Here is a 144,179-nt window from a genome sequence, read left to right on the forward strand (position 1 = left end):
CAAAATTAGACAAAATCAGGGCACAGACTATTTGGAAGAATAAAAGGTCTAAAATCCTTCATGGAAGTAAGCAGAACCAGGAAAAGAGTAAACACAGTGTGCAGCATTTCCTTTTACAGCCAAAGAATGCAAACACAAAACCAGATTGGATGCAGTTTCATGGACCCATGTTGACCCTAGAGAGGAGGTAAGAAAATGGATGCCCCCCCACAGCATTGGAGAAATGGTGAACTATGGTTGGGGGGTGTTGTCCAGTGTCAGAGGACTTCACTGGGTGGCTCGATTGTTTTCTTTGTTGTGAAGAAAGTTGGCCTAGTGGGGAAAGGGTGGGGCAGCTATACCCTTAAGAGACTAAGAAATTTAAAAAAAATGAAAAGCATATTATTTTAAGTGTCAAAGCCAGGATTTGAAATCAAGTCCTCCGACTCCAAAATAATACAGCAATTCTGCTATATGAGTTGTTCTGAAAATGTAAATTTGTTTCAGCACAACTGGTATGTTATGAAAAGCTTTGAACATGACAGCAGTTTTGTGTGTGCTCATATGAAAGTATGACCAGGAAAAATAGCGAATGAACGCAGAAAACTGTCCCACTCGACAAAAATGCACAAGCTGAAACCCTTCCAACACCCACTTCCACAAGCAATGTTCGGGTCTTGGTCAAGATAAAGCGTCATGTTTCTTGTATTTATTCTGGTATGGTAGGAGCTGTAAGCAGCAGAAGCCCGGTCTGCCCATCCCTCCCTCCCCACCTTCCACCAGGGCTGAAGCCAGGACTGGAGCCATTCCTGATCAAGGTTGACTAAGTCTCACCTGCAGTAACTCCACCTGGCCAGCCCAGAACCTCTGGGGATCTGGAAGCAGAAGCCCAAGGCCATGACTGTGGCCAATATATTGTAGTATTCATCTACTTCTTAACCATTTGACACATATAAAAGTGTGCTAACATTTTTATTAGATCCCCCTCTTTTTTATGTGTCACTGATGAAGTTTCTGATATAAAAGGTTGGATTAGGTGACCTCTAAAGGCCCTTTCACCTCTAAACCTATAACCCCCGGAACCATATGACCCTCCTAGGTAGGTAATGACAGAGTCTATGATTGAAAATCTCCTGAGAAAGAGAAACTACTCCCCAGCCCATTTCAATAGTAACTACAGCTAGCATTTATGTGGCAACCACTATGTGCTGGGCTCTTTTCAAATATTATCTCACTTAACACTCACAACAACCCTGAGAAGTAGGTGTTATTATCAACCTACTGAGGAAGACAGAAGCTAAGTGACTCATCCAGGGTCACACAGTGCCCTAGAAATGTCTGAGCCAAGATTTGAATACAGGCCTTCCTGACTCCAGGCCCAGGACTCCATCCATTGTGCCAACTAGCTGCCCGCTACACTTTGGCACAGCCTAATTGTTACAGAGAATAATCCTTCTTTCTGCAATAGTGTCTTCTTATCAACATAAAATCACATCTTTGGCTCTTCAAAGCCCTCTATAACCAGGCATCCTCCCACCTTTCCAGTCTTCTCACACCTTACCTCACCCCCACATGTATTCTGCCATGCCACTGTGCTCCCTGTGGTTCCTTGGACAAGACCCTTCATCTCCTTTGTCTGGGCATCTTCACTTGCTGTATCCCATACCTGAAACTCTCCTTTCCCCATCTCCACCTCTTAGCTTTCCTGGCTTCCTTCAAGTCTCAGCTTCTTCAGGAAGCCTTTTTGCAACCCCCTTCATCTTCGAGTCACCCCCTCCCCACCCCGCCACTGTCCCCAACTCTGACTCTAGTTTGTACATCATGGTTTGCATGTTATCTGCCCTTTTAGACTGTGAGCTGCTTGAGGGCAGGGACTCTGTTTTTATCTTCTTTGTCTCCCCAATACTTAGCACAGTGCCTAGAACACAGTAGGTGCTTAATAAATGCTTGCTGATATCTTGATGTTGACATCAAACCCATTTCTTTGTAACTTCCTTCCTTTGTTCCTACTTCCAATCTCTGGCTGAAAGGAAAAACAAAAAGTCTAACCTCTCCAGAACATAACCTCCCCTGAGGTTCTTAAGATAGCAGCTTTCATACCCCTTTCTAATTCTTTTCTTCTGGCTAAACATACACATTTCATCCAATGACTTCCCAAATGGGATGGTCTCGATCCATTCCGGTTGCTTTTTCATGCTCTCTGAACAGAATCCAAAATGTCAATGGCCTTCCTCCAATGGACTTCCTAGAAGTCAAAGTTAGTATCCAGCCATCCATCCAGGGCAAAGGACAAAGGCACCATCTTCATCACCACCACTTTTTAGATCACTCTGCTCCTTTGAGCTCAGGCCATCACAATCAACCTTTATTAATGCAATTCAATTCCACAGGTGGTCATTAAGTGCCTACTATGTGCCAGACACCAAAGCTACAAAGACAGAAATGAAAACTAACTGCCAAAACAAAGGATTCCATTAGTTCTTGTGGCTGCCACATCACATTAACAGCTGATAATGAACTTCGGTCTTTTATTGGATGAATTGCTACCCAGCTGCACCTAGCTCCCAGGAAGCTTGTCCTTACACGGTGGATTTATTCACGGTACTTTGTATTTTTATTAGCCTTTATATTCATCTGTATTAAATTTCACCTTGCCCTGGGTATCCATGATGAATGTAGGAGCAGATCCTAAAGAATACAGATGGAAAAGTATTCTCTCATGACAGTGATATTTTCCATGTGACTTTATGCTGGTTATAGCAAACTGTAGAATATTAAAGGGCGCCCTCAGTAAGACAACACGTGGCCACTCGAAGTTCTTGGCTGAGCAATCTACACATGAAAAACTAAGTGGATGAAGAAGTCACATGGCATAGATGATGGCAGGGAGTGGGATGGGCAGCCCATTGACCTGGGCCATCATTACCTATATCTTGCACAGGTTCTGTCAATGGAAATCAGCTAGACTCGGAAATAGTTGGAGGTACAAGAGTGAACTGGATTGCATATAGGAAATATAAATGGTTCTAATAAAAGCAAACTGCTGTCTGGCACAAATGCCCATCTTTTTGGTACTTGTTCCCTCCTAGTGAAGGCATATAGCTGTGAATCATGGAAATCACGATTTCTGAAGATTTCTAGTTTCAAGTGACCCAAAGGGCAATTAAAAAGAAAAACTCATGGTGGGGATAAGTAGTGCATAGCACATTCTTTGTGAAGTCTTATATGCAAGAAGGGGGCCAAGCACCCTGAGTGTGCTCGGGGAAGGAGGATGGCCTGTCATATAGCCAGATCAAAGAACAGATGGTTCACTTGTATGTTGTATTCAACGAAATATTCAGAAGGCCTAGAAGGTTAAAACTGAGTGCCGAGAAAAGTAATGATCAAGCTTGGCCCCAAAGAAGAGATGCAAGAAGATGCTTCCCTTTCCTTGCAGAGGTGAGACTATGGATTGGATGTGAGGAAAAGGCAAACATCGGCAGAATCATTCAACATGTTGGCAACTTTTGTCAAACTGCTTATCTCTCTCCTCTGTGTTCTTCATTATAATGGTGTTAAAATAGTAATGATAGTAATAGATGCTAGCACTCATATGGCACTTTAAGGTCTGCAGAATGTTCCATAAATATTTGATCATTTGACCCTGACAACAACTCTGGGGCATAGGTGGTTCATGCCCATTTTTAGGGAGAGGAAACCGAGGCAGACAGGGTCTGCCCAGTGTCACATAGCTAGTAAGTTTCTGGTAATAAAGAACAGTGGGGGAAGGGATACATTTAAAAATATAACAGATATGGAAACAAAATACATAAAAATGAGTTTTTGAAAACATCTAGTGGGAGGTCTTCAGAGCTTTGGAGAATGCCTCCAAAGCTGTTTTAGGGAAACTCACCAGATTAATCCCTTGAAGACTTTACCTGCTACCATTTTTTGGACAGCTAAGACACTGGCCTTTCCAGCGTGACAGAATCTCTCCCGTTCTCAAGATCAGTCAGTGGCCCACCACAATGGCTCATCTATCACATTTGTCGATTCTCCCAGGACCTTGAGATGTAACTCACTTTGACTTGGAATGGAAGTGAAAGTCTAAGCCTGCTGATGCTACACCTTCCCAGGCTGGGCTTTGACTCCATGTCTGCCATTTTCCTCTGAACTTTCTAGGACAAAGACTAATCTCCTGGGACTGGGCAGCCCTGCCTTTTTTTGTTTTCAGTTTTCACCATCCCACACAACCCTGGTAGCAGCTCGAATCTTTTTTGTTTGTTTTTTCTCTTTCCCCCACTGGCCATTTCAAACCAGAAGTCCCATGAGCATCTCTCAGCCAATCCAAGACATAACTCACTCTCTTTCTCCCAACCCCCTCTTCTGGCCATCCCCATTCTATTACCGGCCCCAGGACCCTTCCAGCCACTCAGGTCTCTAACCATGGAGTCATCCTGATTCCCCTCTTTCCTTCAATCTCTTGCCAAATCTTTTTTTATTCTTTTCTATCTCTCTCAGTTCCCCCTTTTCTCCTAACTCACACAGCTGACTCTAGTTATGCCTCATCATCTCTCACTTGCACCATTCCAATAGCCTCTTCATTGGCCTCCATGCCTCCAGTCTCTCCTCAATCCACTTCATTCTCCACATAGCTGTTCAAGTGATTTTCCTAAAGAACAGTGCTCTCCAGGGCACTCCCTGCTCAATAAAGCCCAGAGATTTTTTTATAACACCTCCAGGATCAAATAAAAGTCCTTGGTTGGATATTGGAAACCTTTCCCAAGCCAGTCTCAGCCTACCTTTCCAATGCTATTACCTATCACTCCCTCCCACACATTTCTCAGGCCAGCCAAATCAGCTTTATTGCTACCTATCTCACATAACACCCCAATTCCCATCTTCATGTCTTTGCCCAGGCCACCCCTCATGCCTGATATGCCCTCACTCCTCAATTTTGCCTCTTGCAATCCCTAGTTTCTTTCAAAACATGAGCTAAAGTTCCCCCTTTTCTGATGCCCCTCCCCCAGTCACTAATCCTTCATCATCAAATTTTCCTGTATATTCTTACATACCTGTGAATTGTCTGTTCTGATTCAGTACAGTCTCCTTGAAAGCAGTCCTCCATCCATGTTTATCTCCATTAGATTGCAAGCTTCTCGAGGGCAGGGGTTATCTTTTGCATCCCCAGAGCTTAGCCCCAGCTTAATGAATGTTTGTTGTTGAGTCATGTCAGTCGTGTCTGACTCTTCGCAACCCCATTGGGGTTTTTCTTGGCAAAGACACTGGAGGGTTTGTCACTTCCTTCTCCAGCTCATTTTAAAAATGGGTAAACTGAGGCAAAGAAGCACGAATAATAATAGGTGACATTTCTGTAGTGCTTCCTACATACCGGACACTAAGTGAAGCTTGTTAGAATTGTTGTCTCAGCGAATTCTCACCAGAACTGCAGGGAGAAGGGGCTCTTGTCCTTCTCAGTTTACACATGAGGAAGCTGAGGCAAAGAGAGAATAAATGTGAACTGCCCTGGGCCACCTAGCTAGCAAGTGTCAAGGCTGCATTTGAACTCAGGCCTTCCTAATGCCAGGACCAGTGCTCTACCCACTGAGCCACCCAGGGAAAGAACTTGCCCAGGGTCATAGATTTGAACCCCAAAGAAGCCCCATCCCTCTGTGGGGCAGCCCTCAGTTTGTGGACTTTTGCTCCTCATTCCCCACTTTGGGGCCAGATGGAGCAGGTCAAATCTTTCCTCTTTAGGGCAGTCCTGCAAACACTAGTTGGATTTAGAGCTGAAAGGGGCCTTGGAGACCATCAAGTGTATCCCCAACACTTTACAGGTAGCCCAGAAAGGGTAAGTGACTTGTCCAGGGTCATTCAGCAATGAGTACTTGAGGTGGGATTTGAACTCAACTCTTTGGTATCCCAAGTGTTGTGCCTGATCTATACTCCTCTCAGATCACTACCATTCCTCACCTCAGGCCAAATGTCTTCAGTTGGTCTCCTTATATGACCTCAATTATGAGCCTTTCACCATCTTGTCCTTCTCCGGTCACTTGGCCTTGGTCAACAATGGACTTCCTAAATTGTAGTGCCCAGAAACGAAATACTTTAGATGGAGTCTGAGCAGGCAGAAGACAGCGGGACCAGAACCTCTCTTTCCTCAAAGCTGTGTTCTTCCCAATTGCATTGGCTTTCTTAGCTCCCATATCATGTTGTTGACTCATATGGAGTGTGTAGTTGTCTAAATTCCCCAGATTTCTTTTTTTCCTTCTTTTTTTTTCTGTAGACTGCTATCCACTCATGCCTCCCCCACCTTGTACTTGCAAAATGGATTCCTGAAACCCAAGCATATGATTTTATGCTTGTTCCCTATTGAATTCCACCTTCCTAGATTCACTCCAGTGGCTCAGCTGGTCAAGTGTCATCCTCTGTAAGTAACTATGCCTCCTAGCTTGGTACCATCTGTAAATCTGACAAGCATTCTATGCATGCTATTATCCAAGTCACTGATAAAAATATTAAAACACACACATACACACAACTGAGCGCAGATCCCTGAGACACTCCACTGGAAACCTCTTGTCAAGTTGACATTGAACCACTAACAAATCCTTTTTGGGTCTGGCCATTTACCCAGTTCTGAATTCATCGAATGTAGTATTTCCTAGTTCTCTTCTCTCTCTGTCTCTCTCTCTGTCTCTCTGTCTCTCTCTCTCTCTGTCTCTCTCTCTCTGTCTCTCTCTCTGTCTCTCTCTCTCTCTCTCTGTCTCTCTCTCTCTCTGTCTCTCTCTCTCTCTCTCTCTCTCTCTCTCTCTCTCTCTCTCTCTCTCTCTGTCTCTTTCTCTCTCTTCCATGAGAATCATATGAGATACTAAAATCTAGGTAAACCACATCCATAGCCTTTCCCTCATCTGCCAGTCTAATAGCCCTGTTAACAACAACAACAACAACAACCAGAAAGCCAAGTTTCTTTTGACGTGCTCTATTCTTGCCAGAGCCATGCTGGCTCTTTGTAATCACAACTTTATCAACCCTGTCTTTAATATTTCAGTCTAGGCTCTCCCCAGGAGCTGCAGCCAAGCTCACTGGCCTGAGTCTTCAGACCTTGACTCTTCCCTCTTTGGGAAATCAGGACATTTGCGCTCCTCCCGTCTTAGAGAAGACAGGATACCTCCTTCATTTTCCGTGATCTTTTGGCTATCCCCAGATGGGACTAAGCCATAGCATCTGCCAATTCATTCAGACTGAGGTTGTCATTCATCTGGGCCAGGGAACTGAATTCCATGAGGCAGCAAGGCTCTTCGGACTCCTAACTTTTCCTAGGCATCAACTCCCAGTCAGTCATTTTTACTCTGGTGTTCTCACTGCAAAAATCATTCTTCTTGTCAGGGCAAACGGAAGCCTCAGTGGGCAGCTCTGCCTTCTCTCTATTACCAACCCACCTTTCCAGTCTTACCTCAAAATACTGCCCTCCATAGTCTCTATTCCTGGAAAATTGCTGGATTTCCCTTTCTCCTTATCCATCCATTCCTTTCCTGCCTTTGTGGTCTCAACACCCATCCTGTTCACCGTGCCTGGAATACTACTCCCCCTTGCTCTTTGCCTGTTGGAATCATCCCCATGGTTTGAATTTGGTTCAAATGTTGCCTCCTCCAGGAAGGGATCAGGATCCATTAGGATTTTCTGTGACCCTTCTGCTGGCTCCTCTTTGAACTGCATCTCCTCCATTTCTGTACCTGTGAACACACTATATGGATAAGCAACAGCAGCAGCAGTAGCAGTCTTTCCTTCAGGATCTGAAGACTCTTTCCTGCTTCTCCCGGCCAGAGCATCTGTCTCTGTTCTGCTCATCTGAGCTCAGTACCCAGGAAACAAAGTTCACTCAGTAACATTGTTTTGCTCAGAGTCAGTGTTCATAGAGTCATGGAGTCAGGCAGCCAACTAGCACATATTAGGTGCTTACTGTGTGCCAAGCACTGTGCTAAGCCCTGAGCATACAAAGAAAGGCAAAAGGCAGCCCACAGACTCCTCAAGTTTGCAACATGCAAAGGCCTACGTACATGCACGGTACAGACAGGATAAATTGGAAACAATCAACAGATGGAAGGCATTAGGGTTTAATATGGTTGGGAAAGACTTCTTACAGAAGGTGGGGTTTTAGTTGGGACTAAAAGCAGTGTGGAGCTTTTAGTGGAAAGAGTTACAGGTCTGAGGTTGTTGTTATTCAGTAACGTCCAACTCATTGACCCCATCTGGGGTTTTCTTGGCTGGAATGGTTTGCTGTTTCCTTCTCTAGCTCATTTTACAGATGAGGAAACTGAGGCAAACAGGGTTAAGTGACTTGCCCAGGGTCACACAGTTAGTATATACCTGAGGCTGGATTTGAGCTCATGTCTTCCTGTCTCCAGACCTGGAAGTCTGTCCACTGAACCACCTAGCTGCCCCAGCTGTAGGTCTGAGGAGCTGAGTTCAAATCCTGACTTAGCCAATGACTACCTGTGTGACAACAGATAAGTCATTGAACCATGTAAATAAAATAATCCATGAATTGCACTAGATGCCCTTCCTGCTATGGGTCACTGGGATCACCATGAGAATTTGGAGGGTTGTTTCTTTACAATGGTCCCATGACCTTCAGAGTGTATCTGTCATGCGCAAGGCTGACCTAGCCCTCTGTGCATGAGGGTCTGAGGCCCCTGTCAGGCTCTGAGCTATACAAGGGCAGAAATTGTGTCTGAACTCCACTGTGCATGTCCCCCTGACCCCTGCAGCCCTGGCATTGCCCCTAGGTATCTTCTGGGTATCTCACAGCAACCCCATGGGGAAGCTACAGAAGGCATTAATAGCCCCATTTCACAGATGAGAAAATTAAGGCTGAGAGCAGGTATCTTCCCCACATAATCACACAGCTAGTAAATGTCTGGGGCTGGATTCCAGCTACACCCAGGGCTCTCTCACCTCTGATTCCAACATTTTGTTTAACAGTCATGACAAGAGCTGGATAAATGCTTGTGATTATCACCTCTTCTTTTGAGGAAACTTGGGAGCTCCGAGAGCTGCCTAAGGTCATGGGATTTATACATGTCAGAGCTGGAATTAAAACCCAGGTCTCCAGACTCCCAGTCCATGCTGTCTCTCTGCCCCAGTGCCCTAATTAGGAGAGCGAATCAGTCTACATTTAATTAAGGCTTTAGAGCCTATTTGAACAAACAAATTATTTTAAGGGTGAAAATCAATTAAAAATCCAATCTCAATTAACAGGACGAAGAAATTAAATGCTAAATCCTCCTGTCATTGTCCCCATTGATCTCTGCAGCTGTTGCCCAACAGCATTCCTGATGACCAGGAAGGGGCACTTCCTCAGAATTCTGGGTCGTAAAGACCTGCAAGCGGATGAACATTTATGTACGTGTGCACGTGCATATCCATATGTACATGGCTATATAGATAGATGGATAGACTCTTTCATTCTGGACAGAAAGATCCAAGTTCCACCCCCATTGCTGAAACTGATTCCATCGGGCAACGTATTAAAAGAAATCCCAGAGATGGTCCCTGCCCTCGAGAAGCTTACATTCTACAGTCACGGGTTGTTTTAGATCAGAACATCCAACTAAGCATCCCTCAAAGGGCTATGCTGAAGTCTTGTCCAGAAGAAGAACAGCCCCTTAGTGCCGGGAGCATCAGCCCTTCCTTCACAGGACATCTATTTTCTGGAGAGTATGCCGTTCTCACACAAATGAGGATGTACAGCTTACTTTCAGGAGGGAGTCAACCCTGACAATTGTGGAGATAGCACAGATCTGGAGGGGTGGCAGAGGAGCAACCATATTTGGACTTTGAAAGAAACCAGGGATTCTCAGAAGAGAGGGTGATTGGAGTATATTCTGGGTATGACAGACAGCCTAGACAAAGGCAAGGAGGTGGGAGATGGGTATAGAGTTTAGGAAATAGCTAATAGGGCAGTTGGCCTATAACGCAAAATGTATGAAGGGGAACAATTTCATCTGGGAAGTTTGGATGGAGCCAAGAATGGGGGGCCTCAGGGAGGGCTGTGGGTCAGTAGTTTACTCTGTGGGCTACGGGGAGCCTCTAGTCCCTCCCAGTGCAGGGTCTTATACAAATCAAGACAGCACCGCAATCATTAAGTCCTTATGAGGGCTGCAGACTTTACTAAGCTCTGGGAATACAAGAAAAGGCAGAAAGAGCCCAGCCCTGAAGAGGTTCAGTGTGGGATATACCATCTATGTAACAAGGCATCTACAAGATATATACCGAGCAGATGAAAGATAATCCTGGAGAGAAGACGTCAGTATCTAGGGGACCAGGAAAGGCCTCCTCAGAAGTCAGGATTTGAGCTTCATCTTAAAAAGAAACCAGGGACATAAGTGGTGGATATGAGAAGGACGAGCATTCCAGGCATAGAGGTAGCCAATACAAAGGAATGGATGCAGAGGCTGGAATGTGGTGCAAAGAACTGTAAGTGTGGGCCTGGATTTGCTTGGCCACGTTTTCCATTAGTGCCCTCCTAACCAAGGCCAGCTGGCTGGGAGAATGGCTTCCAACACAGGAAAGTTGGGAGGAAGGACCATTCCTAATGCTAGCCTTCTCATTGGTCTTCCCACCTCCACCCTAGCTCCTTCAATCTGTATTTCATCTTGCCGTCACATGAGTCTTTCATAATCCAGATCTGATCATGTAGCTCTGTTCAACAATCTTCACTGGCTCCCTATGGCCAACCCAGTAAAGTTCAGTCTGCTATGCTTGGTTCTCAAGACCCTAGGGCCACCCAACTTGGTTAGTCTTGGCTCATGCTGATCTATTACCTGCCTGAATTCTTCTTGTAAAGTGTCACCAAGACCAAACCAAGGGCTACCTTCTCTGAGACACCCACCCTGAGTCTCATGAGGTTTTGTCCTTGTTCCTTGGCCCTCACAGGTCCCTGCCTCTGCCCCTTTCCATGCCCTTGTGATGGGGAGGCAGAAGTAGAAAGAGTTCCAGAGAGAGAGACACCATGAGCTCTAGTCCCACCCTGCCCCTTCCTACCTGTGTGACCTGGAGCATGTTACTTTCCCCCCCCCCCCCCGCCCCAGGTCCTCAGATTCTTCCTCTTTAAAATGAGAGGCTTGGGCTAGACAGCCTTGAAATCTCTCCCAGGTCTAGTTTTCTGATAGTGGCTCTGATTGCGGTTTAGGGCTTCTGTCTCTATGTTCTGTGAGCTCCACGATAGCAGAGACTGAGCCATACTACAAATAAGACAGACCATAAGATTGTCCAGGGTTGCCTTTGGGGATCTCGGAGTCCAGGAAGAGACACCACTGAGGCAGCCCATCCTGGATGAAAGGGGCGGATCATCTCCAGACAGTATCACTACTCTCTGTCTAGAGGATCAAGGGTCATGGGAGCTTCCTTAATGGCTGTCTCAGGAGTCGGATAGCATAGATAAGCTGTCTAATCTGGATCCTGGTAAGGGTGGACAGCGTGTTGGCTCGATGAAAGGATTCTATTCTTCCACCAGCTCTAGTCTGGGTCTGTGAAGCCTGGAAGGTGAGGACACAAACTGCAGGAGAAAGCACCCAATGGAGGGGGATGGAAGACAGAGACAGATGCAAAGATGGACAACAGAAACAATCAATAAATCTACATAGGCACCGTTTCAACCAGTAGGGATACACAAAAAAAGGCAAAAACAAACAAAAACCACAATCCCTGCTCTAAAAGAGCTCATGGTCTATTGGAGGAAACAACATACAGACAGTAGTGTACAAACAAGCTCTAGATAGGATAGATTGAAGATTAACAACAAAGTGAGGGCACAAGAATTGAAGGGGATCAGGAAAGGTTTCTTGTAAAAGGTAGAGTTTTATGATAAATGTTGGAGAAGATGTGGGAAAATTTGGATGCTAATGCCTTATTGGTGGAGTTGTGAACTGATCCAACTATTCTGGAGTGTAATTTGGAGCTATGTTCAAAGGGTTATCATCAACCCTTTGACCCAGCAATACCACTATTAGGTCTGTATCCCAAAGAGATCATAAGAAGGGAAAAGGACCCACATGTACCAAAATATTTGTAGCAGCTCTGTTTGTGGTAGCAAAGAATTGGAAATTGAGGGGATGCCCATCAGTTGGGGAACAGCTGAACAAGTTGTGGTTTATGAATGTAGTGGAACACTATTGTGCTACAAGAAATGATGAGCAGGCAGACTTCAGAAAAACCTGTAAGGACTAACATGAACTTACGCAAAGTGAAGTGAACAGAAACAGGAGAATGTTGTACGTGGTAATGGTAACATTCTCTTCTCAGCAGTGTGCTGATCCAAGACAATTCCAAAAGACTCATGATGTAAAGTACCATCCACATCCAAAGAAGGAGCTATGGAGTCTGAATGTAGATTGAAGCAGACTATTTTCACTTTCTTTGTTTTGGGTTTTTTTTTCTTTTGTTCTGTTTCTTCTTTCACAACATGATTAATGCGGAAGTATATTTTACATGCTTGCACATGTATAACTTATCTCAGATTGTTTGTTGTCTTGGTGTGGGGGAGGGGAAAGAGGGAGGGAGAAAAATTTGGAACTCAAAATCTTATAAAAAATGAAAGTTGAAAATTGTCTTTATATGTAATAGGAAAAATACAATGCTATTACACATTTTAAAAAGGTGGGGTTTTAGTTGAGAATTGAAGGAAGCCAGGGAAGCCAAGAGCTGGAGATGGGGAAGGGGAGCATTCCAGGTCTGGGGGTCAGCCAGAGAAAATGCCTGGAGGCAGGGAGATGAAGACTCTTCTGCAAGGCACACCAGGAGGTCCCTGGATTGCAGAATATCCTGGGGTAGCAAGGGGTAAGGAGACTGGCGAGATAGGAAGGACCAGGTTAGGAAGGCTTTAAAGCCAAACAAGATTTTATGTTTGATCCTGGAGGTAATAGGAAGCCACAGGAACTTACCCGGAGAGGGTGAGATGGTTAAACCTGAACTTTAGGAAGATCACTGACAGCTGTGTGAAGGAGGGATTGGGGAGAGACCCAACTGAGAAGCAGACCACCCCTCCCCACCCCAAGCAGCTTTTGCAATAATCCAGCTGTGAGATGATGGGATCCTGTACCAGTCTGGTAACAGTTTCAGAGGAGAGAAGGGGGTGGATTCAAGAGATGCCATAAAGGTGAAATAGATGGGCCTTGGCCACAGATTGGGGCTGGGGAGTGGAGGATGGATAAGGAGCTAAGGAATGGAGGATGACCTTGGGGGGCAAGCCCGGAAGATCGGGATGATGCTGGTGCTCTTGACAGTGATAGGGACCTTTAGAAGGGGGAAGGATTTGGAGGGATGAGCTCACTTTGGGCTGTTGGGTGGAAGGTGCCTCCTGGATATTCATTTCCAGCTGTGCAATGGGCAGCTGAAGATTCAAGACTAGAAGTCAGGAGAGAGGTTAGGGGTGGATAAGCAGACTAGAGAATGATCAGCAGAGGGCTGGTAATTGAATCTCTGAGAAAGGATGAGCTCCCAGACAGACAGATAGACAGACAGACAACAGACAATGTGTGATGGGGTTGGGGGAAGGCAGCAAGATCTCGCAGCCGGAGGAACGTGGCCTTCGAACACCTCTTTATGGGCAGCAGAGTGCACCCAGTCCTCCAGCCCTGGAACTCCTCCCCATTTTGAGAGGAAAAGGGCCTGGGCCCAAGTCACACGGGCCAAAATTGGCAGAGCTAGTCTCTGCAGCTGGGGCCTCTGGTTTCTGGCCTTAGGTTCGAGTCCCAGATCCTCCACTCTCTCAGATTCCTTTCCCCAATCTGGGCCTCAGTTTCCCTATCGGTAAAGTGCCAGGGGAGAGGATAGATCGTGAGCTTTCCTTCAGCCTCCCAGGGACTCAGGCCCAGCCCATGCCCTGCTTGGGTCTGCCCGGGTGGGCGGCCCTGGGCTGAGGGCGGGAGGCGGGACGGAGGCGGGCTGGGCGGAGGCGGAGGCGGAGCTCCGGGGAGGTGCCGCTCGTGAGCAGCCGGAGCAGCCGCAGCTGCGGGCGGGCAGGCGTGGGGAGCGGCGGCGGCGGTGTCTCGGGCTCCGGCTCCCGGTGAGTGCGCACGGCTGGGGCTCGGGACTCTAGGCTCGGGGCTGGGGTCGGGGGGTTCAACGCGCAGCGCCGCCCTCAAGGGCTCCAGCCTTCTCTCTCCGTGGCCGGGGCGCTGGACGAACCTGACCCTCTCCCTCTCCCTGTCTCTGCCCCTTTCCCATGCCCGGCCCAGGCGGCCCCTGAAGCCCCTCAGTGCCCGCGCCCTGCCCAGCCCTGGGCATCTGCCTCCAGTCCCCCTCCTCGTCCCCCCACCTCCTCCTCGGGCTCTCGAAGATGTCCCCTCCCCCTCTAGAACGAGAACAGAGGCCCCCATCCCCAAGGTGAGCAGCTCCTCCTCCTCCTGCCGAGCATCTCTGGACCCTCAGCCCGGCCATAAATGGGTGGCGGGTCTCAGCGCGCCACACCCGCCCCCATATACACACACATGCAAACCCCCCCCCCCACACACACACACCTGTTCCCTCCCTCCCCCGCCACCTGCCCACTCCTGGTCTCCCCTGCTCTGGTGGATCAGATCCCCCCCACGCCCCTCCGCCCTTTACTTTTATCCCCGGATCGAGACATCCGAGGACCTGGATCTGGAAGCGAGCTTAGAGATCCTTAGGTCCAAGCCTCTCCCTCATTTGACAGAAGAGGAATGTGTGGCGCGGCCCTTGGAATCGCAGCCCCTATAACTGCGGCCCCTGGAGCCGCCGCTCAAGGCCCTTTGTAGCCCCCGAAGTGCCCACCGCTGCATGAACGAGATTGCCCAGGCCGACTGGGCTGGGAAGCAGGGACTTATGTGGGCTGCGGGATGTCGCCCGATTCGGGGAGGGCTTTCTTTGTATACCCGGCCCTCAGCCTAGAGCCCGGGGCTCGGCAGGAGCCTATCTAGCACTTGGTGATGGATTGATCAGAACAAACACTGAACCGGGAGTCAGGACACCTGGCTTCTAGTCCTGGCTATTAGCTGTCTCTGGTCGAGTCTTTTTGGGTGTCAGTTTCCCCATGTCTAAATGAAAGGGTTGGACTGAATGGTCCCTTCGAGTGCTGCCATTCTACGATGTGTGTGCTTGGGGGGATGGAGGTAGCCCCTTTCAGCCTCTCCTTGGGGAGGGTATTACCTATTCCTGTGCCCTCTTAGGACGAGACTGTCAATGGCCCCCTGGACACCCCCATGGGACCCGGGGCTGGCTTTAATATCCCTGCTCTTGGGGATCTGGGCCAGTCGCATGTGCAGTCCCCCTCCCCCTTTAGTCCATTTCACCCTCTCTCATTTCCCTTCCGGAAACTTTCCATTCTTTATTTACAGTTCCCCTTTCTGGCGTCAGCCGAGTGTGGGACTCCTTCCCCAAAGTGCTGGGAGGGATCCCAGAGCAGGCTCGGGGCCCTCTAGGGCAGTAGCGTGGTCCTTTCGTGGTGGAACCAGCCCCCCCAAGGGGTCTTTGGGATCCATGGGCTTTGAGCCCTCTGGTCCCCACTGTGGCTGGCAGGTTTTGTCATTAGGGGAGGGCAGCCGCCAGCCAGGGCTGTTTTCCCCGCATGTTTCTCAGTGCCTGGTGTTGCTATAGCGACCACTTTGCTCGTTCAGCTCTCCTGACTCTTCCGGGAGCCCGTTTTTATTGGTCTGTTGTCCTGTCGTTTATGGCTCTAATTTCTCCTTTCTGCCTCCCTGGGAGATAAACAGTCACAAACAGGGATCTGGGCTGGGCTGGGCAGAAGGATGAGGACGGAAGGCTAGCCGGCAGACTGAGAGCTTAGCATGTCTGCCTGGGGCAGCCTGGCAGGATGGGCATCAGGGATCCTCTTCTGCCTCTCTCAGTTGCCCCTGGTTTGGGGAAGATGGGTGGATACACCCCTCCCCAGCCCCTAGCGGGAGGGAGCAGTACCCTAGCCTGGGGGTGGAGTGGAAGCGGGCAGGACTTGCCCACTGGACACACCCCAAACCCATGGGTCCTGTGAGTTTCTCAGCCAGGGTTTCCCAAACAGAGCCCCTCTGGGGGCTGGCAGTTACAAGAATGTGACAGCTGACAGTAAAGAGGGCCGGGACTTGTGCAATCCTCGTGTTTGTGAGCCCTGGACACCACCAGGCAGCCAGCCGGTCAGTGGGTTGGGAACCCAAGTCAAGAGTGAGAGCGAGCGGGAGCTGCCTGCGACTTCCTGTTTTTGCTGCTCACCAGTAGCTTGCTGGAACATGCCCTTCTGGGAGTCCGTGCAACCGGATGCTTCAGGGGAGATGTGGACAGGACCCCAGTCTATCCAGGGACAGCAGAGAAGGTTCAGAGGGAGTCAGCACTTTCAGTGATCGTGTTGCCCATAATGGACAGGGCCCCCTTACCTCAAAAAAAGGAAACCAAACAAAAACAGAAGAAAAACCAAGCTAGAATTGATGACCACCATCCACTTCATAGAAGAGAAAATTGCAGAGAAGTGACTTTATCTAGGATCATAGCCAGTGGGGGGTCATCATGTTGTTGCTGTGCTGTTTGTGTGGTTTGGGGTCTAGATATGTGGTGACCTCTTTGGTCTAGGTGACTCCCAGTGAGAAACACAAATCTACCAACACAAGTCAATCTGCATCTCTTCTGTGTCATAGCTGTGGAAGGTCTCCTGGGTGTCCAGTGTTCCGGGTCTCTCAGCTAGACTGTGTCCACAATGGGGCTGGGCGCTGGGCCATGCCAAAGTCTATGGTGCTCCCTATCCCCGGTCCACACTGCCCCTGTTCACAGTGCAAGCTTATCAGCTGGCCTGGGCTTGGGAGTTCACAATGTGCTTTGTAGTCGGTGGCCAGCATGCGAGACTTGGGGGCAGGGTGAAATGGGTTCCACTTCCCCTTATGAAGAGCTCACTGACTGACTAGAACCATAAAGGAGTCATTCCTGTTCCAAGTTAAATCCCTTACCTTTGTCAGTTTTCTCATCTAGGTTCTAGTTCTTTCTTCATGAGGATGGCATGAGGCTTAAATACAATGAGATCTTCAAAGAACTTTGCAAAGCATGGGGCTGTGAGCTGCTTTTATTATTACTAATAGGAGCCATATTTGATCTCATTTGAGCCCGTGACCTCTCCATAGGTCAGCTCTTGTTCTTTCTGGTGACAGTGCACCTGTCTCTTCCCTTAGCCCCTAGCTGAAGCCTGGTGGCTAGAATCCAGAGGAGGCGGTATGCTTTCCTGGCAGCAATGACCCCAGGCCCATGGCAGTCTGCAGGTCTTCCTCACCTGGGCCTTGCCCAGTGGACATGCCCCCAGACTCTTGGTTCTGATGGCTCCTTCACAGCCACCAGCCACCTCCTGCACTCTCTGCCATCCTTCCAAGGTCCATCTCTGATTCATCCCCATAAGGCCCAGAGAAGAAAGGATGGAGGCCTAACAGAGCTCCCTACTCTTGTCTGGTGTAGGGAGAAGCAGGCCTGCTGAGCTCGGGGGAGTGGCTGAGACTTTCCCAAAGGTACCTTATAACTCCAGAGACTTTGGTCTTCTGAGGATGCTTCTATCTCCTCTCTAAAGAAGGCTCTCAGTGACCGTCTCCCTCAGCGATGCTGCCTGGTCCCAGGGCCCTCCATGACCACAGCAGCAGGCCCTCAGGGCTAATTCTGGCCCAACAGATCCTTGGATAGCTGTGTGAAACTCTCTGCTCTTTGCTCTGGGGGGGTGGGGTGGAATGGGGACTGCATGTGCCCATGGTTATGTGATAGTCTGTGGTATCTCCCAGTGGTGTGGAGCTGGGCCAAGGCTGGATTTGTCTCTGAGCCGGAAGGGGAGGGGCTGGGCAAGCATGCTGCCATGGGAGAACTGCTTTCTAGGAAGTGCTATGGGACCCTAGGCCCACTGCCTATGGATGAGGGGCAGGCAACCTCACCTGGGTGCAATTACAGGGAGCAGTGGGTGTTCCTTTTAAAAAAGAAAAGTACTGCAATAGGTCTATAGCTGGAAGGGGCCTTAGAGGCCAAACTCCTTCTTTTGAAAGATTAGGAAATTGGAGTACAGAGAGGTTTAAGTTCTTCCCAGAGCCACACAGCTACTAAGGATCTGATGCAGGATTTGAACCCAGCTCTTCTGATTCTAAAGCCAGTGCCCTTTCCACTGTCCCTTGCCCATTCCTGGGCTGGGGGCAGATGAATTCTTCAGCCATAGTCGATCAGGAAAACCATATCCTAAAGTCCAGATGGGCTGTGATCCTGTGAGGATCAGGAGGAGGCATTCTAACAAAAATCACAGAACCTGAAAGTATTGAAAGGGATGAGAAAGTGATGGTGTCCGAGACTGAAGGACTCATTCTTGTGGAGAACACGCAGAGATGAAAGAGTAGTTCCTGATGATGCAGGGCAGTTCTGATGGAGGTCTCCAGTGGAGGGCATCAGGGATCTGGGCATACCTGTTTGTAGCTTAACTTTTATCGATGACTTGAATGACATTATAGGTGCCATGTGTACCCGGTTTGCACATGACACAAGCCTGGGAGGGATGACTAGCCCACTGATTGACAGGCTTGAGCATTGGGCTGAAATGGAATAAGATGAAATTTAACAGGTGTAAATGAGGCCTTATACTGGGCTACAAAAAATTGAAGTCCATTCACACAAGATGGAAGAAGTATAGTAAGATGGCAGTTTATCTGAAAAAGAGCTGGTGGTTTCAGTGGGCTTGGAGCTCAAAAAAGAATGTGCCCTTTGAGGTGGGAAACCAAAAAGCCAATACATTCTTGGGCTGTGTTATGACCTCAAGAGGCTAGAACATTGTGGGGGATTGAATTAGACGAAATTTAATAGGGATATGCTTTTAAAGCCTTACCCTTGGGTTCAAGAAACTGGAAAGAAATGGGAGGACCCCTGTGGTTAGACAGTTCTTTGTACGAAAAAGAGCTGGGGGTTTTAGTGGACTGCAAACCCAGTGTGAGTCAGCAGGCTGGTATGAGTCAGAAAATCGAAGTCGATCTTGGGCTCCCAGGAAGGGGGAGGTGAGAGTCCCACTGGGCTCTGTCCTCAACAGCCCCTGCTCAGAACTGGATGCCACCATTTGGGAAGGCCATTGATGAGCTGGGCGTGTGCCCAGGGGTCTTCCAGGATCAGGAAGGGTCTTGAGTCCATGTCCTGTGGGGATGCACTCTGCTTTGCCCAGAGGCAGCCAACGCGTTGTCCTTCCTCCTCATTCCAAAGCTGCAGCTGGGATGCTACTCACAGCCCTGAAGTCCATAAGCTTCCAGCCCACCTCCAGCTTGCTGTTGCCCTATAAATAGACTGCTGGGTATTTGTAAAGCTCTGCCTGCATCCAGCCCGATCATTGGATTCCTCCTGCCTGTCTTCTGCACGGTAACTGTGCCTGCCTCGAATCCCAGCCCTGGGCTGCAGCCCACGTCAGCAGCTCCTCTGGCTACGATTCTCCTGACCCAGAATAGCTCACTTTCCTGCCACTGCTCACTAGATCAAGGGGATGTTAGCATGTGGATGAGGAGTAAATATTTAGAAGCTTGATTAGGGAGTCTCCCTCCCAGCAGGGGAGGCAGGAGGTTGCTCTAAAGATGTAAGGAATTTCTTCAGGGTGGGGCACGGGTGAGAAGGGCAGATGATGGGGGCGGTGTCACAGATCGGTCTGAGCCACCATCACTTGGAACCAAAGGGAGGTTTTTGTCGTTTCCCTGGGAGGCATCTGGGTTTAGATGAAAGGCCATCAGGCCTGGAAACGGAACTGGAGGCCACAGCCCTTTGTCACCTGTGACCCTGGACAAGTCTCTCCTCTCCGTGTCTCAGTTTTCTCATCTGTAAAATTAGGAGGCCGGACTTAATGGGCACTAAGGTCTCTTGGTCATTCTGAAGACTCTGATCCTCTAAGCTGAGGCAGCCTGGCAAGGTTGGGAGGGGAGGGAGGGGAGGAAGGGGCTTAGAGGTGAAGACCACCTCCCACACTGTCACCCCCATGCACCTTTGTTGAAATTTCTTTCTGACTAACACAAAGCAAACAAACCAACAAAAGCATTTCCTCCTTTGTTAAATGAAAGCCTTGGACTCATTTTCTTTGGCTGCCACCATCTGTGACTCTCTGAGATGCAGCTTTTAGAGCTAGGGAGATCTGGTTCTGAATCCTAACCCAGATACTTACTAGCTCCATTCACACCAGGCATATCACTTAAACTGTCAGTGCCTCAGTTTCCCAATCTGTAAAATGAGGATAAGGAACCATAATAAAATTGTTAAGTCTAGCTTTAGAGTCAAAAGACCATTAACCCTGAGCAAGTCATTAAACTTTTCTGAGACTCAGTTTCCTCCTCTGTAAAATAAATATTAGAAGCAAGGTGGCGGAGTTCATAGGTCAGCAGCCTCAAAAGTGAGGAAGACCCATGCTCAAGGTCTCCCTCTGATCCTCGCTTGTTGTTTGGTGCTGAGCAAGTCACAGAACCCGTGGGGGCTAAGGCTGAGCCAAAGAGAAGGTGCTTTGAGTAGAAGGAGGGGGAAGGATACAATGTTGCCTCGGAGTCAGGGAGACCTGAGTTCAGAACTAGAGTCAGACATTTACTAGCTGTGGGACCCATCACTTCGCTGCCTGCCTCGGTTTCCTCATCTGTAAATGAAGACAGTAGCGCCGGCCTCCTTGTTGTAAAGATACAATGAGATAGCATCGTATAGTGCTTTCTGAACCTGAAAGTGCTATAAAGTGCTGTCATCACTGTCTGTGGAATCACGGGTCTGGTAAAAAAAAATGGATATAACAACAGCACATCCCTTGCAGGCTGGTTAGTAGATTGCTTTACAGACCTTAACATTTGTAGCATTTGTATTACTGTTCTGTGAACTGGATGGAATGAGCTGGATGGAAAGGATGCTAGATTTTGCATTGGAGGATCTAGGTTTAAATCCTGCCTCTCCTATTTATTGGCTGTATGACCTTGCACAAGTCACTTGCCCTCTTTGGGACTCAGTTTTTTCCTTTGAAAAATTCAGGTGTTGGTCTAGATCAGGAATGGGGAACCTGCAGTCTCGAGGCCACATATGGCCTTCTAGGTCCTTGGGTGTGGCCCTTTGACTGACTCCCAATTTCACAGAACGAAACTTTTTATTAAGGAGATTTGTTCTGTGAAGTTTGGATTCAGTCAAAGGGCCACACTTGAGGACCTAGAGGGCCACGTGTGGCCTTGAGGCTGCAGGTTTCCCAGCCCTGGTCTAGATGACTTCTCATGGTCCTTCTAGCTTTTAGTCAGTAACCCTATGGAGACTGAAAGGCCCATGTGGCGGGAGAGGAAGGTTGCAGGGAGAGCCAGAAGGGGAGCAGACAGAGAGTTAATTCATGCTCCCAGCTGCCAGTATGTGTCTTTTGACATGGGGAGGAAGTTTCATGGGATGGTCACCCTTGCCCCTCTATGAGCCAGTTTTTGAACCCATGTGAAGCATAGAGTTTCAAACACAGTAACATGTTTTAAAAAATCTCACTTTGGAATACTACACACTGTCTCCCAGGACAGATCAGCAGACCCAATGCCAGGTTGGGAGTTAGAAGGTCTGAGTTCAAATGCTAACTCCACAAGTAAATAGCTGCATGACCTAAGAGAGTCTTTTCCTTTTTCTGGACTTCAGTTTTCTCTTCTCCAAGAAGAGATACTTGGACTCAGTACCCCAAGGAGCCCTGCCAGCTCTGCCATCCAGTGACTCCCTGATTCTAGGACAGTTAACGGGGGTCAGCATCGCAGGCTGCCCAGTGTTGGTTCTTAATAGCCTACAGAGAGCCAGCCTATTTATTTAATGACTTCACAGTCCAGTAAAATCCAGTAAAATTGCATAAGAAATTGAGAATGTCAGAGCTGAAGGGGGCCTTAGAGGTAGATCATCTTAGCCAGCCCCATTTTTTTAAACATTAAGATTTTCTTGATATCTTTTGGTCATCCTCACTCCTTCCTCCCTCATTTCACTATAACTCTTTTCTTATAACTAGACAGATACTGTCTGGTAGCATATGCTACATCCTGTGCCTATAGTCCCCACCTCTCCAAGGAAAGGAAGAATGTGCATTTCCTTGTCTTCAGGGCCAAGAACAGTTAGTATTATAGTTAGCCCAGAGTCCTTCGATCAATGAATAAGTATTTATTCAAGTCCTACTATGTGCCAGCACCACGCTATGCTCTAGCTATATACAAAGACACAAGTGGAACATTTTGCATCTTCAAGGACATTACATTCTCCAGAAGGATGCTATAGGACAATGAACAACATACAAGATCAGTGCAAAGTCTTGGGATATGTACTGGACATCTGGTCAAGGCTTCGTGTAGAAGGTGGCATTGAGCTGAATTCTGAAGGTTTGTCCTGGTAGGGGCATTCCTGGCACGCCTTGGAAATGGGCTATCCAAGGTACCAAGATGGAAGATGGGGTGTCCTGTGTGAGGAACCGTAAGGAAGCCAGTTTGATTGGGCTGGAGAGTACATGTATTAGGGTAATCGATGATACATGGGGAAGGGTCGGGGGAGTCAGGCTATGAAAGACTCTAAATGCTAAATAGGAGAGTTGATCGTTGAAGTAATTGGGAGCCATCGGAATGGACTGAGCCAGGAGTGACACTGTTTGGAAAGTATCATGTCAGCAGCATTAACCAAAAATGGAGACTCTGTAAGACGTGGGGAGTAACTTGATTTATTGACAGTATAAGTTGGCTTCGGGGCAACAGCAGCTGTGTGGAAAATGGATTGGAGTGGAGGGAGACTGGTGGCAGGGATAGGAAGCAATTATAGTGGTCCAGTCCAGAGATGATGTTGGACAGAAAGAAGTGATTTCTCAGCCAAAGTTATACAACTGGTTAGTTGGGGGATCGCAGGCTAGGACCCATGGAAGCATATTGCCTTCCCTCCACAGGCACCCTCCAATGAACCAAGAATCACGTGTCCCCAGAGTCCATCCCATGCTCTAGCATTCTATGTTCTAAGCCTCTTTCCAGGTCCAATATTGTCCGTGCTGTGGTCTGAGGGCCATCCCAGTTCTGCCAAACTGAGTCACGGCTGGTTAAAATTCTCCAAAGAGTGGAAGGGCAATAAATAATGTCATAATCCCAACCACAGCTGGAGTTAGACACAAACACAAAACCTGAGGCTCACTGAGCTCTGTCCAGCTGAACAGGTTTGTGGTCAAGGTTTGGGTGGGAGACCTTTGCTTCAAATGGAGGTACTGGGGAAGTATAGGAAGACCTGCCTGCTTTCTGGGACCAAACAGGCAGCTTGGAAGGTGATGAGAGGAGGATGAGAAGTGAATGGGGAGAGTGCAGAAGGCCACCTCCAACATAGCAGTGGGGAGAGCTTCCCTGACCACACATACAGGCTGTCTGCTCTGCCTTGCATCCACAAGACCAGAAGGTAACACAGCCTCCTGGACAGAGAGCTGAGCAAGCAGGATCTGGCTTCAAGTCCCGCTATAGACATGTCTCTTACATGTTCTGGACTCCTATCCAAGACTCTAAGTTACAGAGGTACAAAGTCACATTGGGAGAGGGAGAGAGCTAGACAGGAGATACCAGCTTGGTGTCAAATTGGCTTCAGGATAGCGTTGGACTTGGAGTTGGGAAGATCTGAATTCCAAACCTGCCTCAGACTCTTCTTAGCTGTGTGACCCTGGCCAAGTTAGGTCACAGATGTCTGCCTCAGTTTCCCTACCTGTAAACTGGAGGTCATAATGGCATCTGCCTCCAAGGGTTGTTGTAAGGGTTAAATCAGTGTCTATAGTAGGCTTAGTAAACCATAAAGTGCAGTGTAAATATAAGCTGATAGAGCGGTATAGTGGGTAGCACTCTGGACCTGGAGTCAGGAAGATCTGGGTTCAGATTCTGACTCTACCACTTTACATCTTCAAGATACCTCAGGAAAGTCACCCCTTCTCTGGGCATCTCAGATTTACTCATTTGTAATAATAGCTAATGTTTACATAATAATAATGATGATTATAATGACCTGAATTCAGTCATTTTTCAGTCATGTCCGGCTCTTTGTGACCCCATTTGGGCACCTCTGAGGAGCCCAGTGCCCGGCCTTTCCTCCCTCCCAGGTCACCTAGTGCTGTGTCCAGAGGCAGCTCATCCCCATGAGAAGGAGCTTTACAGGCCATTCTGTGGCTTCAAAGAGTAAGTGTCTCCCTCACGGTCACTCCCAGAGTTTTCTTTTCTCCTCCTGATACATCAGAGGATGAAACCAAAGAGGGTGATTCATGAGTCTCAGCTGTCTGCTCTCAGACCCCAGCTGTGACGGGCCCCACCCAGCTCTGGCTCCTATAACTCATTGGCTTTATTGAGGCACGGCTTTGTTGGGGGTAGCCCAGAGCCATCCATCCTCCCCTGGCCACGGGAATTGTCTGTAGATGGGCTTTTAGAGAAGAGTTTTATGCCCTAAAACTCTGTGAGGTCCTGTGTGTGTGTGTGAATGTGTGTGAGTGTGTGTGTGTGTGTGTGAGAGAGAGGTTAGCCCCACTTGATGGATGAGAAAACCATGGCTCAGAAAGGGGAAATGAATTGGCTCAAGGTCCCGAGTCAGTGGCAGAGCTGGGACTAAATCATTGGCTCATTGATTTAGAGCAGGAAGGGGGCTCAAAAGTCGAAGATGCTCTCATTTTACATGTGAGGAAACTGAGGCCTGGGGGAGGAAGCAATGCCCAGGTTCGTAGAGGAAGCAGGGGTGCGCTTTGAGCTCATACCTTTTAACTCAAAATCACTCTCCCATCTCCCTGCTCTAAATCTGTGACGGGATCAGAATTCAGGCCCGTTCCAAGTCAGCTCCATAGCATGGCGACATGGCACTGACTCTCCTCCTTATCCAGAAAGGCACTGGAGGCTTCAGTGGACAGGATGGGGGCTGTGGAGGGGATGGAGACACAAATCAATCATCCAAGAGCACCTACTAAGTGCACCCTAAGCACCTGCTAAGTGCTGGCCTCTGTGCTAAGGCTCAGAATACAATGACCACGATGCAGCCATCTGTCTTCTGGGGAGTCTCACGAGCACATGCCTCCTCAAGGGCATCTCCCTAATTCCAAGCTTATTCACCTTTCTACAGCTCTGAAAGGCAGGCAGAGCACCCATGGGAAACTTTTTCATTCAGACCTCATAGCTGCCTGTGGAGGGAAGCTAGGCATGCGTTCTCTCCACTTCACAGATGCATCCTGGTAGGGGGAGGGGCTGGCTGGATTTGGAGGCCCAAACCTCAGGGTTGATTTCTGACTGGGCCGTTTCCAAACTGTGTGACTTCGGTGGGCCTTGGCTTCCTTGTTTGTAGGAATACTTGACCCTTAAAAAGCACACTCCTTATTCCTGTGACCTTCCTGCCAGACTTGCAGATGAGGAAACTGAGACCCCTAGGGCTTCAGTGACTGGTCCAAGGTCTATCAGTTTGTCAGAGCAAGGGCTTTGAGTCATGATGTTATATTCCTGGGCCTCACACCAAGTTGGTGCCTCATTTCAGCACCTGAAAGTCCTAGAATCTCTGTGTTAGGTCATAAAGGAACTCAGAGGACCTCAGGTCTGGTTCACCCTCCCCCTGCCTGGAGGATGCAAGCCGCCTCTGGAGAAGGGCTGGGGCTTTGGGCCATCAGAGCAGGATCTGGGATCAGAGGACCCTGAGTCCTGCTCACCACAACCGGCCCACTGTGGCTGGAAGGAGCAGAGAGCTGCTGAGTGAGTGGGGTGGCCAGTGGGAGACTCAAGCCCCCAGCTGGCTGCAGCTGGAGGGGTCTGTTTCTTTCTCTCTTTCTGGTGCTTTATGTGTCTCAGAGTCATATGCGTGTAGCCTGTTGGGCTGAAGCATTGACAGATGCTTCCAAATCCAGCATGAGGCTTTCCCTGCTGACTCTGCTTTCCTTCAATGGGACCCAGCACCGTCATGAAACAAAGGCAGTTTTGAAAGCTGAAGGGCCTGAGGAAGTATCCCTTTGGGGGTGGGGGTGGGGATTTCTCCACTTCATTTCTGCAGGAGCTGAGGAGCACGTGACAGAAACCACTTGTCTGGGGCACACAATCAGCCTCCGGAATTGTGAAGTGAGCCGCGCTCCCTCGGGCCCTTCTGTGCACCCATGGCAGAGGGGCCAGGAGCCACTCGGGGCAACTCGGGCGTCTCTGGCCCCAGATGAAGGGATCTCGTGGTGCAAAGGCATGGCTGCATGAGGCCGCCCAGTGCATTGAAGAGAGCCCCACTTGGAGTCAAGGGTCTAGGCTCAGCCCCTGGCCTGGACACTGGCTTTGGTGTCCAGGGCCCGGGTTCAAGCGCTGACTCTTCTGCTCACTACCTTTGTCACCTTAGGTGAGTCCCCAGACATCCCTGGTCCTCAGTTTCCTCAACTGTACAAACAGCGGGTTTGACTCGATGAGGGTAGCAGGTCATTTTTTGCCGAGTCTATAATCCTTTCTGGTGATCTTGGGCAAGTCACATTCTGCCATCTGGGTCTCAGTTTCCTTCTCTGCAAAATGAACAGATGGGTCTAGATGGCCCTGGAGCGGATCCCTCTCCTCTCAAAACCTTGTGATTCTGATGGAGACCTCTCAGCCTTTTTCAGACCCCTCTGGCAGCTTGGCGAAGCTTATGGACCCCGTCTCAGAAAATGTTTTTAAAATATATAAGATAAAAGTCTTAGGATCACCAAGGGAACAAAATAGACTGGAAACACACACACACACACACACATATATATATATTGAAAGCCCAGGAACTCCAGGTTAGGAGCCCCTGAGCTGGATGATAATTTAACCACACCTGGCCACCGGTCGTTGCCAACGTTTGTTGCTGGGTGAGAGAGATGGGGGGGGTCAGAGGTCACGGCAGCTCAGAGCTGGAGGGCGCCTCCGAAGTTGGCTATGACAACAGTGATAATGACGTGCGTTTTCATTAGATCTGAGCTTCATGAGGTCAAGGAGTGTCCCATGCTGAACACAGCAGGTACACACAGTAGGCGCTTAATAAATGCTGATTGATTGATATAGCACCTTAGAGCTTGAAAGGTATTTTTTTTTTTGGTCTGTGTCTCATAACAAGACCGTGAGGAAGTTATTACAGATATTACTATACTTATTTTACAGATAGGGAAACTGAGGCTGGGAGGTTAGACACTTCGTGCCGGAGGCAGGATTTGAACCTGGGTCTTCCTGGCTGCCAGCCTAGCACTCTCCCCACTATTCCAGGGATTCCTAGAATCTCTAATTTGCTCTGACGCTCCTTCCGCCAAAGCGATCAACACTGAGCTGCCGGAGCCGGGATGCGCCAGAAGCAGAATTCTCACTCAGATCCTCCTGGCTCCCCTGACCGCAGGGGAAGCCCTCAGCTCCCTAGGACCCGCCTCCTCCTCTTGGAGACAAGCTTCATTGTTTATCCAATTGAATTGACGCCATCAGAGGCCTTCACAGGCGGGCCCCACCCCCCTCCCTTTCCAATCCTATTGATCATTAATATAACCTCTAATCACAACAATCGCTTCCCCAATCAGTGGGCCTTGCCTCTCTCCCCCTCCCGATCCACTATACACAGCTACCTGATGCCTTGGGACAGCTCAACACCTCCCGCCAGAGCCCTGTGAAAACCCAACCTGAGCTCCTTCCTCCATGATTCCCCTGCTCCCTTCATGGCCTCCTCTCCATCCCGTGACTCTGTTCCCTCGTGCGCATCTCCCTCCCCCAGGCACACCTGGCCCTCTGGGATTCCTGCTCCACAGGTAACAAGCTCCCTTTTGTCCTGAGCCCTTTACTGGCTCCTTTTCTCTGTCTTCTTAAACTCGGTGAGCCCTGACCGATGACCCAACCTCCCAGGCCGCCCTTTCCCTCATCGCTCCCGATTCCCTGGTTATGGTGACTGAGCTGAGTGCTCCCCATTGTGGCTCCTGGGCTCCCTCACTCCGTGACCTCTCCTCCTTCCACACTCATTCTCTCTTCAAAGTTCTGGCGGCTATTGTCTACGGACCCCCTGGACACTTGTCTGCCTTCCTCAGTGCCATCAGCGTCTGGCTCTCCTTCTAAGGCACTTCCCCACGCATATTGGTACCCTCTCATGTACCCCAACACCCCAACTTGCACACTCCCAAGGCCTCCTCCTTGCCCCCTCAGCTACCCCTAGAGACAGCTACACCTTTGGTCTCTCCGGTACCCCATAATGTGCCACCTTGGCAGTCTCTTCTCACGGCTGCCTTTCCCCTCAGCTTGCACCTCCTAATCCTCACTGCGGCCTCTGACCCCTCCACCGCCAGCTCTTGCCTGAGCCATAACCTCGTCTCTTTCCTCACTTTCCTCATTTCGCATCTTAACCCCTTGGGGAACCAGTTCGATGCTGCCCAATCCCCGGACTCTTACAGCATCAGCGATCTTGCCCCGCCCATCATAGCTCCGGATCCCCCTGACAATCTGATGCCTTCACTCCTCTACGCATGCGGCTGGTGGGGCTGGAGGGAAAAAAAATCAGGAAGCCGCTGACTGGGTCTATTCCAGATGTGAGCTGGAGCACCTCCGCTGGTTCCTCACCAGGGCACAGCAACCCTTGGCACCGTTGTCAATGGCCGTCCCCCCGGGCCTGGAATTCCCTCCATCCTCATCTCCTGCCTCGAGTCTCAGCTAAAATTAACCCCCTTCTATAAGAAGATGCTGATCCCCTTTAATGCCAGGGCCTTGGCTCTGAGATCGTCCCCAGTTTATCTTGTCCATATCTCGTTCGCTTGTTGTCACCACCTTTAGACCGGAAGCTCCTTGAGAGCAACAACTGCCTTTGCCTTTCTTTGTGTCCCCAGTGTTTAGCTGCATCCCTGGCACATTGCTTGGTGATTTGACTTTCCTCTTGGCTGTGGAGTCTTGCACTATGTGTTGGTAGAGATGTAAAGGTTACAGAATGTCCAGTTCCTTGCCTTCATGGGGCTTACAGTCTAGTTGGAAGATGACTGACAGAGAAAAAAATAGAAGGGATAACATAGGCTCACACATCTAAAGTTATGGGAACCTCGGAGGTCATTAAATCCAGCCCCTTCATTTTACAGATGAGGAAACCGAGTCTTTCTAGCTTTTCCAAGGTCATGAAGTAGCTGAGACAAAATCTGAACCCAGGGCCTTGACAGGCCATGGTGAGTGAGTGCCTTAAAGAGATATGAACCCAGGGCTGTGACATATGAGGCACAGACTTGTGCAATCTTGGGGTTAGGAAGGCCTGAAGCTGGGAGGAGCATCTGACGGATGGACAGAATTTGCACTGACTTGATTTCCCACTTGAATTCCACTGAATTGATTTTCTTTGTATTTCTGGCATTGATGGCAGTGCCTGGCATATAGTAAGTACTTAAATATTTGTTGACTTGTTAAAAGCAACATGTGCTGGTGACCTCTCAAAGTCCTCTGACCCCTTGAGAGGTCACTTGCTGGCCCTTTTCTATTGAGCTCTGTTCTCCACCCTGATGCCTGCAAAGCTCAGCTGGAATGTGGTGGTCTTTCCTCCTGGCCCCCCTCCTCCTCAGCTCTCCTCTCCTCTTCTCCCCCTCCTCCCTCTCCTCCTCAGTAATTTATTTCTGTCCTGATGCCAAAGTCTTCCAGATGCTACGGGGGTTGGGGGCTCCTCTGCTGGAGAGAGGCTGTACTCCTCTGAAGAGGTCCACAGAGAAAAAGATAGCCCCGGAGGGCCCCTTGGCCTCTTCATGCTCCAAGTCAGCAGAGCCATGAATGAAAAGGCTGGGCTCCCAGCAGGCTGACCCTGAGCTGTCCCAGAATCCCAGGATGGCCTACTAAGAAGGGTTCCCAGAGGGGGCTGCTCTGCCCAGTGCCTCCTGCCCCAAGGCAGCCCAGCCCACTTGTCACCTCCACCCCTCACTCCTAGGCCCAAACAGAACATGGCTACAAGATGGCAGCTCTCATGCCCTCCCTGAGGCTTCTCTAGGCTAATTGCCCAGTTCCTTCCATCTTCCTTCACCATTATAGACATAAACCCCTGCCCCACTCTGTTCTCCACCCACTGGACATTCTCCCACTTAGCAGAGCTCTTCCTAAATTGATAGGCCTAGTACTGAGTACCAGTGGTCTGAGAAGGGCCCAGGACAGAGGAACAATTATGCCTTTATTCCTAGAATCTCTGCTTTGATTCAGGACATCCATGATCCCTGGCTGCTATATCCCACTGTAGATTTCCTTCTTCATCATTCCAGCTATTGCCGCCTGTGCCCACCATGAGTAAGTGTTGCTTGTCCTTAAAGGTCTTGGCCCATGAAACAAAGGCTCCTAGATTCCTAGAGATTTATCTATGGGAGGACTCTCAGAGGTCATGAAAACCTGAGCTTCATAGATCCCCCAAAGGGTCTGTGGATAGATTTCAGAGGGTCTGTGAACTTCATTGAGGGAAAATAGCAGTTTTGTGGCAATAGAATCAGTGTCCTTTATAATCTTATGTGTTTTATGCATTTAAAAACCTTTCTAGGGTCCCTGGCCTGGGGTCCCTAGGCTGTGCTACCCTACTTCAGTCTAGTCCAGCTCTTTAAAGTTTTATGGATCAGGACCTCAGCATCATAGAGATTTGGTCATTTGCCCCAGGATCCCCAGGGAGTGGGTGGCAGAGATGGTGCCTCCATCTTCAAACACAGTGTTGTATTTGGGGTGGGGTCAAGGTGTTCTTCCCTACCCCACCCCCGCTGGGCCACCGTAGGAGATCCCATAAGTGGGGCCTAAATCTAACATGAGTTGAATCCCTCTCTATGTCTCTCTCCCCCTCCCCCCATCTGTCTCTCTCTCCCTCCCTCCTCTGTCTCTCTCAGTTTTGTCCCACATGAAATACAGGAGTTGAACCAGATGAATCTCCTCCCAAACCAGCCATTTTAGCTTCTACCATCTAAATCACCCCCTAGCTCTCCCACTCTCTGTTCTAAGGTCCCTTTTAGCGCTGATGTTCTCTGTTCTAGGTTCTAAGTCCTCTTCTAGCTCTGAAATTCGGTGTTCTGTATTCTAACATAGTACCTAGAGTCCATTCCTGGCATGTTCCAAGCTCTGTTTTGGATTCTGACATCCCTCTCAACCCTGACATTGCATGTTCTAAGGTCACTCCTAGCACGATCATTCCTTGTTCTAGGCTCCATTCCAGCTTTAAAATTCTACAGTATTATTTTATTTCTCTTGGCAAACCTGGCATCCCTCTTTGGGTTTGAGCTTTCATTGTTTATTTTCAGGCCTTTAGACCAGAGCCGAGGTACTTTGAGTCAAAAATAGTTTTGAAAAACCACTCTTAATATATGTGTGTATGCTTAAGAAACCAACCGATCAACCAAACAAAAAGCCTTTCATGTTCCCCAGCAGCTGGGGTTTCACAGCATCAACCTCCCTCCCTCCTCCCCAAGATACTTCACAGGAAGTCGAAGTGATGGCCCCTAGGCAGCATTTGTGGTCCAGCTCGCCTCTGGGGCCTCAGGGGCAGTCTGGAAGCTTCAAGCCCCGTGGAGAGATCGTCAAGTCTGAACCTGGGCTAGAAGTGAGCCAGGCACTTTGGGGACTTGGGGAGGAAGCCTCTGGGTTCCAGGCTACTAGGGCAGTTTATCAAGGCTATCTTGGACTGCTGGACACCAGGTCCCAGGACCCATCCAGGACAACTGCTGAACTTGAGGAATTAGTGGGAGGTCAGACTGTTGTGGGACACTTTTGAAATTCCCCCAAAAGTCCAGGAAGAAGGGGGAAGCAAAACTTGCTCTCCTTTCTACTCCATGTTTCAGCTGACTCACCAAGTCCCAATCAAAAAGAGCTTTCAGTTTTTAAAAGGAAAGTGAAAGGCAGAGATAAAAAATAAGAAACACACTCTCACACTCTCTCTCTCGCACATACACACGCACTCACGCATGCACACACACAGCACTGAGCTAGGACAGAAACCTTGCAAGAGGAGAAACCTAACCTGCAGTTACTGGAGACAAAATGACCCCCATTGTCCCCTTCTTTGTGGCGTGTCCAGTCCCAACTGGGGGAGCTTCTCTTGGGGAAGAGGCCCCTGGGCACAGGCCCCACTTCAACTAGGCCACTGGTTGCCCAGAATCTGAATTTCCTGACAAAATGTCACTCCTCTTGGGCATCAAGGGCCATAGTGATTCCTGACCTGCTGTGGGTACTCAATTCCCAAGTCGCTCAGGAGACTGGAGAGTGCCCTGGGCTGGGGGCCAGGTGCCCCTGCTGCAGACTCACTGGGGCTGTCTCTCTGCCCTGGTGGCTAAGGTCCTTCCCCTCCCTGGAGTTCAAGTTTCCCCTTCAGGAAATGGAGGAACAATATACCCCCCCCCCAAACTTTGCTCTTTTGTATTCTGAGTTCCATCTCAGTTCTGACATTCTATTCTCAGGTCCCTCCTAACCTGGATATTTGATGGTTCTCTGCCTTGGTCTGTCATTCCCTGGGTATCTTTATGGTACAAAGGGTGGGGACAAAACAGAAACCCCCCTTTCCCCAGAGCACTTATAATAGGAGTGTGCAAAGATGCCCAGGCCAGGGAAGAGCATTTGAGGAGAAAGGGGGCTCTGTCCTGTAGCAAGGGTCTGCTCTCAGAATTTGGGGGCCTTTGGGGGTTCCCTAGCCACTTTAGGTGTCATCCTAAATATAAGAGGCTGTGGAAACGACCTCTGAAAATCTTGTGGGGCTTTTAGGCAGAGCAGAAGGAGCAAAGAGCTGGGAGCCTGGCTACCCTGGGCTCCAATCCTGGTCTTTCCCTTATTGGCTGCATGGCCTTAGCCTAGGCCTTTTCCCAGTCTCAATTCCTGCCATGTATAAGGGGGCTAATAACTCATGGGTTATAATAATGCCATGAGAGGCAGCGTAATGCAATATAAAGTAAAGGATCTAGGTAGGTGGATGGATGGATAGATGGATAGATGGGTAGATAGATAGATTGTTCATACATTGTTTACTATGTGCCAAGCTCTGTGGTAAGCTCCAAAAAAGCTCCCCTCAAGGAGCTTACGTTCTAACATGGCACACAAAGAGGAGCTGGAAAGGAGAAGGCAAAGTGTTGTGTGGTGGTGGCATGAGCTAGGGATGGCTGGGGAGCATTATGGGGACCTAGCTCTGGGCTAGCCAAAGTGAAGGCTCACCTGTTAGAGCTGGGTGACCCAGGGCCTGGGCCCGGACTGAATTGTGGTGGTGGGGAGAGGATGATGGCTGGAGGTTAGGGAACACCACGAGGAGATGTCTGGTAGGTAAGTCACAGGACCTGAGCACTAGCCTCAGCTCTGGCAGGTGGTATCTATGTGACCTCAGACAAACCATTTAAGCCCCTTGGGCCTCAGTTTCATCATCTGTAAAATTCAGTGGTTGGGCCAGACAGCCTCTGAGGTCCTTCTTGATCTAGACCCATGAAAAACCTAATTCCATTTCTAGCAGATCTGTAAAGTGTCTTGTAAACTGAACTGGAGGCGGGGGTTAGCTATTGTCAGGGGCAATCACTCCTAACAATTTCTGAATTGTGGCTAATATTGAAGAAAGAGTTATTTATGTGATGGCCTTTGAAAATGGCAGGAATGTTGTGGTGTCCTCATTACCATCCAACCCTGCTGGGAATATTTTTATCTTGTGTTTGTCAATGTTCTCTCAGATCTGGAACCCCAATGATGCCCCAGTGACCCTTTTCAACCTCAGTCAGAGGATCTTTGGCCTGGGTGCTTGAAGGGGCCTCAGAGCTCATCTGGGCCTGCCTCTCATTTTATGGAGGATTATGCCATTGCCCAGAGAGGGACAGGTCCTTCCTTGACCAAGGTCACACCAAAAAGAGTAAAGTGCTTGACTTTCATGGTGCCCATCTCTTCACAAGAGCTCCCAGCCCAAACTGATCTCATTCGTCTCTCTACCTCCACACCTCTCTTGTGAAGTAAAAATAGCTAAGCAGGATTCCTCTGGATTCAGAGCTTTGAAGGTGGGAGGCGCAAAGAGGTCATGAAATTTGCCTGTGGTCACACAAGTGGTGGACACCAAGGTATGCCATGGCCACAGCTCAGAAAGGTCAGAGATGGGACAGGAACCCATGGCTTCCTGTCCCCCAGCCCACCCTTCGATCAGCCCAGCACGGCAGGCAGCCTCTGACAGTGCCAGCTGTGGTCATCAGAGCAGCCATCTTGTTCTTGTCGTTGTATACCCAGCACAAAGCATACAGCAGGTGCTTAATAAGTGCTTGTTGATTTCTGTGCCCTGATCCATGCTCAGAAGGGCCACCTTGGTCCATGTGACAGGGTAGGGATACAGGCCTTGGAGTTGTTTTCTCGTGTAAGAATGCATGGCCCTTGAAGGCAGGCACTCCTGGAATCTCTGGTGCCAAGCACAGAACTGGGCATCCAGCATGTACTCATGAAATGCTTCTGCATCCCTTCATAGGAGCCCTGAAGATTGCTTAGAGGGCAGGATCCCAGCCCTGCCCTTGCAGGAGCCCCCCCACCCCCATAGCAGCAGCAGCCTCCTTCCGCCTTTCCCAGCTTGCTTCCCTTCTGCTTGGCTCTCACCCTCATGATAACTTCCTTCTGTGAAAGGCACAGAAAGCCCAGACCTGGGCACAGGGGTGTCTGAGGACAGCTCTGGCAGTCTTTCCAAAGGCTGCCTCTCTTCCTCTCACCCCATGGGGGAAAGGATTTGGGGAGGGGGTAATGACCATGGGGAAGCCCCGCTGGGCTGGCTCACCAATGAGATCCCTCTAGGTCTGAGTCTGGGACATGGGCTTCACTTTGGTTCCTATTGCTTCCTGTCTGGGTCTCATTGGAGAACTCCCTCTTCTGAGCTTCCTCCTCTCTGGTTCCCCTCCCCCAGGAGCTTGTGAAGAAGGCACTTATCAGTAGAAGTGGAGAGGAGGAGGGAGCGATTGATCTTTGACCCCTCTCTCCAATGCTGCCTCTGATGTTCCTGGGTCTCTTCCCAAGCCTCTGGCAAACTGGACTGCCGGGAGGGCCTGGGGTGTGCACCCATTCCTATCTGACCAGGCATCTTGGATTTCTTCCCCTAAACTCTGTTCTGCCTCAATGTACCAGACTGAGGAATGGCCACACAGAGCCAGAGCCCAGGGCAGAGCAGCTTCAAAGCTTTCTCAGATGTGGCATTTCTGTACCACACCCTGATCGGCACCAGGGCAGGATTAGGGCTTTTTACAGATTAGGAGAAAGTTTTGAAAGGACTCCCCAAGGCCATCCAGGGACTGATCTTAGATTTACCTCCTTCCTCCCCTCCCTCCTGCCCCACATCACCCCCACACTCCCATCTGGGCCCTGCACTGGGTCAGCAGCTACTCAAGGATTATTGGGACCTTCTCCTCGATGCTTTGCTTCCCATCTCCCCTGTAATCCTCACCACAGCCCTGGGAGGTAGCCAAAACACAGGTTATCTATCACCCCACTTTGTGGATGAGGAAACTGAAACCCAGAGGGCACATGGCCTGCCTGCTCACACAGCCCACAAGTGTTCCCCCACCCAAGTTGTGTGACTCCTGTTTCAGCATGGGGATTGGAGATCTGTGATCACAAATTAGAGGGGGAATTGCAAGCAGAAAAAAAGAACACTTAACACTTAGAGGAATTCTTAATCTGAGGTCTGTGGATTTTAAAAAAAAATTTAATAGTTATATTTTGATGTAATTAATTGCTTCTGTAGTCTTATATATTCACTTTATGCATCTTGGCTTCCTTTTTAAAATTCTATCTTTTCCAATTACATGTAAAGAAAACTTTTTAGCATTCATTTAAAAATTGTTTTGAGTTCCAAATTTTTCTCCTTCCCCCCCTCCTGTCTCCCTAAAATGGTAAGAATTTGATATAGGTTATATATGTGCAATCATGTAAAGCATATTTCCATATTAGTCATGTTGTGAAAGAAAAAAGAACAAAAGGAAAAAAATATGAAAAAATCAGTTCTTTCTATAAAAGTAGACAAAATTTTCCATCTTGAGTCTTTTGGAATTGTCTTGGATCATTGTATTGCTGAGAAGAGCTAAGTCAGTCATTGCACAATGTTATTGTTACTGTGTACAGTGTTCTCTTGGTTCTGTTCATTTCATTTTGCCTCAGTTCAGGCAAATTTTTGCAGGTTTTTCTGAAATCTGCTTGCTCATCATTTCTTATTGCACAATACTCCATTACATTCGTATACCACAACTTGTTCAGCCAATCCCCAACTGGTAGCCATTTCCTCGATTTCCATTTTTTTTTTTTGCCAACACAAAAAAGAACTGCTATAGATATTTTTTGTATATCTATGTTCTTTTCCCTGTTTTATGATCTCTTTGGGATACATGCCTAATAGTGATATTGCTGGATCAAAGAGTATGCACAGTTTGTTTGCCTTTTGGGCATAGTTCCAAAGTGCTCTCTAGAATGGTTGGGTCAGTTCACAACTCCAACAATGCATTAGTGTTCCAATTTTCCCACATCTCCTCTGACATTTATCATTTTCCTTTTCTGTCATATTAGCCAATCTGATAGGTGTGAAGTGGTATGTCAGAATTGTTTTAATTTGCATTTCTCTAATCAATAGTGATTTATAGCAGTTTTTTTGGCATGACAATAGATAAGTTCAATTTCTTCATCTGAAAACTGCCAGTTCATATCCTTTGACCATTTATCAGTTGGGGAATGACTTTTATTTTTATAAATTTGACTTAGCTCTCTATATATTTTAGGAATGGGGCCTTTATCAGAAACACTGGCAATAAAAATTGTTTCTCTGCTTTCTGTTTTCCTTCTAATCTTAGTTTCATTAGCTTTGTTTGTGCAAAAATTTTTTAACTTAATATAATCAAAATTATCCATTTTGTATCTATCTCTTGTTTGCTCAAAAAATCTTTCCTTCTCCATAGATCTGATAGGTAAACCATTCCTTGCTCTCCTAATTTGCTTATGGTATTACTCTTTATGTCTATATCATATACCCATTTTGACCCTATTTTGATATACAGTATAAGATCAGTCTATACCTAGTTTCTATCATACTATTTTCCAGTTTTCCCAGCAATTTTTATCAAATAGTGATGTTTTGTCCCCAAAGCTTGAATCTTTGGGTTTATCAAACACTAGGTTATTATGGTAATTTACTACTGAGTCTCGTGTACCTAATCTCTTCCATTGATCCACCACTCTGTTTGTTAGTCAGTACCAAATAGTTTTAATGATTACTGCTTGGTAATATAGTTTGAGATCTGGCATTTCTAGGCTACCTTACTTTGAATTTTTTTTTTACTTTATGCCTTTAAAAACGCTTCTGGGAAGGGGGTCACAACCTTCACCAGATGGGCAACAGGGGTCCAGGCCACACCTCAAACACTAAGAATTGCTGCCTGATGGCACCAGTGGGGCCTACGGGTCATCCTAGAGTTGGCATAGTGTTGAGGATTGGAGTTAGGAAGCCCTACATTCAAGTCCTTCCTCAAATACCTTCTCCCTGGGTGTCCTCTAACCTCTCTCTATGTGTCTTGGTTTCTTCATCTGTCCCAATGAGGAATCTGGAGGCCAAAGAGGGAAGGCCACTTGCCCAATGTCCCAGAGGCTAGAACCAGCAGAGCCTCACTGGGGTCCAGGCTCTCCCCCCATCCCCCACCCTGTCATGGTACCATGCTTCTGCTCACCTTTCTGTGCTTCAGTTCCCTGATTTAGGATCTCAGAGGTATAAAGGTCAGAGGTCATTCAGTTCACCCCCCTCAGTTAGCAGGGGACAGCCTAGATTGAACCCCCAGGTCTTCTGACTCTAGATCTGACAACCTTGCCACAACCTACCTTTTCTGAGTTCTCACCTTGTTTATGTGAAGATCTTAGTCACTCAGCACTGGAAGGACTGGCAACAGTCCTCAATGTGAGGTGGTGGACAGAGGGCTGACCCTGGAATCACAGGTCCTGAATGTGAATCCTAGCTCTGCCATTTAGGATTTGGGTGTCCTTGGGAAAGGGATCCCTCCTCACCTCAGTCTCCTCCCCTGAGAAGGTCGGGGTTGGGCTGCTGACCTCTGAGGCACCTTCCAGCATGAACCCTGGATCCTCCGAGCTAATCTGGCCACCTCTTTTTTCGAGTAAGCCAACTGAGGCCCAGAGAGGCCAAGGGGTAAGTAGGAGCTGGTATTTGGTACCACATTCTCTTTGAATACACCATGTTACAGCAGAAAGGAATTTGCTTTGGGACATTGGGTCAAAATCCCGGCTCATCCCTGGCTGTGTGTGTCAACCTGGGGGGTAATTTCCCCTCCCTAAGACTTAGTTTCCTTATCTGTACTATGGAGCTATCTGACTCAGTGACCTCTAAATTGCCTCATGGCTTTAGAGCCACAACTCTACATTTTAAGATAGTGCCTGCCTTGGCCAGGATGCTCTTCCATGGCTAAGGGAAGGGAGGCTCCGGACATCAACGCACAACACCCCATTCTTGGGGTGGGGACTCTGGACATCAGCTCACAACACCCCATTCTTGGGGGTAGGGGCTCTGGATATCAGGTCATAGCACCCCCATTCTTGGGGGGGGGACAGATTATTTCCTTCTGCCCAGGAAAGGAAAGAAGAGCTGCTCTCCTTGCTGGGCAGACTTTGCAGATGAGAATTCTCAGGCTCATTAGAAAGTGTTAATTTTCCCTGGCATGGAGCCGGGCACATTCTCTCTGGCTTGCACATAGTTTCATGAGTCTTGGATATGAGAACAGATGGCATCCTGCTCCACGTTTTATCTTCTGTCTCAGGAGAGAAAATTGCAGTGTGATGGTCTGTGGTTCAGAAAGGAAGCTTAGGTTCCTCTTTCTGCACTGAGGGGACCAGAGGGGATGAGGCATGTAGAGCTGGTAGGGACCCTGGGGGCTAGGGAAGGGGCAGTGAGAGACTGAGCAAAGACTTTCATTGTGCAAAAGAGGCTTCTCACTCCACGGGAGGTGACTGAACCTCAGAGAAGGAAGTGACTTCCCCAGGATCACTCTGGTTCTAAATGACAGAGCTGGAATTTCAGCTTGCTCCCAATTCCTGGCTTTCTCAGTAGATCTCCATAGACTCCAGGTTTGCACTGGCCTCAGTATAGATCCCTCTCTTTCTGTTCTTCCTCTCCTCCTCCCTCTCCTGAGTTGGGCTTATGTAAAGCTTCAGTGTGGCCTCCCATCAGTTACCGTCTTCAGCTTATGAATCTTCATCCCCCTCCCCACCTTTCTAAGATGTCTTTTTTATCGGTGCAGCCTATACTTGGATCAATCTGACATCTCCTAGATCCTCTCTCTGAAGTCAGGAATGAACAAGTTTGCATCAATTACCCATGATCAAGTCCTGAATCTGACCCCTGCCATGCCAGGTGTGCCTGAATACATCAAAGATCTGTGATTTCATCAGTGTGGGAAGCTGGGCGCTGGGTGGGTGGCAGCCCCACCTGGAACTGAGAGAATCACTTTTAAGAAGGTCCCTGGGGCTCAGAAAGCATCAGTGGCTCTCCCATCTCAGAAGAGGTAACAATTGTAAAGTGCTTAGCAGCCTAGCACATAGTAGGTGCTCTTCCCCTCACTACACCATGGTAGCAGAGGCAGTGCCAGAGGTGGATTGTATCCCTGGGTGTTCGCAAGCATTCTTCCCAAAACCATGTTGGTTTGCATGTAGTAGGTGCTTAATAAGCAAATGGAGGAAGGACATTTATTAAGTGCTTACTACGTGCCAAGCACTGTGCTGATACCACTAGAAAAAGCCAGACACACCCTGCTCTCACAAAGCTTCCAATTTGATGGAGTCACTCCATACCTGAGTTTAGTTTTAGGGCGGATGGAAAGACCCAGAAGTGCTAAGGATGCTTTAGCAGGGCCCAGGACAAGGCCCAGAGGTCTTTAGGTCACATCAGTAAGTCAGAAGAGAGTGTGGGCGTTTCAAACTGGAGTTGGCGTATGTTAGTGCCTTCTCTTTATGTATTCTCTCCAGTGTTTCCTGGCTATATCTTGTTGGTACAGGGTTGTTTGTATATTGTCTCCTCCATTAGGGTGTGAGCTCCTCAAGGGCTTCCTTTCTTTGGCACACAGTAGGTGTTTAATAAATGCCTGTTGACTGACTGACTCAAGAACACAGAGAGAGCACAGGTACCTCTACAATTATCAATCTAAGGCATGGAAGATCTGATGATATATGAGGGCACATGTTAAGTCCAGTGGTCTAACATCTATCTCACAGGAGAGAAGAAGGTTGGGATCACTGATCTCATCTAAGCTTTATGAGCCGTCAAACAGTCTATTGGACTATAAGCATTAATTAAGCATCTGCTGTGTGCAAGACAGACTGGATGGGCTATGAGCAGCTGGAGACCTGGAGGGAGAGTACAAGGAATGAAGCAGAGTGGGGGCTAAGTTTCTTGGATTGGGATTTTTGTTGTTGTCTTTGAGGAGAATTGTCTCCAGTGTCTATCACATAGTAAGTACTCAATCAATGATGGTTGATTGGTCGGTTGGTGAATCTTAAGACTTTAGACTCTTCATCTGGGGCCATGATGACAGTGATGATAACTGATCACATTTATGGAAATGTAGATGGAACCTCATGTGCTTTTCTCCCAACAGCTCCACAAGGTGGGCACTATACGTATCATCCCCATGTTACCAAGTAAAAAACCAAGGCTCAGAAAGAGCCAAGGGGCTTGGCCAGGGCAGCACAGCCAGTCAGTGTCCGAGTCTTGAGTCCCAGACAAATGCTGCTGTACGTCCATTACACCTGCCATCAGTCATTCCATGGGTCAGAGGATCCCCAAGGCTCTGGACTTCAGAAAGTCTCTGCATTCTGAGCTGCCCGTTTTAAGATCTCTCTCGCCTGCCCAACTCCGCCTCAGTCTTCCTTTGTTTCTTAAATTCTGAGTATGGCCAACAAAAAGCAAACACAACGCACACCTGATTCCTTTCTTCCTTGCCCCACCTGGACACAAAACATCACCTGAATCCTGAAAGGAACAGCTCAGGTTTAATCAGTGGTCTCGGTCTCTGGGGTCCTGGAGCAAAGCCCCCTCTCCAGCTTCTCTGCTCCATGTTTCTGGGGCAACAACGGCCTGGCATTTCTCCATCTCTCATTTTCATGCCCCAGATCACTGGATGTTGGATGAATGCAGGTAATCATGGGTTGGAAAGCGTTCCCTTCTGTGGGAAGGTTCCCTTTCTCCATGCCACTTTCCCAGCCCCAGGTGGGATGGAGCCCTGTGATTTACAGCTCATCCTGACTGGTTTAATAAGAATGGAGGGGAGCTCAGCCCTAATGACCCACTGGAGAGGGGCCTTCTGACCTGCAGCTTCTAGCCCACGCTTATTCAGGCGTCGTCGGATTTCAGCCCAGACATCTCCTGAGCCCTAGGCTCTTGTCAGGCTAGGGCCAAGATGCCAAATCCTGCTTTTGCTGTCCTCTCCCTTGATGATGGACAAACTGCTTCCCTTTTCCCTCACCTCTAAAATGAGACTAATGATTCCTAACCTGTCAGCCTGAGAAGGGGTGTGTGGGGGTGTGTGTGTGTGTGAGTATGTGTGTGTGTGTGCATGGAGAGAGAGGGAGAGGGAGAGAGGGGAAAGAGAGGGAAGGAGGAAGAGATTGAGAGAGAGTGTGTGTGTGTGGAGAGAGAGGGGAGAAAGGGAGAAGGAAGGAAGGAGGGAGAGGAGGGGAGAGAGAGAGACAGAGAGAGGAGAGGGGAGAGGAGGAGAAGGGAAAGAAGAGGAGAGGAGAGGCAGGGACAGACAGGCAGAGACAGAGGGGTGAGAGGGTGGGAGGGGAAGGAGAGGGAGGGGGGAGAGGGAGAAAGAAGAAGAGAGGAGAGGAGAGAGGAGGGGAGTTGGCTCAATTTAGTTCAATTCCAAGGATAAGGATTAAGCTGCTATTGTATGTAATGCGGAGGGCAGGGACTGTAACAGGAGAGACATACACAATTAGAGTGTAACAGAGTGGGTAGAACCCCTGACCTGGCGCCAGGAAGGCCTGGGTTCAGATCCTGCCTTAGACACCTGCTAGCTGCGTGCCCCTGGGCAGTGAAGTCATTCTATCTCTTGGTACCACTGTTTCCCCCTTCTCGTGGATTCTACTCAGAGCTTCAGGCTGTCGCAGGCAAGAACTGAGTCTTTGCTGTGGCTCTAGGCCAAGGGCAGCTATTGACTGAATTCTCGAGAGTATTTTCACGCCAACATTTCCAATCCTGGGGCTTTTCAATTCGTTGCAAGGTGTAGGGAGCTCCAGCAGCTGGAGGCAGCCGGTGAGTCAGTGGAGAGGGTGCCAGGCCTGGGGTCAAGCAGACCTGAGTTCAGATGTGATCTCTGCCCGTAAGTGAGTCACTTAATCTCTGTTTGTTTCAGTTTCCTCAATCATAAGATGGTAATAATGGCGGTACCCACCTGTCAGGGTCGTGTGAGGATAGTGTTTATAAAGTGCCTGGTATACAGTAGGCGCCAGAGAAATGCTCGCTCCCTTCCTCTCCCTTCTACTCTGTCACTCTGGCCTTTGTCTTGTTGGGTATTCAAAGAGTCCTGTTCACTGAATGAGTGTTGCCTCACTCTGAGTGAGTACGTGAAAGGGCCTGGGGCTCCCATGGCGTCCTGGGCCATCTCCAGCCATCCCGATGAATGTCTGGCCAAGGGATCCAGATGGCCCTGGAGGAGAAAGTGAGGCTGGTGACCTTGCCCGGCCCTCCCTCACTCACTCCAAAGTCAGCTGCGAGTCGTGTCATCATCTCCCTGATGCCATGGTCCTCTTCGAGAACGAAGGACAACATCTTTGCCCTCTGTGGTCTCTCCTGAGCATGGGCACCTAGGAGGACCCTCTATAATTTCTAATGGTGATGATGATCGAGTTGGTGCTGCAGAATGATTAATAATAATAACCAGCATTTATGTAGTGCTTTAAGGGCTACACGTAGCTTCACATTCGCTATTTCATTTGATCCATGACAAACTTGGGAGGCAGATGCTATATATCCCCATTTTACAGATTGAGGAAACCGAGTGTAGGAGAGATTAAGAGGCTTGTCCAGGGTCACACAGCTAGCAGGTGCCTAAGGCTGGATTTGAACTCAGGCTTTCCTGACTGCCATGCTTAGTTGGATTCAAGTTGTTGTTTGTAAATCATTCAGGTGTCAAAAATGGTTAATAAAAGTCATGAAACAATCCCTGTTCTCCTTAACTGGGTTATGGATCTTTCTTCTGTGTTATTATCATTTAGTCCTCTGACAACTAGGACAGATGGGAGTTTCCTAAGACTCTATGGAAGGACAATTTTAAATCTATGCTGTGTATATCAGAGTGAGTAACACCAGTTTAAGTTGGGTCCACTGGCCCCTGGCAGGCCTAGAACACAAGAATCTTGCTGTCCATCCCAGTGATGGCCAGAGATTGGCACCTTCTGGGTCTCATGGTCTCAAGGCCCAGGTTCCTGTCCAACCAGATAGCCCCGTGCCCATTGCAACGATCAGTCTGTGGACTCCACTGCACTCATGAAGCCAAAGTTCCTCAAGGGATCAGTATTCACCACCTTGACTCCTCCGTCATGATAGCCAGTCCTACACTGCCTTCCCGAGGCTGCAGAAATGCAGCAGATGGGTGAAGCGTTTGGAGTCTTGAAGAGCTGGGAAGCCCTGCTCTCTACCTCTGTACCCATCTATCTTCACCAGGGTGGGGGCCACATCCATGGCTGCCTTGAGGAATGCCTTATAGAGCTCCTCATCTTCATAGAAGCCACACTCAGGGAGGATGGTGTCTATTGGATGTCTTCCAGATGTTGCCATTTGGGCAGAGGGAGCTGGTCAGGAACACACAGGGGAGATGTGCGTGTCCTGAGAGTCGGTATTGGCAGAAACAACCAATGACCTTGCGGTAGATGACAGTGGGTCTGGAGGACCAAACACTTGGATCTGGGTTCCAGGGTCTCCCCCTCACAGCTCTGGCATTTCCTTCCTCGAATTCGAGGCACAGCTTGTGCCGAGGATGGGCTCCTTCTCCTGCCTTCTCACATCCAAGACCCAGCATCATTTTCAGCACCTTTACAGCAGCTGCTGATTTTCTAAGGAATTGCTTGTCGAGAATTTATCCTCAGCCGGCAAGACCCTGCTTGGTGTGATTTGTTGTGACTGTTTTAATGAAAAGGGGTTTTTCTGTGAGTCAGATTGCCACGTTCCTGTGGAAAGCATTTTGGAGACGCCAAAGACTCTCTGGCTCTCTGTTTCCTTAATTGGCTCTTTGCTTCAAAGGGAGATCTGTGTTCATCAGGCCACTTCAAAGGGAATTTCATGGGCAGGTCTTTGTTCATTCAGCAAAACTGTGTTCACATCCACAGGGTCTGAGATCCAGGGCTGGACCCTCTGGGAGATGTAGAAAGAGATACGATGCTCCCTGCCCTCAAGCGGCTCCCCATCTAGTACGTCCACAGTTATCAGTCAGAAACGTCCACAGATCAGTCAGGTACAAATCAGAGTGGGAAGCTAAGAGGCACATTGGATATGGAGGATACACAGTAGGGAGGATCATCTCCATCTTTAAATGACACTGGGAGATGGGGTGGGGGAGGAGGAACGAATCAGGGGAGGCTTCCTGCAGGAGGCCTCATTGGATATGATCAAGGGGCCATGGAATGGGGTGTGCCCAGCACAAAGATTAGTACAGGTAAAGGTACCGAGGTGGGAGAACAAGGGGAGAAGTTCATGGAAAATAATTGGTCTCAGTTATGAGGTACATGGGGAGGGTATATGTGAGCGTGTGTGTGTGCCTACATGTGTGCATGCATGTATATATGTGTGTGCACGCATGTTTGTATGCATGTGCATGCGTGTGTGTGTGCGCGAGTGCGTGTGTGTGTGTGTGTGTGTGTGTGTGTGTGTGTACATAATCTGAAGAGGGGAAGGGGGGCTGTCACAAAGAAGGGTATGTAAGTACCTGGCTGCCAATCTAAGGGAAGGCATCTTAGGATGGAGAGGACCTTAGTCCGTTGGTGGGAGGAGCTCCAGTTCTGCTCCTCTGCTGGTGGCCCAGTGAATAGAGCACTGGGCCAGGAGTCAGCAGGACCTGAGTTCAAATCTGGCCCTGGGCAAGTCACACTATCTGCCTCAATTTCCTCAAATGTAAAATGGGAAAAAAAACAGCACCAACCTCCCAGCTGTGTGAAGCCCAAATGAGATAATGTTTGTAAAATGTGTGGCTCAGTGGTTAGTACGGAGTAGGTGCCACAGAAAAGCCGGCTTCCTCCTCACCTCCATACCATGAATGTGTGCAGTGAGCTCAACAAAGACCTGTTCTAAGCTTCGTCCCAGCTTGAACCTTCTCTGTTCTCTATTCTACGGTTCCTCCCAGTTCTGACCTCCTTTGTTCTAAGGTTCCTCCCAGCTCAGGCCTTCTCTGTTCTAAGCTTCCTCCCAGCTCGGACCTTCTCTGTTCCATGTGTTAAGCTTCTTCCCAGCTCTGACTTTTTCTGTTCTATGTTCTAAGCTTCTTCCCAGCTCTGATCTTCTCTATTTGAAGGTTCCTCCCAGCTCTGACCTTCTCTGTTCTAAGGTTCCTCCCAGCTCTGCCCTTCTCTGTTCTTTGTTCTAAGGTTCCTCCTAGCTCTGATCTTCTCTGTTCTCTGTTCTAAGGTTCCTCCCAGCTCGGACCTTCTCTGTTCCATGTGTTAAGCTTCTTCCCAGCTCTGACTTTTTCTGTTCTATGTTCTAAGCTTCTTCCCAGCTCTGATCTTTTCTATTTGAAGGTTCCTCCCAGCTCTGACCTTCTCTGTTCTAAGGTTCCTCCCAGCTCTGCCCTTCTCTGTTCTAAGGTTCCTCCCAGTTCTGACCTTCTTTGTTCTAAAGTTCCTCCTAGCTCTGACCTTCTCTGTTCTCTGTTTTCTGTTCTAAGGTTCCTCCCAGCTCTGACCTTCTCTATTCTATGTTCTAAGCTTCCTCATAGCTTTGCTCTTTTGTGTCACTAAGGTCACTCTATGATGTTCTCTGTCCGATGTTCTGAGGTGCCTTCTAGCTTTGATGTTCCATGTTCCAAGGTCCCTGTCAGCTGTGGCATTTTCTTTTTCATTTCAAAGTCCTTCTTCCCTCTGACCTTGTATGTTCTGTGTTCTAGGCTCCTGCCAATCCCTGACCTACCATGTTCTGTGGTTGCAGGGCCCTTCCAGTTCTGATGTTCTCTTTTCTATGTCCCCTCTTGGCTCTGACATCTCTAGTTTCTCTCTTCTAAAGGCCTTCCCAGCTCTGACATTCTGTTATTATAAGAGTCTTAAGGACTCTGAGTCAGTGTAATTGGGGAGTTGACACCCACAGATGAAACCTAAATATAAAAGAGCGTTCTGCAAAGCCATATGTGATGCTAACTCAGCTGAATGGTACCTAAGGGAGTTTGGAGCGGGGAGAGATCACGGGGTCCTGGCTGTGTCTGGAAGTTTCCTGAAGCTTTCTTTGGGGGATGAGCTTTGGTTCAACCTACATGCTGAGGAGCCCAGAAGGGGAGAGCTCAGCAGCCACCTCTTCCAGCCAATAGGGGAGGGGAGGTGTTCCAGCCTGGGGGGAGCTCAGTGTGCACATGTTAGGTCTGGGGCACAGCCCCAGGACAGCCCAGCAGAGTCACGGGTGCAGGATTCTGTCTGCTAAGCCCTGACTTCCTGGAAGCCTTGAAGGGCAGGCTGAGGAGCTGAGCTTCCAGCTTGTCACGGGAGCCCAGAGCGATTTTTCAAATTCCATATTTGGGAGCCTCTTTTCAAAGCAGCTTTCTTAGCTTTGATCATTTACTGGAGCTCGGGTGCATCACCGGGTGCCAGGTGAGAAGGCCTAAGTCAGTCATTTGTGGGGTCCCCTTCTACTGCTGCTGGCTCTGGCACATGAGGTGCCTTCGGCTTTGACCAAGGGCTCCCAGGCACTGGTTTATTCCATTCACAGAGAGGGACTGGAAATGCAGCCTCGGGTGGCCTTGCCTTGCCTTACATTACTCTACAAGGTGGGCCTGTTGTCCAAGGCATCTGGAAAACACTGATGTCTTCGATCATGCAGAGACTTTGCCTCTCTCCTTTTTTTCCCTCTCTTCCTCTCCCTCCATCACATACCTGCTCTGTGGGCATCTATACTGAAAGAGCAGCAGACATTGGTGGTTGGGAACTGGGAAGGATGAGGGACAAGATTCAATGTGGAAATCCCATGGAGAGGTCAGTTGGTAGGGATGAATACCTCCCCCACCCAGAACATGGCCCAGAAGCCCAAAGTCTACATGGTTCTGTGGAACACATGGCAGACTTGTAGTCAGAGGCCCTGGGTTCAGATCCTAGCTTTGCCCACATGACAGGCAATTCCCTTCCTTTCTGTGGGCCTCAGTTCCCCCCAACCCACAAGGTGAGGAGGTTGGACCTAATAGTCCTCCCAGATCCAAATCGTGTGACCTGAGGAGCCCCATGGGCGAGCTCAGCAGCCTCTGTCTCTACTCTTAGTGATGCCTGGTGGCCCTCAAGGGGCTAGCCAAAGAGGAAGGGAGGCTAGGCTGGCTGCTTCTGGCAGGTGCCAGGTGTGTGATACAGGCTGGTACATGGAGCACCAGAGAGGAGGGGGGCATTCAGTCTGTGCACAGCGGCTCAGCTTGGAAGTGGCCTAGATGTGCATGGTGGCCTGATTCCAGGCAAAAGAAGACAAAGGCTCAACGGTCAGCATCCAGCTTCTAGAGGGAGAATCAGAGAGCAGCCGGCCTGATCTGGATGGTCAGGATGGGGCCCTTTTGGTTGCCTGATAAAAGGAATCTGTTCTGGGGGGCCATTGGCCACATGCCCAACCCACTTGGAGAGACAGCATCCAGGCACAGAGAGACTTGGAACCAGAAAATATCATAAGAGTCATTTAGTAGGCCCAGTGGATAGAGTGCAGGCCTGCAGTCAGGAACACCCAAATTAAAATCCAGCCTTAGACACCTACTAGCTGTGTGACCCTGGGCAAGTCACTTCACCCTGCTTGCTTCAGTTTCCTCAACAGCAAAATGGGGATAATAATACCACCCCCCTCACTTGGTTATCGGAAGGATCAAATGAGACAATATTTGAAAAGTACTTAGCACAGTTCCTGGCACACAGTAGGTACTTAACAAATGCTCGTTACCTCCTCTGTTCTCTCCCTTCTTCTCCTGCAACATGGCTGTGGGAAGGTCAGTTCATTACCACCATGCTAAAGTTTCTTTCTTCCTTTAGAAAATGGAGGTAGCATACTTCTTTGAAGTTAATTCAGCAGGCATTTTTATTTTTGGAAGATTTTACTGATGCCGGTAGAATTCATAATCCCCTCAGTTCACAGCCAGAAAAAGTTGCTGAGTAACACTGTCTTCATTGTCCTCACTGTCTGCACCTGTCAGTCACCACCTCTCTCAATTAACAGTAAACTGATTCTTAGAGAAGCTGAGTGACCCCCTCAAAGTCCCCAAGTAGGAAATGGCAGAGATAGGATTTGAACCCAGGCTCTCTGGTTCCGGGTCCAATGCCTTTCCCACTGCTCCACACTGCCTCTCAGGGGAAGGCTGAGCTGAATGACATTGGAGTGCATGGGTTTAGTCTCTGAACCCAAACCCTTAAAACTGTGTAGAAAATGCCTATTTTAGCTTCACTTGATTTCCTGACATATAGTATTACTGGGAGAATCAGGGGGCTAAAAAGTATGTTTCTGGGGCCATCATGGGCTTCTTGAAATCACTGAGCGACCTCCCAAAGGCATCAAGCTGACCCATTGTCTTCTGTGCAAGGACCTGTTCCTGACTCCACCTCCAGTCTCCCCAAGATACATGAACTGACCCAATTTGTGTTTTTGTAAAAGTTAACTTTTTTCAATCAGCAAAGACCCATCCACTCTTCCTCTCACCTCCTACCTTCCCCATTCAAAAAGAATGAACAGCAATTGATATGGCTAGTCCAAGCAAAGCAAATTTCTACATTGGCTGAGTCCAAAAAATCTACAACTTGAATCCGTTACATATTTTGTTATCGCTCCCCATGGTTGGTCATTGGATCAGTCAGAGTGCTGAGATCTTTCTAAATTGCATGTCTTTATCATTTTTTTCCTGTATAAATTGTTTTCTTGATTCTGCTCACTTCTTCTCCATTGGTCCATATATATGTTCCCTGGTTTCTCTGAAGCCATCTTCTTCATCACATATTCCATCACACTCATTCACCACAACTTGTTCAGCCATTCCCCAATTAATAGACATAACCTCAAATTACATTTTTGCCATCACCAAAAGAACTGCTACAAATATTTTTGTATATATGATTCCTTTTCCTCTCTTTTTGGGGGAATGGGATTCAGACATCCCACCCTTTGGGGTATTATAGATCAAAGGGTCTGCAAGTTTAGTAATTTGGGGGATATTATTCCAAATTTCTTCCATAATAGCTCCACCAACATAATAATAACCTACCCCTTTTCCCACAGAACCTCCAGAATTTATCATATTCCTTTTTTGTCAACTTTGCCAATCTAATGGATGTAAGATGGAACCTCAGAATTTTTTAAATTTATATTTGTCAACTTATTTGCGATGTAGAGCTATTTTTCATGTAGCTATCTATAACTCGGTTTTTTTCCCTTGAGAACTGCCTGTATTCATATCTTTTAACCATTAATCAATTAGAAAATGGCTCTTATCTTTGTAAATTTAGTTTCCACTATATCTTAGAATTTAAACTTTATCAGAGAAACTTGATGCAAAGACTTTTTTCTTATTTAGTTGCTTCTCTTCTAATTTTAGCCTAATTTATTTTGTTTGTGGAAAAAACTTTTATTTTGTTTAATCATGAATTCTTTGACTATTCATAGATTTGAGTCATAATTTATTTTTTATTTTAATTAATTTTTGATGTCACTTGTATGACTAAGTTGTGTATTTATTTGAAACTTAGTATGTAGTGCAAGATGTTGTTCTATGCCTAGTTTTTGCCTGACCGCTTTCCAATTTTCCCAGCAGTTTTTGTCAAATAGCGAGTTAGTAGCTGGGGTGGGGATGGGAGGGTCCTTTAGGTTTATCAAATACTAGACAATTGTGTTCATTTACTTCTCTATATCATGTGTCTAATCTGTTCCAATATTTGAGATCTCTATTTCTTAACTCGTAAAAGATCATTTTGATGATTTCTACTTTGTTGTATAGTTTGAGATCTGATACTGCTAGGAACTCTGCCTTCCTATTTTTTTTTCTTTCATTATCTCCCTTGAGATTCCTCTAGAGGAATTTTGTTATTTTTTTCTAGCTCTAACAGGTTAATCATCTGGTAGTTTCATAGTGTGGCACTGACTGGGTAAATTAATTTAGGTAGTCATGTTAATACATATTTTTGGTATATTGCCATCTCTTAATCATATTGTACCTCCTCCTCTGCCCCCACCCCCAGTACCTGCACCCACTAGTTGGGAACACTCTTGCTTCTCATGTCAATAACCAATTGTTTCTAATCTGTTGAGATCAGTTACTCAACCAGTATTCATTAAGTGCCTACTGTCAGTGCCAGACACTGTACTAGGGACGCAAAGTCAAAATGAAACTATTCCATGCCCTCAAGGAGCATGGAATAAATATAAAGAGTAAATACAAGCAGAAATGAAGTAAAATCAATTTCATTTTTTTCATAATGTTGCTCATTATGTCCACACCTAGAAAAATGATTGAATTTCTGCTCTCAAGGAGCTGACAATCTAATAATGTGGCAAGATGAGTCAAGGAAAAATACCAAAAATACCGTAAACATCAGAATAAAGTTATTTGGAACAGAATGAGAGAGTTTTAACCAAGTGGCTTTAGGGCAGGAGGTTAGGGATTGCTTAAGGCAAGAAGGGACCTAGGTTGAGCCAAGACTTCCTAGGGAAGATGGTACCTGAACTGGACCGTGAAGGAAAGGGAAGATATTGACCCTTGGACATGTGGAGAGACAATGAATATAGGGGTTGGGAGGAGGGGAGCAAGGCAGTCAGAGGGGGGCATCAATATTTGGGGATGGCAAAAAATACAGGTCAGCTAGAACGTAGAAAACTGTTGAGGAGTAATGGTGGCTAATGTCATTACAGCTGTAGACATTTTCGAGATAACCAAATCCAATGCCTTTGTCTTATGGTTATGTGAGATAAGATCAGAAAGATAGACTGGACCCAGGTGATATGAGGCCTTGAATGGCAGGATAAGAAGTTCACTTTTTCAGTAATAGCCAGTCAGAAGTACTGAAGGTCTTTGGTGAAACCTGTCTCTGCAGACACCTCTTAGGATCTTTGATGACTGTCTCTCATGCCTGGAGTTGTCTCCCTCCTGCTCTCAACCTCTTGGTTTCCCTAAAGTCCCATCTTCTATAAGAAGCTTCTCTTGGTCCCACTTAATGCTAATAATGCCTTCCCTCTATTGATTATCTTTAGTTTATCCTGTATGGACCTTATTTGTACACAGATGTTTTCTTGTTGTCTCTTTCATTAGACCCTGAGCTCATTAAGGGCAGGAACTCTTTTCTTGCCTTTATTTTTATCTTCAGCACCTAGCACAATGCCTAGCACATAGTAGGCACTTTAAAATGCCTGTTGACTGACTCAGCAAAAGAGTAATGGAATTAGGGGCTTCCTGACTCTTAACATTAAGAATAGATCAATGATTAAGCAGTTAGATGGTTTAGGTGAGAGGTGATGGAGGACAGGGGAGGAGCTCGCCCTAGCCTGTCAGTGTGGTGTAGGCGACAGATCCCTGGATTTGGAGTCAGAAAGAGCTGGATTCCAATCCCGTCTCTGGCACTCACTCCATAGGATCATGTATCTAGAGCACAGAGGACCTTCAGAGGCCACGTAGCCCAATTTCTTCATTTTACAAATGAGAAAACTGAGGCCCATAGACGTTAAGGGATTTGCCCAGAGTCCCATGTTAGCAAGCATCAAAGCCGTGATTCAAACCCAGGTCCTTCGACTGCATGCCCAGCACCCCTGTTCCACTCTGCTGCGTCACTTCCCAAATGTTGAGTTTGGGGCATCAGGATGAAAATGGTGGAAGTGGAGACAGAGGAATGGCCGCAGGGGTAAGAAGGACTTGAAGGATCAGGATTCTCCCACCTTGGGCTCAGGCAAGTTCTCCACTGTCTCAGGCAAAGAGCTGTGTCATGATTACTTTAGACATCACTCTACCAATGGGAGCTGTTGCTGATCAGGGATCTCCCAGACATAGGCAAGCCCTCCAGTGGTGCAGACATCAGCCTTCTCCCCAGCTCCTCACTCTTTCTCACTCCATATATCCAGTAGGTTGCCACATTGGTCACATCTCCACAACATTTCTTGCCCCCGAGCCCACCTTCTCCTCCCTGCCTTGAGATCGATGCCTGGTACATAGTAGGTGTTTTACTTGTTGACAGACTTTTCACCTTGCCTGACTGTCCTCCCTCTCACTCCCTAATTGGTCCACCACCTTTTCCAATCATACATTTTCTGGGTGCTACCTTTATACCCCTTTTTGTCCGTATATGCTCATGCAGAGGTTTTGCAGCCTGGGAGTACAGCCAGCATAGGGCCTCTCCATCGCCCCTTGGGGCTCCTGAAAGTTTCATGATGCATTTAAAAACAGAACAAAGGATGCTGTGTAGTATTCCCAATAGTCATGTTAGGCAGATACTGTCAGCCACGTTTTAAAGATGGGGAAACTGAGGCTCAGAGAGGAAAGCCAGTGAGCTCCAGAGGCTGGACATCTGCCGCCTGTGGGCTTGGAGTCTGCACATCCAGCATCCCTCTTTCCTCTGCAGTGATGGGTTTGATCAGGCAGTAGCAGGTCGATTCCTTTGAAGAAAATGTGTCGAGGAAAGCGGAGACTCCGGCTGTTTCAGAAATTTGGTCCCGCTGAGTTATTTGGAGGCTTTTATAGCAAGAGCTATTTAAAGATGAGCCCGTGCAGGCTGAGGTGAGCAGCAGAAAAGTCATGGTGATTCACAGACCTGTTCTGCTCTTCCCCTCCCCCGCCTCCAGCCTCCATCTGCCTCTTGTCAGCTTCTTCCCTCCGCCCGCTGCTCTTGGCTCCATCCCCTGGGACCAAGCAGAAATAGGTCAGGCCTGCCCCCTCTGCATCCCCAGGAGTCTGTGGTCCAATCATGGGGATTTCTGGGTCTTGTGGGCCATTGAGAACTCCCAGTCATCTGTCCAGAGAGTGGCAGGTGTACTGCGGACCAGGACCGGCCTGAGACCAAAGATTCTTGTGTCAGGAAGAGCGATCTGAGAGTTTGTCTTCACCTCCTCACCATCATCATCATCATCACTAGTAGCATCAAGTAGCACTTTAAAAATATGATCCCCTAGATCCACACAACAACCCTGGGAGGGAGGCGCTATGATTATACCAGTTTTACAAATGAGGAAACTGAGCGGGCAGAGGTCAGCTGACTCGCTCAGGGTCACAAAGCTAGTGAGCGTCCGAGGCTGGATTTGAAATCAGGTCTTATTCATTCCAAAGCCAGGGGCTGCTGAAAGTCCAGGGGAAGATGAAGAGGATTGGGAGAGACAACAGGAGACGCTAAGGAAGGTGAGCCTGGAAGAGACTCAGGTTTTACATGATCATCGTCCTAAAGGATGTGTGGAGATGTCCTCTGGAGGAGAGAGTCGACCTTTTCTTCTTGGCCCCAGAGAAGAGAGTTATAGTAGCACAGAACAGGTCACCTTGGGAGGTAGTGAGCTCCTCATCACTAGAGGTATACAGGCAGAAGTAGAATGACCTCTTGTCAGGGATGCTACAGAGGGATTCCTGCTCCTGGTGGGAGCGGGTCTGAAATGCCTTCCAAGTCAGAGATTATGTGGTTCTGTTTAACTAGCAGCTGCTTATGAGATGTCTTTCTTATTGATATTCCGAAAGGTCATTGCAGACAATTTCCCACCGAATCCAATGGCTGAGAGGCAGAGAGGATGGGGGTATTTTATATGGCAGAGGGAAATGAGTTCAGATCCTACCTCAGTTCACTCAGTATCTGACCCTTTGGAAAGTCCCTGAACCTCCTGGTGCTTCAGCCTGGGAACTTGTCTTCATAGATGTTAGAGGGAATTCCCACATTGGGAGTCCCCTACAGTGACCTGGGAGAAATCTCAGATTGTTTCTGGATTCACATAACTTTGTGTGCAGGGAGGGCTATTTCCAGATGTGCTCTCATTTCTTTCTCTCTCTCTCTCTCTCTCTCTCTCTGTCTCTCTCCCTCTCTGTCTGTATCTCTCTCCCTCTCCCTCTTCTGTATGTGAGCTAGTATTTTTGTGCAGAGCCCTGAACCAAACAGTGGGGTTTCTGTGGGCAGACCAGGAAGCTAGTTCCCAGGCCTCGGCTTGCCCTGGTCCTGCTGTCCCCATGTCCCTGCTTGACCTGGCCTTCCCCGGAAAGGTGCTGTGTAAACACAGTGTTCAGTGTCAGTAAACAGCTGCCGTAGATGTTTATCCAGAGTGAGCTCTTCAATCTCTATTGCCTGGGTTTGGCAAGGCAGCTGGGCCTGACCGTGGCATGGAGGAGAGCCCCCCTTTCCTTTCTCTTCCCTCGGCCCCATCCAAAGCAGCACCAGGAGCCATGTTCCCCACATTGTCATTGGCTGCCTCTGTCCATCCCCACACACATCCCCACCTTTGTTTCATTCCATCTGTCCTATCCCCCAGTGCCCAGCAGAGTGCCTGGCTTCATAACACTGTTGACTGATCGATTGACAATTAATCCTCTGGTCTTAGCATTAAACTGCATGGTCTATGGAAAGCCAGCCGGGCCATCACCATCACGAGACAAGTGACTGTGATCACAGCTGCTGAGTTTGAGGACATGAGTGTGGTTAGGATTTCGTGGTTGGAGTTTCCCCTTCCCCCACCAGGATGGGGCTTTTTCACTTTCTTCCCCCTTTGGTTGCTCTTCTCCTTAATGAGTGTGTGGCCTCAGCATGACTCAGCCACATGCATGATGAGGAGTTTCTTCAAAACAGCTGGATGGCACTCAAGGGGGAATGGTTTGGGTGGGTGGGAAAGGATGGAGGGAAGGAGGATCTGCAGCTGCAGGGTCATGGCCTCCTGGGATCTGTCAGTGGTGAGAGATATAACAAGGCTCCTCGCTCTGGGCTCCATGTCCCCACATGTTAAATAACTGGGTTAGATTGGTTATCTCCAAGTCCCATCCCAGCTCCCACCTTCTGTGTTCTCTGTACTAGGTCCCCCCAACTCTGGCATTCCAAGGTCCAAGGTCCATCCCATCTCTGATAATCTCTGTTCTATTTCATTTTCCCTCTCCAAACTCTGTTTTCTGGGATAGGTTTTGGTGCTGGTGAGGTCTGTATGTCCATTTATCAAATAAAACTTACCTACAGTTTTCAGGGCACTGGTGAGAGGACAAAGATAAATCAGGCTCCATTGAAGATGGGGTTGGGGGAGACCTGCTATGGAATTTCTCACTGACCAGGTGATGGGCTGGTGGAGCCTGGTTATGGTCAATGTCACATCTGAAAAATATTTGTTATGGCAACTTTGCAAAATATGATGTATCTGAGCAGTAATTTCCTTTGAGAAGTCTATTTGTGGGGAAGGATGGAGATCACAGGCTGACCTTCAAGATTTAAGGAGAAAATCTTATCACTTTGTGGTCTCATTAGCCTAGCCCCTGCCTGGCACACATTTCCTGCCTCAGTCTCAAAGTCCTGCTTCAGCAGAATCAAAGAACCACAGACAGTTAAACCTGAAAAGGGCCTTGGAGAACATGAAGAAGATTTTCCAGATGAGGAAACTGAGGCTGAAGGTCAGAATCCAGCTCCTTTTCTTGTTTGAGAAAGGATTTTATAAGAAGTAGAGAGGACGGTTTCCTGATTCTTATACAATCTGACAGATCATGAAGAAAAGCATTTCTTTGTACCTTGGAATGTCGGAGGTCTATGAATATCGAATGTTTCATATGCTGTCAAATGCAATCCCAGTGTCGACTGGTTCTGCTTAACTGTTATTCTTTGTTTTAAGGATATAGTAAAAGGGGAAATTATTATGAAAATTAAGTTGCTCTCTAAAAAATGACATCAACAAAATAAAATGTAAAAAAGACCTCACCCATCCCATTCTGTCTCTCTGGTTGGCAGACCCAAGTTCTCCTTTTCTATTTGCCGGTCATCGAGCGGCTGTCCAGCAGGGCTGCGTCGGACCCCTCCACGTTGAGCATCTACTCCCTTCCTCTCGGGCAGGCGCAGCATTTTCCAGCCCTGTAGACGTAAGTAAAGAACCTACATTTATTTTAGGCAGGAGAGGGTGCTGTCAGGATGTTGGAGCTGGCATAGTTACAAGTACACTTAAGACTCCCACCTGGGCTCCAAAGCAGAGACCCAGCTTGACTGGGCATGCTGGGTGGGTCGCTGAGCTTGGATCTCACAGCGCTTGTTTGTCTCTTATAAAATGTTAAGGTTCTCCTGGATGGCCTCTGAGGTCCCCTTGATCATCTCTACTGTGATAATAACATGTATAGCCAACATTAATTAAAGAAACACTTCATAGATCGCAAAGCATTCAACGTACATTATCTCACTTTCGGGGCTTAGACCACCCTTGTGATTCAGCTACTCTGGTCATCATTATGCCCGTTTGGCAGGGTTGGAGACTGAGGCTTGCCTACTGTCACACAGCTAGGAAGTACAAGGATGGGAGTCAAACCCAGGGCTCTCCTGACTCCAGATCCAGTGATCTTTCCACTTTACTGTTCAGGGCACAGATTCAGGGTCTAAGACTCCTTCCTGAGATCCCTGAGTTTTAAGGTATTTTCCAGCTCTGACATTCCATGTTCTATGTTCTGAGCTCCACCTATAGCATTCTATGTCCTAAGGTCCCTTCCAGCTCTGATATTCTTTGTTCTAAGATCTCTCTCAGTTCTAGGTTCTAATGTCCTTCCTAGCTCCTACATTCTGTACCCTGTACTCTGGGGTCCTTTCAGCTTGAGCCTTAAGCTCTAGGGTCCTTCTCTTTGCCTCTCAGAGCCATGGCTTCTGACCTCTGGGATAATAGCAGCTCATTTTCCAATATCGCTTCCTAGATCTGGAAGGGGCCTCAGAGCCCATCTAATCCAACCTCCCCATTGTGCAGAGGGGAGAGCTAAGGCCCATCCAGCAACCACATAGCTGCCAGGTGCTCTATTTGTGGTTCCGACCCAGGCCCTGTGCCTCTGTAGCCAGCACTGGGCCATCCACTTTGTCAGCGATGTTCCATTTATTTGATCCTTACCCTATGTGTAGGCACCTTTATTGCACCTAATTTACAGTTGGAGGCACTGAAGTTGGGAGTTTGTGCATAGGCATGTGGCCAATGACTGTCTGAGGCTGGGGATGAATCAGGGTCTTGCCGACTCCAAAGTCAGTGCCCTGGCCATTCTGCCCCAAGGCCACGTGGCATCCTCAGATTCACTGGGTCCGTTTCTGTGTGTGATTGGCATCGAACGCAGAACCAGAAATTAGAGAACACTAGAATATTCAAGCTTAAAGTGGTGATCTATGATTCTTGGAACCTAGAACTTAAGAGTATCAGAGAGGGCAGAAGAAACCCTGAATCCCCCTAGTCCAGATGCCTCATTTGGCACATCGGAAACCAAAGCCAGAGAAATGAAGAAATGCTCCCATTATCTCTCTTCCAACTTGGTCGGACAAAGGCTGCTTTGGAAGCTGTTGTCCTTTCTCCATTTCATTCCTCTCCCCCTTCCCCCACCCCCACTATCTTCTTTCTTCTTTCTTCCTCCTTATATTTCATTTTCTCTTCCTCCTGTCGTTGTCCCCTATGGTTATTTGAGGGCTTGAGAAGAATGGAGAACGTGTCTATTGGTCATGTCCTTGCTAGGCCTTCCCATGGCACAGTACATACTCTGGGTGGAGATCTGAGGCCAAAAAAAAAATAGATTCCATTTTGTTTCATTTGATTTTGTTTTCCTGCCCTATAGAGCTGAGGCAGAATCTAACAGAAGCTCTTTGAAGTGATTCTCAGGGCCATGAAGCAATGCTTCTTTGGTCACCATATCACACGATTACCTAAAATTGAGCTTGCAGACCCCTAGCACCCCCAGATCCTTTTCAGATAAGTGGATCCTTAGCCATGTCTTCCCCAGAGAAGAGGGTGAAATTGATTTTTTGACCAAAGCACAGAATATTGTAGGGATAACTATTCTATTTCCTCCTATTAGATTAGCCTTGACGATCCAGCCTGTTGAACTTTTGAGATCTTGACTCTCTTGTGTGACTTTCAATGCATTGTTTATCTCCCTTTCAGTTCGGGGTCAGCTGATAATTTGATAATCATGTCAAATGTGCCTTTGTTCAAGTGCTTCATAAAGCTGTTGTCAGGCAAAGGAAAGGGACAGAGGTTCCTAGGGTCAGAGACTGAAAATTGATCAGCATCAGCATCATTAAGGATAATAATTGTAAGAGAATTTCTATAGCATCTATTATGGGCCAGGCACTACACAGATATTATCACATTTGATTTCTACAACAGCTCTGGAGGTAGGTGCTATTATCATCCCCATTTTACAGTTCAGAAACTGAGGCAAATAGAGGTTAAGTGATTTGCTCAGGGTCAGATAGCTAGTGAGTGTCTGAGATCAGATTTGATCTTAGATCCCCTTGACCCTAGCCAAGTGTTCCACCTAGGTTGTTTGTTTCCTTCTGCCCTTTAGAGAGGGACAGAATCAAACATGAGCTCCACTACCTAGCTGCCTCAACTACCCTCCAAGTTAAAATTAAAGCCCAATGTCCATTCTTTGTACCCAGTCGCTCAGTTCAATTTCATGGCTGGAAGGGATCTCACTGATCACGGAATGTACTTAATAATATTTTTTCCCAATTACATGCAAAGGTAATGTTCAACATTCACTTTTATAAGATTTCGAGTTCTAAATTTTTTCCCTCCTTCTCTCACTTCCTCCCTCCCCAAGCAATCTGATATAGGTTATACATGTATAATCATATTAAACATATTTCCATATTAGTCATTGATCATGTAATGTAAACCACACCTAAAGCATTCCACACTCTAACACATGAGCTGGGTGGTCATTCAACCTCTGGGGCTAGGAAGGGAACCCACCATCTCCTGAGGCATCAAATTCTACTTTGGAAGAGTTCGAATTGTTGGATATGGAGTCTTGACATTTCATTTTTGAGAGCTGACAATTCTCCTTTTTTGCACCCTTTGAAATGTCTCCTCAAACTTAGAGTAAATGTCAGATTACTCCCAATGTTGCTCTGTCACAGACTCTAAGAGGGAGTAGTTACTTCCCCTTCAACGTTCCCATCATTTCCACTATGGCAAACGGTTTCTTCTTGTTGGTGAGAATCAGATCAAAAATAGCACTTCCTCTTGTCTGTTCCTCATTAGGGCAAGTTAAAAAAATAAAAAAGAGGCAGCTAGCTGCTCTGCCTTGAGGAGAGAGAGCTCAGGGAGATGTTAAGACAAGTGAAGCCTCCCATCACTGCTGTACTAACACCCTAACTTTGTGATCAGTTTCCCAAACGATGCATCTATTTCTCCTCTCTGCCTAGGTGGTCTGTAGAAATTCTCATAACAATGTTGCTCCTCTTCCTACCTTTGTTTCTCTACACTGAAATATCCCTTGGCATGCTTCCCATCTCAGATTCCTGGATTCCATCACAGCAGAAGGTCTTCTGCAGGGTGAATGTTGCTCTACTGGCCCCATGTTACTTACCCTGTCCTAGTGTGAGGTATCGCTTCTAAAGCCTTATTGCAATCCTGAGTGTCATCACAAAGTAACTCAGTGGGCTGATGAGGAAGACCGTGTCTCTTTACATTATATTCTTCTTTCCGTCTTGCTCCTGACCCATATTTAGGGTAATCATGTTTAGACATTTCGAGATGTGACTTTTCTTGCTTGAACCTTTTTTGGATTTCATTTCTCGAGAATTTCTGAGCCTTGCTCCTCTTGTCCTTCTCCTTATGCTGTGTCTCCTCTCTGTGGTATTTGGCTTAGTGCATGGACCTAGGCAATTGTCTCCCTCCCCTCCCCCCACTTTTTCAGCTAAAATCCCTTTTGATTCAATTTTCACAACAGCAGCCAGTGCATTCTTACCGGCCTCTGTCTTGTGTGCTCTGAGTCTCGCCAACGACCTGTCATCCCTACATTGCAAGACACTGTCCAGAAATCCAAATCCCGTGGTCAGCCACCATCTTACTAGCCAGCTGCTTGCTTCCCCAAGCTGCCTTCCTCATCCAAAGCCATTTCTTTGGTTCTGGAACCAGGAGGAAAATGCCACCTGTATACCTAAGATCTCCATTTCCTTGCTCCTTTACAATGCTTTCTAAATTCCTTGGAGTAATCTCTAGGATATCAGCGTTGGAAGGGACCTCAGTGGCCATCCAGTGCAGACCACATTTGAAAAGGAATCACCACTGTTCTATGCCCAGTAAGCAAATGATCAGCCCCACTGTGCATGATGACTCTGAAAAGGGAGAGCCCACAGCCTCCCAAGGCAGCCCATTCCTCTTTCTGACAAGCTCTGTGAGGAGGTTATTTCCCCTTTAAATGTAGCCTCAAATTGTCTCTTTACAACTTCAACCTGTTGCTTCTGGCCCTGCCTTTTGGAACCAAACCAATGTGTGTGAGTTAGACTGAAGAAATGGTACTGGAGGTCCCTTTTACCTCTTGAGTTCTGCATTTCTGAGTGGCCCAATTGTTCTATCACACTACAGTCCCTCAGATGCCAGGAGACAAGGATCTTCCCCACGTCGCCTCCCCACCTACTCCCAGTATACCTCTTCTCTTCCCCAGTTCCTTTAACTGATCTACTTATGACTTGGACTCAAATCTTTTCCCCTTTGGCCATTCTCCGTGTTATCAATGTCCTTTCTAAACATATCACCTACAGCCTTCTCAGCATGATGGCATCAATTTGATAAAGATGCCAAGAATGCCTTTATTCAGATCATTGCTAAAAATATCATATGGCACAAGACCAAGCTGAGATCCTTAGTGAGGGGCTCTTACTCCCGATAGATCTTCTAAGTGATTCAAGACAAATATGTCTTATGTTTAAAGTTTGACCATTCTTCCATGACTGTACCAGTTGAATTGTTCAGTGAGTCAACTAGCATTTATTAAGTACCTACAATATGCCAAGAAGGATAGCTAGGTGGCACAGTGAATAGAGCACCAGGCCTGGAGTTAGAAAGACCTTCTTCATGAGTTCAAATCCAGTTTTAGACACTTACTAGCTGTGTGGTCCTGGACACATCACTTAACCCTGTGTGCCTCAGTTTTCTCATCTGTAAAATGAGCTAGAGAAGGAAAGGCAAACTGCTCCAGTATCCCTGCCAAGAAAACCCCAAATGAGGTCACAAATAACAACAACAAATGTGCCAGGAACTGTGCTAAGCCCTAGGTATACAACAAAAGGCAAAAAATGTCTCTGCTTTGAAGCAGCTCACAGTGGAATAGGAGAGTCAGCATGCAGGCAGATATAGATGGGATGGATTGGGAGCAGTCTTAGAAGGAAGGAGGACTGGGAAAGGCTTCTTAATGGACATGACATTTAGCTGAGACCTGATGGAAGCCAGGAGATGGAAATGGGAAGGGACAGAGTTGTAACCAAGGGTGAAAGCTAGGGGAAATGCTCTCAAGTGGGTGAACAGCTGGTGCCACTGGATCAAGGAATGGAGAGTAGGGTGGAAGAAGCCTGGAAAGGCAGCAGTGGACCACATTAGGGAGGGCTTTGAATGCCATTTATCTTTGCTCCTGGGGGCAGTGGGGAGCCACTGGAGTTTATGGAGTAGGGGGGCAATATGGTTGGACCTAGCTTTAGGAATTTCAGTTTGACAGCTGAGAGGAAGAGGAGGTAGAATAGGAAGAGACTTGAGGCAGGAAGACCAAGGAGGAAGCTCTTACAACAGTCTAGACAAGAGGTGGTAGTCCACACCAGAGTGAATGGACAAAAAGGAACACATGCAAAAAATGTTGTAGAGGAAAAATAATCATAAAATTTCACAATCACTTGTCTATGCAGTGTGGGTGAGAGTGAGGAGTCAATGCTTTCTCTGAGGTTGCAAACTTGGGAGACTGGGAGGATGCCCCATCATCAACAGTAATGAGGAAGTTCAGAAGAAGGGATGGGTTTGGAGGGGAGAAGGGGAGAGATGAGTTTTAGTTTGCACATGTTCACCTTGAGATGCCTAGTCAAGCCACTTCATGTCAGCAAGCATTTATTAAGCACCTACTGTGTTCCAGGCACTGTGCCAAGTGCTGGGGATAAAAAGAAAAGGGAAGAGGGAATGTCTATGGGGCATCCACTTAGAAATATCCAATACATAGTTGGTGATATGGGAATGGGACCCAGGAGAGAGATTGAGACATATAGATCTGAGAGTCATCATGGAAATAACTAGACCCATGGGAGCCAGTGAGGTCGCTATGTGATAAAGAAGAGAAATGAGGGCCCTGGGAAGTGCCTTGGTTATACCCACCATTACTGGGTGTCATGTGGATGCAGATCCAGTGAAGGAGGCAGAGAAGGGCCAGTCAAAAAGGCAGGAGGAGAACCGTGACAGAAGATGTCTCAAAAACCTAGAAAGTATGGTAGAGAAGAGGGTGCTCGGTGGTATCAAAGGCTTCAGAGAGGTCAAGAAGGATGAGGATTCAGAAAAGGATGTTCAAATAGTCAGTTAAGAGATCATTTGGTACCTATAGAGAGAACAGTTTGGTGGAAGAATGAGGTTGGAAGTCAGACTGCAGAGAATGAGAAGAGAGGGCAGAAACTGAGGCACTTACTAGATGGCTCTGGTATGGGAGATCCTTCCATATATGCAGGATCCAATGGCCTGTTTGTAATGTGTAGTCTTTGGGAGCTTCCCAGGCCCTTGAGAGGTTTCATGATTTAACCAAAGTCTGTGTCAGAGGCCAGACCATCCTAGGTCTCCTCCAGCCCCCTGTCCAGTACTCCACATTCCTCCTCACCATCTTGTTCCTCTTCATCCCCACCATTGCATTTATATTTCTTTTAAAAAGGTTCTTGCTATCTTTTGTTTTTAAGTTCACCTGTGTTCCCCAATGTGTCTCTTCTTCTCCCTCAGTTATCCCTTACAACAGAAAGAAAAAATGTTAAGCATAACAACATAATACAGCAAAAAGTTTGACATTGTATGCTGCACCCACAGTTCTCCACCTCTGCAAAGAAGCAGACGAGGTGCTTTCTCAAGTCTCTTCATCGGTGCCATTATTTTAGTTTGCACGTAGAGAAAAGTGACTTTAATGACAGTATAAGGACTGAGCCTGTGAATTCATTGATATAAGTTAGAACTTCTACTGATGAAACTCCATTTACCCCCACTTGAAGCAGCTCCCTCTAGTCTGAAATAGTTGCCTACAACACTCAAGAGCAAATGACTTACCCAGAGTCGCATAGCCAATATTTGTCGGAGGCTGGACTTGAACCCAGGTCTTTCTGGCTCTCATAAAAAATGATAATAATATTATCACTATTATTTATTATCAATAATAGCAGCATTATTGCTATATGTAATATGTAATTACTCTTGCCGTCCATAACAATGTTAATATCGCTACTATTAACAGTACTGACATTGTTCATAAAAGTAGCAAAAATATTTTCAACAAAAGAATGGGATAGTGCTCGTAAATCTCCCTTTTCAAAGCCAAAAATACAGTACGAATTCTAGGGAGTGTGCTGGGGCAGAACATGAGAGATTTTTGCAGCTTCTGGATTTTCCAGATTTGCATCCCAAGCCCTGGCATCCTGCTTTAGGCTCCTACCTTAGCTTGTGTTGTGTGACAGGCCCCAGGAGGGCTGAAAAACATGTATAGAGGAGACATGGGCCATCAGAAATCTCAACTCTCTCTGTTTTCCCCCTTTTGCTCGAACCCCACTCACTGTGATGCTCCCTAAAGCTGTTCCAAAGAAGCGCTTGCTGGCCTATCAGTCTGTGCACAGCGAGGGCTCTGGCTCCCATCAGGTTGGGTTTCTAGGGTGCAGTGACCAGTGCAGCTCCCAGAAGGCCAACACCACCCCTGTGTTGACCCTGGGCCTATGACCTGGGCTAGTGCCCTTTGTACCCAAGCCCTGGTTAGACAGGGCTCTGAAGTCAGGCAGACAGAAGATCTCCAGGCCACCTCTCTGAAGGCTCCTGGCTGCCTCCCTGATCCCCTCACAAAGAGCAGCACCGAAATGATTTGGGGGAAAGGATAGGGGCAGGAACAGTGACAAGAAGTTTCAAAGAAGTGAATTTAGGCTTGGGCTGATTCCTAAGAATTAGAGCTATCCCAAAGGGGAATGGGCTATCTCAGGAAGTGGAATGGGCTATCTCATTAAGTGGAGGGCTCTCCCACACTGGAGGTTTTCAGTTTAATTCAATTCAATCAACATTTATTAATCACCTACTATGTGCTAGGCCATGGAGATACAAAGATAAAAGTAGAACAGTCCTCACCCACAAGGGGCTTACAATCAATGGGGGAGCCAAGGGGGAGACCATCAGAGGCAATGGGCACATATGAAAGAAAATACAAAGCATAATGTAATTTTTAGAAGTAAGGCCTGAAAGGTCTGGAAGGATCAGGACAGGTTTTCTCTAGGACAGGGGTCTCTAACTTGATGTCTATACGTTAAAAAAATTGATAATCTATTTAATAACAATGGGTTCCTTATTTGTCCTTTTAAAATATTCTTCTGAGAAGGATTCATTGGCTTCACCTGACTGCTAAAGAGATCCAGGACAAAGAAGACTAAGAACATCTGCTCTAGGAGGTGGTACTTAAGTTGAGATTAGAAGGAAGGTATAGATTCTCTGGGGCAGCCAGGTTGTGTAGTGGATGGAGAGCCAGGCCTGGAGACAGCGACCTGAGTTCAAATTCAGCCTTAGACACTTACTAGCTGTGTGACCCTGGGTAAGTCACTTAATGTTTTTGGCCTCAGTTTCTTCATCTGTAAAATGAGCTGGAGAAAGAAATGGCAAACTATTTCAGTATGTTCATAAAGAAAACCCCAAATGGAGGCACAGAGGGTCAGACATGACTGAGTCGACTCAACAATAACAATACATCCTTGGACACATAGGTGAGAGTGACAAGGGGATGCATTCTAGGCATAGGGGATGGCTTGTGGAATATAGAAGGTTATATGTGGGGAATGGCGAGCAAAGCAGGTTGGATGGAATGACATTGTTTCAAGTAGACAACTTAGGTGTTTCCATGAAGACTGAAACCACTGAATGATACTGAGCAGGAGGTTGTGGCCACATCCATGCACTAGGAAGGTGGCTGGCAGTGTGTGTGGATGGATTGCAGCAGCCAGAGTCTGGGGACAGTGGGAGGTTGGGGCACTTGTGTAGAGAAGCTAGATGCTAATGAAGACCCTTGGGAGTTGGGGTGGTGGTAGGCAGAAGGAGCAGTCCAAGCTATGGGCACCTCTGGAGCCCAGATACTGGAGGAGAGCAACCTTATTGGCATCGTTTGGAAGTTAGGAGGAAGAGGCTGGAGAGTAAGGAGGCTCCTGGAGGCCCTGCCCATGGAGTGAAAGCTATGGTGGGCCTTACCAAACCAGAAGGGCTTGTGTGCAGGTTAGCAAAGAGCTATGAGTCTTCTTGTCCAATGATTGTTCCAGATAAGCTAGGAAATTAGCCATGCAAGAGGGATCTCCCCATCCCCACCTAGTGATTCAAGATTATGTACTGAGCTATAGAGGGGCTGGGGTTATTGTTGATAGAAGCCCGTGCTATTGACATCATGGATCTGAGGTCTAGGCAGAAATCTCCCCTAATTTCCCTAAATTTCCCCAATTCTCAGCAATGCTGAGGAAGTATAGACATGACATATAAGTTGAACCTTTTTTAAATAGCAAAGAACAAGGGGATTTTCCCCATTGTTCCAAGGACCAGTTCCTCCATGAATGGACCCAAAGACTGATGGATGACTCATGCCCCAGTTGGAGTCCTGGGGTTATCAGCGTTCTTCAGACTGGTCCTATTCTTGTAATGGGTGCTATCCCTCAGCATCAGCTCTCCCTCCCTCTGCCAAGGCCATCCTCTCCGCTCTCATCTCTTCTCCCCTAAAGCTTTGCTTCTGCATCAGGGTTATCTCAGACACAGTAATGGTAGGAAGGGAGCTGGAAGAAGAAAGGAGTGGACATTGTGGCTTGAGTCGAGCTGAGGAAAGACTCACAGGGTTGCCTAACAGTCCTATCCTGGTTCTGTACCTACATGGCGAGAAGCTGGTCTGGCTGACCCTGGCTAAGTGACCTTGGATCCTTGGCCCTCCCCCTTTCCAAACCTCAGTGGTCTCATTTAGAAAACGGGGATGATGGTACTACTTATGCTGCCCCCCTCCCTCACAGGGAAGCCCTTTGTAAATCTTAAAGTGTTAAATGTGGGCACAGACTGCCCTGCTCCCCTGGAAGATAGAGCCTTAGATTCTTGGCATCATAGTTGGGAGCAGGCAAGAATTTGCTTACTCATCTGATTTCCCTTCTTCATTTTACAGACCTGCCCTAGGTCACAGAGGCAGTCATTCAAAGACCAGGATTGAAAGCCAGGTCCTGGAATGGCCAATCCCCCTTCTCTCCAGCATGTGCTCTTGTCATGACCAATGAGTGGGATCTTCTAGAATGTTGACTGGGCCAGGGAGGCATCAGGACATGGAACATAGACTGCCAGACCTGGGAGGGCCCTTAGCTTCCACCTAGTCCCAACTGCTTATTGTACCCATGGGGAAACTGATTTCCAGGGAATGGAAGCTACTTGCTCAGGGTGACAGAGTGAATTAGTGGAGAACTTGAGCCCAGACTCCTAGGCCTGTGCTGTTTCCATGACATTACAGCAACTTACCACCAAACAGAATAAAAACATCAGGTGGATTCCTGAGTGTGCTGTGGGAAATATTTTTATAGCAGTGGTGAAAGTAGATCAGAGGCAGTTTGGCCTTTTCCTCTTCTGTGGTCAATCAGTCCGACAGACAGTATTTCTTAGGCATCCTCTCTGCTCCAGGCCCTGTGCTAGGCACTGAGAACACAAAAGGAAAAATATGAACCTGCTCCTACCCTTGAGGAACTTCCATTCTACCACAGGGAGATGACCCACACATATGTAGACATTTCGGGTACAGAGATGTCTACGCAATCCAGATGACTCAGATACGAGGTGATCTCAGAGGAGAAAGCTTACATCCCCATCCATCAGGGAGTCCCAGCTCTTCTGAGAACTCACTGCATGGCTGCACTCCTATCACTTGTGCCTCAGTTTGTCCATTTGTAGAAGGAGGGAGTTGGGTGTGGTTTTCTCTGACATAAGGTTGGCCTCAGCCATAGCATTCTGTGTTCTAAGAGCCTTCAAAGCTCTGACATCCTTTGTTCTCAGGGCCCTCCCACTGCTGACATTCCATGCTTCCATAGTCCATGAAGAAGGGACTCTCATACCTGGAAGGACAACAGAGTCTCAGGACTCAGGGTTCCTTGGGAGCTTTGGGGGCCACCTGGAAGCCCAGCTGAAACCAAAGGGTCGGAGAGCGCAGCCCGAGAGCATGTCCTCCAAGAGCACTGGTTTTCTCTGGCCAGATTGTCTAGATAAACTTTGTCAGCCTGTTGGCTTCTGACTGTGAGCCTGGCTTATCTCTCTGAGCAGAGAAATTCCTGGGAGGCTTATGTGTCCACTGTCTCTGTATGCCTGCCTTTCTACTTAGGAGTCCTTGTGGAAACGCTAACCATCCGCTAGGAATCCAGGGCGCTGGAGAAATCTGGAATCTTAGCTTACTTTAGTGACCCAGATAATGCCTGAGGTACAAGTTCCCAGAATTCACTGGGAAAAGTGGGAGGGGGGATTTCGTGCCAAACTCAGGAATCTGAGCTGGGACAGACTTCGACATCATCCTATCCTGCTCCCTAACTTTACACAGAGAGAAATTGCACTTGAAGAGGGCTTTGCCGGACTTGGAGTCTGAAAGACTGGCTTCGAATACTGTCCCCGATGCTTGCTTGCTTACTGCTTGGGCAAGTTACATGACCTTTCTCAGGCTCGGTTTCTTCACTTGTAAAATTGGGATAATGATGGCATCTGCCTCATCAGGCTGTTGTGGGGATCAAGTGAGATAACATATGTAAGGGACTTTCTAATTGGAAGTGCATCATAAAAACATGGATTTTATGACAAGAATTGTGAAGATTCTTCAAACAGCCAATAGTTGGCATTTCTGCCCCGTCATCAGTATTCTCAGGGTGGTAGAATTTCGAGCTGGTGGGGACCTTAGAGGAACCTCATTCAACCCTCTCATTTTACAGAGGAGAACACAGGCTCAGGAAGAGGAAAAGAACTGTCCAGAAGAGTCTGAGTAAATAGCCTGGTTTTCATCCATTAACTTGGCTTAGGAAGTTGGTGACCCTCCCTCCCTGACTCCCCCAAACACACTCCCTAGGCAGAATGGCAGCTCCAAGTCTCTGCAGGTTGGATGGCCAGGAGCCGCTGAGAGCAGACCCTTCCTATGCAGCCCCGGGGGGCTCTGGGAGGGAGGCATTTTCTCTGCAGCTTAGCTGTGTAACAGTTGGTGCTTCGTCTTGGTTACTGAGGCCCCTTAGTGGACACAGCCCCAAACTGCAGCTGTGGAACCTGAGAAGACTGGCCTGGACATGAAGGCACCAGGGAGAGAGAAGTGAAGGTCCGGCCACCCAACTTGTCCATAGTAGCCACGGACTTGGGTGCCCTGGTCTCCTACGCTTGAGGCAGATGTTTGCTTGTATCATTTTAAGGACAATAGAAAATAGGGTGAGACAAAATGAGGGAGAGGCAGAGAGATACATACAGAGAGAGACAGCATAGAGAGACAGTAGAGAAAATGATAGAAAGAGACAGAAGGAGGGAGAAAGACAGAGATAGAAAGATTCCCTGAGAGAGCTGCACCCCAGGAGACATACAAGAGGGTAGAATGGGGGACAAGAAGAGCTAGAGACAGAGAGAGTGGGGAGAACAGCAGAGGACCAGGATTGGGGAAAGAGACACAGGGAGAGACAGATAGAAAGAAAGCACTAGGGACAGGGGAGAGAGACATGGAAGGAGGAGACAAAGACAGACCTGCAAGAGAGAGGGTGAGGTTGGGGAGGGGGCGCGGAAACAGACACAGACACTAGAAGGGTTTGTTTTATAAATGAATAAGAACCAGGCCAAGTCCCTATCCCTGATAATAATGATGATCATGATGTAATGATGATAATGATAAATAGCTAATGTTTGTAGAACTTTAAGGTTTACATGGTGCTTTACAAATACTATTTAATTTTATCCTTGCAACAGTTCTGGGGAAAAAAGGCACTATTATTTTATCCACTTTACAGAGGAGGAAACTGAGGCAGGCAGGTTGGGTAAGCGATTTGTTCACAACCGCTCAGCTACCACGTGTCTGAGATAAGATTTGAACTCAGGTCTTCCTGATCCATGCCCAGCACTCAGTGCCCCCTCACTGCTCAGTACCCTGGACTTGGAAGCAAAGGGCCTGGATCTGAGCCCTGTCCCATCCACTGACTTAGCAGCTATGTGACCTAAGTCACCTTCCCTCTCTGGTCCCCGCCCCCATCCTCTACCAAGTGGGGTAGACGCCCTCTTCAGGCCTCTGCCCACCATAGCCAGAGAGCCAGGGCTCACTTTACTGCTCATGGAGATGATGATGGTTCTTGGTCTCCTGACCTGGAAACCGTGCTTGGCAAACATGGAAGTGTCACAAAAATAGCCACAGGCGCGTCTTTGGCCTTTTGAGATTTGTAAAGCATTTTTTCTCCAAAGTCTCTGGTGTAGTTAATAGAGCAGCAACCATAATATTCATAGGAATGCAAAGTGCTATTATAATTACCGACACCCTGAGGCGGCAAGTGGGGCCCAGGGAGCCTCGAGAGTCCACCAGACATCTTAGGAGGCTCCAACTATCTTCATAATACTAAGATGCTTTGATTTCTCATATGGCAAATAGCAAGAGATAAAATCCATGTAAATAATCTCCTCCCCTCCAAAAAAGCAGCTTTTTAAGCAAATGGGTCCTCAAAAAATTTGAAGAATGTAAAGGGGTCCAGAGACCAAAAGGTTTGGAGATTGCTGCCCTGAGGCACTAAATGTTGCTATAGCCTCATACTAATAGCAGTTCACAGACCTCTGGAGGGGGGAAGGGCTCTCAGCTAATCTCAAATCTTCACTCACAGATGAGTAAACTGAGGCCCAGGTAGAGGTAGTTACATGCCTGAAGCAGTGTTTAGGGTGCGTTACAAAGCATGGTACAGGCAGGATCAAATTCAAGCCTTCCAATAGCCCAGTTATGGCAGCGGTTATTATTTCCATTTTCTGGACAAGAAAGAAGAGGTTCAAAGAGTGTAAAAGTGACTTCCTCTCACAGGCTCTGTTGTGGACAAAGGACCTGCTTCCCTCAAGGTCCCAGATCTAGGAAGTGGAAGAGCCAGGCTTTGATAGAATGGAAGCAACCTGAGGGCAGGCTTCTTTCCTCTCCTCCTCTCCCCTCCCCTCTTTTCCCTTCCCTTCTCCTCTCCCCTCTTCTCCCCTCCTCACTGGAACTTTGGCACCTAAAGGAGGGCCTGCCACAGAGTAGGAACCTACAAAATATTGATAGATTGATTGTGATCCTGAGTCCACTTCTCTGAGCCAGTGTATGCCTTGATCCTATCTGAGGCAAACCCTCATGGCCTCTCTCAACTGACCCAAAATGAGGACAGTGAAATTTTGGGCTAGGGAAGGAAGACTTGGGCATCAAAGGCAGTAGGCAGCAAGGATATAAGAGGAGTAGGAGAATATTTCTCCCCAAAGATAGGCTCATGTATTCATTCAACAAACTCCCTTTTACATATAGGGTCCCAGTAAAGGGTCCAGGCATGGACATAGATGTAAGACAACATAGCAAGAAACCCAAGATGGGCAGTGGTGTGGGGCAGGGAGGAGAGGGCTGGCTTTGCTGATTCCCCACTGTGACTGCCGATGAGTTGGAGTGGACGCTGCTCCAAGTCAGGGCCTGATCCTCTGCCATTCATTTGTCTCTGATGTCCAGTGAAGCATCTTCCCATGTGGGATCAAAATTTGCTCGTTTATAAAACGAGGTCAGGGGTCATCTCCTCCCCACCTAGCCCGGTATGGGAAGGAAGCTCAGGACCCAAAATGCCCAGTAGACCGGCCTGAGCAAACTCGGGGGAAGTGACCCTAGTGATGGTCACATGGCTGGCACACCAAAGAGCTGGGACTCAGCCCCTCTTACTGGCCCTCTTACTCTGCCCATGTCAAGTCAGGTCAATAAACATTTATGAAGCCCCTACTATGTGCCAGGTACTAGCTAAGGGCTAGGGATAAAAAAGGGGAAAAAGGCAGTCCCTGCCCTCAAGGAGGTTACAATCTAATGAGGGGGAGAAAACATTCAAACAACTAAGTCCAAACAAACTAAGTATGAGATAAACCAGAGATAATGGAGAGGGAAGACCCTAGAATTAAGAGGGACCAGGAAAGGCTTCTGTCAAAGACGGGGAGTCAGGTGGGACGCAAAGGAAACCAGAAGGCAGAGATGAGGAGAAAGAGCATCTGGAGCACTCTAGCCCATGACAAAGGCTCAGAGGTGGTAGCTGGAGTGCCTTGTGCAGAAACAGGATGAGGGCCAGCAGCTCTCCAGTGTAAGTAAGGTGCCAGAATACTGGATAGATAGGGTGGGGAGGCCACGAGGGGAAGGGCTTTTCTTTGCTTGTCTATCCTGATTTGGAAGAGAGAGCTTTTCAATGATGCCAGGCCACAGCTTCCCATTCACCAGATCAGCTCAAATGAGTCTTGGCCCTTTCTCAGTATTAAATCCAGTCACAAAGGAGAGTTCCCCTCTGCTTAAAAAGGAAAGGACCAAGATTCCCAAGGTCTCCCCATTCTGGTTCGGGCCCTCCCCCCCAGACCACTACCACCACTTAAAGTGTCTAATGAAGAAATGTGAGGCCAGTTACTCATAGGAGAAATTACTTCCTTTTCCTGGGAGAATAATAGCTGCAGCTCAGCTTTCGATAGAGATCCAAGGTGTGCCAGTCTCTCTACAGACAGATCCTCATTAAAGCTCCAAATCAGTAATACAAAATATATAATATATAATCACCCCCATCCTATAGAAGAGGAACCTGAGACATAAAGCGATGAATGCTTTGCCCATGGTTGCCTGGCTGGTAACTGGTCGGTGAAATTAGAACCCAGGCTCTTCTACCCGTAAGCCCAGCTCCCTTTTTCCCTCACTCTGCCTCACTCCAGAGTGGCTATGAGCAAGCCTCCCATCTCTGTCACATCCGATTTGGGGCTAATGAGGTACACCAGGGCAGAAGCTGCTAGGTACATAACTAGAATGACCAGGAAATCTCTCCCAGACTCAGTGCTCTAGAGACCAGCGGGTTTCCCTTGAATTCCCCTCCAGCTGGCATCTGTCCTGAGAACAAGGGCCAGAGCTTTTGTTATTCATTTAGAGGATTAGTGTTCAAGATTGTCCCAAACCCGAATACTGAGCCATAGCCCTAAACAAGACCCTATCCCTAGGAGAGAGCCAAGCTGTAACCAGGGTGAGGGAGCCAGTGCTTTGGCCCAGGTGGCCAATGCTGGGCTTATGGGGGGGGAGGTTAGGGACAATGTACTTCTTCCCCACAGGGAGCCAGATCCTCCTACTGCCATACCTAGCACCTTTCAGGCCCCTGCTGGCTGCACCATGTGATGTGTACTCACTCCCTCCCTTCCTCCTAGGTTGTCATCCTTATGGTCCCCTCTCTGGGGGGCCTCTTCTCCCTCCCCCCCACCCCACCACACACATACAACCTCTTGGGCTAGACTGTGCAGGGGATGCTTACCTATACCCTCTCTTGGCATGGCTGCACTCAATGTACGCAGCATCTCCATTGTTCATTCCCCTGCTGATCCTCTTCCTGATTTTCTGGACTTCAAACTGAGCTTCCTCCCCAAATTGCTTCACCCCCACCCCCACCCCACCCCCTTTCAGGACTCTCTTGTCTATAGTCTTCCCTATTAAACATAATGAATCAAGAAGTATTTATTAAATACCTGCTGTGTGCCAGGCACTGTGCTGATAGAAATGCCTTGGGCTTTCTCTTCAGGAAGCATCTCTTTTTCCTTGTATTTGTATTCCTAGTGGTTAGCACAGGGCCTGGCACATAGTAACAGATAATCAATGATTCATTGTTTCCTTCCTTCCTTCCTCCCTTTCTTTCTTTTCTTCTTTCCTCCTTCCCTCCCTTCCTTTAAAATGTAAGCTTCTTGAGGGCAGGGGCCCCTTCTGCTTTTTTCTCATGTGCCTCCACTCCCCTAACCCCAGCACCTGGGACACAATGAGCATTAAATAAATTCTTGTCATTCAGCTGATGACCACTCTGGACATCGCCTTCCTTGCTCATCAGTCTGTCCTCTGGGGCCCTGTCCAACCCCGAACTGAAAAGTCCAAGAGCTGAGTGTGAGCTCTGCCTCTGAGACCTCTTGCCTCTATGACCTTGAACAAGTCACTTAACCTCCTAAGGCCTCTGTCTTCTTACATGTGGAATGAGGAGGTTGGACCAGATGACCCCAAAGATTCATTGCAACTCTATCTATGTGACCTGATGCTTTATCTCAGTCTTTCACAAGCCCTTTCCCCTTCTCTGGGCCTCGGGCATCCAATGGGCAACTTAGGTCTCAGAGCTGGAAGAAACCTTTGAGGCCATCCAGGCCGAATCCCTCCTATCAATGCATCTGAGGCCTCAGAGTCACCCAGCAGTGACAAACCTGGGCAGGGTTTGGCTGAGTTGGGGGCTGTCTGGCCTCTCACACCACCCAGGGAGGCCTGATGGGGCCCAGCACTCAGTATGATGCCTGGCACATAATAGGCCTGATGGGGCCCAGCACTCAGCATGGTGCCTGGCACATAGTAGGCCCTTAATCAATGTTGATTGATTGCTATAGCCTGTCCTATCGTTTTCATGAAGGAGTTTTATGAATGACTTTATAAACCATGAACTCTTCTTCTAACTTAGCCTCACCTGAGATGGGGCCTGGACTTCATTGTTTCATTTTCCTCAATTCTAATAGAATTGTTGTTGGCTTTTTCCCCCTAGAAAATGGCTCCAGTCCCTGTGATTTTATGTAAGGGGTCTATAAACACTATCCTACCCCTCTGCTCCAATGAACATGGTTTATCAAAGAGAGTTAGGCATTGGGTTTGTGCAAAATGGACTCTCCAGTTGCTTCCTATGGTTCTGTTTTCCCTAGGACTGGGATTGGGAGGATAGAATATGGGCATGAAGGCCTGGGGTCTGGTGGAGCAGGTGTGAGGTAGGACCAGGAGAGCAGTGCCCTGGGCTGGAAGGCTGCGTGCTAGACAATGTTGTCCAAGGTTCCTGAAAGAGGAGCAGATAGTGTGACTTTGTAGAGCTAATTGTTGTCAGCGATTTCACAGTGCAGATAGGGAAAGGTGTCTGTGAAGGCCATAGGTAGTCAAGACCAGAGACCAGAGAATGTCAAGGTTGAGTGCAGGAAGGAAGTCTTTGAATGCAGAAGATCACTGCTGGCAGGAACCTTCACATAGCAGAGCTGCACCCCTTAGTTCATGTAGTCGAGCTTCCCTTTGTGCACATGTAACCACTGAGGCCCAGATAGGGAACCTGAGGAACCCAAGACCACCCAGTCAGCAGCACAGAGTTCAGCCTCTGGCAGAAGGAGGCTCCCTTCCACTGAGCCAGCATTGGTGGTTCTATGACTTCCCTATGACTACTCACAAGGCATAGACAAGGAGGCCTCCTCTCTCCTCTTTGGTGTAGCACCAGAGGACTGTCTGCCATGGGTCCTTGTATTCTACAATCACATGGCTCATTCTGCTGCTTCCCAGGGAGCTCCCCTCTCCACTCCCACCTCCCTGTTCAAGAGTCTGCCCAGAAAGAGTGAGAGCAAAGCCTATTTCTCTGAAACTGGGAGCTCAGTTCCCTTCTCAAAACAATGGAGTTGGCTTTGAGGTCCCTCCCATCTCTGCCAATATGTATTCTATGTTCTAAACTCTTCCCCACCCCCGACTCTGCCATTCAATGCCTCTGTGATCGCCCACCCCTGATCCTTTAGGCAGCTTCAGACCCAGATGCTGGAGATGCCAAGTACAGATGAGCTGACTCCTACTGTCTGGTAATCTGAATAGCCTTGAGCCTTTGGGGAGAATATTTGCTAGAAAACAGAATGCAGCCATAGCCCAGGGAGAACTTAGAGAATTTCCAAGATCTCAGCTTTCAACATTCCTGCTTTCCTTGGGGTTGGAGGGCCTGGAGCCCCACCAGACCTTCATAGCTTATCTGAGAAGCAACCCTGGACTCGGACTCTGAAAGATCTTGATTTGAATCTTGCCTTAGCCACTTACTATCCATGTGACTATGTAAATCACTTCATTTCTCTCAGACTTCATATTCATATGTGAAATGGGGAGAATGATAGAGTGAGGTTGTAATGAACTCACATGGGATGATGCATGTGAAGTGCTTTATTCGTGATGATGACTATTGTCATATTTATATAAGATGCCAGGGTCTTAAATTTATCATGGGTTCAAATGCAGTCCTGAGACAGAGTGGTAGAGCGTGGGCCTGGGGCCAGATCCAGTGGCCATCCCCTAACCCTCATTCGCTGTGTGATCATAGCTGTATTCTCTCAGCCTCAGGTTCCTCCTCTGAAAATGGGACGATGATGCTCATACTACCTACCTCCCAGGGCTTTTGGGAAGAAAAAATGTTGTAGTTCTTAAGTCCCTATGGAGATACGAGCTGGGACTCTAAGAGCATGGATTTGGAGCAGAAAGCAGCCTGCCTTAGAGGACATTTCATTTTACAGATGAAGCAGCTGAGGCCCAGAGAGGAGAGGGGGTTTGTCCAAAGTCTATGCTGTTGTTCAGTCATTTTTGACTCTCTGTGACCCCATCTGGAATTTTCTTGGCAAAGATACTGGAGCAGTTTGCCATTTCCCTCTCTAGCTCATTTTACAGATGAGGAAACTGAGGCAAACACGGTGAAGTAACTTGCCCAGGGTCACACAGCTAGTAAGTGTCTGAGGCTGGATTTGAACTCAGGGCTTCCTGCCTCCACCCACACCAGGCTCTACACACTATGTCACCTAGCTGCTCCTATCCAAGGTTACATAGATATTATGTAGCAGAGACAGAACTCAGAGGTCTTCTGGCCCCCAAACAAGCCACCCAGCCTTATAACCATGATCATGCTTGTAGGCTGGCCCATTTCGTAATAAATCCCTTGGCCATAACATCCATATCATGAGACAAAGGCAGAAGGAGTCTTTTGGGCCCACATGACTTTTATTGGCTTTAGTGGCTGCATAATTTTGTCAGGGTGAGAGATATAAATGAGGAGGCCTAAATCCCATGACATAAGTCAACTGTGTATGCACTGCCTTTGTCCTTTAGTTTGGTTTTTAATAAATATATTTCATCCATAGACAAATTCCATGGCCAAGGCTTTAAACCAATTCCCCACTGACTCCATTGCTACTTCAGGCTTTGAGAATACAGATCAACTTCCTGCCTCAAGTTTATTTTCCAAATCGGGAACAAATCCAAAGAACAATCTCCCCAAATAGCTCTCCATCTCTTTGCAGAAATAAAACTCTACCCAGGAACTGATGAGAGAATATTTATAAAGCCATTGGCACAGAACCTCACACATAGTAGGTGTTTAATAAGCATTTCTTCCCTCCTTCCCCACTCCTTCATTTCCACAGCCTTTCATTTTCCTGAGATTATCACCCTATTTCAGTTTCTTTGATGGCTCAGCCAAGGGACAGGTGCATAAATGTTTAGTGGGGATCCTTTATACCAGAATGCCTATGTGAATGGTATGGAGCCTCAGGAGGAGGAGAAGTTACTACTAAGGATTGTGATGGCACTGGTGATGATGAAGGTGGTGATGGTGCTAGTGACTAGTACACACACACACATACTCTCTCTCTCTCTCTCTCTCTCTCTCTCTCTCTCTCTCTCTCTCTCTCTCTCTTTAAGGTCCATGTGAAAGGTATAGAGCCTCAGGGGGAGGAGGAGGAGGAGTTACTACTAATGATTGTGATGGCACTGGGGGTGATGAAGGTGGTGATGGTGCTAGTGACTAGGTACCATGGCTATGAATATGTCCATTCCACAGCGGAGGATACTGAGGACCAGAGAAGTTACTATAGCTTGACTATAGTCACACAATTCTATTTGGTGGGATAAGAATGCTCCAAAGCCAGCACTCCTGAACCACACTGCCTCTGAATGTGTGACTCTCAGCAAGTCAGCCAATCAATTAACAAGCACTTGTCAACCACCTTCTATGGGATAGGCACTATATTAGGCACTGGAGTCACAAACTCAAAAAGGAAAACAATTACAGGATTCCATTTGAATAGTGGAGACAAGAGACTCTGTATTTGAGTGTATATAAGAGAAGTATAGAGAGAATAAGTAGAAATGCAAAGAGGTCAAATACAAGGTTGTTTGGGAGGGAGGGCACTAACTTGAGGGATCAGGAAAGGCTTCCCATAGAAGGGAGGGCTTAAAGGACGTCTGTGATTATATGAGGTGAATGTGAGGAGGGAGGGCATTCCAGGCACGTGGGTGGGGAGAGTCAGGACCTTGGACAGAGCCTCATCTGCTCCTCTCACTTGATGGATGAGGAACTGAGAGGGCAGAGGAGAGACGCCTAAGGTCATGCTCCAGACCTCAGTGTCTTCATACAGAGTGAGAATTATTAACACTTTCACTGCCCACCATGCAGGGAAAGTGTTTGTAAAGTTTAAGAGATTGTAGTTATGATTACCATTAAGCCACTCACTCAACAAGTGTAATATAAGCTTCTTGAGGGCAGGGTCATCTTTATTTTTTTTTAATCCCCTGACACAGAATGAGTCTTAGAAGTACCTATGTGGTTCAGTGGTTAGAGCACTGGGCCTGCAGTCAGGAAGACTTAGGTTCAAATTTGGCCTCTGACACTTATGTGACCCTGGTCAAGTCACTTTCGCTCTGCCTTCCTCTGTTTCCTCAACTGTAAACTGAGGATAATAACAGCTCCTACCTCATAAGATTGTGAAGATCATAGGAGATAATACTTGTAAAGAGCTAAGCACAGTGCCTGGCACATATGAGGCACTCTATAAATGCTTATCCCCTTCCCCACCTCATCCCCAAGTAAGTCTTCCAGAGGGCCTTTCTTACCCAGCATTCTGAGGTCCTTCTTCTAGCTCCCTTGCTATACTGGGGGTACCAGTACAAAACATGGAATGGGAATCTATTGGCCAGCTAGTTGGTAGGTAAAGGGCACATAAGGTTTGGAGTAAGGGAGGCCTATGTTCAAATCCTGTCTCCAATACTTACACGTATCTGTCTCAGTTTCCTTGACTGTAAAATTAGAATACAGATAGCATCTGCCTCACAAGTTGTTGTGAGTACCAAATGAGATAATATTTGTAAAGTTCTTAGCACAGAACATAGTACATAATTGGTGCTAGTAGGTTTTGATAAATAGAATAATTAATTAATAGAATAATAAATATAAACAATAGATACCAAAAATACTTGTTCACTTCCCTCCTAATAAAGGCTGCTGATTGATTTTTAATAATAATAATGATAACTGGCTTTTATGCCATGGGAGGCACAGATATAAATACCAGGTGGCCCATCCCTTTTAGAAGTGTGCAGCCCAAAGGGAAAGCTAAAACATCAAATCAGATGCCTTTGATAGGCTGCAGTTTCCCCAGAAATATATGCACTTATTGGACAGGGATCTCCCATTTAGAATACCAAGACTGAAATGAAAGCTCATAGCTAGTCTTAGCCCTCCCAGTCCTCTTTCCCACCCCTATGCCACCATCGCTACAGAATCAGAAGGGGGCAGCAAAGGACTGAGGGTCCCTCATTCATCCTATTGCTTTCCTTCATGGGTTTCCACAGCCACAGAATTCCTCATTGAGTGGCCAGCCTGCCGGTGATGCTGATGCTAAGCCTCTCTGTAATTAACTCAGCTGCTGATCATGAGCAGACTCGGGCTCTGTCTGGAACAATACTCCAAGCTTTTCAGGCCCTGGCACAGCCTTCAGGATTCCAGAGTCACTTCCACATCAGGTGTCGTCAGGATTCAGTGGAGGGTCATTAATATAAAATACAATTCACTGCAAAGGCTTATGAATAACAATGATAATAATAAGTCTTTGAGTCTTGTAAAGTAGTCTACAATTCATTATCTTGTTCAATCACAATAAGATGATGAGGATGCTTATGGAAGGTCAGAAGATGGAAGAAGGAATTCCATGGGAGGTGGGGGGATCAGAAAAAGCCTTCCTGAAAGGAGTACCACTTATCATGGCTTTGAGGATGGGCAGGATATCAACAGGTAGAGATGAAGTACAAAGAGAGGCAGGCATAGGTGCCAGCACGGACAAAGAGACAAAGAACTATGTAGGATGTGTATGGGAGAAGCCAAGTAGTCCTGTCTGTCTGGAGCCTCAAGTGCTTGGTGGTGAGTAGTAGAGGTTAAGTGCAGCTAGGTGGATAAAGTGCCAGATGTGGAATCAGGAAGACCTCAGATATGTACTAGGTATATGATCCTGGGCAAGTCACGTAACCTCTGTCTCAGTTTCTTCATCTATAAAATGAGTTAGAGAAGGAAATGGCAAGCCAGTCCAGTATCTTTGCCAAGAAAACTCCCAGAAGGGTCCTGAAGAGTTTGACACAACTGAAATGACTGAACAACAAAGCATACTCCAGAATAAAGTGCTTTGCAAACCCTAAAGAGCAGCTATCTATACATTCTAGCTGACTTTTAGGCTGTGGCAGCCCAGAGACTTGAATGCTGGACTTGGAATCAGGAAGACCTGACTCCAAAGCCTTCCTCAACCCTTGGGTGACTGTGGTCCAGTCACCTGCCTGCTCACATGATCAGGCTCTCCTCTGTTCAATGGGATGTGAGAACACCTGTAGGCCTGACCTCAGAGTCCTGATGAAGCTCAAATGAGAGAGACCATAAAGCACTTTGCTCACCATAAAGCCCTGTAGAAAGGTCAGGGTTTTTCTAGTCAGTGTGTACAGTTGGGGCTGCTATGAAATGGTAGAACAATCATTCTATGATGGATGGGCTAAGGCCTCAGCTCAGTGTGTCTCTTAGGGCTTCAGATGTGTCCTTGAAAGGCCCACACTCCTCCCATAAAACACTGTTCCTCCAAATGGAGAAGATTCTCTGGGAATAGATATAGGCAATTCTGTTCTCAATATTTATTCTGAAAACTTTAATAAATAAGATTTCCATGTTGGAAAGAATAGAATCTGAGAACCACTGGATGTTAGAGCTGGAAGAGAACCAAAGACCTGGAAAGTCTGAACTGAGGGACTTTAGAACATCCAGTCTAGAATTCCAGAGTTTGGAAGGACCTTAGAACATTCAGTCTAGAGTGCCAAAGCCAAGAGGGCCTTAGAATATCTACTCTAGAATGCCAGAGCTGGGAGGGACCTTAGAACATCGACTCTGGAATACCAGAGCCAGGAAGGGCCTTAGAACATCTACTCTAAAATGCCAGAGCTAGGAGGAGACTTAGAACATCCACTCTAGAATGTCAGAGCTTGGAGGGTCTTAGGACATCCACTCTGGAATGCCAGAACCAAGAAGGATCTTAGAACATCCATTCTGGGATGCCAGTGGTTGGAGGTGCCTTAGAATACAAAGCATGAACTGAGGTCTATGACAGCTGAGGATGTCTTTGGGACAAAGAATGTCAGAGCTAAGAATAACCAAGTACAGGAAGTTAGAAAGAAGTAGCTTAAACCCTCTCCTTCCTGAATGCCTTGAGTCCTTCATACATTCTTCTGGGATGAATTTTCTTAAAGAGAAAGTGGTAGCTGGGGGAAAGAAGTGAAAATGTAAATTCATAGAGGGCCTTTCCCAATTTTTTTTAGAAGCCCCAAATGTCCCTTCAGGCCAGAGGTCCATAAGTGGCCAGTGGCCCCTTTCTGTAGCAACTAAAGGAATGGTCCAGAGCCAGATTTGGTGAGCCGACCAGCTGTAGCCTCTAGCAGCATGACGATGGTGGAGGTGGTATTTCTGCAGCATCTTCGTTATGATTTACTTTATGCATCAAATATTTATTAAGTGTCTGCTGTATGCAGAGTCCTATTCTAGGCACAAGGCAAGATAGTACTCACCCCCTGCCCTCACAAGAGGCATCAGATTGACCCTGAGAGCTGTGTCCTTAGTGGGTTTTAATGACGTTTGACCAGATGTGTTAAGCCTTTGAATCATTCTTTTTTTTTCTTTTGCCTTTATAACCATTTGCCTTTCTTTATTGCATCCCCCAGGTATCCTGGAATGGGCAATCTTCTTAAGGTCCTAACCAGGGAAATTGAGAACTACCCACATTTTTTCCTGGATTTTGAAAGTAAGTTCAACAACTGACTAGACGCTTGTCCTTTCCCTGCTTGTCCTCAGAAATGACCAAGAAGGTTTCAGCCTCATGGTCCCAGATATGCTGCCGGCCCAGCCTGGCTCTGTCAGTCTTGAGTCTTCCATGAGAATGAGGGTGATCCTTCCTCATCTGCTTTCAAACAGCTGTGGTTGGGCCGGGGCCCATGGTGCTAGAAATGATCTAATCTTCCGAAAGAATAAACTGAAGTTAGACTAAGACTTTGAAAATTCTTAAGAATGAAGGCAATCAAATGAGCAAAGGCAAGGAAAATTAGTTTAATTGGAGAGAAAAAATTTCATGTGAATGGTCTACAAACACATTCAAGAAGTAAAGCAAAAGTCCAGGATTAGCCCACTGACCGATTTAGAACACCAAATATAGGCTTGAAGACTTTGATCGTAGAACATCAGAGAACAGATTGTCAGAGATGAGAGGGACCTTCAACCTCACCTCAGGGCCATGGATCATCTATGTGTCTACGTTCAGTGGAAGCCAACCATCAGCCAAGGAATATTGCCTTGATTAACAAAATTTAAATTTCAAGATTAGGGGAGAAACAGATTCATATTTTGATGTTGGTTTGACTTCTCTTCCATTCCAAGATACTAATTGTGTGTTATCTGATATGATATAACGTATATAAAGCTCTTTTCAAATCTGAAAACACTATATATACTATAAAACACTATATACATATATATATACACATACGTACACATATATTATATAAATATATATATGTATATATGTTGTTGCCATTATTAATAATACTATTATGTTTCCTGGTGGATACTCCCATTTCAGTTGTCTGGATAAATTTCTTTTCTCCAATTTTTTTCCTGTTTTATGTAAAATGGTGGATTATTGTTGATGTGACATCCAATGGTCCAATATTGGATTCTTGCTTTATGTCTTTATTTGTTTGCTGACCACTTATATGAGATTTTTTCTGTCTCTAGTTAAGCTAGTTTTCCCTATTCTTGTTCATTTTATTCCCTTTCATTTTCAAAATAATGTAAATATACATTATTAAGTATTTTTTTAGTTTTAGGAACTATCATGTGTCTCTGTCATTACTCATTCCTTTACCAATTTCTAACTAACCATAGTCTCTAGCCATATTTTATTTTATTCTGAAATAAAAATAGCCTCATGTTCTAAAACGCACAGTAAAATAGATTCCCTTCCTCTCTACCATGATGTTGCCCAGCTCTGTCTGGTATATAAAATGATGGTCCTCAGGGCATATCCAAGCAGTCCGTTTTGTGGAATACCTTAGATAAATCTGCCAGATACAAACACAAACCCACATTCGTATATGTAACAGGGTCTGGAACATATGCAGAGCACTTGGAATGGTGTTTCCCCATGTGGAAATCCTAGGAAGCCTGCTTCTGGGAAAAACCCAGTGACATGTAAAGGAAGTGGTTTGGAGAGACCAACTATAGCCTTGGACATTCTGTTACTATTTCTGGTCAGCTAACCACATATTGGTTGGATGCATGGGCACCCTAAGAGACCTGACAGCTTTAGCTATGGTTGTCTCTGCCTCATTGATTCTGAGGATTTTGATGACTGTTCATTCATGGTGGCTGGTTAAGGGAGTGGAGTTGCTGACCTTGGGAGTGGCAAAGGGTCAGGAGAACTAGCCACAGGAATCTGGGAGTCAGAGACTGTCCCAGGGGTTGCAGCCAGCCCAGCACTGATGCCCCAAGGAGCAAGCAGTGGTCTTCTGGAGGCATTTTCCGGACCCATACCAGCAAAAGCTGATATGAGGATTCATCCAGCAGAGACACTGTCTTTGGGTGTGAACTTGGTGAGACCAGTGCTACGTAGAAACTGAACTAAATGTTAAGCCTATTTCCCCAGAGACCGAGTTGATATACGATAGAATATAGTATTCCCTGGATGTAATGAGGGAAAATGAGTTAACATAGTGAAAGCCTTTTGTAAGCTGTAAAGTGCTATATAAATGCTAGTTGGCTAGCTAGCTTAATAGTGGTGGTGGAGGTGGTGGTCGTGGTAGTGGTAGTAGTAGTGGTGGTGGTAGTGGTGGTGGTGGTCATAGTGGTGGTAGTAGTAGTGGTGGTAGTAGTAGTGGTGGTGGTAGTAGTAGTGGTGGTGGTCATGGTGGTGGTAGTAGTAGTGGTAGTGGTAGTGGTGGTGGTAATGGTAGTGGTGGTGGTGGTAGTATTAGTAGTTGTCAGTTATTATTATCTCACTAGACCTGTGATCAGCAGTTCCCGTTGTGAAGAATTGCCACACACCAATTCGGACCAGCATGTTTTCTGCCACTTGTAGTTCTAGAGAGACTTGCAGGCCCATATGAACAGAACTATAACTTGCTTGATGCAGAAGTGTCTAAATTTTATCACCTTATAAATCTGAGTTCTGAATGGAAGAGGATTTGGCTTCAGAAGGAAATCAATTCTCCTCAATTTAAAAAGGAGAAAATTTAGCTCAATTGGGAAAGAGACTTACTCAATGTCATACAGGTAGTAAATACCAGGAACCAGGAAGACCTACATTCAAGTCCTACCTTAGACACTTAGCAGCTCTGTGACATTGGGTAGATCACTGCTCTGAGCCTCAGCTCTAAGTCCTGGGGGTAATGGGAGTGTGGTAGCCACAGCTCTGACTCTGGAGAGAGAAGACCAGGTTCAAGTCCCGCCTCTGACATGTACGACCTATGTGACTGATGAGGCCCTGTTTCCTCCTCCATACATTGAAGAGACTGGGGCAGCTGCCTCTGAGGCCCTGTGATGGATGGATGAGCCGGGATCCTCTGACTCCCAACTCCCAACCACGATGACTAGTTTAGCTTCAGCTCTGATGCCCTATCTGTTTGTCACCAAGGCCAGGACTGCCAGGTTGAATCAGTGCCCCCTCCACCTAAGCTAAAAGGCTTGTGTGAGCCAGTACTTTAGCAAGGGGTGGGAGGAGTGGGGGGGAGGCTAAGGCAAAGCCCTGACTTTAGCTTTTTGGCAGTGGAAATTACCTTTCTCTGAGGGACGCTGGCAGCCAAGATGAAAGGAAAGCTGGAAGAATTCATAAAAGACCCCCCCCCCACTCACTGGGCCCAGTCAGTGTTTCTGGAAGGGCCAAGGGTAATGTATTTGGCACCTTGGACTTTTGTTTTTCAAAGAGCAAATAATGTTAATGTTCCTTTTGAAATAAATGATGAAGTATAATTGAGCCGAGTTGAAGGAGTATAATTGAACCAGGGGAAAACATTTCAGAGTTAAGTCCTCTGTGTTAGCCCAAGGGTTCCCAACAGTATGGAATGAGCTCCCCTCCCCCTCCTCTTGTCATCTGACCTTGGAAAGGAAGGCTCCACTTTCCATTAATGACCCACAGGTTTGAATCCATTGGGGTGTTTAAATTCTGCCATTTTGTTAGAATGTCTCCTTCCTTTCAGCCCAGCCATCATCCCAGATACTTTGTATTAGAAGCTGGAGCAGATGGGGAGAGTCTTAACATCAACATTTGTCTCCACTGTCCCGTCATACAGTGGGCTCTAGAAGGCTCTCCAGGGGAGTACAACCCCAGGCTGGCCACTGAATCCAATACAATGGGCCCCAGGCGATGGGACTATAATGAAAAGGGGGAGAAAGGGAAGCAGCCAGTCCCTGTCCTCAGAGAGGTTTTAATCTACCAGCATAGACACAGAAAAGTAAATAAAATACATACAAAGCCATGGCAGCTGAGGTGGGAGTGGCCCCAACAGCTGAGGGACCTTATGGGATGTGGTGCTGGAGCAGTGATTTGAAAGAAGCCAGAGATTCTAAGAGGCAGAGATGAAGAGGGAAGGAATTCCAGGCACAGCAAACAGGTGATGGAAAGAAGGGACAACAAGCCCATCAGCGTGATGGCACGTGGAGTGTGCAGGGAGAAATAATGTGCAGTCATCCTGGAAAGATGAAATTACGTGCCAGACTCAAGAATATCTATTTGAATCTTGGGTCATAGGGAGCCACAGATGCTTCTTCAGCAGGAGATAGATGTGGTTAGACCTGAGCTTTGGGAATACCCCATTGGCAGCTGAGTGAAGGCTGGACTGGAAGAAGAGACTGGGGTTAGGGAGACCGATAAGGAGACCCTCACAGCAGACCAGAAAAGAGGTGATGGAAGTCTAAACTAAGGCAGGGGTTATTTTGGGGGCCAGAGAAAGTTGGGGAGGGGGAGAAATATTGGAGAATTGAAGATATCCACCAAATTCAAGGTACTGAGCTTGGTGCTACTGATGTAAAGTCCCACCCCTCAAGGGGCTTCTTCTGCCCATCATCATTGAGGGGCAGGAGGAGAATACAAGATAATTTGAGGGAGACAATACTAACCAGTAAGGGATTGGGAAAGACTGAAAGAGGAGGCACCCAAGTTGGCCCTTGAAGGTCAGTCAGCATGGTGCAGTGACTGGAACACTGGACTTGGAATCAGGAAGGCCTGGGTTCAAATCCTGCCTCAAATTTCAATTTGGGTGATCCTAGGCAAATCACTTGACTTTTGTCTGCCTCAGTTTTCTCATGAATAAGATAAAGGGATGGGACTTGATAATCTCTAAGGTTGCTTCTATCTCTAAAGCTCTGTTCTTATGAAAGAAGCCAGGCACTCTAGAAGGTAAAAATGTAGATGGGCTACATCCAAAGGGAGGAAGCTGCTTGTACAAAAACAAAGAGGTGGGGCAGAAAACAGAGTCTGGGAAACAGTGCATCCGCCTGTTTGGCTAGAAGATCCTATGTAAAGGAGAGTAACATGAGATGAGTCTGAAAAAGATGGCGGAAGCCAGGAAGGTAAAGCAGTAACTTACCTGTAGATCGTGTCTCTTTCCCATAAAATAAATGTTTCTGGAGGTCTGGGACAGCCCTTTTTTACTTTCATATCAACAGTGCCTTGTTTTTAATAGATGTTTAATTAATGATTGTTGAATCAATTGAATTGAAGCCACAGTTCTTGAGTAGGAAAGGGACCAGGGCAGAACCAGACTTTAGAAGGGACAGTGATCTTGACTGCTGGGTGGGAGATGCATTGGCGGAGAGAGACAGTGGAAACAGGAGATGCTGTTCCCCATTTCTACCTTACAAAATGCTGTTGGCATAAAGGTAGGGAGGCCTAAGCGTGAGCCTCCCAGGTCTCAGAATCCAAGCTACTGGCCCCTCATTAGAGAAGTTTGAGGCTCTGTGGTGAGGGATGATGGATGTTCTGGTGGAAATAAACGTGTCAGCTAAGTCAAACGTGTGCTTTCCAACTTATCTCTACATTTTGATGCCCCTCCCCCTTTCTCTGAACTGTTAATGCCTTCCTATAAATCGTTACCACTTTACATCTTCAAATGTTAATAATAGATCATAATTTATATCCCTCGGTTTATCCCAAAGAAGAACAAAAAAGGCACCACTGTGATTGATGGAGCCAGAAAGGCTTTGCTGTGTGTCTCTTTTTTCATTTGCCCCAACAGTGTTTATGCAGTGGCCCCCAGGGCCCTGAGCAAGTCATAGATTGTAGTGCCAAAGCCAGCCCATCCTCAGAGAGCTGGAGACACCTCAGAATAAATGGTGCCTGGGATCTTTGGCATTTAAAAAAAATCCTCTCTTAAGCTGTATAGCTGGTTCAGCGAGTTTCCAGGAATGGATTCTCTGCTCTCATGGTTGCTTTAGAGGCCGAATAAGGCTTTGGTTAGTCTAGGATCCTAAAGACTCACTTTTTGGGAATGCTCACCGTCTTGGAGGCCCCTGCTTGGAGTCCAGCATCTGATCTCTCCGACAAAAGCATTCCTGGTTAGCCAAGCCTGGTGGTACCTCTCCTCAGCTCTGTTGACAGGGGGAATGCTTGTCATTCCACCTGGGATGAAAGGGCTCCATTCCCCAATGAAAGGAGCCAGCTGGAACATGAAACTGGGCTCTTATCGACATGTTGACAGTCGATATTCACCATCACTTGGGGGTAAAATTCTCCCAAATGAGGTTAAATCCTTTTGACGAAAACCTCCATCGATCTGGCCTGAGTCTCCTTCCTTGACAAATCCTGCATTTGTTGGATTCCAAATGCTGGGCACTTTCAATCCAGCAAGCAGATGTATGTCAGGAAGGTCAAAGGGCAGGGAGTGTGCTGTAATACACTCAGCTTTCGTGGGTCCAGAACAGGTGTGTAAATCATTCCCCGTGTCAGGGGCTGTATGGGCTGCTTCCTCAGGCTGTGGAAAGTATTGGTTTCTGAAATTGCTTGTGTAAATCACAGGGACTTTAAGCATTTTCTTGTTAAGACAGCAGGGTTTCCTGGCTTATGTAACCATCTTTGAGAATGACATTGAAATTATTGGAAATCACTGGAATTGTTGAGAGCCGTCATTATATGAAATCTGGAGAGAGGCCACTGCCAGGAGAAATACAGGACAACAAATTATGAAGGAAACACCAGATTGGTCACCAAAGGACCTGGCTTCAAATTCTGATGCTGTGTGTCATTGGCCATGTCCCTTAATCTGTCTTCAGATTTAGCTAACATTCTATTGATTCTTTATATTGCTGGTTTACAAGGGGTGAGGCCAAGTGGATCTGAATAAGCTTGGCTACCTTACCATGTTGCAAAAATGACAATATCTATCCACTGCTCTGAGTTCTACCAAACAGAAAAAGTCAAATCTCTTCTCCACTTGATAGCCTTTCAAATATTTGAAGACAGCCATCACAACCCCACCCCCAGTCTCCTCTCCTTCAAGCTAAATATCCCTAGTCCTTTTAATTTGCCATCGTATCACATGAGCCCTTGAAAGCCCTGGTTGACTGGTTGACTTCCTCTGGAGTGCTTCCAGGTTATAAATGTCCTGCTTCAAACAATGGTACCCAGAGCTTTACTCTTGCTTTAGATAAGTTCTGAGGAGGTCAGCTAATGGTGGACTCATCACCTCCCTATTCTTGGGATCCTTGCCTCTCGTAACACAAACCCAAAATTGTGTTCATTTTTTTTGACTCTACATTGGTTTGCATCCACTGAAATCCTCAGATCTTTTTTCAGAACTACTGCTTTCTAACAGATACCTTCCCCATCTTGTAGTGGTGCGGATGATTTTTTTTTATTTAATAAATTTATTTTTAGTTTACAACATTTGGTTCCACAAATTTTGGGTTCCAAATTTTCTCTCCCTCCCTCTCCTCCCCCCTCTCCCCCAAGATGGCATGTAATCCAATATGGGTTCTATATATAGCTTCACATTGAAATTATTTACATAATAGTCCAGTTGTAAAGAATTATAACCAATGGAATGAATCATGAGAAAGGAGAAATGAAACCAAAAAAGAAGGAAAAAAATCGGAGAGCAAAAAATTCGCCTCCATCTGCATTCAGATTCCATAATGCCTTTTCTGGATTGCATGGCTTTCTCCATCATGAGTCTTTTGGAGCTGTCTTTGAAATTCGCATTGATGAGAGGAGTCAAGTCTATCAAAGTCAGTCCTTACAGATACCACATGATGCTGAGTGAGGGGAGGAGAACCAGGGGGATGATTTTTTTACATGAGTACAAGACTTTATGTTTATCTCCAGTGAATTTCACCTTGGATTCACCCCAATATTCTAACCCATCAGGATCCTTTGGGATCCACACTTTGTCATCCAGTGTGTAAGCCAGCATCTATTCCTAGCATCTATTCCTTTCACAAGTCACTAAGAATAAATGTTAAATAGCCCAAGGCCAAACATAGATGTCTGGGTTACTCCACTACTGATTTCCTGCTATGCTCACTCTAACCATTTACAACTACTCTGACTCTTCCACTAAGTTTTGAATCCATCTGATGATATTATTGTTGAATTCTTATCTGTCCCTTAGTCCATAAGAAAAATATAGCAACTATGATGAAAACCTTGCTAAAATCTAGGTAAGCTACACCCACAGCATTCCTCCATCTATGTTAGTAATCCCATAGATAAAGAAAACAAGCTTAATCTGGCAAGATCAAAACCATCTTTGTAATCAGCTCTTCCCTTTCAAAATGTTGGCCAACTGTCTCTTCAATGGTCCATTCTAGAATTTCTCATGAAATTCTAGACATTGGTCCAAAGTTTGCAGGCATCATTCTTCCTTTTTATGGAAAACAAGAACAATATTTGCCCCTTTTCAATCTTGTGGCATCCCTTCCATTCTTCATGTTCTTTCAAATGTCATTGAAGATGGCTCTGCAATCAAATCTTCCATTTCTCTTGCCCACTTACAATTAGATCATAAACTCCTTGTACTTTGGGGAACTAAGTCTGTTGCCCTCTTTGTATCTCTAGCATTGAGCACATTCCCTCACCTGCTCCTACTCGCCACTGATGCAGCTGGGGGAAATCACAAAACCTTGGTGATTGGGCTCACCACAAATTTATGGCACATTATCTCAAGTAGACTCTCACCACTGTTGGCAATTGTTTTACATCTACCTGAGTGATTCACTGCCCCATCCACAGCCCTTTTCATGCCTCCTCGAACCTCCCATATTCTACCCTGCCCTCCTACTGTCTTCTCAGTTAAGAACCTTGCTTCATATTTCACTGAAAACATCACAACCATTCACTGAAAGCTCAATATTCCCCTTCCTCCATGTCCTACATTATTCACATGCCTTTTGCATTCAGAGACTTTGAGAACATTCTACTCCCCCCAGCTTTCTATTCTTCTTATACTTTACACCCCCCCACACACACTCTACCATCCAATAACACAAGCCTGCTATTGCTCACACAGGACACACCATCTCCAGACTCAAGGCATTTTCCCAGTCCATCTCACAGGACTGAGATTCTCTCCTTCCCTATCTCCACTTCCAGGCTTCATTGGTTTTCTTCAAGTTCCAACTAAACTTCCACCTTCTCCAGGAAGCCATTCCCAACCCCCTCTAATTCTAGTATCTTCCCTCAGGTGATTATCTCCAATTTGACCTGTCTATTGCTTGTTTATGTGTACTTGTTTACATTTTTTCTTCCCCATTAGACTATGAGCTTCTTGAGAGAGGCCACTGCTCTTGAGCTTAGCACAGTGCCTGACACATAGAAGGCACTTAACAAATATTTATTGACTGACAATCTTTTGCCTCTCTTTTTATCCCCATTAGCTAAAACAGTCCCTGGCACATAGTAGGTGCCTTAAAATACTTGTTGATTGACCATTTTTAGTAACTGGAGAAAGTTTGGGTCTGCGGTATTGGCCAGGTGGGGCACTTCATGAATGGAAACTCCATCTATTTGTACAATTCAAAATTCCTGTAATTTATCATCTATAACTATAGAGTCTTGTTTTTGTCTTTATATACCCTGATCCTGGCAGAGTATCTGGAACATGATGGCTCTTGGGGAATGTTTATTGGTTAATCAGAAAGTTGCCTGAGGGGGGTTCAGTGACTTGCCTATGATCACAAAGTTGGTATAGATCCGAGGCAGAAAGTTAGTCTCAATAGAAGCCTCATACATAGTAGACACTCAGTCAATGATTCTGGAATTTAATCGAGTCTACCCCTATTAAACTATATGCTTCTGAAAGGAGACACTCAGTGATTTCTACATCTGTGTCCCCAAGAGTCATACAGAGGGCCATGCACACACTAAGTGTTTAAATAAAGAAAGTTCGTAGACCTGAATTGAAAATTTCCTATTTCTGGGCCAATTTTTTGTCCTTGTGGTTTAGTCTAGGCTTTTCATCCAGAAGCAGGAGAATTCATTGTTCTCACCCTGAAGATACTGGCCCAAGGGGGACTGAAAGAACTTTCCCTGGTGAGGTTGTGTGCAGCTGACACCATGTGTGTCTGTGTGTCTGTCCTGTTTTCCACATTGCTTAGATGCTCAGCCCACGGAGGGCGAGAGGGAAATCTGGAACCAGGTCAGTGCCGTCCTCCAGGATTCAGAGAGCATTCTCACAGACCTGCAGGCTTACAAAGGTGCTGGCCAGGAGATCCGTGATGTGAGTAAGCCAAGCCAATGATAATATTGTCCTGACAACGGCAGAGAGGGAACTGGAATGGGAGGGGTGTGGAGAGGGAGGGAATGAAGTCATCGCTGCAGTATTTCCTAGAATCCTGGAAAGAACAGGGGATGTAATGTGCATTTAAGCCAATGTATGAATGGTCCCTTTTATTTTAGGAAATTCATCCAACCAGACATTGAATCCACCCCTTACCCCCACATCCAGACATGCACACTCGGGGTTCAACATCCGCCTTTCACATAATGATTTAGTGTTCCAGCTTTTGCTTGCATAGTCATTAACCAGTCTGCTCTTTAAGGAAAACAAACATGTGATGATAAGGCTAGTTTCTAGCAACTCCTTCCCGTTCTAGCCCCTGCTGCTGGTATTGCCAACCCCACATCATGGATGGGGGTGATGCTGATTCTCTCCAGGTCTTTCCCCTTCAGATCATCCCAGGATCATAGATTTAGAGCTGGAAGAGACCTTAGGTGCCAGCTGGTCCAATCTCCCTATTTTATGGATGATTAACTGAGGCCAGAGGTCACCCAGGCATTGAGTGGCAGAGCCAGGATTCCAGTCAAGGACTTCTAAACACAAATTCACCACCCCTACTGCTTGCCTCCCTTTGCTGCCTCCAGCCTATCTACATTAGATATAGAATAAAGGTAGTCTTCTCAGGTTGGCATTCAGGGCCCTTGACAACCCAGTCCAGCCTCCTTGGCAGCCTCGTTTCTGATCACTTCCTTTCATATGTTCTGCATTCCAGCCAAAGTGACCTTGCTTGCTATTCCCTAAACCCAGCCTTCCATCTCCAGCCTCTACATTGGCACAGGCTGCCCCCTATTCTGAGAGTGCACCATTGGCACAGGCTGCCCCCTATTCTGAGAGTGCACCATTGGCACAGGCTGCCCCCTATTCTGAGAGTGTACCATTGGCACAGGCTGCCCCCTTTTCTGAGAGTGTGCCATTGGCACAAGCTGACCCCTATTCTAAGAGTGTGCCCTTCCTTCTCCTTGCCTCTCAGAATCATTCTGTGTCTTCAGAGATGATTCTTCAGGTATCACCTCCTCCAGAAGTTCCTTTGATTTCCCCATTTATGAGTGATTGTTCCCTTCTGAAATACCATTGGACTTATTTTGGTACATACATGCTGTACCCTCCCAGGAAGCTCACTGTGGGCAGGGGCCTCTTGTTTTTGGCTTTGAATCCTCAGTATCCAGCACAGTACCTGTCAGAGTATTCATTCATTCATTCATTAAACAATCATTTATAGCATAGTGCCTGGTACTTAACCAATGGCCCAATTGTACATCTGTTATGTAGCAGGCACTGCTTGGTGCAGAGGACACAGGCACAAAGATCGAATGGCCGCTGCCCCCTCAAGCAGTTTGCATCCTATTGGGGGAAATATCATGTATGCCCAGAAGTAAGTGCAAAAACATACACAAAGTCAATAAAAAGTCATTTGAAGGGGAAGCACTGGCTCCCCAAGGAGTTGGGGAAGGGCCCACGTGGTGGCTTTGGTGATTCTGAAAGGTGGAGACAAGCAGGGAAAGCATTCCAAACATCTCGTGGGGGAGGGGCAGTGTACCAAGGTGGGCCATTCAGTTTGGAAGCAGGAGGGATGGGAAAGGTGTCTGTGACAGGAATTGGGAGCCTGATTCTACAGGGCTCTAAATGCCAAACAGAGAAGCTGATATTTTCTCCTCGGGCCAGAGGGAACCATAGTATGAGCCTTTGGATGAAGTGAGTGTCATGGTCCGATGAGTGCTTTAGGGAAATCACTGGCCACCACGTGGAAGATTGATGGAGGTGAAGAAAGACTGGAGGTGGGGGACTTGCTAGAAGGTCATTTCAATGGTCCAAAGGAGAGCAGATGAGGGTCTGAACTGGGGAGGCAGCTGCATGAAGGAGGGGGGAGAGGGGCACATATGAGAGGCAAGAGTTCTATACATCAGGACTTTCCACTTCCAACACTCAAAGGAGATGATTTTTCAGAAAGGAAGACTCAGGATGTTCTTTGGCCAGAAGGGGATCTGCATTTGGTCTTTCAGAACATCTTCCACTCAAACTTTGCAAGGGAAGGAGCGAAAGCCTTGTTCAGGGCCATGTTAGTAGCAGACCGATTGAGAGTAAGGGCGGCAAAGTTTTCAGGATGAAAATCTCTGGGTTGGTTCTTCAGAAGGAGCTAATGAATCATCATGTACCTTGTCACAGAATATGGCACTGGCCATGTAGGTTCTAGGATAGTGCCTTGCACAGAGTAGGTCCTAAGAGATGTTTGTAGGTAAAAGAATAAGATTCAAGAGTTGTTGGTTTTCTATCTTGCCCCAAAACTATAACCTAGAATGTGAACCTTAGAACGCAAAATGTTAGAATTAGAAATACCTTTTGAAAATAGAACTTTAAAATGTAGAGTGTTTGTGTTAGAAAGGACCTTGGGACATAGAATGTAGGAGATGACAATGATCTTAGAATATATACAAGGTGTCCCAAAGGTCTTAGGGCTTGCAGCTGAATAATGTTAGAACTAGGAATGAAATGACTTTAGGACATAGATCTTTAAAACATAGAATATTAAAATGGAATTGACCTTAGAACATAAAATGTTAGAACTTAAGGAACTTAAAATAGAACTTTAGAATACACAGTATTAGAACTGGAAGTTACTTTAGGACCTAGACCTCTGGAATATCCAGCATTAGAACCTGAAGAGACCTGAGAACAATGAACCTAATCATCTAGAGTGTTAGACCTAGAAGGAGCCTTAGTTTGTAAAATATTATAACTTGAAGGTTCCTTAGAACACAGAACTTTAGAACACAGAATATGAGAGTCAGAAAGCATTCTGTCCATATTTCAGTGTTTCCATCATTTGAATGAGATTAATAAGTTCATGCCTCTGGAGGGGTAAGGATAGATATACAACCTGAGATTTCATGGTAGAGGGAGCTTCCTCATTGTAGAAGAGGCCTTCCCCAATGAGGAAGCTCCCTCTACCAAAGCAGGTTGGCCTCTTCTCAATGACTTGGCTCTTAGAGTGTCTTCCAAGGGTCTGGGGAGGTTATGTGACTTGCCCAGGGTCACACAGCCAGTATGTTTCAGGGATAGTACTTGAACCCAGGTCTTCCTGGCTCAGAGGCTGCTTCTCTAGCCATGACATCCAATGGTTTCTGCCTTGTAGGCAATCCAAAATCCCAATGACATCCAGCTGCAAGAAAAGGCTTGGAATGCGGTGTGTCCACTTGTCGTCCGGCTGAAGAGGTTCTATGAATTTTCCATCCGGCTTGGTGAGTTCACATTTTCAGCTTCATTTTTTTATCTATTTCTAAAATCTCAATTTGCTGCTTTGATACTCTTCTTATGGCAACTCCCACATGTAGAGCACCCCTTGCTTTATACACACTTTCCTTTGGAAGCCAAACAACTGCCTTGGGAGGTCAGTGGTACAAGGGTTGTTGTCCCCTTTTTGGAAAAGAGGAGACTAAGATCCAGAGAATTAAAGTGAGGATTGGAGAGTGTAGGCATCCCCCTTCTACTCCAACACACAACCCTCTTCCCCTCAGCCTCCTTCTACAAGCTCACAGGCAGAGATAGAAGTCGGGTTACTTCTGAGACATAGGGTCATAGGAGGAGAACTCAGAAGGATTTGAGAGACCTCTGGCTCCAATCCCTTCATGAGAAAAGGACAGAGAAAGGGGCAGAGACTTTCCTACAGCTCCATAGGAGAAGGTGGAAGGGCTGGGGTTGGACACCCTCTGGCTTCAAATACACTCCTCTTTCCCCTGAGTCAGGGGCTGATGGTCAGGAAAGGGGCTTGGTGTGTGTTGATGGCTTTACCTTTCAGAGAAAGCTCTGCAGAATCTTCTGGAATGCCTGACATGCCCACCCTACACTCCTACCCAGCACCTGGAGCGAGAACAGGCTCTGGCCAAGGAGTTTGCTGAGATCCTCCACTTCACCCTACGCTTTGATGAACTGAAGGTGAGGTAGGGGTTTTCCATCCTTGGGGCTCCTGGGGTATCTTTGTAGCCCCTCTGTCTCAGAGAGTCTCAACATGGGATAGATATCAGGAAGTCCATGAATGTGGACAGGAACCCAATTTCATCTTTATTTTCTAACTTCTAACTGAAACCTGGCATTTCCTTAAATTATGAATCTTGGCAACAAGCCACAGTAGACTCTGGCTTCACCAGATGGCCCAAAGGATCCAGAGTGCACAAATGATGAAGCACTCTGCTCCAGCTGTACGTGCCCCTCCCACATGACCTGGCCAATTCTTGTCTTCTCTGTCTCCTTCCAGATGAGAAACCCTGCCATACAAAATGACTTCAGCTACTACAGGCGGACAATAAGCCGTAATCGGATCAACAATATGCATGTAAGCATGCAAGTTCAGTGTGTGGGATGGGGATTGCCATGGGTGTATTTGTTTTCTACTTTGGGGGAGAGGTTTGAGACAAGGTTATGGGAAGAAAAATGGTGGTCATTCTACTTAACAACTATTTTTTAAATAAAATGATGCAGATGTCTTTTATCTTTGTATCACCTATATTCACCTCTCCCCCCACCCCCAAAAAAAACTATCCCTTATCATAAAGAATTGTATTAGAGGAAAAAATGGCTCAGGAAAACTAGCAAACATTGTTGAAAAAAAGGCTGATGTCTTATGTTGTGTCTCACCACCACAGGCCTCTGCCAGCACAGGGGAGGTGCTTTGCCTCTTCCCTGGTGCCAAGCTTGGTCATTACCATCTCACAACACTGCACTTGGGTTGCTTTGTGATTGTCCTTTCTTTTGACCCAGCTAGAGTCATTGGGTGAATTATGTTTCACCCAACCTCGACTCATGCAGCTCTCCTCATCCATACACATCTTTTCTTACAATGTGGAAATATTCCATTTCCTTCATGTAGCACAACTGGTTTTCCCCAATCAATGGGCATCTATGTTGTTTCTATTCTGTGCTGGCACAAAACTTGCTGCTATAAATGTTTTGTTTAGGTCTTTATTTATCATGTTTCCATTGAATAATGTCAAATGGTAGAATCTATGGGTCAAAGGGTATGGATACTTTATTAACTCTCAGCATAATTCTAGATTACTTTCTAGAATGGATTAAGTTACAACTCCACACACAATGTATTAGTATGTCCTTGAAAAGCATTTATTAAAGGCTTGCTGTGTACAATAACTAATGTAGGTCTGTTCTGGGGGTGGAGGGAATATAGTTCCTACCCTCAAGGAGCTTATAGTCTTCTTGGTGTAGGGGACATATGACACACATACAGATAACTACCATATAAGGTATGAAGAAAAAGAAGTGCAGACAAAGTTCCATGAAGATTTGAGGAAAGACCAGTTCCTTCTGACTGGGGAGAATGAAGGAAGACTTCATGGAGAAGGTGTAAACTGAATTTGGTCTTAAAGAAGGATTTCAGCAAGTTAATGTGAGGAGAGAGAATATCCCAGGCATTGGACATACCTCCATGGAAACACAAGTGGGAGAAAGCAGGTGGAGCTCATGGAATAATCAGGCTCCAAAGTGACTGAAATGTACTAGGGGGCTAATATGAAACAAGTCTACAAGTGTAGGTTGGGGGCTAGTATAGGGTTTGGAGGGTACTTAAATGCCAGGCTTAGAAATTCCTATTTTAACCAAGAGGCACAAGGGAGCCACTGAAGACTTTGAAGCAGGGATGTTTCACAGTTGGACTTCTGCTGTAGGAAGATCGTTTGGGCATCTTTGAAAGGATGGACTGGCTAGGGAAGAGACTGTAAGCTGGAAGTCCATTATAATAGTCTATGTGAGAAATGATGAGGCTGAATTAAGATGGTGGTCATATGAGTGGAGAGAAGGGATGGGTGGAGGAAGACTTGACAAGACCTGTTGAGTTTTGGCATGTTGGGTTGAAGGAGAGCAAAGAGTCAAGAATAATTCTGATCTATGAACCAGAGAAAGAGAGAGAGAGACTTGAAATGTGGTGAGGGATGGGGGAGGATATGCTAGTCATTGCTAAATATTTGAAGGACTGGCCATTGAAAGAGGGATGAGGCTTGTTCTGCTTGGCCTCCAGGACAGAACCAAAAGCAACTGGGGGAAGTTTCAAAAAGATAGATTTAGACTAGATGCCAGGAAGAACTTCTAAGTGATGAGAACTGTCTCCAAGTGGAATGAACCACCTCAAAGATAGTGGGTTCTCTCCGTAGGAGGCCTTGAGGCCAAAACTGGAGGACCAAGTTGAGGATGATGTAGAAGAAAGCATTAATTAGCTGTAGTTGTAACTGGGGGTGGGGGGTGGAGAAGGGGGCTGAGATTCCCTTCAATTTTAAGATGTAATGTATTTGTAATGGGGAGAACCCATCTGTGCAGAAGTGCCCTCAACAGAAATAGAGCTATATCAATGGAGGGAGAGAGGACTCAAAAACAAGACAATGAGTTCCATTTTGACATGTTGAATTTGAGATGGTGGCAGATTATCTTGGTGGAGATATTGTGCAGGTAGCTGGTGATGTGTATGTGATGTCTGAGGGCTGGGTATGGGCTGGATCCATAGATCTGGGAGTCATCTGCATGGTAGCAACCATTGAAACCATGGGGGCAGGGAGTGAAAAACAGACAGACAGACAGACAGACAGACACTGATAGGAGTGAACATATAATTCAGCAAACATTTATCAGGTGCCTGCTGTATGCATGGCTTTGTGATAAATGATGAAGTGATGTGATGAAGTGGGAAAATCTCTGGATCTGTAATGAGGGATCTTGAGTTCAAATCCTATTTCCCCTCCTTCCTGCCTCTGTGATTTGGGGCAAGTCATTCTTCATGGCCTAGGTTTCCTTATCTGTAAAATGAGGGTACTGACCTTAATGATCTCTGAGGTCCCCTTCAGATTTAATTCTATGATTCTGTAAATAATAATAATAATAAATGGATCTGAATATATAGCACAGGATTCAGCTTACAGTCTAACTGGGGCAGAATGACCTCATGATGAATTAGAAGGGTTTTAGATTTGGAGTCATGAACTTGGTTTGAAGTTGTCTCTGCCTGCCACTTATTCCCTGTGTAGCCTTGGGGAAGTCACTCCATCATAAGTTTCCTCATGTGTGAAATGAGACGGTTGATCTAGATGGCCCTGAGCTCGCATCATCTTCCACATTTACGGGATAAAATCATTACAATATAAAGAGTGGGATTCCTTGAGATGAAGAGTCAGGGCTATACAGCCAGCAATAGAGACTTGAACTCAGGGCCTTGGCCGGCACTCATATCACTACTACATTGCCCAGCAGCTGGGATCCCCTTTTTATAAATCCCATCTTCTCTCCTTTCTTCCATCAGCTAGACATTGAAAATGAAGTCAACAATGAGATGGCCAACCGAATGTCCCTCTTCTATGCAGAAGCCACCCCGATGCTGAAGACGCTTAGCAATGCCACAACATACTTTGTGTCTGAGGTGAGTCTCCTCAGGGAGGGAGGTTGGGGGGATGGGGTGCAGCCAGTAGGACTCACAGGGATGTTCTTGTCTCGTGTCTTCTTTTTAGAACAAAACCCTGCCCATCGAAAACACAACAGACTGCCTTAGCACAATGATAAGTGTGTGTAAAGTCATGCTGGAGACCCCGTAAGTCAAGGTGGCCGTCGGTCACTGAGAGGGTGATGGGGGCTGGCAGTGGCCAGTCAGCCTGCACTGTGTGTCTGGTTGGATGTTTGTGACTGAGCATGGGGGAAGATAAATGGGAAAGCCCCTTAAGGGCTTAGAGCCATATTGGAAGGTGACCTTGGGTGTTTGGGTCATCCTCCCATGACCTGACAGAGCCCAAGAGCTCTCTTCTAGGGCATCCCCACTGATGATGAGAGTCCCTGAGGGAGAGTGGAGGGAGCACTGGATCTGGAATCCGGAAGGTCTGCGTTCCAGTCTAGCGCCCATGCCTAGCCACTGATCATCTGAGTTTTAGTTTCCCAGACTATAAAATGGGGGCATCTGCCTTACTTACTCACAGGGTGCTTTCTTTTCACTTCCTGGTTATCAGCAGTTGTGGGTATTATCATCATTTCAACCCTGTCTCTGTATCCAGAAAAGCATTCTTGCTTCTGGATTTCTCATAGCCTTCTTGTTGCAAGCCCTATTTCTTTATCATGTAAGAGTTCATGAGATCCTAGATCTAAAGCCAAAAGTGACCTTCAAGGTCATTGAGTTCAGCGGCATCTTTTTACAGACCAGAGGGGCAAAATACTTCTCCAAGGCAACACAGGTAGTGTCTGAGAAGGGATTCAAACCCAGCCCTCCTGAATCCGTTGCCAGTGCTTCCTGTCTCTGGGTGCACAAAGTACCTTCCGTACAACTAAACTGTGAGGTTGGGCAGTGCAGGGATTACTTACCCATTTTACAGATGGGGAAACTGGGTCATATAGAGGAGGAGTGACTTGCCCATGGTCTCATAGCCCAATACTATTTACATTACAATTTTATTTTAATACAAAAGTGGTTTGTTTTGCTTTGTTTTACTCCCCTCTCCTGAAAAAATTATCTGAAGTTTTCCCCAATCTCTATTAACTTGGCACATGTAGACCATGAGCCTGCCCCTAGTGACTACATAGAATGCAGGCAGTGTTTTCAGCCTATCTGACCACTAGCCGATTGCCTTCTCCTCTGCTCCTACTCCGATCCCTGAAACACAGAGATAAGCAACTGCTTGGAATGAGCCAGATTCTTCTTCCTCTGTAACAGAGTCATTATCTCAAAACTCCTGGGCGGCCAGAGGGACCCACTAGAAATAACCTCAATGAATGGGCATCAGCCGGATGAGAGCAATTCCAGTCCCACTCCAGGGTGAAATGGAAACTATTTCTCTGCCTCCTCATTTCCATCTGCTCTCTCTCAGTCTGCCTGGTCAGGAGGATGGGTCCTTGGCGAAATGCTCAGAGTGGACTTGTGATTGGCTTGTTGTCCCCATGGTGGGTCTGTGAATGTCCAGATGAAATCATTCTAATGATACCAGCAGACCAGTGTTAGGATATTCAGACCACGGGGCTTTGTGAGTAAAACAAAACTGGGCTCATGGACATTTTCCTCTGTGTTCCAGAGAGTATCGAAGTAGATTCACCAGTGAAGAAACTCTACTGTTCTGTATGCGAGTGATGGTCGGTGTCATCATTCTCTATGACCATGTGCACCCAGTGGGGGCCTTCTGTAAGACGTCCAAGATCGATGTAAGGACTGCCAGGAGGGAGACTTTGGAGCCAGTACCCTTTCAATGGTGCTGTCAGGGTGGTCAGGGTGTTCCTCTAGAAGTCCAAGGGATGATTACAGAAAGCATTTTATGGTAAAAATCTCCTCTACTTTTGAGGCTCACCACGTCCTCATGGAGCAGGTGTGCTGGATAATCTGGAACTCGTGCTTCTGGTCAGTTCACTGGGCTGGTATGGTTGATGTTTGGTGACAGGCAAGGGAAGACCCTTTTTATCAGTAATCCACATGGACTGGGTTCCTGGACCAGCAGGGGAGAGATGGAGAGTGAGAAAGAGAGGAGAACAGGGGTAAGGGAAAAAGGGGGGAAAGGATGGAGGGGGAGAGAGGGAGGAGAGGGGGAAGGAGAGGGGGTAGAAAGGGAAGGGGAGAGGGAGAAGGAGAGGGAGAGGAAGAGGAAGAAGGAAGGAGGGAGAGAGGGAGAGGGAAGGAGGAAGAGAGGGAGAGGTGGAGAGGGGATAGAAGGGGCAGGGAGAGGAAGGAGAAGGAGAGGGAGATGGAAGGAGAGCGAGAGGGAAGGAGAGAGAGGGAAAGGGAAGGAGGGAGAGAGAAAGGGGGAGAGGGAGGGAGAGATGGAGAGAAGGGAGGAGAGACAGACCAAGACAGAAAGTGAGGGAAAGACAGAAACAGAGAGACACAAAGAGAGACAGAGAGACAGAAGAGAGAGAGAGAGAAGGATGAGGGACACTGGTGATAATGTTTCACAAGTTAAAGACAGAAAATGCAGATATTCTTAGTTCTAATGTGGACTCTTCCCTTCATAGAATCATAGAGTGGAAAAGGACCATGAATATTAGAGCTGCAAGGGATGAAAGAATTGGCCCCAACCTGCCTTTCCAAACTTGCTGTCTCCTGTACTACCTCCACCTGCTCCTTCCTTTTCCCTTGGTTCCCAGGGGAACATACAAGCATTTTTCCCCTCCAAAACTTTTCCTCCCATTAGCATTCTTATCTCCTCTACTGCCCTAACCAAAACTCCTATCCTTTAGTCCACCTGGGCATTAGGAAGAAAGCAAGTTGATTAAAATAATTTGCTCTAAGGTGTGATTGACTGTATACCCAGGAACCTTCAAGTGGCATTAATTGTTCCAAAGAGCAGGCTTATTACCACCAGGTGGCTCTCTAATCCTGGGATTTCAGGTGGAGTAAAAAATGCAAAACCTCATAAGGGTCAAGCTAGGGTGGTCTTGTCGGGAAATCTGGCCCAGATGTCAGGTTTTTTCTTCTCCACCCCCAGCTGCTCTTTTTTTCCTCCTGACTCTTCCATTCCCCACCCTGAACCCACAGATATGAAGGGAGTGTAGTATAATGGTTGGAACCATGGATTCCTAGTCAGAAGGTTGGCCCGGGGGCAGTGGGTTCCATCTAGGTGTCTTCAAACAAAGGCCCAGATGGCCACTCCTTGGCTTTGTTATAAAAAGGATTCTTGTTAGCTCTTAGCTGACCCAGATGGGTCCTGTAGTTCTGTGTGCCGTGACCCTGTGCTGCTGATTCTATGGCCAAAAGTCCTAGGCTTTGTTACCTCCTGTCTATGTGACTTGGGCAAGTCCTATCCTCTCCTTGGGGCCCCCTTTACCTCCGTGTGAAATAAAGGAGGTGATTTTGTTCAGGCAGCAGCTGGATAGATGAGATTCAACATACCCTCTGAGGATTTTCGCGACGTGGACCTGTCATGATGTGATGTTTGTCTTCCTGACCTATGAAACCATGGGATGCTTGACTGGCATTTCTTCTCCTAGATGAAAGGCTGCATCAAGGTACTGAAGGAGCAACCCCCAGACAGTGTGGAAGGCCTCTTGAATGCCCTCAGGTAAGCCTGGAATTAGTGTCAGAGCTGGGAAGGAATTCAGAACCAACATGTCCGAGCTGGAGGGAGCTTCAGCACATAGAAAGGGGAATGTCCACTTTGGGGGAGATTTCAGAACACAGAATCCAGAATATTAGAACTTAAGAAAACTAGATCTTAGGAAAGAGCAGATGCCTGAGCATGAAGGGAAGCAAGAACATCAAATGTTCCAGCTCAAAGGAGCCTTAGGTAGAACACAGAATTTCAGAGCTGGGAAGAACTTTTGTCAGATTAAACAGGAGAATGTCAGAGAATGAGAAGTATTTACTGAGGACTTGCTATGTGCCAAAGACAGTGCTGAGCTCTAAAAATAGAATATAAGAAATAGAAATAGAAAATGAGAAATAGAAATAGAGAAGTGAGAAATAGAGAAATCTAGAAATAGAAAAATGAGAAGATTGCTAATCTCAAATCAAGTCAATGAGCATTTATTAAGCATCTGCTGTATGCCAGGCACTGTACTAAGTGCTAGGGATTCAATAGCCCCTGCTTCCAAGGAGCTCACAGTTTAATGGAGGAGAAAACAGACAAACAATTCTATGCAAACAGGAGGCAGAGAAGATGAAGGGAAGAGAACTTCAAAGGAAAGGCACCAACACTCACATCTTGTAAGGTGTAAGAAGACTGGAGAGGGAGGGAGGGGGCAGGTCATGAAGGGCTTTAAGAGACAAATGGAAGACTTTGTGATTGATCCTGAAGGAGACAGGAAGCCCCCAGACTTCATTGAAGAGGGAGGATACAGAGTCAAGCCTGAGCTTTGGGAAGATCAATATGACAGCTAAGTGCAGAAGGGATGGCTATAAGGAGAGGTTTGAAGGGCTATGTCCACAGTCCAGGTGATGGGCACCTAGGCCAGGGTGGTAACAGCTTCAGAGGAGAGAAAGGAGGCTTGGACAATGGATGTTACAATGGTAGAATTAACAGGCTGTGGCAACATTGAGTCCTTTAAAATACAGGGTGTTTTAGGGTAGAGCCCTGGACCTGGCCTTAGAAGACATAGGGAGCCATTCAGTCACTAGCTATGGGGACCTGCCAGGTGGGAGTGGCTTCCACTCCTTCATCTATTAAAACATGGGCCTGTTCTGAAGGACCTAGCGGGTATCAAGAAGAAGAGAGTGGCCAACAGTGCCCGAGGCTGCAGAGAGCTCAAGAAGGAGGATTGAGGAAAGGCCGCTGGGTTTGGCAGCCAGGAGATCACTGGTCACTTTGGAGAGAGCGGCTGCTCTGAAATGACAGGCCATAAGGGGTTAAGAAGTGAATGAGGGGAGAGGAAGCCAAGGCCCTGGTTGAGGTGGCCTTCTCAAGGAACTTAGCAAGGCAAGGGAGGAAAGCTGGGGGATGGATGGAGCCAGTCAGAGTTTTTGAGATTAGGGGAGACATAAGCATATTTGTAGGGAGAAGGGAAGCATCCAGCAGACAGGGAGCAACTGAAGTTTAATTAGTGAGAGATTAGAAATGATAAAGGGGCAGCTAGATGGTGCAGGGGACAGAGTGCCAGGCCTAGAGTTAGGAGGACCTAAGTTCAAATCCAGCCTCAGATTCTCACTATCAATGTAACCCTGAGCAAGTCACTTCACCCTGTTTGCCTCAGTTTCCACATCCATAAAATGAGCTGGAGAAGAAAATGGCAAACCATTCCAATGTCTTTGCCAAGAAAACCCCAAATGAACATGACTGAGGCAACTGAACAACAATAACAGGGATGATAAAGAGGTCAATCTGCTGAAGAAGACAAGCCATGAGCTTGGATTCCTATGTGGGGGGACAGCACCAGGTTCACAGTTCAGCTATAGGGCAGAAAGAAAGGCAGACTGGCGGGGGGGGGGGGAGGGGAGGGGAATGAGGGTCTCAGAATACAGAACATTGTGTGTTATAGCTGAGAAACTTTTGATCACAGATGCTCAGTTTGAGCCCTCACAGGATGTCTGGGAGAGGAGGTGCCTTTGAACATGAAATATCAGAGATGTGTTAGAAGACCTTAGAACATAAGAACATAGGAGGTTAGGACTTAGTGCTTGGGGACAATCTGGTCTGATCCCTTTTCTAAAATCAGGATTTTGAGGCCTACATGGGGTAAATGACTTGGCCAAGGGGATATATTGAGCTAGGGGCAGAGGAGGCAGGTGTCATGGGCTCTCTCTGCTACATTAGTCACTCAGTACCTAAAACAGTTTGTGTGGCTACGCTCTGCCCAGGGCAGAATGCAGGGCCTCAAGGTTCCTTGCCTCTGCTTCTAGCAGCAAAGCCAGCATTGGAACCCAGATCTTTCTGGTTCTCTGTCTGGGTCTTCTTGCTCTTCACTACAACTCAGCGAACACAGCATGTGACTGACATCACAGGCCACAGAATCTTTGATGTGGAGATAGGACCATCGAGGTAATATCCAGTCCAGCTCCCTCTGTTCAGAGGAGGAAACTGAGACCCAGAGCAGGGTGACTGACTGAGGAGCAGAGAATCATAGACTCAGAGCTGGAAGGCACTTCAGAGGCTGTCAAGGCAAGCCCCCTCCTTCCATAGGGGAAGAAACAAGGACACCCAAGGGAGGGCAAGTTAGAATGGCAGTCCTCTGAAAGCATGGAGTGTTTCCTTCTTTCTCTGCCCATATATCCCCTGTGTCTTGCACCAAGGATTCATCTCATAAATACTTGTTGGTTGATTATCCCAGATGACATAGGAAGCAGAGAAGGATTTGAACCCAGTTCTCTCACCAGAATCAATCACATGGAGTCAAAAAGCTTGTCTTCCAGCCCCAGATGTTCCTTCTCTCCCTCCAGGATATAGGTCTTAGGCAACATGTTTCATAGTGAAGGATGCTCTTCCTTTGGCCATACAGTCAAATGGGGGATGGTCTTCCTGCATGGGAGTTGGGGTTGGGGAGGATCTGCCCTGGTGGAGAGAGCCCCCACAGGGAAACCATCCCGGGTTCTTAAATAATTCAATAGGAGTTTCCTGTCCAAGAATTCTTGCGTTGATGTTACTGTTGGGTGGTAGGGGTGGAAAATGCTTCAGAAGATGTACAGGATTTCTATCTGGAAGTAGTCTCAAGGCCAAACTGATCCAAGCTCACTGTTTAAATGAGGAGCAAACTGTGTCCCAGATAGGGCCGGTCATCTCCCAAATGGTCAGGGACAGCCTCTAGGTGCTAGCCAAGGGCTTCTGACTCCAGAGATTGGAGCCTCAAGGTCTTCTGCCTCCAGAGATCAGGGCCTCGTCCTCGTAGGACCCAGGCAGTCATCCCCACTTAGCTCTGAGCCAGACTGGGGCCCTTTGCAAGCTGGGATCATGAGATCAACGACAGAAAAGGATTATCTTTGGTAACTGCTAATTCTGTGGACGTTGTCAGTTTTAACACAAGTCAGGGAATGAATCTGAAAGGTGAGATGGTCCCATCTCAGTGGCTACAACCACCGGCCTTCCAAGAGTCCACACACACATCTATAGCACCTTCCTCTCCCCTAGCTCTATCAGTCTATAACCCTGTCGGGTTGATTTTGGCATCCATGGAGATAAAGGAGTAAAAGCCCTTCTCTTGGACACCGGCCACCTGCTGAGTGATACTGAGAAAATTATTTAGTGTCTGAGCTTGTTTCTTTCTCTGTATAAATAGTAATCATACCTGCATATTAGAATATAAGCTTGTTGAGGCAGGGACTGTCTCACTTTTGTATTTATGTTCCCAACACCTACCATGATGCCTAGAACACTTAAGCTTAATAAAAGCTTATGTACAGGGCAGTTGTGAGAAAAGGGCTTTCTAAACCTTAGCGCATTATGCAAATATAAGGTCTGGCTACCCTCAATTTACAAAAGAAGAAACCGAGTCACAGAGCAGGAAGCTAACATGCCCAAGGTCATGATCTGACTTCAGGTTGGCAATGCCCCTGCTATAGGCATTTTACTGGCCTTCAAATCCTGTCCTTGGTCTGAATAAGCATTTGAGGGGCATCTATTGCATCAGAAAGAAGAAGCAAAGCCTAGGAAAGAGAGACCCAGCCTTACAGTCAGGGTGCCTCAAGTTCAAGGCCCATCTCTGACACATATTGGTTGTGTGGCCCTGGGCAAGTCACTTAGCGTCCGGGGCACAGGGCAGCTCTTTGGGACTGTCCATTGCTCTGTTACAGATGAATTGCTGATGAGGTTCCATATTGGGGAGCTTCCCACACTTCTGAGATGACAAGAATCCCCAGAGAGGGGGTTGGGGTGGGGCAGAACTAGGAGCAATGGGGGCCTATAGCAAAGAGACTGATTCAGGTCCTAGTGTGTTTGGAGAAGTTCCTGAGTAACAGAAACTTTGGTCCTGAAGTAGAACTTGCGGAAACAATTAGAAGTCAGAAACCTTGGGTTCAAAGTCGTTTTCTGATCCAAGCTTCTTGTGTGACCCTGGGTCATTGTGAGCCTCAGTTTCTTCATCTGTAGAATGAAAGGGTTGCACTAGGAGCCTCTGGAGCTCTGTCGAGCGCTGACGTGCTGGAATCCTGGACCAGCCGGCCCAAGAGCAGCGCACTCTGAACCTCGCTTCCTATCTCCTGCTTGCTTCCCCCCTCCAGGTTCACTACAAAGCACCTGAATGATGAGTCGACCTCCAAACAGATCCGAGCCATGCTCCAGTAGAGGCCTCTCTGCACTGAGGATCCCACTGGGGCCCTGACCTCAGAAGATGTATATGTTTACATAATTTAATACAGATTTATGTTAATACTTGTGTATTTACATAACCATTTCCTTCCTGTCACTGAGATGTATGGCCCTTCGGTCCTAACCTGACTGATTCTCGCAACCCGTAGTGAGACATAAATTTCCTCCCCAGCCCTCCCCTTGACCTTCAGACAGACAAGCCCCACGGCCCCACAGGCCTGGGAGAAGTGAGGCTTTGTGCTTTCTGTTTAGCAGCTCCTTTCACTGGACCCTCAGCTGTTGGAAATCCCTCCCCCTCCGTGGTAGCCTTTCCTTCCTCCTTGCCCTGTCTTTGGGAGAGAAATAGAGTCGTGGAAGCAAAGCTAGGCCTCATTCCTGTCTCAGCTGGGCCTAAAGTAAGGCAGATGTTCTCCTGAGACAGGAACTACCTTGATCATAAACATTTTTTTTTAAAAATTAAATTTAAAAATAAGAGGTTATGTGTGGAGACAATGGAGCTGGTAAGTATTATGACTGGCTCCTTCTTCTTTTGAAGGCCACACAGCACATGTGTAGGGTCTGTCTGTTGGCTGGGACTTGGGGAACTCACTTGGCATCAGCAATTCCTATCATTTTCAGGATGGATTTTTCTTCCATTTTTCTCTCTCAAACGATCAAGACAAGCAGCATCCCAGAGTTAGTACTGCTTGATGGCAGAAGAAAAGCAAGCCCCTCTGCCCTCCTCCCTACTCGGAAGCATCATCTGTGCCTTGAGATCCATCTCGCTTTGAAGGGTCTCAAGAGGCAGAGAAGTTCACCTTCAGGGCAGGTCCCTCTCTTGGGGGTCAAGAACATTGTACATTGGGAAGGGCCCTGGTTTCTACCCCCCTATGCTGAGAAGCCAGGGGGAATATTCAGCCTTCTATTAACCAGAGTTCAGGGGAGCAGGGTTCTGGTTGAATCTGAGAATAGTCATCAGGAAATGCTTTAAACTTTCAATCTATCCCTAGAAGTCTTCCCCCAGTGTCCAAACCCTCCTTCCTGCCCCATGGACGAGAATCTGGCAAAACCTTCCTGGAGGATGGAGGGTCCAGCAGGGCCCCATGAGCATCATCCAGGAACATGAGCTCAGACAGCCACGTGGGACATAACATGCGCACTTAGTGAACTTTCTCATTTTACCGACAAGACACAAAGGGGGCATGTGACTTGTGAAAGGTCATTCTGCGGCAGACCTAGAGCATATATCTAGGTCTCTTGATTCCCATTCAGTCCCCTGCCCAGTGATCCCCACCCCCCCCCAGGTGTCATGAAACTTGAAATAGCGATGCACGGGCCATGCTCTATGGCAAAATGGGTGCTGGCCTCTGAGTCAGGAAGATCAGATATAGAGGAGCCATGAGAAAGCTACTTCACCTTGTTTTCTTCATCTATAAAAAGGAGATACTAATGATAGCACCCACCTCCCAGGGTCATGGTGAAGAGCAAAGGAAATAATATCTGTCAAATGCTTAGCAAACCTTCAAGCACTATAGAAAGTGAGCTAGTGTTATTCATTACATTTAAGTGGCTTTTGATGATTGATATGGTAGGAAATGGAGGGGGTGAGTACAGCATGGAGGGGACCATCTAGGCCTGTCCTTCTGGAATGGCTGCCTGATATGGGCTTATTTTGTGGTCATTTTGCTGGATTCTCCTAATGGATGATTTCTAGTTAATTCTCTCTGGCTTCAGCCCTTGCATGAGCAAGACTTTGCTGCCTTTGGTGGTGGCGTCTGTGAGTGATTACCCCTTCCAGCCCTGCCCCCTCCACACAAGGGGGAGGGACCGCAGCCAGCACTCAAGCTTGCCCGCCCATTCTCCTAGCTGTACCCCTCAAGCATCTCTAGGCCAGACAGAACTCAGAGATCTCATCCAGCCCCACCCCCACAAATGGGACCCCCACACATCCAGGTGCCTGTCAAGGAAAAACATTCCTTTGTTCAAAATTGTCTTATCTTCAGCTTCCAAGGTCCAAGTTCTTCCCTGTGGATCCAAGCAGAGCAAGTCTGATTTGGGTTCCATGTGCCAGCCTCTCAAATACTTGAAGACAGCATCCATGCCCTGCCCCTGCCCCCATGCACTGGGAAGAGAAGCTTCTCCAGACTCAGCATCCCTAGTTCTTTCCACTGATCCTCATCCAGCAAAGGCTGAGGACTTTGATTCCAGTTCTGCTATATAACTGCCAGCTAGGTGGCACAGTAGATGGAGTGTTGGGTCTGGAGTCAAGAAGACGTGGGTGTGAATCCTGCCTAGTACCATGTGACCCTGGGCAAGACACCCAAAGTTCTCAGCTTCCTCATGTGTAAAATAAGGATGATTATGGCCCCCACAAGACTGTTGTGAGTTTCCAGTGAGATAACCTGTGTAAAGCACTTTATGAACCTTGAAGCAAGAGCTCTCCAAATACTAGCTCCCATCATTCATTTCCTCATCTCTCAAATGGAGGCTTTGGACTGGATGGGCCCTTCCATATCTCTGATGCTGCTGGAATTCCAAGCCCAGCTCTACCCTTCATTGCCTTGGGTGACCTCAGGCAAGTTGTTCTGCCTCTGTGGACCCCAAGAGGCAGCCTGGGGCAGTAAACATTGTCCTGGGTCTGGAGGCAGGAAGCAGGTTCGAAGCCTGGTGACCCTGGGCAAGTCCACAAAATGAGGGGGTTGGACTCAGCTAAGTCCAAGGTCTCATCCAGCTCTATGTATGGGATCTTATGATTAGACTTCCTGGGAGGTCCCTTCAAGCTCCAAATCTGTGATCTAATTGGATCTGGGATCCACTCTGGGTGTCCTCCCCTGGAAGCTTTCCAGCTAAGCAGTGTCCTTTCTAAATGATAGCGCCCAAAGGGAACCCAAGAGCTCAGCTGGGGCCTGGATGCTGTACTTCTGTTCAGGCCACCTCAGCTCTGGGTCCGAGCCAATCTACCTTCATAGTGGGCCACGTTGAGCTTCCTTCTATTGATCCCAAGCCCCATCCCCCCCCACACCAATCCCATATTTTTTTTCCTAGTGAATTCTTCCCCCATCCTGCATCTATGAAGTCTTTTGTTGTTGTTGTTGTTGTTTTTAACCTAAAGGGGAGGACTTAAAATTTACACCCATTAAATTTCGTTTTAATTACTTTGACTCATCATCCTGTCAAGATATTTTGGGACTTTGGTTCTCTCATTCATGATGCTAACTGCCCCTCCCTGCCTTATGACATCTGAAAATCAGGTAAGTGGAATCTAGTTTGGAGCTAGGAGGGAGACATCTGGGGAATATCCCAACACAACCTCTACCCTGCACCACAAACGGACCCAAAAAATAGACCCAAAAACAGATTGTCAGGAGATGGGCTGGGATCATAGTCTGGGATCCAAGTGTCCTCAGAGTCCATCTAGGCCAACCCCACCATTTTACAGATGAGGAACTGAGGTCCAAGGAGGTAAAGGTCTGCTTACTCCAAATCCAGTGCTTTCCCCACTACCATCTGTGCCTTCACCAAAGTCAGTGATGATGATATCTTTGCTGAACTCAGGTGCCAGACTGTAAGGGGAAAAGGGATTCCTTCATCTTTTGTCAGAAAGCAGTAACTGTCCAGGTGAGCGTACTCCAAAGAGCCTTGCAAATAAATCCTAGGCAATTTAGAAGTGGAAAGGACCTGAGTCCTTCTTGTTAGCCAATGTCATCATAACAGATTAATTCTGGAAAACAAGTGTGTGAACTGTGACCTCTGGAATTGTTGAGATACATAAAAACAATGGCCTTTGATCCCCGAAGGTCATGAGTGCTATGATGTGGAAAGCATGGCCAATGTGGATGGTAGGCTTTTGCCATTCTGTGTGGCCCAATGGGTTTGGAGCTGCTTGAGCCAGCCATGGGTCCTTGGATGGTCAAGAGACCCAGACACACTCATGGTCATAGGTGAAATGCTAAGCACACTATAGGACTTGTCACAACAGCCACTGTGGGATGAAATGCCCCTCCATTGCCTCCTTTTGCAGAGGAGTAAAGAGAAGGGACTCAGCCAAGATCACACAGGTCGTAAGGAACAGATTGGGATTCAAAGGCAAGTATCCTGACTTCAGACCCATACCTCTCCCAGACTCAGTGGCCTGGACCACCAGAGAGATGGGAGATTAAGAAATAGGATTTCAGGGTCCTCGGACAAGAACTTTTGAGATTTCCATTGATCTAACTTTCTGTCTCCACCCTCATCTACCACTGCCAACTTTGCCCATGACCTCAAGTTGTTGGCAATCTGTAGCTTGCAGAGTCTCATAAGGAAGAATTTATGGTTAGGGTAGGAACAGAAACGATTTCATCCTCCTCCCCTGCCTAGCCTCCCCACTCCAAAAGGTAGCAAGGACCACTGCCCCACTCCTTAAGGGGTGGAGGGAATATCCCCATGCTGTAGACTGAGCTGATTTCCTTTCTGAAAATGGCCTGAACTAGGCTGCTCTGAATTTGTAGTCGATTTGACAGTGATATAACCAGGACCTTTCTCTTTAAGAGCCAAACCCACTAGAAGGTTCTTTGCCAGATGTGTGTATAAAGAGAACTGCACCTTGCCGATGAGACCTGGGCCCTGGTTCTTATTTACTCTTTGCAGAAATCATTGTCCTTCCTGGCCTGCCCTTCCTACTTTTGTACAGAAGTTTTGAGTGTAAAATGAAATAAAATTTGGTACATATCCTGAGAGACCACTGGTTCATTCCTTTAAAGGTTAGCCCTAGGGTAACTTCACTTTTGGGACTTAGAACTGGGTAACATCCTACAGGTCATCGAATGTCCCCATTTTAGAGAAGAGGAAACTGAGGTCCATGGAAGTGAAAAGTACTTGAATTATCTGGAACTCCAGGGATACAAATACAAAAGTAAAGAAATTCCCTTCCCTCATCAAGTTTATGTTCTAATGGGGGAAACACACATATAGTGAAATGGTAGCCAGGGAGGTGCATTTGGTCCAAAAAGTTGCTGGATGGTAAATGGAGCCATAAGAGAGAATATTGACATGTCCCACCCAGGAACAATGGCAAAGTGGATTTAATCATGGTTTGTGGTTCTCAAACTAGAAGGGGGGAGGATGCCACATAGACTGTAGCAAGACACTTAGAGAAGAGAGCCCCCAGAGGGTGAGTAACAGAACCAAGACTCCCAACCCAGGTCCTAAGATTCCAAATTCCATGCCTTGACCACAATGTGTCACTGTCCTTTGTAAAGAAAACATTTACTGAACATTTGTTTTTCTCAAGGGCCTTACACTATGTAAAGCAATGGAAAACAGCAAAGAGTATCAAATAACTAGACCTTAGTCCACATCTAAAAGATCTGGGAATCTGGGTGGACCCTGAGCTCCATGGTACTCAGCTATGACTACTATGGCAGGCAGAAAAACAGCTTCTGGGAATGACATGGCAGTAATGCTCTGTCCTGGTCAGACCCCAGTGGGAGTTCTCTGCTTAATTTTGGGCACTGCATTTTAGAAATGTTTCTGAGAAGGAAAAGAGTATCCAGAGGAGGGCACCCAGGATCTGCCCTTATTAGGAAGTGGGAAGATTGGTTGAAGGAAATGGGGTAAGGTAAGGGTAGCTGGCTGGTGCCATGAATAGAGCACTAAGCCTGGAGTTAGGAAAACCAGAGTTCAAAACCAACCTCAGACACTTGAAAGCTGTGTCACCTTGGGCAAATCACTTATCCCTATTCAGTTTTTCATCTATAAAAATGAGAAGGAAATGGCAAACCACTTCAGCATCCTTGCCCAAAAAATCTCCAAATGAAGTCACAAAGAATTAGACACAACTGAAATGACTCAACAACAAGTCAAGAAAAACTTCCTAGGAGTTAGAGTTGTCGCAAGATGAAATGGGCTGCCTGGAGAGGTGGTAAGCTCCCCAGCACTGGAGAGCTTCAAGAAGAGGCTGGTTACTGGTCAAGGATCTCATAGAGTGATTCTTGGTCGGATTTGGTTGAACCAGATATTTTTAAGGATATGTTCAGTTCTGATATTCTTTGTGTGTCCAGGACCTCCAAGGGACTCCAAGTTTGGTTCTATTCTATCACAGAGCAGCACCTCTCAAGCAATTGTCCACACAATCAATCAACAGGCTTTTATTAATGTAGCCTTTATAAATTCTGAGAATCTTCCTCCCAACTCACAGATGAATCAGGTTCCTGAGTGAGGCTCTATCTCTCCCTCAAGGCTCTATTGGAGACTCCTGAGGAGGTGGGGTGATTTTTCTCTATGCTATTTCATAGCTCAAGCCCCCATTCTGGTCCCCAGTATCAATTGCCAGAGATTCCCAGTTTCATTTAACCAATTAACATCAATTCACTTTTACAAAGAGATATTTGCTAAGAAGATTTAGGGAGAACATAAGTACATACATTTCCTTCCCAATGCTTAGGGTACATTCTCTCCTGTGCCATGCTTCAGAGTTTGAGGAGAGTAGGCTATAACTTAATTCAGTTTCTATATTCATTTACCCACCAAGTCACTTCCAAATAAGTCCTTCTTGCTCTCTCTTGGTTACCTGATCTTGTTTCTTGATAATGTCAATCTGGTTACTCAGGACCTTGATTCTTACTACATTTGGCAGTCCCCAAAATCCAGCATGTCCTCCAGCTCCCAGACCTCTGGTGGCCTCCTCATGAACCACACAAAGCCAAAGGCTAACTTGATGCTCCTTTTCCTGAGAACACCAAAGACTAGGCATGAGCCAGGAAGAAGCAAGAGTCTGATCATGCCTCTCAAGCCACATTGTAGAGACCCAGGTAGAAAGACAAGGGCCCAAGGCCTCTACCCTAACCAGGAAGCTTACAGCATCTCTTGCCCATAGCACTCCTTGCCTGCCTACTCAAACCCTACCAGACAGGAAAGATGAAATGCTGGGAAATGCCTTTCAGATGTCTTCCTAGCTCTGACTCAGCAGCCCACCAAAAGTCCATTTCTTTAAAACATGGTGAATATAATGTGCATGCTCTAAGCCTGTGGGGATTTCATCAACTGTTCATCAATCCTGGCTTGGTCAGTCCTCCAATTCTCTAGGATCCTACTATGGATGAAAAATGGTTCTAGGTACACAACTGCAATGAATCAAACAATCCCTCTTCACAAAGAACTTATATTCTGATGAAGCCAGCTTGAAATCTGGGGCAAGGAAAAATCCAAGAGGAGGGAGGGTCAGGTTTTGTTTTCTGCTCTCCCAGCTTCAATCTGACTTGGTTCAGCAGGCCGAGATGAGAAAGGGCATGAAGAATACTTCTGGGGTGGGCACATGGAAGCACTGAGCATTGTCCCCAGTGGCCAGAGTCTCTTAAAGTGAAATTTGAGCTTACAGTCAATGGATCTCCTCTGTCCTAAAAACAGAGAATTCTGCCCCACCCTTGGAATTCCTCATCAGTCCTGAGATTGACTAAGAACTGAGAGTCTCCCTTCCTGTTACAATCGCTTCACACCAGACTCTACAGAATGCACGGTCCCCACATCTTCCTCTGCCTGGCAAATCATGTTACAGCTGCTGACCAAGGTGAGCCCTCTAGCTTCCCTCTCCCTCTTCAGTCACAAACTTACTCATTTCCCCTGCTGAGCATCATCTTATATATCACCCAGGGCTGCTTTATACTTTGTTTCTTTGAAAACCTGGACCTGTGACTTCATTGAAATATGCAGAATTCTGCTAGAGCCCGCTAGAAATGAACCAGCTTAGACATCAAAGCTACAAATAAGGGCTTCATTTATCATTTTGCTGACTGAAAAAGTTAATAATCCTGATTAAATTTAAAATTGGGTCATTTGTTCTTTTTTATGAACTAGTGATTAAACATCTACCCCCACACCACTGAATATAGGGAATTGATGAAGAAACTTCTAGCAGGGCAGATCAACACTTGGGGTACTGAGTCAACAAGCTTTTGTTAAGTGCCTACTATGCGCCAAGCATTGAGAGATTATGCTGTTCACTCACAAAGTCACAGAGGCAATAGCACATGCAAGGTTAAGGTCTTGGACCCAGGTCATCCTCTACCTCTACTGGGGCAGGGAGGTGCTCCCTCATGGTGTATGATACTCAAAGACCTCAGACTCTCAACATAATCTGATACAAAGTTAACACAGAATGAATTTGAGCAACAAAATGAGTGCTTTTGAGAGTAGCAGTAGCTGATGTTTATGTAAAGCTGGAAGATTTACCAAGGCACTAATCCCAGGCTTTTAATCCTCATTTTAGAGATAGGAAGTGGAGAATCTGAGAAGCTATAAATTGTTCAGGATCATTCACATATCCAACAGACACTAAGTCATCTCTAAGTATGTACCTGGTCTGTACAAATACAAAAAAGGACCAGTTCATTCTCTCAAGGAGCTCTCTACTGGGATATAGACAGTGTCTGTAGGTAACTATTGTCATGCTTGATAAAAATGATACAAATGGTGGTTTGCATTTTACAGGTAAGGAAATTGAGGCAAACAGGAATAAATGACTTGCCTAGGGTCACACAGCTAGTAGATGTCTGAGGTCAGACATGAACTCACACAAAGGTGACTCTTCCTAATTCTAAGCCTGGCACTCTATCCACTGCACCACCTAGCTGTCCATGATATTTATGGGTCTAATCCTTCTTTCACATGAAAGTTCTTTGAATACCTGAAGAGAGCTATCATATCAGTTCATCTTTTCTCCAGGTTGAAAAGTTCTAGTCAATTTCTTCAAATTATCTTTATATGGCATGGGCTCTGCACCCATTGTCATTCTTGGGAAAAGGAATTGGGTTTTTAAAGGAATTTTTTAAGTTTTTGCTTTTTAGCAATTGTATCCCTAGCACTTAGCAAAGTTCTTGGCACATAGCAGGTGCTTAATGAATATTTGATTGGTTGATTGTGGAGAGTTTGAGCTGGAAGAGATCTTGGGTATCACCTAATCTAACAACCTCATTTTACAGATGAGCCATCATAAGGAGGAATATGGGGAGTGGCTTTTATATAAGATCCCACAGAAGAATCAGGGACATGGCCAAGACTGAAAAGATCTCTTTTGTTATGGAATTTTTCTATTTCCTTTTATTAATTTTTATTATTCAGGGCTCAGGGCCATTTCTTCTGGATATTTGGCTGTCTGAAGCCTGTTTCCTGTTAATATTAACTTCATCTGGCTAAAACTTGATTCATCAAGTTTATTAAGGGAAGATTTTTTTCATGTTCCTAATATAAGGAACCAAAGGGCAGTTTGAGTGTCCCAAGTTTAACTGGCTTTATTTATGAAAGGAAACCCCTGGTTCCAACCCTTTGATTATCTTTGTGGCATGAAAATCTCTCTTTTTCAATTAACCCATTGTTAATTTTTTTTAATGTATGTAGCCCTGTAACATTACAGTGTTGATTTTTGTAAATTCAGTGTTTAAATCTGTAACTTAGTTTGTTTATTAGATCCGGGTAACTCAGTTTTTTTACCCTTAATGACATTGGAGGAAGTGTGAGATCATGATTCTGTCTGACTAGACCCATGTGACCTTTATGAATCCATAAAGGTTGCTATATGTTTAAAAAAACACAATTATTTCTCTGTCTCTGTTACATCTCTCTCCCCTATAAACAGCTTTGTCCAAACTTCCATCTTGGTTCAGAGGAATTTTGTGAGTTCTGAACCTGTGTTTATTTAATCATAATAAAACCTAGGTTTAAACCTCTGGAATCTCTGTGTCCTGAAGGTTATTGGCAGAAGTTATTTATCTATCACAGAGACTTCAACGGGAATCTTTTCCCCAAACACTTCACATCCAGCCCCACGTGTTTTCCACCACAACCCTCTTGCCTATTTCTGTTGTGGAGTTCATAAGGAAAACTCTAATAATAATAACTGGCACTTATTGAGCTCTTTAAGTTTTACAAGACACTTTGCATGTTATCTCATCTGCTCCTCCCACCTACCCTTCAAAAAGGTGCTATGATCATCCCCATTTTACAGATGAGAAAACTGAGGTTGAAAGAGGTTTAGTGACTTACCTAGGTCACACAGTAAGTATATGAAGCAGGAAATAAACTTGGGTCTTCATGGCTACAAGTCAAGCCATGTAGCTTTGGGGAGGGAGCAGTGATTCATGGTGTCCTGACTAACCTAGGATCTTCAGGATTCCCACTTGGACAAGGATTAAATAAGAAACTCCCAAGCTGAACACGGTCCTTATTGAACTTCATTTGTCAGAGTGATGAATTTCATTACAATGAAATGGTCAATTAGCTAACAAAGACTTCATTTGCCTAATGGCTCTGAATGCCATGACTCAATGCTGTTTGCCTCATCTCCTTTATAGTCACAATCAAATATATCTAACTGATTCCCTTGAAATTGCAAATCTGAGTGTGTAATTGATCTTCACTCCATGATCTCCTCATGGAGGTCATCTCCATTTTCCATGTCTTCTGTCATACCTTTTGAAATGATCCATCTCCCACAGGGAAAAAGCCAGGATGATTCCCTATCAGTAACATCACACTATGTAAAGAATGGTTCCTTTATGGTCAAAGAAAGGGTTCTAAGAGGCACCAGTCTGACTGACTCCAGGAAGATGTTCTAGTCCTCACTGCACCTTCCCACTAAAACTTGAAACCAACGGAGCTAAAAAATTATGACTGTGGTTTGAATACTGGTCACTCCAGAATATAGAGCATGCCCCCAAAATGAGTTCACTTTGAAGGGGGGAAAGATAAAATTAAGCACTAAAAAATAATTTCTTCATGCAAAAATATTTCCTATGAAAGGACTTTATTGGAGATTTTTGGAAGTTTACTTTTTTTTCCATTCACACGCTTGAGAATTGGATGGACCTATAACCTCATCAGTGGTGACATCCCCCTCACCACAGTCCACCATCTTGTATGATTCTTTTCCATATCCTTGAAAAATGATGTATCTTATCAATGCCTTTAATTTTTCTATCATCACAGCCATTTACAACAAACTCCCCCCACCTTAATAGCACCTTCTCATGTAATAAGGAAAAGCCAACTGAGAGTATGGCTAACATTTCACATCCACAGTCCCCCATCTCTCTATCAGGAGGAAGGTAGTTGGTTTCATAATATGTTTTTCAGAATCAATAATAGTCACCACAATTACCCAGAGTCTGACTGTCTTGTAGTTTTGTTTCCATTTATTTTATTAGAGTCCCCAACACTTAGTGCAGTGCCTGGCAAAGAGCAGGCACTTGATAAATGTTTACTGATTAACTGACTTACTCACTGACTTGAATATTCTTCTCTTGCTTCTACCTGACTCATTCAGCTCATATAACTCTTCACAATGGCACTCATCATCTTTCTACTAGAAACCTCAAAGGGCTTTGGGGAGCAAAGCATCCTAGACAACTCAAAGGGCTACAGAAATGGGAGGTGAAGTGGTGGTGATGACGATGATGATGATGACTAATCATTATCATCCTTAAAAAATCTTACCTTGCCCTATGTTTTCATTGGCAAGTTGCCCCCAAGGTTTTTTTCAGGGGTTGGCAAGGTACAGATCTTAAATATATTAAAATAAACTGAGTTTTTAAAAATTTCTTAAGAATTTAAAATACACAGCAAGATACAATTAGAAATATCTACCTACAATACCAAGGTACAATTAGAAATACAACCCATGATGATATTCATGACTATGAGGTAGCCACGTGGCACAATGTTGTACTTTGGGTCAGATGGACATAAGTTTAAGTCCTTCCTTAGGCACTAACTGGCTGTGTGACCCTAGGAAAGTCACTTAAACCTCTGTCTGCCTCAGTTTCCTCATCTGTGAAATAAGTTTACTCAGAGCACCAGCCTGACAGAGTTGTAGTGAGGATCAAATGAAATATTTGTAAAGTATTTTGCAAACCTCAAAGTTTCATATAAATGTTTGAGATAATGATGATGATGCCCATCATTAACAGGGCATAGAAGGGGGCCCAGCACTTCCTAGAATGATGCTTCTTGTTGCCTCTGGACTCATGGAGACATTAATTTCACCCAATTCTTTCTTTGCCTCTCCAGGGAGAACCTAAGAGATAGCCTTGCACTGAGAGACAACTTCCTTCTGTCTCTGGTTTCATCCCTAGTGAAGATGGCAGCACTATCTACCCTCTGCCATAGGGCACTGAGGTGTCAGTCCCTGGGCAAAGAAGATATTTGTGACTGGGAGACTCTGAGGAAGTTATTTCTCCTCTGGGACCATCGGGTTCCACCTCTTCAAAATGTGTCACTAGGAGACGGATGAGACAATGCAGTCTCCATGTTCTCCACCTTTTTGTGTCATGGACTTCTCTGGCAGTCTCATGAAGCCTAGGTATTTCTTCTCAGAAGAAAGTATTCAAATTTGTACAATAAAACACACAGTCAGTCCATAAACATTTGTGAAGCTTCTACTAGATATCAGCACTGTGCTAAGCCCTAGGGATGCAAAAAGAGGCAAAAGACAGACCTTGCCTTTAAGGAGCTCACATGGGATTATGAAGGAAACCAATTCCATTGTTATAAAGAAAGATTTTTTTAATTATTCCAACCTAAGACCACAGACCTTCTGAAATCTATCCCTGGACCTTTTGGTCTATGGATCAAGGTTCAGAACCTTGATCTAGGTCCCTTTTTGCTCTGTGTTCTCTCCAAGGTCTCTTCCATCTCTGACAACATGAGCTTCATGCTCCAATGATCCTTCAGTCTCTCATATTCCTGTGTTTTAGGTTCTAAGGTTCCTCCCCACTTGATACTCTCTGATTGGTGCTCACGTTCCATCTGCTGACTCAGCTCCAACACTTAATGTTGTGTGTTCTATCCAAGGTCCCTTCCACCACTGACATTATTTGTTCTATGCTCTGATAATTCTTCAATCTCTAGTCTTCTGTCTTGTAGATCCTAGGGTTCCCCCCTTTCCAGTTATCTTGGGGTTTATAGACTAGATTTCTTTTTTAAGGACCATGCCTTAAACCCAAGTCATCCTGACTCTCATTGACTGGCCAAGAATGGGTCCCAGACCAATCCTTACTTGGTCATTGTTTGGGTTTTGACGGCTCAGAGTAAATGAAAATGGCAGTGTTCCCTTTTTTGGCCAGAAACCCTCAGGGTCTTCTCCTCCCAGATTGATTTTAGTTTTTATTTTTTTGACTAGGTAAAAGATGCTGTTCTTTGCCTCATTTCTTACCTATCCATAATCACTGACTGGCCATTGCCTCAGTCAAACTGAGGCCTGGGAAAGACCTTAGCTTAAAAAGGCCAAGGTCCCCCACTGCATCTGCGGCCATCTCCAGTCATACTGATATCTGGCTACTAGACCCAGATGGCTCTGGGTGAGTGAGAGTGAGGCTGGTGACTTTGCACAGCCCTGCCTCACTTAAATCCAATTCACTTGCAAGTCATGACATCACCTTCCTCATTGAGAATGAAGGACAAGCAAGGAGAGACCGGAGGTTCCTCCCTGCTCTGCCATTCCACAGGGTTATGATGAGTCAGGGATGCTTCCCCTTTGCAGACAGCCTCTGCTTTCTGCCATCAGGCCTTTTGAAGTTGGTTCTGCCTGACCTTCAGCATGTCCATCCTCACTGCTTATGTGCCTTGTCAAGTTTGCTTGGAAATCACTCTTGCAGAGGATTGTCTTCCTCTGCCAAAAGAAATTCTCCTCCTGCTCCCCTTGGACTTCTCAGAATGCTCATCACTTTCCAATTATCTTTTCTATTTCTATTCCAATAGAGCCAGGAGACACAGAGATGCTGGGGGGTTATCATATTTCACCTCCATCGAAGCTCTACTTGCTTAAGGCAGAAACGGGTTAAAAGAAAAAAAAAGGCTACTGCCTCCATCATCCACCCTAAAGCAGCATCTAAACAGAAGCCCATTTTCTGCCAGACTACACCAATGATCAACACGATAATGTTTCCCAAATGCAGGACCTAGCCTCAGGGTTGAGCTTGGGTGATAGTTTTAATTTCCCTACCAAGAGACCTTGACCTCACCCTCCAGGAACACCCCCCAACCTCCCAGAGGAGAGGCACAGCCAGCTATTTGTCAGCTCAAATGCATCTTAATATTGGCTCATGAAAACCAGGTGTGGCCCCAGAGGCAACCAAAAGGGGGTATGGGAGGGAGAGAGGGGGGTAAGAGAGAAAGAAAGGGGAGAGAGGAGAGAGAGAGAGAAAGAGAGAGAGAGAGAGAGAGAGAGAGAGAGAGAGAGAGAGAGAGAGAGAGAGAGAGAGAGAGAGAGGAGGGAGGGAGGGAGAGAGAGACAGAAGAATGTGCAGAGAAGCCGTTCTCTTTGTTGGAATGACGTGCAGGCTTCTTGTTTGGAAGCCCAAAGCTCCATGAGGGTGGTGACTCAGAGGGGCTTCTCTTTGGTGAGCTCTATGTGGCTTCCTCCACACTGTCAGCAGGACTGATGTCTGTAAAAGTCTGACTCTCCTGAGAAGCTGCCGTCACAAAGGACCAGCCTCCCTTCAATCCCATAGAGCCCTTTAGTGCCAGGGCTCTTTCTCACCCTCAGCCTGCCCTGTTTAATAGCAGAGTCCTCTCTATAGGTGACATATCTACATCTTTCCACCTAACACCAAAGTAGGGAGGGGGGCAGTGCAGGACAGGGAAAAGAACACTGGCTGTAAAGTCACCAAGACCTGGGTTCAAATCCCACCTCTGACCCTTATCACCTGTGTTACTTTGAATATGTCACTTCACTTCCCTGGGCCTCAGTTTCCTCATCTGTAAAACCAGGAGGCTGGCCTAGTTGGCCTATTTGGTCCCATTTATCTCCAGACCAGTGAATGGTTGAACCTCTTCCTGAGAATGTGCAGGAAATGCCTGTGATTGGCCTGGCAATGGTGGGTGCCTCCAGAATTAGTGTCTGAGTGCTGGGGGTGTGGGCGGCCTTTTGTCTTAGGAGCTTCCCTTTCCTTAGATCTTCTCCAAGTATAAGACGTGATTTCTCTAAACTCAAAAAATTCTTTTTCCTGAGTTTTTTTTCCATGAAATTCTAGACCACAGTGTAGCAAGAGGGGGAGAGGAAATGCTGAGCAGCAGGTCAGGTGATAGCCAGCTGCCTCAGCCTGCCCCAGGGGCCTGGGAGGGAAGGGTCTAGGCATCAGCTCCAGACTTCCTTCTTCTTCCTTCTTTTCTTTTCTGAACATAGATCAGAGACCACAGTTCTTGAGACTTTTCCCATGAAACTTAGTTCTCAGTTTCAAAGGCCATCTTAGGGGCTTCATCCACAGCCTCTTCCATGGAGAAGGCCAAGGCCCACCCACAGAGGTCCCCCCTGGAGACAGTTCATGGACATGGGGGTGGGCAGGGGACAAAGACCTGGACACAACCAACCCTCCTGCTGCCTCAAGTTGCTTGGCCCCAGGACAGGTCCAAACAGGCAGCATTAGTTCAGCAGATCCTCCAAAGAGACTCTTCCTTCCAAAGAGATAGTCCAATGATGCTTAGAGTTCTATTTCTGCAGGTGTTTAAAGGCTTCTGCAAGTCCTTCCTGTCTTAGGTGTTTTATGCAATGGAAAAAAATAAAGGTTGTCTCCAACCTGGTACCCCTAGAGTGCATTCGATACCTACGTGGGGGGGGGTGAGCCCATTGGAGCCATACCTAAGCTCAATTCAGGGTCTAACACTCCAGGCAGGAGCAGACAGAAAGGAGTCGACAGCCCCATGGAGTTGGCTTCCACCATGGATCTTGGTCTGTCTGGATTCAGAGCTGGGGACCCTGGGTCCTGGGTCCTGTTTTCTTGTGTCTGTGTTTGTTTTTTGCCCTCTGGAAGGTGAACTCCTTAAGAACGCAAGACCCCTTGTCAGTATTTCTGGGGCCGTGATCCCAGCTCAGGGAGGGTGGCATTGGAATTTCAATAGCATTCAAAGTCCCCAGACACTTGGGAGCTTAGCACCCCAGATTTCCAGCAGCAAGATATCACTGAGGGCTCATCCTCAGTCCCCTCTTTTTATGGAAGAGGAAGAAGCAATCCAGGGATAGTTTTATGGAAAAGACAAAAATGGGAAAAAGTCCTTTCCTTTAAGGGGCTCACAGTCAGCTGTTAAGGTTAAAACAGACATGAAAAGCTAGCATGTGACAAGCATGTAAGAGATATAAAAACAAGGGGCAGCGAATGAGGGGTTGGGGAAGAAAATCCACTGCATCATAGATTTTAAGCTTGAAGAGCCCTTTGAGGCCAGTAAGTCTAACTCCCCTCATTTTAAGGATGAGGAAACTGAGGCACAGAACGATTAAGTGCCCTGCCAAGGTCACCCAGCTAGTTCATATCTGATGTGGGATTTGAACTCTGATCTTCATGACCCCCATTCTAGTGTTCTATCCATTACGCTACACTGCCTCTCTTCTGGCTTGAGGTGTGAGGGGTGGGGAAGGCTGTTCAGCGAAGGTTTTCTAGAAGAAAGCATTGGAACTGAGCCATAAAAAAGAGAAAGACTTCATCAAGCAGGACCAGAGGTGTGTAGAGGGGAAATCCAGGTGTGGGAATGAAGTAAAAGCAAGGGAGGTTGGGATGGGAAGACAAGGTCACCTTTTGGAAGGCCTCAAATGCCAAGCTCAAGTGTTTGTGTTTTCTCCTTCAGGTCACCAGGAGAACATGGAAGTTTGTGAATAGAGGAAAGATTTGATCAGAGATGGGCATTAGGGTGCACTAGACCAGTGTGTGCCTCTGACACAAAGAAGAGCCAAGACCAGGATCCAGAAAATGGGAGGCTTTTTTAGTACCCAACCCTCCTGGGTCCATGAGTCAAAGTCACTTGGGAACTAAACTTTTGTATCATCTTTTGTCCACTCACAGGAGGAGTGAATTGTATCATTTCTGGAAGTCCTGGATTCACCATCAGGGGCAGCCTGTTTGTCTTAGGAAATCTAGGCACACAGCTGAGTGGTAGGTGTGTTCTACGCCTTGAATCTCTATTGATTCTAGGCATCATACATAAGTCCACCATACAGTATGCAAGCATGCTTGTCCATTCCTGTGGGCAGCTAACTGTGAAGGGCATGATGAAGGGTCGGTGAGCCAAGATGAGAGGGGGCTGGCCAGCAGAGGCTCAAGAACCAATTTGAAAGGGTGAGTCCTCACTAACCACCCACCTCAGACCAGCAGGGTGGCGCAGCCCCCCAGAGACAGATACAGAACTGAGGAGAAGGAGGTCTATACTCTTTGAGAACCAAAGATCTTTTTCAAGCAAAGTCAGTCTATGTTTAATAAGCCATTTTTTATACGATTGCGGAACTTTGTATTGATCTCTACTGAACTTTTTCTCATGCAGTTCAGACCAATTCTAGAACTTGTAAGGATCCCTTTGGATCTTGACTCTCTGATCTTAAGGGTCTACTCTTCTCCTGGCTTCTCTCCCACCAGACTTCATTTCAACTGCAAGTGGGAGAAGCCTGCTAGCTCAGAGAGGTTAAACAATTTGGCAAAGGATACACAGCAAGCCAGTCACATCAGAAAAGAGAACAAGTCATAGAACAAATGAATAAATAAGTGAAAAGGAGTTTACTAATTATTCCTTTCTCCAAGTCATTGACAAAAATGTTATAAAGCACAGTCAAGAAATTGAAGGGGATGTATACCAAAATAAAGTCAAAATGAGTTCATGATTTAGGAATAAATGCTAATACTATAAGCAATTTGGGAGAGCATGGAATAGTTTACCTATCAGATCTATGGGAAAGAGAAGAATTCGTGACCCAACAAGAGACAGAGAGCATTACAAAATGCAAAATGGATAATTTTGATTATGTTAAACTAAAAAGTTTTTCTATAAACAAAGCCAGTGCAACAAAGATTAGGAGGGAAGCAGAAAATTGGGAGAAAATCTTTACGACCAATGTCTCTGATAAAGGCCTCATATCTAAAATATACAGGGAACTGAGTCAAATTTATAGGAATAAAAGCCATTCCCCCATTGAGAAATGGTCAAAGGATATGAACAGGCAGTTTTCAGAGGAAGAAATTAAAGATATCTACAGGCATATGAAAAAATGCTCTAAATCACTATTGATTAGAGAAATGCAGATCAAAACAACTCTTAGGTACTAACATCTCTCCTGTCAGATTGGCTAACATGACAAAACAGGAGAGGATGTGGGAAAATTGGAACATTAATACATTAATACATTGCTGGTGGAGTTGTGAACAGATCCACCCATTTTGGAGAGCAATTTAGAACTATGTCCAAAGGGCTATAAAAATGTGCATACTCTTTGACCCAACAATACCACTCCTAGGGCTATATACCAAAGAGATCACACAAGTGGGAAAGGGACCTGTATGTACAAAAATATTTATATCAAGGGGATGACCATCAATTGAGGAATGGCTAAACAAGTTGTGGTATATGAATGTAATGGAATGCTATTGTGCTATAAGAAATGCAAAAGATATGGACTTCATAATAACCTGGAAAGACCTACATGATATGATGCTGAGTGAGAGGAGCAGAACCAGCAGAACATTATACACAACCACAGACATATTGATTGTGTGATGACTAACTTTGATAGCCTTGGCTCTCCTCAGCAACAGAAGGTTCAAAGACAGCTCCAAAGGTCTCATGATGGAGAGAGTTAGCTCCATCCAGAGGAAGAACTGTGGAGTCTGAATGCAAATTGAGGCAAACTATTGGCTCTCTTTTTTTCTCTTCTTTTTTGGTTTTGTTTCTTCTCTCTCATGATTTATTCCATTGGTCATAATTCTTCTTTGAAACTTGACTACTGTGTAAATAAGTTTAATGCAAAGGTTTATGTAGAATCTATATCGGACTACATGCCTTTTGGGCGGGGGGAGGGAGGAGGTCAGGGAAGGGAAGAAAATTTGAAACTCAAGAACATGTAGCACTAAGTATTGTAAACTAAAAATAAAAAATCTAATAAAAAAAGAAATTGAAGGGGAGATGATTATGGCACAGATGGAGTGGCCCCAAGGGACTAAAACAAGATCTATTGTAGGAACAGGAGATGGCAGAATGTGGCAAAGAGGGAGACTTCAGTTCCCTGTAAAGAAGTAGAATGGGGCTGTTTTTGGAAGGTAGTGAGTTCCCTGTCTCTGATAGTCCTCAGGCAGAAGATGGATAATCAAATAACATGGAGGTTTTAGAGGCTAATTTTAGGCACAAGAAGACCAGCTCCCCTCTGACATTCATTGCAGCTCTGAGGTTCTGGCTTTGTTGGAAGCTCTAATTCCTGACCTCTGGGCTCCCTTTCTGGGTAGAAGGTCCTAAGGAATGTCGTGAAGATGCAGGCGGAAATGCCAGCCGTGGCTCACAGCTAAACTGGCCTTTGAGAAAATATACCAGAGGTTCTCCAATGATACCTGCCCTGGCTCTCAAAGAGAGACCAGGAAAGACTGTGCCCTCAGCCCGCCCATGTGCACTGTGATCATCAGTATGTAGGAATGATTACATGAAATGTGTATAGGGCTCAGTTTACAGGACTCTTTCATTCCTAGCCTCTCACCATGATTCATACATCCTCTCATCCCATTTCCCTTCTCTAGTTTATTTATTTTATTTTATTATTTATTTAATTTCAGGGGATCCCACATGGCTTCTATAAACATCTCTAAGATCGGTAGCCAGGGATCTGTACAATGGATGTAATGAAATTATGGATCAGAGAGTTTATACAACTCCTCAAAGGATATGTAACACGTTGGTCACATTAGAGAGTGAGAGAGACAGTGACAGAGATGGAAAAACAGAGACAGAGAGAGGGAGGGAAGGAGGAAGAGAGACAGAGATAGAGATGCAGAGACAGAGAGAGAGCAAATCATAGGATGAATGTGTAAAATAATCACTTACTATGTGCTAAGTGCTAAAATACAGAAGTGACACTATTCTAGTAAGGGGAGACAACAGCACAGGGGCTGGGGTGGCCAGGGAGGTGTGACTTGGTCCTTAAAGTTACAAGGATGGTGAGTAGAGCCATAGAGCAGTAGATACTTTCCCAGTAGCAATGGCAGCACTGATTAGATCATGGTTCCCAACCTGGGGAACTGGACCATGGGAGAAGGGCACCATGGAGGTACACATTCCTCAACCAGGAGTAAGGACATGGCTGGAGAGTAAAGAATCCAAGGATGTCAGAGTCCAAAGGACCTTGGGAGTCATCAAGGCCACTTCATACCTGGCCAGTCACCTTTACAATTTCCAGCTTCTACCTGAAGCCCTTTAGTGATAAAGAATCTATCTCCTCTGATATGGACCCATTTCCCAATTCTGACTCTCAGCATCTCTGCCCCTTGGTCCAGCCTAGTTCTACTCTCTGGGGCCAGGCATAACAAGTCTCTCCTCTCTGACACAAGACAATTCTTTGGATGCTTAAAGGCACTGTTATATGGGATATTTGACTCAGTGCTATTTGAAAAATCATTGAAAACAGGACCACAAATTGAGAGAAGGGCAAAGGCTGGCTCAATTTAAAGAGGGAGACAGACAGAGAGAAACACACACAGTCAGACAGAGAGACGGAGACAGACAAAGAGAACAGTCTACAAACTATAGACCAGTGAACTTGGCTTTGATTCCTGAAAAGATTCAAGAATAGATCATTAAAGAGATGCTTTACAAACATTTAGAAACAGAAGCGTTGATTACCCAGAATCCTTGTGGCTTCCTCGAGAATGGGTCAGGCCAGACTAACCTCATTTCCTTTTTGGACAAGACTGCTCCACTGGCAGCTGAGGGGCATGCTCTGCAGATAGTTGACCTTGATTTTAGCAAAGCTTTTGATAAAATCTCTGATGTTATTCTTATGGTAGTGATAGAAAGATATGGATTATATATGTATATATTAGATATCATAACATAATATAATGTAACATGATACAATAAAACAGAATATATATGATATATAGGATGGAACATAGAGCATTGTTGTGTCATTTCACATAATATTATATCTTATTTTATCATCTATTCCAGCTGTAATATAAGAAGATCAGACAACAGTGGGCTTGTCACCTCCCTTACCAAACACAGGATACCTCTCAAAATGAAGCCTCCATTTCCATTCACTCTTTGGATGCCATGCCATATCGATGACTCGCAGGGAATTCGTAGGCCACCCCAGCCCCTACATCTTTTATTTAGGACCTGTCTGTGCCTGCCCAATGCTATCCTTGGGAATTTGACATTTTTTTAGCCCAATTCTAAGACTTTCTAGTTAACCCCTCTAAACTTCTCTGTCTTCTATATCTATTCCCATAAAAGGGTTTTCTGGTGAAGTCATGTCTAGGCTCAAATATGGTAGCCAAAGGCAATGTTGGCCTAAGACATAGTCAAAGACAAAATCTCAACAAACAAGAATCATGGAAGATTACAAACAAAACTGACTCATAAAAAAGAGTTTAGGGAGCAATAAATTTAAAGAAAATCTGGCAAGAGGCTCTATTAAGTCTGAACAGCTCAAAGGCATCTAAGGATGAAACTGGAAGAATAAAAAGAGTTGAAAAATAGAAAATATCTGCTGAAATTTCTGCCAAAAAACAACTCTTTCCATCATGGGAAGTGGAGTCACCACATTTAGATTTAAACATCACAGCCCCCAAAGTAGAAATGACATTTAAAGGATGAGGAAAATGGGAGACTAAATGCCTTACATCAAAGCCACCCAGCTAGTTCATATCTGATGTGGGATTTGAACTCTGATTTTCCTGACTCTATTCTCATCAAAAACCTTGAAATCTGGAAATGACATCCAGAAAACAGGCTAGACCCAACCAGGCACACCACATCCCAAATGTCTCAGAGAAGTTTTAAAGCATAAGGCTTAACACGGTACTAAGACTTTGGGGACAACCTGTATCTAGTGTTGGCCTACACTGGAGGTGACAACATTTGAGAGCAGGGAGGCACCATTTTAAGATATCTGAAAAAGAGGAGGATACCAAACACTATGGGGTGAAGGTGGGGGAGGAACACTCAGATATTATCCCAAACAATGATGGAGAAAGTATCAATAACTAGCAAAGCCTAGTCCTACTTCCCAATTGCTGGATTTTTCTTTTTAAAAAATAATTTCCATGTGCTTTGAAGGCATCCTCACTGAGAGTTTAAGAAGGAAGAGAGCAAAGAGGAGAAGAATCTTCCCACTGCTCCTTTATAGCCTGAAAGGTAATTAACCCTTGAGGAAGCTTCAAGCCTTCTCTGACTTGGGGCACAGATCCTCATCAGACTCTACCCAAAGAGGGAGAGGGTCTGTTGGTCAGTCAATAAACACTGATGAAGTACCTATTATGTTCCAAATACTGTATTAAGCACAACAAAAAGCAAGAACTACCTCTACCATTGTTAATTTAACTGTTAATCACCTAAATGTGAGATCTTTTCCTGAGTATCCATCACCCACTGGAGAGAGCCAACCATTGAGTACTGATGTTCTTGTTCACAATGAAATCAGAGAACAGGAGGGATTTGTAGCAAAGGAAGGCAGGGTCAAAATTTTTCCTTGAAGCAGCCAATGACGGTACTGGCAGGGCATGTTTGAATGTGCACGTCCATAGGCAACAATAGAATAGAGAATGAGAAAAATCATCTCATAGCACAATGTCACACCATGACACCCCCAAATGACCACTGCCCAGGAGGTGTTGGGTTCTGTTGTGGAGGATGAAGAGGTAAAGAAATTCAATTAGAACAAGACAATATCCCTTCAAACTGAGTGACTTCAGTGAGGAGGTGATCATGGTCAGAGAGGATCAAACATTCTTATCTCACCTCCAGCTTCCCAAGGCAGCTTCTCTCCTACTCCCCTGTCAGCTGAGACTCTCACTACATGGGGGAGAGAGAGAGAGAGAGAGGGAGAGAGAGAGAGAGAGAGAGAGAGAGAGAGAGAGAGAGAGAGAGAGAGAGAGAAGAGATTATTCATGGATAGCTCTCCTTTCTCCCCTTCTCTTCATCCTACATTCACCCTACTATCTATATTTACACCTGTGTCTTACACAAAGAGGTAAGCCCTTTCCTTGCCAAGGTAAACCCTTTTACATGGCTAAGTGATCTCATTCCATCCTGTCTTCCCTAGCATGTTGCCCTCTACCAATCCCAATCTTTCACTTATCTTCCTGTCTACTGGCTAATTTCCTGATGCCTACAAACATGTCAAACATGTCAGAGTCTTCTTCTTCTTTGAAAAATTTTCACTGGGTTCATCTATTCCTCCTAACTCTAGTTCTCTATCTCTTCCTCTCCCTTTAGAATCTAAACTTTTTGGGCAGGCCATCTACAGTGTGTGTGTCTCCATTTCTTTCTCACTCTCTTCTAAATCTTCTAAACCCTCTGAAGTCTGGCCTTTCACCTTATTCGACACTCTCTCTCTCTCTCTCTCTCTCTCTCTCTCTCTCTCTCTCTCTCTCTCTCTCTCTCTCTCTCTCTCTCTCTCTCTCTCTCTCTCTCTCTCTCTCTCCCCTTAAAAGTGTTTCTTTCCTTGAGTCACTCACTTCCTCTCTGTGTCTGTGTCTGCCTGGAGAGTTTGTGTCTCTTGCTTGGCTTCTGGCTCTTGCCTGTATTCACTCAAATTTACAAATTCTCAAATTACTACAGGGGGTATCTCTTAATGGGCAAGTAGCTACCTTGCCAGTTTCTCTGACTGGGGGAGAAGATTTACCTTGTCCCTAAACCCACCCCTCTTAGGATATAGGAGCAGGTATCTCCCAAATCTGCACCTGGCCTGGATTCATTCAAACTGACTCACTCTTGAGAGTTCAGCCATTCTTGAAAGGCTCCAGCAGGTGTGACCAACCTTTTCTTGGCCATTGGCCAGGTTTGCTTTCAAATTCGGTTAAGAAAATTGTTCTTACTTGCCAAGAGATCACTGGGTGTGACCACATTTTTACAGCTAGTTTAACACCTCGTTATCAGCCCCTTACTGTCAGTGATTAAATTCTGGGCTCTCTAGCAAGGGCAGTAGGGTGAGTTAAAGACCAACTGTCTTCCATAAGTACATATGCAAGGTTTACAAAAAGCATACAAGGTGCTGTGGGGAGGGTGAGCATAGCAGCTGATGTCTGAGCTGAAGCAGGGATTTTCTGAAGTAGAGGCAAAGAGGGAGAGCATCTCAGGCATGGGAGACAGCAAAAGCAAGGCACCAATGGAGCTAGAAAATGGGATATCCTGTGCATGGATCAAGGCATCTGGTCTGAATGGGCTTCAGAGGATGTGACGAGGGCCAGATTGTGAAGAGCTTTACATGCCAGACAGAGGAGATTACATTTGATCCTCAAAGTAAGAAGGATTCACTACAGTTTAAGGACAAGATCAGATCTGCCCATTAGGGAAATCACTTTTGTGATTATGTGGAGGAAGAATTGTAGAGAGGGGGAGAGCAGGAGGGAGACCAAATAAGAGGTTATCCCAGTTTTCCCAATGACAAGGGATGTCCTAGGGACTGAACTAAGGAGGTAGAGAGAAGGGACACACGTGTGAGATGCCATAGAGGCAGGGACAAGAAGTAGCAATGGACTGATCATGTGGGATGTGTTAAATCAGGTCAACAAGCATTTACTGAACACTTACTGTGTGCCAGGCACTGTGTTAAACACAATACCAAAGCAAACAGGAACAGTCCCTGTTCTCAAGGAAGTCATGATCTCATGGAGGGGAGACAAAGAGGAGTCCAAAGTGAGCCTGGGCAACTCAGGAGATAGCAGTAACCCTCAAAAGGAATAGGGAAGTTTGGAAGAGAGATGGGTTGGGAAGAAAATAATGACTTCAGTTGTAGGTGTGTTGAGTTGGAGATGTCTTTGAGAAATACAGTTTGGAATGTCCAACGGGGTTAGTCTTTGAGTTAAAATTGGCGATGAGCTACTAGGACTCAGGAGAGGAATTAGGGCTGGAAATCATCAGCATAAAGATGATAATTGAACCCAAGGGAGATGATGAGACCAAGTGAAACAGTATATAGGGAGAAGATCCAGTCTTGGGGGAGGCTGTCAGTGGCCATGACCTAGATGAATATCCTTCAAAAGACATATTAGTTATTGTTACTTTCTTCTTTCCTTACTCCTTTCTTGCTCCTTTCTCTCCTTCTTTTCTTGGTGCACTGAGCCAGTCTTCTTTAGCATGGGTCAGAAGTCAGTCACAGCAGTGATCTTCCCAGCAGAGGCAGGACTGGTGTCTTAGGAAGGCTTCCCAGGCTCTTCACCTTCAGCGATGCCAGTCTGACCTTCTCTAAACATTGGAAGGCCATCATTCCTGGCCAGGAACACATTTTCATTCTACTTTTTTATCATCCGAGTTGTGCAGGGTACTGCCTCTCTTGATCTGTTTCCTTAGCTGTACAAGTAACAGGGGCGAATGATCTCTGAGCACCCTTCCTCTTTTAAAAGCTTATAATCACATGACCCCAATATGGGGTAATAAAGTTGATTAGAAGTATTGTGGAAGCATAGAAAGATTCCTGGTCTGGGAGACAGATGACCTAGGTTGATGTCCAAGCCCTGCTAGAGAATCACTGAGCCTCAATATCCCCCTTGGTAAAATACAAAGGTTTAACTAGATGCTGTCAGTGGGTCTGGGTTCTAGGGCACTTCCAATGTTCTGACATTCTCTGAGCTATGTTCTAAAGCCCCTCCTAGACTGAATGGTTTATGTTCTAGGGCCCACCCAGCCATGCCATTCTCTTTGTTCTATGATCAAGGGCCTCTCCCAGCTCTGACATCCTCTGTGTGTTCTAAGGTTCCTCCCAACGCTGCTATTCTCTGTCCTAAAGAACTTCCCCACTCTGGCCTTCTCTGTTCTCTCTTCCGAGGTCCTTCTCGGCTTCAAAAATTCCATGATCTGAGTCACTCCCCATCACATACCCTCTGTCAAACAAAGAGATCAGACTAGTCAGTCTCCGAGGGCCTTTTCTGGCCTAAGATTTTGTGCTTGGGAAAAGGAACTTTCATCTCCCATGCAGAGGCTTCATATCTGCCTCCAAGGAGATTATAATAAATCAGAGAAGTTATCACTGGTAGGAATATCTCAGCTTAATCCTCCTATTCCTCTTCTGTCTCGCTCCTTAATCATCCCAGAAAGCGGCTGGACTCAGCCTGGCTAAAGGGATAAGGACCAGCTCCCAGCCTAGGAGGTCCCAGTCATCTGCTACCAGGAGCCTGACTGGCATTGTTTGGGCACAGAGGGCACAGGTTTGTGCTACTTGTAATCAGACCACCAGCAACCTATGGGGAGCCCAGGAAGGGGCACAAAGAGCTGAAGAAAAGGCTCTAGAACTAGTCAGGCGCTCATAGAGACAATGGACAGGGCTTTAGGAGACCTGGCCTCTAATCAAGACCCCACTATCAAGTCATCTGTGTCAACAAGTCACACCCTCTCTTGTGTCTTGATTTTTCTCCTCTGTAAAATGGGAGTGATAAAATAGGTGCTTTCTAGTTTTTGTCCTCCCAAATGTGACACTTTGTGTTCTAGGTTCTAAGGTCCTTTGTGCTCCATTATTCTCTGTTCTCTACAGTCCGTCCCAGCTCTGACATTTTGTGTTCTAGGTTCTGAGGTCCTTTGGATTCCATTATTCTATGTTCTCAATTCTACAGTCCCTCTCAGCTCTGACATCTTGTATTCTAGGTTCTAAGGTCTTTGGGGCTCTATTCTGTTCTCAACTCTACAGTGTCTCAAAGCTCTGACATCTTGTGTTCTAGGTTCTAAGGTTCTTTGGGTGCCATTATTTTGTTCTGAACTCTACAATCCTTTACAACTCTGAGTTTCTCTGATCGATGTTTCAGTCTGTCCCAATTTTGTTATTTTGTGATTCTGGGTTTAAATCCTTAGTGTGCTAGTTCAAGACAAAGGTAAAGAAAAAGGATGGGAGGAGGAGGTCAAGGACAGTTATATCTACCCTGGAAATGATAAGGCTTGGGAGGAATATGTCTCCCTCTTCAAATACAGAAAGGGCTGCCATGTGGAAGGTAGAAGATTAATCTTATTTACTTGGCCAAAGAGGGAGGCAGATTTAGGTTCAAATAAGAACTAGTCATCAGAGCTGTCCAGCAGACTCATGCCTAGGAGATGGTGAGGTATCTCTCCATCGCTAGAGCTATTTAAGTAGATGTCAGAACTGTGATCTAGAAGATCTCTGAGCTAAGTAGAACATAGAATAAAATTGGCCCTGCCAGCAGTGAAGTTCCCTGCTTCTGCAGAGCACATAGTAGGTGTGCTTAATAAATGTTTGTTGACTATTATTAATTCTTGCTTGTCCTGAAGTGGAAGAGATCTGACCGGGAGGCAGGATGCCCAGGTTTGGATCCCCACACTGCCCTTTGCTCCCTGTGTGACTTTGGGCTAATCACATCAGCTCCTGGGCCTCAGCTTTCATCATTTAAAAAGAAAGGGATTGGACTAGATGCCCTTAAATGTCCCTTAGTGCTCTGGATTCATGCTCCTGTGAAAGACAATGAGCCCGAGTTAAAGAACCAGGAAAGATTTGGGTTTGAATCCCACCTCCACTAGCTGTGTGATAATGGACGAATCACCTGATACCTCTGAGACTCTGTCTCCTCTTCTATAAAATGGGGCTAAGGATAACCGTATTTCTATCTCACAGAATAGTTCTGCAGCTCCAGTGAGATGAAGTCCATAAAGCACAAGGTAAATATGAATCATTAGTAAAATTTAATAAGGAGGGGAAGCATATGCAGCTTCTATTCCAATCCAGATTTGGGATAGAAGAGAGGAAAGCAAGGGCACATAGTCTGATGTTTCCTAGATTTGGGGAGAGCAGATTTCCAAAGGTTCAGAGAAATGCTAGGTGGAAATCCTTGGATCAAAATTCTATAGAGGAAGTCAGCCCCTGAAGGATGGGAAAAGGCATGAGGAGAAATAATTCTGACAAGGAGAAAAGGGGAGGATTTGTCTGAAGAGATGATCTGGATGCACAGGGACCTCTTCAACCAACACATTATCAAAAAGATATGTACAAAAGCTGGAAACAAGATGGTGACAGGAGGTACATATGCAGTCATGGTCCTGTAAGACTGACTCCTTGAATACCTGGAGAACTTATTAGTAAAGGAATAGTTAATGAGCATCTCAAAAAGGGAGCCACCAGCAGGGTTTCATCAAGGAAGTGCCAGGTGAAAATGCATTTCCTCTTCTGACAAGGCAACTGGAATTTGGGCTCAGGGGCTACCTGGATTTGAGCTAATCCTTTGATGGGCCCTTGTGTGCTTCTTCTGGAGAAGACGGCAGGGGAGAATATGTTCAGATAGACTCCAAGAGTATTCATTACTGGATCTATGTCGGCTTGTCAGCTCGGGCATCTGGGTTGGGTCCAGGGCTCTTGCACATGTTAGAAATGACTTGGATAAATACCACAAGGGTATTTTACCATAGTTTTAGGAGGCTCAAGTCCGGCAGAGATAGCCAATACACTAATTGATAGGGTCAGGATTTGAAAAGAGCTTAAGAGGCTAGAACATTGGGCTGAATTTAATGAGGTGAAGTTTAATAGGAAAAATATAAAGCCCTACATTTGAATCTTTAACAATTTCACCAAGATCAAGGAAGTGTGACTAGGCAGCAGTTCATCTGAAAATGATCTGGGACTTCAGTGGATCACAAGCTCTGTAGGAGTCGCTCATGTGATGCAGATGCCAACATGGGCTGCGTGGAAAGAGACGGCCTCCACCAAAGTTCCTGCCAAATCTCAGAGTCTCTCCTTAGCTCTCTGCAGCCTTTGATGCCATCACTCTCTCCTCCTTGGTGCTTGCTCTTCTCTGGGATTTGGCCACATGGTGGTCTCCTGCTCCTGCTCCTTGTCTGACTTATCCTTCTCAGCCTCCTTCACCCAATCATCCCCTAACTATGAGTGTCTCCCAAGCCCCCATCCCGGCCCCTCCCCTGTGTCCTCAGCACTCCCGTTGGTTGAGCTTGCGAACCCTCAGTGACCATCTCCATGCCTTCCTGATGACTCCCAGAGCCAGCTGGGCACTCTCCCTTGAGCTCTGGCCCCAGATCAGCCGCTGCCTATTGGATATCTACAGCTGAAAATTCTACGTGGCCAATGAAGACCCAATCCTCCAGAACTCTCCTGTTTCTCTTGGGGGCACTGCCATTCATGGTGGTCCAGCTTCACACCTTGGATCTCATCCTCAGCTGCTCACTGGCTCTCACTGCACATGCACAATGTCTCCAGACCTGGGGGTTTCTATGTCCCCAAATCTCTCATAAACCAACACTCCTCTGGGTTCCAACAGCCACCACCCCATGCAGGCCCTCATCACTTCCTCCCATGGGGTCTTCCCACATCAGGCCTCCAATCCAGCCTCCACTGAGGTGACATCTGACCTTGTCACCCTTTCCTCAAGAAATCAATCAGACCATAATGCCCTGTTTTCTAATCCAAACACACACACACATACACACTCACACTCACAATCACACATACTACATACTTTTATTCACACATACTCACATACTCTCACAACACACAATCATACACCCTCTCACACATACTCACACTTAGGCTCACTATCACAGACCCATATACTCCCACAACACACGTATAATCACACACTGTACTTTCTCATTCACACACTCAGTCTCACACTCACACACAGACTACACACTCACACACACACATACTCTCACAACACACACAATTATACATATACTCTCACAATACATACATATACTATACACTCATATTTTTACAATACACACTATACACTCTGATTCACACTCGCATACACTCACAACACACATACAATCACACCCTGCACATTCTTATTCACACACACTCACTCTCACAACATACGTACTCACACTCACCCACACTAGACACTTTTATTCACATACATACTAACATACTCTCACAGCACACACAATCACACACACCATGCACTTATTCACACACGCACTTACATACTCTCATGACACATATACTCACAGTCACCCATATACTCTCACCCGAACAATTCCATCCACACATACAATCACCCACATACTCAGACTATACATTCGTTTACACACACTCACATGCTTCACAACAAATACACAGACAACACACACTCTCATACACATTCACAATCATGTACAACATACACTTTAACTCATACACATCCTTCACAACACACACACACTCTGACATCACAAATACTCACACACCTATACACACACTCACACACTTTGCAAGAAATACACAATCACATTCACACACAGACCACACACTCTTACTCACATATACGTTCGCACTTATACACAACACACACTTTAATCCATACACATACCTTACACAGCACAATCATGCTTACATTCACATACTTTCAATGCAAATATTCACACAATCACATACACTCATACACCCTCTCACAACACACACACAGACACACACATACACACACACACACAAGGCGTGATCTCTCTTGCCTTTGCACTGGCTGTTGCCCTCCCCAGCACACCCTTCCTCCTCGCCCATGGCTCCTGGAACCCCTGGGTACCCTCCAGACTCCGATGGAGCACCCCCACTTCCAGGAAACCTTTGCTGATGCCCCCTCACCCCAGCTGTTAGTGCCTCCCTCCTTCCCCAAACTCCCTCCTCTTCATTTTGTTTACAGTCTGCGCATGCTTCTATAGTGGCATATTTGGGTTAGAATGTAAAGTCCCCGAGGGCAGGGATTGCTCCCCTCTTTGTATCACCAGTGTGGCTCAGTGTCTGTCCATGGGGCCCTCATTGATGGGATGCTTGCTGACTGATGCATCCATTGGTTGATTGCTCCAGGTCTGTCTGGGACATGGCACATTTGGGTACGTTATTCAGACCTGGGGCCGACTTTCAGAAAGGCCTGGGGGCCTCCCCAAGACAATGGAGGCAGCCTCCGCCTCGTTCCAGTTGAGGATTTGTTGAAAGAAGGCTGCTCCTGAGCAAAGAGAAGACTTGGGGGCCACAAGCTGTACTTACATAGGCCAAAGGCTTTCTGTGGGAGATCAGCAGCTATGCTGGGGCCCAGAAGGCGGAACTGGGCAGGAGCTGCCCAGACAATAGAGGGGTGTCAGGAAAAACCGTAAGGACAATTAGCTAGGTGCTGAGGACACAGAGACCCAAGGGAGCCAGGCCCTCTCCTCCAGGACATTATGGTTCTAGGCATGATGACAAAATGGAAGCTCCTTCCCTCCGGGGCAGAGGTTCTAGGAGATGGCACTTGTGTGCAAACAATGCTGTGCAACTGCTAGAGAAGGGTTCGATGCCCCACTTTATCACTGGGTCCACCAGCCTTCCCCAGGTGCCAGGCACCTCCCCAGGCCAGCAGACATGAAAAGGAAAAAGAGAAACAAGGAAGTGCCCTTCCAGCACTTGCATTCTAAGTGAGTGAGACCCCACTTTACAAATGGGGAAACTGAGGCTTTGTGAGGGATAGGACCTTATCCACAGGCACTCAGGGAATCAGCTCCTGGCCTGGGACCCAGGTATCCTGGCTGCCTCCACACTTCAAGAACCTGCAAGTCTCCACTGACCCCTAGATGGTGCTGATGCCTAGGGGCAGCCTGGGAAGGCCAATCCCCCCCCCCCACCCCCTTGCATTTGCCAGCTCTGTCCTGGGCTGCAGCATCAGTCACAACTGCAGGGACAGGACAAAGGGAGGGACAGCCTGGGAAGAAGCAGTTAGGACACCCCTGTCCTCAGGATGGCCCTGTCACCCCCCAACCAAGCTAGGCCCCCTCACCCCCATAGAGTGAAAGCATCCTCCTCCTCTCCCACCCCTTCCTCCTCCCTCCTCCTCTTCTTCTTTTCCCTCCCCTGCCTTTTGGTCTTCCTCCCCTCCTCCTCTACCACTTCCTCCTTCTTCCTTCTCCTTCCCTCTTCTCCTTCCTCTCTACCACCTTCTCTTCCTCCCTGCTCCCTCCTTTCCTCTCCTCTCCCCACCACCTTCTCCTCCCCAGGGCACTGCCTTCTGGTTGCATAGTGCAACACACACACGCCCTATATATGTACTCACAGCACACCCCCAGAAGCACCAAGCACACAATTCTCACAAGGGCAGACTATACCACAACAGTCACTATACGCCATACATAAGAGCCTAAGACAATGCACCTACATTGTGTACACACAGCATATGTCCACCAAGCACTCTACACAGCCCACACACATGTGCTCCATGGACATGCCACATATACACAACAAGTCCCCACACAGGCCACAGCATTCTGTCTGCCAAGAGAGTAAGAGGCTCCCCAGGCTCTCTCCAACTGGAGGCCCCAGAGAGATTTCTGCCATTTTAAAAACTCCTTAGACAACAATATTTCAACATAATTGGTTTCCTGTATAATAATTTGCATTTTACTGTATGCTTTTAAAAACATTAATTTGAGAGGGGTCTATTGCCTTCCTCAGTCGGCCAAAGAGCAGAAGACAATGAAAAGCTGAGATTCCCAGATTTCTCTCATAGCAGATATCACCTGTGCCACACACATGCATCATACACACACATACACACATGCATACACACACATGTGCACACACACACAGAGGCTCCTGAATATGCTCTTCTGGGTTCAGATAAGAATATCCATTTGTTATCTATTTATCTATCTAAGACCAAAGGAAACACAAGACTCAATAGCCGTTCTGGTCATTTCTAGCTCTGAGACCTTGGACAAATCGTTGTCCACTCTGAGCCTCAGTTTCTTCCTCTGTGATATAAGGGGGTGGGGGGGAGCACCATAGCATACAGTTTTCTGAAGCCTGGAGTCTGGAGAGCTACGTTCAAATCTGGTCTTAGATACTTACTACCTGCATGGCCTTTGGTAAGTCACTCTACCTTTTTCTACCTCAGTTTCTTCATCTGCAAAGTGGGGCCAGTAAAAGCACCTCCCTCTCAGAGCTGTTGTGACGATCAAGGGAGATGTTTGTAATATGTTTTGCAAATCTCAAGTGCTCTATAAATGCTGCCCATTAGTGGTGCTAAGAATAACATTTTATAGACATGATCTCCTTTCTCAAAGCTTTTATTGGCCCTGTTTTTGAGAGGAGAAAGCCCGGAGAGGGGGAGTCATTTATCACAGCTGGAAAGCTCCCAAAGCACAAATTAATCCTGTTACCGACTCTGCCTGATGTATCCCCCTCCTACTCTCCCATAGCTGTCTGTCTCAGACCTGATGGTCAAAGGTCCCTTCAGGAGCCTGTGAAGATGCCCAGCAGGCCCTGGAGCCCTGGGTCCTGAGCTCCAGAGGAGAGCCATCCCTGCATCTCTCTGGCCTGGGAAAGTGGGGAGGGCTGGCATCACCTTCCAGAGGAGCCTGAGCTCCAGAGAGCAGTGACTCAGCCAAGGTCACTCAGCCAGCAGGTGTCACAGAGCAAGGGTTCGCCCCAACTCCAAATATCCCTGATTTTGATTTTGTTCTTCTCCCCCTAAATCATGTCACGGCTTGGGCCCCCTTGGGCACCCTTGGGCCATCCACACGGCTTGGGCTTCAGATCCCCAAGTGCAGGTGTTCATGTTGGAGGGAATGGGTGGGATGTGAACAGCAGCTTGACTTCTCAGAGTATGTTTGGTGGGGTGATGGACACTGGACACCCCCTTTCCAGAGACAACATTGTGGGGGGGGTCTTCAAGATCCTGTATTCCAGGCTGAGATCAGCCTCTGACATGCTGGGTCTCTTCCCATCTTAGGACCTCAGTCTCCTCCTCTGTAAAATGGGTGAGGGGGGAACCAGAGGCTTTTGAAGGTCCATTTCAGCTCTAATCCCAGTGATCTTAGTAATTTTTTCACAAGATGGGCATTTGTACAAGATGGCCCCTAGTTTTGTGTTCACAGGCATACTGAATGGTTGGTTGTAGAAGAAAAAAAGGGAGGGTTAGGGATAGAAACAGAAGAGAGGGAGGAGAGGAGAGGAGAGGAGAGGAGAGGAGAGGAGAGGAGAGGAAAGGAGGGGAGGGGAGGGGAGGGGAGGGGAGGGGAGGGGAGGGGAGGGGAGGGGAGGGGAAAAGAAAGGTAGTTTTCAGATTTATTAAGTTCAGCTGAAAAGTCAAGCAGAGCTAATTTGTGCCAATAGAAACCCTGAGTATGTGCAGTCTTTGCAAGCCAAGTTTGACCACCCTTTGGTCCTTGGTGCTGCAGCTGCCATTCTTTGCCCAGGCATGTTGGGAAGCTTTGCCTTCCTCCATGAGGGAAGGGGGTGGGGGTGGGGGTAATAGATACAAAGGAATGATGTTCTTGGCCACAACAATTCTTTATTTTGTTTTATTTTGTTAAATATTTTCCAATTACATGTAAAAACATTTTAACAATCTTTTTTTAAATGTCGAGTTCCAAATTCTCTCCCTCCCTCCCATCCTTTCCTCATTCCTTGAGAAGAGAAGCAATTTTTTGTTTTGTGTTTTTCTAATCAATGGTGATTTAGAGCATTTTTATGTGACTATTGGAAGCTTTTATTTCTTCTTATGAAAACTGCCTGGTCATATCCTACAACCATTTATCCAATGGGGAATGGCTCTTTTCTTTTTTTGTAAATTTTGATCAGTTCACTGTATATTTGAGAAATTAGACCTTTATCAGAGAAACTTCTTATAAATTTTTTTTGCCAGTTTCTTGTTTTTCTTCTAATTTTGGCTGCATTAGTTTTGTTTGTGTAAAAGCTTTTTAATTTCATGTAATCAAATTTATTTATTTAACTTCCCACTATCCTCTGTATCTCTTGTTTGGTCACAAACCCTTTCGTTATCAATAGATCTGACAGGTACATTTTGCCATGCTTTCCTAATAATATGGTTAAATCATTGGTGCTGGAAGTGATCCTGCCCTTCAGGGCTTTCATTCCCTCTTGACCAAATATGCTCTTCTCCGCCCTTGAACTATGACCCAAAAGTGGGTATACCCAATGGAATTGTCAAACAGCTTCTGGTCCTGTGTCAAGGGCTAACAAGGGGGTACCTGCAATCTCTTCCTGACCATTTGCCAGGTCCCATTTCTGTCTCTGGCTCGAGTGTCCCCAAAGCAGCAGATGCTATTGTCACAAGTGTCCAGTTCCATGTGGGTTCCAGGCAGTTTCCTCCCCCTTGGCACAGATCTCTCTTTCTGACCTCTGTTGTCTTAGGCTGGAAAAATGTCTCACTCTGACTTTTTATTGGCTCTGCCACTCCAGAATTTGATTGGAGGTGTCATTTTAAAGTGGTTTGGAGGACTGAGTATTTGTTTCTTTTTATTCCTCCATCTTGGCTCCACCCCAGAAGTCCCGCAGCATCTTTCCTGGTCATTGACCAAGTCTCAGAAGGGCCGGGATCTTCACCAACAAAGGGAGTAGCCACACTGGTGAAGTATTATCTCCTCTCTCCTTCTAGACTGCAAGCATCTTGAGGGCAGGTTCAGGTCTTACTTTTCTCTGCCTTGCTCTCTGGGCCTTGTACTTTCCCAGAATTTGTGAAACAACTCACTCCTGTGAAAGGATGCGAGGTTGCCTAAAGCTTGTGGATACGAGGTGTGAGGAGAGTAGGGAGCCAGGGCACAGAGGTGTGCAAAGAAGATGACCCAAGCCTCCAGGCAGCAAGCAGACTGCTCCTGTGTCGTTGACTAAAGGAAATTCCCTCTCCCAAAGCAATATAACGCTTCCTTGGTCCCTTGGCACCTTAGAGAGCTTCATAGGCCACTCAGAGGCTCCAGGACTTCTCAGGCTCCCACAGCCAGCAGGTGCCAGAGGTCTTCCTGACTCCAAGGCCAACTCCCTGTGTCCCTGTCTCTCTATTTGTGAAAATAATTGATTAAAATTGGAAGCCAGCAGCCGGAGGCCTCATCGACTCCACCCACTTCCCAATGGCTTCTGCCATGTTTTGTATGCTCTGCTCCCCTCCTGAGGAGTGGCTTTGTGGCTTGGGGTTGCTGTCTCCACTGTCTTCTAACCTGTGTCCACCCCCTAACGCCTAACGCATGCCTAAGCTGTAGGGAGGGTCCATGAGCACCTGCTTTCCCTGAACGAGCTTTATCAGCTTCCCCTGGGGATACCAAAGGCAAATTAGGCCCTGCTCGCCCCTCTCTTAGGGTTCTGGGCCACCTTTGGGATGAGCTCAAGTGAGCTTTGCTGTAGGCCTGGCACAGGCCCACAAGGTTAACAGCTGGAAGGCCCCTTAGCGGTCAGCTTTGGAAAGGTGAGCAGATTAAGAGGAAGTAGCTCGACCAAGGTCACACAAAAGCAGAATCTGAACCCATGTCCCCTAGCTACAGCAGCAGACCCCTCCTCTTGTACCACACTGCCTCTCCTGCTGTATTTCTATCACTCCTCCAATGTTGAACCCACATCAGAGCTCAGTAAATCTTTGTTGAATGAATGAATGTGTAAATGAATGAATGTGTAAATGAATGAATGGATGAATATGTAAATGAATGAATGAGTGAATGAATGAATGAGTAAATTAATGAGTGAGTGAGTGATGATTGACTGAACTCAACATAGATCTTGCTGACCCTGTTTCCTTGTAGGGAATCTGAGCAGGGAGCTGTGGACAGAAAGCCCAGGTTACAAATAATTTTGTTTGATGTTTCTTCACCCCCCTCCCCAATGTTAGAGGCCATTCAGCTACAGGTAAAAAACTGCTGGGCTGAAAGTGTTAATTAGAGCCAATTAACCGTGGATGTGGCTGCCCTGCCAATAAAAGAGCCCTCGATGATGGGAAATGCCTGGCAGACCTTGTTTTCTCTTTCCGCTCCCAGAGCTCCAGCTGAAGGTTTTTGGCTGGGCTTCCTCTCAGACTTCTGAAACTCTTCTTAATGATCCCAAGCGGGGGAAGATGAAGGGGTGCCTGGAGGAATTAATGAGGAAGGCCTGCACTACCTCTGCTTCTGCAGGGAGCCTGAGCAGGCCCAGGCAGCTCACAGGCTGGGATCCAGGAGGGGCTGTGGGGCCATGGACAAGTACCTTCCCTGCCCTGGGCTGCCAGGCTGTCCTCTGGAAAAAGGGCAGGGGGTACAACCAGCAGCTCAGACGTTGGGTGTTCCTAGGTCTCTGCCAGCTCTGATGCTCCATGTTCTCTGTTCTAAAGTCCCTCAGCTCAAAAAAGGTACTGTCCTTGTGCTAAGGTCTCTCCCGGCTCAGGCCTCCTCTGTTCTCTATCCTAGGGACCCTGATGTATGTCCTAAAGGCCCCCTCAGCTCTGACCTTCTCTGTTCTATGCCTCTTCCAGCTCTGATGTTCTATGTTCTAAGTTTGGGGCCTCATAGGAGACTTTCTCACATTAGATCATGGTGGGAAGCTGTTTCAGACTTGGTTTTCCATCTGCTATATGGAATGATGTGGGGAAAGAAGACAGGCA

General features: G+C 46.5%; 1 protein-coding gene across 1 annotated transcript; it reads left to right on the forward strand.

Moving 5' to 3' along the window:
• Nucleotides 1-13,954: 13,954 nt before the first annotated feature.
• CYRIA (CYFIP related Rac1 interactor A) lies at nt 13,955-107,020 on the forward strand. Its single transcript, XM_036750567.1, has 12 exons — nt 13,955-14,026; nt 55,932-56,059; nt 81,179-81,258; nt 91,095-91,216; nt 94,407-94,512; nt 95,070-95,206; nt 95,526-95,603; nt 98,568-98,684; nt 98,773-98,852; nt 100,315-100,441; nt 102,218-102,288; nt 106,872-107,020. Exons 3-12 carry the CDS (start codon nt 81,189-81,191, stop codon nt 106,933-106,935), a joined length of 972 nt encoding a protein of 323 aa, XP_036606462.1. The 5' UTR covers nt 13,955-14,026; nt 55,932-56,059; nt 81,179-81,188; the 3' UTR covers nt 106,936-107,020.
• Nucleotides 107,021-144,179: the final 37,159 nt, after the last annotated feature.

This window comes from Trichosurus vulpecula, chromosome 3 (genome assembly GCF_011100635.1).
Source record: "Trichosurus vulpecula isolate mTriVul1 chromosome 3, mTriVul1.pri, whole genome shotgun sequence".
NCBI classification, from domain to species: domain Eukaryota; kingdom Metazoa; phylum Chordata; class Mammalia; order Diprotodontia; family Phalangeridae; genus Trichosurus; species Trichosurus vulpecula.

Coding starts and splice junctions, on each gene's coding strand:
- CYRIA (XM_036750567.1), top strand. CDS start 81,189: ATGGGCAATCTTCTTAAGGTCCTAACCAGGGAAATTGAGAACTACCCA. Junction 81,259..91,094: donor TTTTTTCCTGGATTTTGAAA/GTAAGTTCAACA, acceptor CACATTGCTTAG/ATGCTCAGCCCACGGAGGGC. Junction 91,217..94,406: donor CTGGCCAGGAGATCCGTGAT/GTGAGTAAGCCA, acceptor TCTGCCTTGTAG/GCAATCCAAAATCCCAATGA.